Below are 140743 nucleotides of genomic sequence, written 5' to 3'. Positions count from 1 at the left end.
GGTTCGGTCAGTCAGCCAGTTACAAATCCACTGAGTGGTAGCATAGTCAAGACCGCATTTTACCAGCTTCTTTACAAGAATATCATGGGGCACCTTGTCAAATGCCTTGCTGAAATCAAGGTAGGCTACATCCACTGCATTCCCTTCATCTACCAGGCTTGTAATTCTGTCAAAAAACGAGATCAGGTTAGTCTGACATGACTTATTTTTCAGAAATCCATGCTGACTATTGGTGATCACAGCATTCCTTTCTAGGTGCTCACAGACTGTTTGCTTAATGATCTGCTCCAGAATCTTCCCTGGTATTGATGTCAGACTGATTGGGCGGTAATTATTTGGGTCCTCTCTTTCCCCCTTTTTGAAAATAGGGACAACATTTGCCCTCCTCCAGTCTGCCGGGACTTCGCCTGTTCTCCAGGAATTCTCAAAGATGACTGCCAGTGGTTCTGAGATCACATCTGCCAGTTCTTTTAATACTCTTGGATGCAGTTCATCTGGCCCTGGAGACTTGAATACATCTAAACTAGCCAAGTATTCTTGTACTATCTCCTTAGTTATTCTGGGCTGTGTTTCCTCTGCTGAATCATTTGCTCCAAATTCTTCAGGTCGGGCACTGTTTTCTTTATCGGAGAAGACTGAGGCAAAGAAGGCATTGAGGAGTTCAGCCCTTTCTGTGTCCCCTGTTTGCATTTCACCATCTTCTCCTCTGAGTGACCCCACTGTTTCTTTGTTCTTCCTTTTGCTACGAACATACCCATAAAAGCCTTTTTTGTTGCTTTTAACCTCTCTAGCAAGCCTGAGTTCATTCTGTGTTTTAGCTTTTCTGACTTTGTGTCTACACGTGCTGGCTATTTGTTTGAATTCCTCTTTGGTGGTTTCCCCCCTTTTCCATTTTTTGTACACATCCTTTTTTAATCTTAACTCAGTTAAAAGTTCTTTAGATAGCCACCCTGGCTTCTTTAGGTACCTTCCATGTTTCCGTCTCATTGGTATTGCCTGAAGTTGTGCTTTTACTATCTCCCTCTTAACAAACTCCCAGCCATCATGAACTCCCTTTCCTTTTAGTATTACTGTCCATGGGATCTCACCCAGCACTTCCCTAAGTTTTATGAAGTCGGCTTTCTTAAAGTCGAGAAATTGAGTCCTAGTATGCTTGGCTGCTCCTTTCCGCTGTACAGTAAACTTCAGAAGAGCATGATCACTCACGCCTAATGATCCTTCCACTTCTACCCCACTAACCAGGTCATCAACATTGGTTAGGACCAGATCTAAAATGGCTGTTCCTCTTGTTGCTTCTCCCACTTTCTGGACAATGAAGTTGTCTGCAAGGCCAGTGAGGAATCTGTTTGACCTTATGCTCTTGGCTGAGTTTGACATCCAACAAATATCCGGGTAATTGAAGTCCCCCATTACTTCTATCTCCCTTCCTTTTGCATGCTTGGCCATCTGTTCCAGGAAGGCATCATCTATGTCCTCCGTTTGGCTTGGGGATCTATAGTAAACTCCCACAATGAGGTCACTGTTATTCTTCTCTCCCTTAATTTTGACCCAAATGCTCTCACTTTGGCTTTGAGGTTCTAAATCTTGGATCTCTTCACAGGTATACACATCCCTGACATATAACGCCACTCCTCCTCCTTTCTTGTCTGGTCTGTTTCTCTGAAACAGTTTCCCATTTGTGGAATGGCCTCCCTGGAGCAGCGAATCTGTCTCCCTTGGTATTGGCTTTCAGGAGAAACTCAAGGACATTCTTGTTTACTCAGATCTTTGATTATCAGGTATTGCTACATCTATCCACTACTGCAATTGGTTTTAGATGTTTTTAAAATAGTTTTTAAAATGCTTTAAATATGTGCACAACATTATGTTTATAATGTGTTGTATTACTATTCTGAGATTGATTTCCTTTGGGAGGAAGGGTGGGATACAAGTTGAGTAATAAAGTAGTGATGTTTGTCCCCCTCCCAAACATATGCAGACAGAACATAGTTCATAGAACACGCTTTTATCACCTCCTTGGGCTAGGGAAAAAATATCCCCTCCCCTTTAACATATTCCCTTCCCCTGCTGCTTCTCAACTCTAAATTATCCTCTCCCCGGGCTGCTTTTTCACTTTAAAAAATTGTGTTGGGGCTTCACAGCTGCATTCATTTGCAGGTAATGTATAATTAGCCCCTTCTAAATAAATATACTTAAGGTCAGGGGCACATCCTAAGGATTTCAATAAGAACGTTTTAAGTATACACTGACAATTCTCCCAGTTGAAACTGAGAGCAGCTAACAGTGCCAAAAGATTGGAACTTTTGTGCTCATTATACCACAATGTTAATTTTGTAAATTACTTTTCAGGGAAACAAAACAGCTTTCCTAGTCTCACATCAATTAGCCTAATAAAGGCCTTGAGCAGGAAGCTGGGCTGCTATCCCTTCTGCTTCAAAGGTGATTTGGCATTTGAAAGGTGTGTCTCCCTAACCCAATCCCACGGCTTGCTATAGGAGGCGACATTGTATGCTCAGCAAGAAAAGTGTGCTTGTGGTAGGGAGAGATGACTGCTGTATGTAAACTGTGCATTAGAATGCCATTTAGTATATCTTTCAGCTGTTTCCTACACTTGTGGACCAAACACCATGGAGAAAAGTTCAAGCAAGTCAGAAGGCCTGATCCTGCAGGCTTGTTTTATATTATAGTACTTTCCAACCAAGGTTATTATTGCATTCACCTGTGAGCCAGGTGTTGACCAGTTGTGTGGTCTACATGTCAAGATCCCAGGCTGCATACTGAAAAAGCTGAACCACAAGACTCTTGTTTGTGAAAGCCTCCAAATCTTGTTCCTCTATAATATAGAGTCCCTTCTTTCCAACTATCTTTGCTTATAAAGGAGCGAAATTTGCCGTGTGTGTTCTCCCCCAGAGATTTGGATTAGAGGTGCGAAATATTTCCCAAAATAGTGACTTGAGGGAAATACCTGTATTGTCGAGAAACTACAGGACTTGTGCAGTAGGTGGAGGTGTGAATCAGTCCCTTTAGCATGCTATGTCCCATTAAATCAAAGTGGGGTGATTTGTGACCCTCTGGGTACTGCTGGACCCCAACCCCCAAACTGTGGGATGCAGTGGAAGACGGGAGTGCCTGGCATGCTCTGGTCCATGGGGTCACGAAGAGTCGGACACAACTAAACAACAAAGTCAAATGAATGAGTTAAGCATGTTTACATCTTTTGGAGCAGACCTCCTGGGCTTCCTGTATCCCTTCCCCAGTTGGCATTCTGGATTGTCCTGCTTTGTGAAGGAAACCCCCCAGGTCCTTTGCAAGCAGTGCTACATAAAGGGAGAAGCTGCTGAAGCAGCTAAGCATGCTGGGTATGTGCTGTCTCTTCCATCAATCCATCACCTGGTCCTTGCAGGGTTGGTCCAGTGAGCTCAGGGTTCTGCCTTGGGCTGAGGAAGGGCAAGCAAGTATCTACATGTTGCCAGGCGCAACAGGGATGCTTCCACTTGCGCTGAAAGGCGGCATAAGCATTTTAAATGCCGTAAATTAAAATAATGCTTTGTGAACATTTCCAAACTCCTTTATTAGGTCATGTCACTGACACACACCATATATTTAAAGTGCATGGCTTCCCCCTCCCCAAGGCTCCCGGGAGCTGTAGAGCTACGATTCCCACCAACACCCTTCACAAATTACAGTTCTCAGGATTGTATCAGGCTAGAAGGCAAAGCCAGGAGGAAGGGAAGGAAACAAGTGAATGTGGGTTGCAGGAAACAGTGTTAGGGACATAAATGTGGAGAGAGGTTGTTTTTTGTAAAGATATTTTATTGCATTTTATAATGTATACAAAAACCAGAAGAACTTATGACAACTAACGAAAAAAATCATCAGCACATAGAATATGTACATTTACTTCTGCAGCTTAAGTAACAAAGTCCAATTCATGAAAGAAAAAACTGTTTTCACAGTTAAAAAACAACAACACCCAGAGAATACATTTAGTGTTATTTGACTGTCGTGAAGTTCAGATTTGGAAGGCTTGTGTCCATGTTTGTCTTCAAAATGAAGGTTGTCCTGCCTATGTGACAAAGGAATGAATGCCAAATGATACAAAAAATGTCTGGGTTTGTGGAAATCTCAAATTATAGCGTACTTTCCCCTATGATAGTTTTATTCCACCGCGAGCAGTGAAAGCAGAGACAAATCTTTAAAAGATCTGTTAACGCGCGCTCTCTTTCAAAGGGAAACAAGGACTCACATTTCTTCCCTCGGTGTATTTCCGGCCCACCATCGTTTTGCTTCTCCCGTGTATAAAGGTAACGTCTGAAATGGGGCCGGGGGGGCGGGGCAGCACCGACCGACGGGAAGAGAAACGATGTGCTTTCCCCCCTCCCCCATCTAACCACCTGTCCCCAATTCAGACGTTACCGTTACACTGCCCTCTCACTTTGCGGCGTCGCAGCAGGGCCGTCGTTCAACGTGGGAATGGGCTGGATGGGAGCTCAAAGCCGGGGAAACGCCGAGAGAACCTTCCCGGCTCCCTCCTTTCCAGAATAGAATCCTGATGGCATGGATGATCCAGACACGCCTTTCCCCGCTGAGCCGCGCCTCCGCCCATCGGTTCCCACGTGAGCCTCGAGGCTAGGCGAGAGCCATGCCCCGCCCCTTTCCCGTGGCCCCGCCCACACGGGCGCTTCGCGGGGCTTCCCGCTCCGTCCCGAAGCCTCTTCTGCGTTCCAGCGGCTTCCAGGGGGCGGAGCCGGCCGGGTATAAAAGGAGCCGCGGCGGGCCGGGCTGGGCGTGCGCTCCCTTGCCCGCGGTCTGTGTTCTGCGTGTCTCCGGCTGCTCGCCCGTCTTCGCCTCTCCGCGCCATGGACATCGCCATCCACCACCCCTGGATGCGGCGCCCCATGGGCTTCCCTTCGGCCTTCCCGTCACTCTTCCCGCCGCGTCTTTTCGACCAGAGGTTCGGCGAAGGGCTCTTCGAGAGCGACCTGTTCCCGGCCACGCTCAGCCCCTATTACATGCGCACGCCCAGCCTGCAGATGCCTGCGATGCCTGCGATGCCGCAGATGCCGGACACGGGGCTTTCGGAGGTAGGTGCGCCTTGCGTTAAGTTTTGAACGCATCTGGGGCGTTTGTGCGGAATTGCACCAGAAAAGAAAAGAAAAATCACGGGAAAAGTTAGTTTTCTAACCCCCCCCCCCATGTATGTCGTGGTGCCTCTGACCATGTGCAGAGTGCTTTTCTGGCCGAGCAACAGCGCAGCAGGTCCCTCGCCTAACTGGAGGCTGCTGAGGGAGCTTGCTTAGAATTAAAAGGGAGCAGAAATGCCCGAAGATGGGTAGCGCTCGGTGTCTGGACCTGCGTCGTGGGAATGGGTGTGCCTGCGTGTCGGGAATGTGACGCTTCCTGCGGGGAAGCGGTCTGCGGACTCTAAAGCAGTGGTGCTGCTGTTGCCAATTGGTGAAGGTGCGCGCTTGAAAGAGGAAAGGGTGCCAAGGGGCTGGCGGGCTGTGCTTACCTATTATGGTAACATTCTTCAGCCTCCCCAGCTGGCCCTATGGGGGAGCAGGGTGGGGAGACAATGCCAGCTGGGTTGTCTTGCCCTGCGGGGAAGGGGCTGGCATGCAGGGCTCAACCCGCCCTCTGGACTCTTGCTATACAGAAGACGCACTGTCTTGTTGGCTCTCTGCCCACAGCTGCCTGGAGTTACTTACCAGCATGGGGGCATAAGAGGTGGCCTTGCCCCAGATCAGATTATTTGTCTCTCTAGGCCAGCACCTCCTGCTCTGACCGGCAGTGGCTCTCCAGGGTCCCCAGGGAGGACCCACGTTGCTGCCAGATAGCTGATCCCGAACTGGAGGAGTTGGGAACTGAACCTTGGACCTCCTCCATCACCCCAGATAGTTGCTGCCTATATTAGAGATGCTTCCTCGCTCAGTCGGACATTGGTTGTTGTTCCTGCTGTCCACACTGGTGGGGAATCCAAAGAATTTCCCCCACCCCCAAGTCCCTTCTGCTTAGAACGGGAGGTGCCGGGGGGGGGGCGGTTGAACCAGGGTCCTTCTCTGCATGCAAAGGAGCTGTAGTCATCGGCTCCATAAATAATAATGACTGAATAATATGTAATCGGATCTGGGAAACGAGGGGTGCTTTTAAGGACTGTGGCATTAAGACTCAACTGTTAGAATTCATCCTTGGGGAGATTTCAGCGCAGCCTTGTGCTGCTGCTGCTGCCGCCGCCACTTAACTCCTCCCCATGCATGACCGGGATACTTTGGCTTTTTCTGTCTTGCTTTTTCCAATGTGCTTCATCACACCCCTTGGCAGGGAGATTGCTCCTGTGTTCTTGGCGCACTGGCTCTAAATATACAGTGATCCAATCTAGAAGACCCTGAGGGATAGCTCAGTCGGTAGTGCCTGAAACTCTTTGATCTTGGGTTCGAATCCCACACTGGGCGAAAGATTCTTGCATTGCAGGGAGTTGGACTGGATAACCCTCGTGGCCCAACTCTACAATTCTATGATATTCTTAGCTAGCTACAAAAGGGTGTAAAATACAGAGCATTCTCGCCCATATCGTAAAGGGTTGTGTTTAGCCTGGAGGGGTTGTTGCCGTGTTGGTTTCTGTAACTGCTACCCAGTGCTCATAAAGCGGCTTCATGGTGGCTCTAACTTATTATTTAACAATTAAAGTGGCTAATTTCTTTCCTAAACACTGTGCATATATTAAAAGATAATATCAGAGGCAGGGAACTTTTGTCAGCCCAACGACACTGTTCCCTTCTGGACAACCTTTTGTGTTGGTAGGTGAGGCCAGAGCAGCGAATGTGAATTCTGCCTTATGCAGTCAGCTAGTCTCTGCACACCCTGGCATACCTGTTTGATCCTCCATCCAGACAAACGAGAAGCCTCAGCAGAATTCAATGACGTATTCCACCCAGGCACAAGCCCTCAAAGAGGGTGTGGTCTTGGAAGAAGCGTGTGATCTGGGTAGAGTCTCGGGGCCAGACACAGACCTGGAGGGCAGCATTTGGCCCCTGGGCCTGGGCATCCGATCCCTGGATTAAGACAGTTGTTGTTCACAGTCTGGTAAGGCATGATATAAAAGGAAGAAGGCATGGTGAGGGAAGAGGAAAGCAAGCGCTGTGCTTTGGCTGCGTATGTTACTAGAGCACTTACTTTCTTCCCCAGGCTTTTGATGGACTGCGGTGGTGTTTGCTATTAGTTGTGCTTCTGTTATTGGGGATGTCCGTCCCCCCCGTAGACGTGTTTTTATTATAATGTACAGTGGTACCTCAGGTTACAGACGCTTCAGGTTACAGACTCCGCTAACCCAGAAATAGTATGTCGGGTTAAGAACTTTGCTTCAGGATGAGAACAGAAATCACGTGGCAGTGGGAGGCCCCATTAGCTAAAGTGGTACCTCAGGTTAAGAACAGTTTCAGGTTAAGAACGGACCTCCAGAACGAATTAAGTTCTTAACCCGAGGTACAACTGTACTTGTGTTTATTGTGCTCTCAGTATCTATTTTTTGGGAGACTTTGTTCAGCTGGCAACTAACAAGTTCAATGAGTTATAATCATCCTTGCTAAATATGCCCAGTGGTGTTAGTGCCTACCCTGTGGCTTGTTGAAGAAAGCAGTAAAAGGGTGTTGACTTGTCCACAACAGCACCCCTGGGCGCAGGGACAGCGGGCCTGCAGAAGATGCTGTCTGTTGAATCCAGTTTTTACTTTGTTTTCCCCCTTCCACCCAGGTGAAGATGGACAAAGACAAGTTCTCTGTGTTGTTGGATGTGAAGCATTTTTCACCTGAAGAGATGAGCGTGAAGGTGATTGGGGACTACATCGAAGTTCATGCCAAGCATGAGGAACGGCCGGTATGTGGCTTCATGGGTTCTTTGTGGGGTGGCCCTGACCTAAAAGATCCCTGTGGTGCCCGTGTTCTTCAACCTTGGGAGTTGTCGTTCAGCAAAATCTGGGGACCTGCCATCCTTGAGCTGCCATTGGCTAAGCTGCCTGAGAATGATGGGGTTTGTGGTTCAGCAACTTCCAAGACCCGAGGTTGAAGAACACTGGCATATCCAAAAGCAGGAAGTTAAAGCTGCCATCCTAAGTCAACCCCGGAAGCAAATCCTATTGAACTCTGGAGTCCACTTAGTCTGTACACAGGGATTTGGAAACCTCAGTAGCTGGAACAGCCTGGAAAAACATCTGCTGCTGCACCACCAGTGTCCAGAGCAGAATCCGTGGCCCTCCAGAGGTTGTTGGAATTGCAGCTTGCATTGGTCCCAACCAACAGGGTTTATGGCCAGGGGTGCAGGGAATTGTAGTTCAGCAACATCTGGAAGGGCCACAGATCCCGCCCTGCCCCCCCCACAAGCCCTGCCTGAAATGTGCAAAAACTACATGCATCTGTAAATAGAAGACATCTGAAGGCAGCCCTGTTTAGGGAAGCTTTTAATGTTTAAAAGACTATTGTATTTTAATATTCTGTTGGAAGCCGCCCAGAGTGGCTGGGGAAACCCAGCCAGATGGGCGGGTTATAAATAATAAATTATTATTATTATTATTAATTAATAAGTCATGTGTTGCTGCCTGAACTTCCTGTTTGAGTTGCCTTGGGCAGGCAATATAAAGCGACTAACCAATTTAATAAATAAAATAACTTTGGAACTCCCTGCCTGTTGACATCAAGGAGGCGCCTTCACTGCACACTCTTTCAGTGCCTGCTAAAACCATTCCTGTTGAAACAAGCTTACCTAGATACTTAGGAAGCTGAGACGATTTCAGTGTTTTAGTATTTTATCTCTAGAAGTAGGGGTCTAAAATTTTACTTGGGGTTACTGGTTTATCTTTCCGTAAACTGCTTTGACCTTTTTCCTTTTAAACAATCAAACGGTGTATAAATTTTCTGAAATAAATACATAAATTTATTGGTGAGAGTGCTGGTTTCTGGACCCCCTTTAGTCACTTGCCTGTTTTTGCGTCTCTGCTCTTTATAGGATGAGCATGGCTACATCTCCCGGGAGTTCCACCGCCGCTACATGATCCCCAAGGGGGTTGACCCCGCAGCCATCACCTCGGCCCTGTCTCCCGACGGGGTGCTATCCATCACGGCACCGACTACCCAGGCTCTTCCCGGAGTGGAGCGCAGCATCCCCATCAGCCGCCAGGAAAAGCCTGCCGTCACCGGAAAGTAATAGGGAAGCAGCCTAGCTTGGCTTTTTGCTCTCAGTTTTTACCGGAAGCCAGCAAGCATCTCAGGCCTGCTCTCCCCTCGCTAGTAGCTGCAAGGGCTGCTCACTCTTCACAGAAGTGACATTCCCCTCTGCCCCCTCCCTGCTGAGGTTCTGGCAGCAGAGACTATATATTGCCTCTAGGGTGGTGATCCTTTAGTGCAATTTCCCTACACTCCAGTAGGACCTTCCTGGAGTAGAGATTGGGCCCTTTCTTCTTCTGGCTAGGAGTACCCTTCTGTTGCAGGCTTACTCTGTGCACCACTGTTTATGCCAGACTCCTTGCTTTGTATAAATACAGATGCCACTTGGGTACATGTACTTGCTTAAAAAACAGATGTCACATTGATACTTGCTAATAAACATGATGTTTCTGCCTTCTGAGTGTGTGATTGCATCTGGACGTGGGAGGGCAATGAACCTTAAGGCGGCACCAGCCGGGAAGGTGGGTGGTAGCAAGTTTCCACATCACTGACCATGGCATTGACTGCTGTATTCCAGATTAGAGCATAAGAGCCCGGCAGGATCAGGCCTATCCAGTGGCATATTCCTTCAAGTGGACATCTTGGAAGTGAAGGAGCAAGACATGGCCATAAGCGCCCTCTCCCTAGCAAATCCATAAAACACTCTAAAAAGGATAGTTATTTTGCAGAAGCCATGCTGATTCTTCTCTAGCAAAGCTTGTTCTTCTATTTTCTCGGTGCTTTCCACCAGTTTTCCCAGGACAGATGTCAGACTAACTGGTCTGCAACAGTCCAAATCCCAATATATTTCCCAAATACTTAATCTTTCCACTCTTCGGGTACAAAGGCCGATTATTAGCGACAAGCTGCATGTTCTTGTTAGATCAGCAGTTTCGCATTTGATTTCTCTTAAGAATGCTCTGAGGGCTGTCATCTGGACCCAATGACTTCTTTTGAATTGGTTGAGGACGCCTAGAGCATCATTGTGTGACGCCAATATTTGCAGTAGAACCTGGCAAGAGGGTTTGGTTGTTAAACCCCTGGGAATTGTAGCTCTGTGAGGGGCATAGGAGTCTCCTAACAACTCTTGGCACCCTTAGCAAACTGCCCTTCCTAGAATTCTTTGGGAGACGCTATGATGATTTAAAGTGCAAAGTGCAGATGGGACCTAACATAGACCCATTAATTTGAGTGGGTTGCGGGTGGTGCTGTGGGTTAAACCACAGAGCCTAGGACTTGCCGATCAGAAGGTTGGCAGTTCGAATCCCCGCAACGGGGTGAGCTCCCGTTGCTTGGTCCCTGCTCCTGCCAACCTAGCAGTTCAAAAGCACGTCAAAGTGCAAGCAGATAAATAGGTACCACTCTGGTGGGAAGGTAAGCGGCGTTTCTGTGCGCTGCTCTGGTTCGCCAGAAGCGGCTTAGTTATGCTGGCCACATGACCCGGAAGCTGTCTGCGGACAAACACCAGCTCCCTCGGCCAGTAAAGCGAGATGAGTGCCGCAACCCCAGAGTCATCCGCGACTGGACCTAATGGTCAGGGGTCCCTTTACCCTTTACCTTTACTCTCAGCAGAGCTTATCTCACACTCTGGCTTATGTAGCACCATGAAGCTGTGTTTTGTGCAGCTGCAGCCATGTGAACTTGAAGCTTAACAGACTCACTTTAATTACTCCTCAATGCCCAGAACAAAGGCCTATTGCCTCCGTCCTAATTGCCATTCAAGCTTTTGATTTTGAAACTGTAATTACAAAACAGCTTTGCATGCAGTGTTTAAGATGCGTGAATCCTTCCACATTTCCAGATGTCTCCGCATGTATAGGCAAGTAGCAAACGTGCTTAAAATGTACCGTGTCTTAACATCTGTGGGCACTGTAGTCCCGGTGGAGAAACGCAATACGCATTCCACAAAGGACAGAAACTTGGCGGGCTGCCTAATCCGTTGTGCCGATGGATTAAATATATTTATTTTTGCAGAGGAGTCTTGTGGTGTTAGGCTTTCGCAGCAAAACAGTCATGTCAGTTGGCATGTCTTAACAAATTGGTTATGGCAGAAGTTTTTTGCTGGCTACAGTACCAACTTTATTGGGTGCATCTGATACTGGAACATTCTGCTGAGGGGCGGCTCCCTGGTTCTGTCTGGATGGCTATTACAGGTACTGGGTATGTCAGGAGTTTGGTGTGATTCAGCAGGGATCTCCTAGGTGTAGCCTTATTTCAGCCATGAAAATAAGTGTTGGAAACATGCCCCGAGAAGGCTACCAACTTCCCAAGTCTTCAGAGCATCTCTCCGGTGGTCCTCCCTGGCTGTAAATCACCCTCAGTCCAGAGAGACCAGTGATAAGTGACCTACCTCTTCTGAGAAGAGCACACTAGTCTTCTGGTACAGTGGTACCTTGGGTTAAGTACTTAATTCGTTCCGGAGGTCCATTCTTAACCTGAAACTGTTCTTAACCTGAAGCACCACTTTAGCTAATGGGGCCTCCTGCTGCCACCGCGCCGCCAGAGCATGATTTCTGTTCTCATCCTGAAACAAAGTTCTTAACCCGAGGTACTATTTCTGGGTTAGCGGAGTCTGTAACCTGAAGCGCATGTAACCCGAGGTACCCCTGTATTTCATGGCAGAAGAAAGATTCGTAGTTCTAAAACTACTTTATTTATAGTCTATGCTCAAAGACTCCATCAGCACGTCTGTGCTCTTTGAACACCAGTACAGAAAACTGCGACACATACAGAAGTGAAACTAACTTCCAACAGTACAGGAAGAGATAATACAGACTTCCTTTCTCACGCTCTCTCAGACACTCACATGATGTCCACAAAACATAGTACAATAGTACCACTCGCTGGAGCAGCTCGGATAAATAAAAATCCTAACAATATGTTCCCCAGAGTTACCAGGTTGCAAAATGTTACTACTCTCTTTGCCCTTGCAGATGGGGGACAGAATCTGCTTCAATGGCTGCCTGCTACATTTCTATGCCCTGGTACTGAGGAGTGAGCATTCTTGTCAGTCCACTCACTTTCTCTAGTAAGCATGGAGGAGAAAGTGTTCCACCTCTTTGGCCTGCCTGCCTCTAACTCCTTGCCTCCCTGTGGCGAGTAGTCTAGTAGTTAAACAGCCTAGCACAGCACCCTTAGACTTGTTGTCATTGTTTAGTCGTGTCCAACTCTTCATGACCCCATGGACCAGAGCACGCCAGGCACTCCCGTCTTCCACTGCCTCCCGCAGTTTGGTCAAACTCATGCTGGTAGCTTCGAGAACACTGTCCAACCATCTCGTCCTCCGTCGTCCCCTTCTCCTTGTGCCCTCCATCTTTCCCAACATCAGGGTCTTTTCCAGGGAGTCTTCTCTTCTCATGAGGTGGCCAAAGTATTGGAGCCTCAGCTTCAGGATCTGTCCTTCCAGCGAGCGCTCAGGGCTGATTTCCTTAAGAATAGATAGGTTTGATCTTCTTGCAGTCCATGGGACTCTCCAGAGTCTCCTCCAGCACCATAATTCAAAAGCATAAATTCTTCGGCAATCAGCCTTCTTTATGGTCCAGCTCTCACTTCCATACATCACTACTGGACCCTTAGACTAACATCTGTTAATTTGCTTAGTTTGTACTGACTTCGCCATGATGGTCAAGAAGACAGGGCCTTGAAGCTCTAATCTCTGCAGGTGGAGAGAATCTCTTCCTTAGCCCAAGGGCCACATTAACCTTCCGGGGGCCATATTGTCATTCTTTTTAGAGGGACTTTACATGCAGGCCACCTACAGCCTCCCAGATAAAGCTCTACAGCTTTGTCCCAGGTTTCTGTGTTAATGCTGCAAAGGATGGTATTATTATTTTTAACACTGCTAAACTAGATGGTAATCTTTATTGATGGAAGAGGAAGTGTTGTAGATTTTCCCAAGCAATTTGAGGAGGAAACACAAGACTTCATGCACTTCCCACAACCAAGATACAATCGGTTGGTTCAGCCAGGCCAGCTCTCTGTACATAAGCCAGTAAGTGAGCAAATCTAGATGCAAAGGTGGGCAGAAAAGTGAAAATAAAATTTAACTTTGTATAGAAGGCTAGCTTCTACATCCACACACATGCTCTCTTGCCCTCCCAAGTTTTTTCCAGGGACAGTTCCTGGATTTACAGAAGCTGTCCCGGTTTCTGATTTGATCCCAGAATGTCCCACTTTCCTTGGGACGTCCCTATTTTCATCAGAGAAATGTTGGAGGGTGTGGAGTTATGCGACCCCCCGAGCCAAGGAGATAAGTAGCTATACAACCTTTAGAAGATATCTGAAGGCAGTCCTGTATAGGTTTTTAATGTTAAATGTTTTATTATGTGTGTGTATGTATGTATGTATGTATGTATGTATGTATGTATAGGAAGCTGCCCAGAGTGGCTGGGGCAACCTAGTCAGATAGGCTGGGTAGTATTTTATTTTATTATTTTTATTATTGAAATGTTGGAGGATATGCTCTACTCGTCCATCTGGGCAAGCAAGAGGTATTATCAGAGTGCAAGGATGTATTCTAGCCAGGCAAGAAGGATGAGGAGCAGGCTAGTTAAGGCATGTAGCTCAGGGAAAGAGGGTGTGACTTCGCAGTGTCCCCTGGCCCAGGTACAGAGATTTGGAGGCTTAAAAACAACAGGGCTTTCTTGCCCACTAACAAAGGAGGTGGAGGTGTGGGCTGTGGCTCCGCCAAGCAAACATGACAAATCTTTCACACTTGACTTTTCTTTCTAGCGCCACTGTGTCCTAAGAAACAGACTTTTTCAGCGAAGGCAGTGACCACAAAATAGCAAATAAAGAGACCAACACTCGAGCAGAGTCAAAAGTACCATTACAGCTAGTTTGGACAGAAAACCCTCTGCACCAGTGTGTAACTCCTAAAGAACGGAATAAAAAGGGACACATTCTTCAAGTTGTCAGTGCTTGCCTGTGTTAAAACTTAATGAGCTTTGGTTCAGAAAGCAAGTTAAAAGAAGAAGAAAAAAGCTGGCAGCCACCCAAATGAAAAACCACAAGTTTCCTCTGCTTTGCCTTTTCCAAAAGCAGAGGTTGCCAATGTGGTGCCCGCAGAATCTCCCCGCCCCATTGAAATTAGGCTTGAAAGAAGTGCGCTATTGTAGCCAAGAGAAAATAGGTTGTAGTGTCTCTGCTTTGCAGTATCTCTGCTTTGCAAATGTGGCTACTGGCCCAGAAAACACTGGTAACCCCTGCCCTTATTGCACTGTGATCTGCTACATGAATACAGGGATATTTCTGCAGGGCAAGCTAGCTGTGGATTCATAGAATCCTAGATCATCCCTGCTTATGCACACAAGTTTTTTTTGCAGCCTCTACATATCGTCGCCTTCAAAATGCCATTCCGCTCCCCCGCTCCCCCATGTAATCTGGATTTACTTTTGCTTACTGAATTTCCCGAAGAAACATTAAACCCACATTAAATGGGGGGATCTGGGGTGATGTTTTGAAGGGGGAGGTCATTTGGACGCTGCACAAAATTCCTGGAGTGGTGGAGCATCTGCTTTGCGTGCAGAAGGTCCTGGGTTCAAATCTCGGCTTCATCAGGGAGGGCTGGGAAAGAATCACTGCCTCAAAAACCATGGAGGGTTGCTGCCGGTCAGAGTAGACAGTACTGAACTGGATGGACCAATGGTCTCACTCAGAGGTGCTAACTTGTGCTGCAGATTGTGGGTGCCCAGTGGCACACATGCGTTTGACATCACATCATGATAACAGGTGCCCGTGGTCTGCACTTTCTGGAAGCAACTGAAGAGTTTGGTTCCGAATGGCTTTCCCGGCTGGGTAACTTAGTGATATGTGTCTCTTTTGTTTTAATTCAAATGCATCTGCTGTTTCCCTTTCATTGTGCATTGCCTTGAACCACAGTGCAGAAGGCGAATAATAATAATACAATGGTACCTCGGGTTACATATGCTTCAGGTTACATACGCTTCAGGTTACAGACTCCGCTGACCCAGAAATAGTGCTTCAGGTTAAGAACTTTGCTTCAGGATGAGAACAGAAATTGTGCTCTGGCGGCGCGGCGGCAGCAGGAGGCCCCATTAGCTAAAGTGGTGCTTCAGGTTAAAAACAATTTCAGGTTAAGAATGGATCTCTGGAACGAATTAAGTACTTAACCTGAGGTACCACTGTAACATGATGATGTTGATGCACTAGCTACAAGGCATTGGACTGTCCCCAACGTGTAATCTTATAACTTAAGTTCTTCCCCTGGTATCCTGGTCAGCTTCGCTGCTATGACACAGCAGTTCTCGTGACTCTTCTCAGCAAGGCAAAGACAGAAAGATCCACGTTGGCTTTGGACGTGAGAAAACGCCAGGGGAAATATTTGCTCAGTCATGGAGCCTGTTGGCTGGCAGCCTAACTTCAGAGGTAAACTGAGAACCCCATGTAAGCTATCCCCAGCTGCTTGGAGTAAGGGTAGGATACACAATTGTCTAATAGTCTATATATATATCTATGTGTGTGTGAGGGAGCTGGTTTCAGCTTCGTCACATTCAAGAATAGGGATAAGTTCCCCACCCGCCTGAGGGCTATATTTTCCAGAATTTTCCAGACATTACGGGATTCGGCTGTCGGAAACAGTGTCCGGGCAGAAATTGCTTAAACATCCGGGGAAATCTGGACATACGGCAAACCCATGTCGGAAGTGTAGATTTAGGCAAATTTCCTTAAAAATAGCTTTGAAACTTCTTTTTCTTGTTGAGATCTTGCGAAAATAGCTCAATGACTTTTGTGTCCGGATTTTCTCTTTTTGAAATATGGCAACCCTATTGTATTCCCTTCTGGGCAACTTCCCAGAGGTCACATGACAGTGGTGGGTGGGGCCAGAAGCACATACCCTCCAATTGAAATCCTGGAGAGTTACTGCCAGTCAGGGAGCCACTGAGCTAGAATGGACCACTGATCTCTGTTTAAGGCAGAGTCCCATTTTCCTATGGCATTAATGGACCTAAGTTAGTGATGTCCATTCACGTCTATGAGGCTACACTGCTTAATAGTGGATGCAACCCAGTATGTCTTTCCCCACTACAGTTAAGTGGATGAAACGAAGACAGCTGTGGGCTTGAGTGCGAAAGGAGTGTGAGCTCAGTTCAGTTCTGGAGACAAATTCCTAGGCGAAAGATGTGAGCCTTGTTCTTTAATCCTGACTGTATGTTGTTTGCACCTGGTTCTGGTTGGCAGATCTCGAGGTTCTAGTGAAAAACGAAATTGACCCAACAGTTTGGATAGTTTGTGCATGCCTGATTTGCAGGAAAGCTGCAACTTGCACCCATTTAACCTGCGCACATTCAGCTTTATGCACTTGGCAATAAAAAAATAAAATAAAAATAAGGGTGCAGGCATCTGGGAAAAAATACATTGGCAATCCCATCTGCCTTTGCACCCAAAGTGCTTTGACTATGCGTGATTTTGGCTTTGTGCTCTATCCCTGGAACATAAGTTGAGAGTCAACTGTAGTAGACAATACTAGCTAGCAGAGCAAGGCTTCGGTGTGGTATGAAGTCCTTCCAAAGGAGCTGACCAGGGAAGGAGAGGGGCAACAATAGTTCTGCATAGGAAGCAGCTGTCACAGACTGTGCTGAGGATCAGGATCCTCAATCTTCCCAGGAGCAGTGGGACAGCATAGATTTGGAACAGTGGTTTGCAGAGGGACGTAGTTCAGAAGACAGAAGTTGGGAAGAACTGGGTGGTGAACAGCTAGGAGAACTGGGAGAGAGTTAACAGACTCTCTTTTGCTGGAAAGTGTCCATCCGCTCAGCCCAAGGTCAAGGAGAACAGAGTGGGTGCCAACACAGAAAGACAATGGTTGCAAGATGAGGAACTGACATGGGTGACTAGGGGGGGAAGCGGGGGAACCCTTAATTGGGAGCACCTTCATTCCTAGGAATGGATTCTTTGTTCTCTCACTGTGATCATTAATATCTGCAAATGGTAAGAGACTCCTTTTCTTTGTTCTGCTTATCTACTGCCAAAGGGGGCGGGGAGTAAGCCAAGTCCCTGAAGGTCAAGGCGGACCGCTGCTCAGTCTAGCTCAGCATCGCCTGCACTGACCGGCAGCAGCTCTCTGGTGCTTCAGTGAGGCGTCTTTCCCACTCCTACCTGGAGATGCTGGGGAGGCCATTTGCATACATGTGCTCTTGAGACCTGCTGGTGAAGGGCAGGAAATAATTTTAATAGTAAAAATGTGCTCAACCACTGAGCTACATCCCTCTCCACCAAACATCACAGCAACACAGGAAGATGCGATGAAAAAGAGAGTGCTCTTGAACTCAGGTCCTGCTTGCCGGCTTCGGCATCTGGTCGGCTGCTATAAGGAACAGGCTGCTAGGCTGGGTGAGCCCCATCCAGCAAGGTCCTTCTTATGAGTCAGACCCCTAGCTCTCCACACTGGCTGGTAGAGGCTGTCCAAGCTTTCAGGCATTATTTTCTCCCAGCCCTACAAGGACACGCCAGGAATTGAACCTGGGGCAACCTGCACTCAAAGGAGGTGTTCTTCCACTGCATCACAGTCCTTTGCACCAACGGGTGTTCTCCGAATCCAGCCCATAAAAAGCCACTCTGGAGATCTCCGGCTGTGTCACACTCCACTGACTCACCGGGCCCAAATGTTGCTCTGCCTATCAAGCCCCTGGCGACCCGCCGAGCGGATTTTTGCTGCCAGCCTGATATCGCTGAGAAAAAGGACAGGAGCTGCCAAGTCCTAGCACGGCAGCTGTACAGGGCCATTCCTCTCCCCCCGCCCCCAGGTCCGTGAAATGAATCTCAAGAGGCGATTTAGCTGGACTTTGTTCTCACCATCCTCCTTTTCATAATTATTAGGTCTCTAGCCCACCTTTTAGGGACACGGGTGGCGCTGTGGGTTAAACCACAGAGCCTAGGACTTGCTGATCAGAAGGTCGGCGGTTCAAATCCCCGCGACGGGGTAAGCTCCCGTTGCTCAGTCCCTGCTCCTGCCAACCTAGCAGTTCAAAAGCACGTCAAAGTGCAAGTAGATAAATAGGTACTGCTCCAGCGAGAAGGTAAACAGTGTTTCCGTGCCCTGCTCTGGTTCGCTAGAAGCGGCTTAGTCATGCTGGCCACATGACTGTACGCCGGCTCCCTCGGCCAAAAGCGAGATGAGCTCCGCAACCCCAGAGTCGGCCACGACTGGACCTAATGGTCAGGGGTCCCTTTACATTTACTTTAACCCACCTTTTATATGCCTGTTGTCTTTGTCCATGGAGTTTTCAGACCCTAGTGTTGGGAAAGATTGAGGGCACAAGGAGAAGGGGACGACAGAGGACGAGATGGTTGGACAGTGTTCTCGAAGCTACCAGCATGAGTTTGTCCAAACTGCGGGAGACAGTGGAAGACAGTAGTGCCTAGCGTTCTCTGGTCCATGGGGTCACGAAGAATCGGACACGACTAAACAACAACAAAAAGCCAACCTTTTCTCCAAGAAACTCTTCTTTCCCCTCACAACCACGCCTATAGGTGAGCCAGGAGGTATAGGACAAAGCCGGTACTCAGGAAAAGCCAAGAACAGGGGTCAGCAAACGTTTTCAGCAGGGGGCTAGTCCACTGTCCCTCAGACCTTGTGAGGGGCCGGACTATATTTTGGAAAAAAATATGAACAAATTCCTATGCCACACAAATAACCCAGAGATGCATTTTAAATAAAAGCACACATTCTACTCATATAAAAACACCAGGCAGGCCCCACAAATAACCCAGAGATGCATTTTAAATAAAAGGGCACATTCTACTCATGTATAAACACACTGATTCCCGGACTGTCCGCAGGCCAGATTGAGAAGGCGATTGGGCCGCATCCGGCCCCCGGGCCTTAGTTTGCCTACCCATGGCCAAGAGGGTAAGCTCAAAGTGCAAGTCAGAAGAACAGAGGGTGCAGGTAAGTGCTAGGGCTAAGGAAGATCCTTGCTGAGGCAGAAAACTCTTTATATTATTTTCTGCCTCAAGAGGATTCATTGGGCAGCCTGGGGGTGGGGGAGACAAGGGGACAAAGGAATCAAGTCTAGAGTCTGAAGAAGCTGCCCAACCTCACACAGATTATCAACACCTCTAGACAATTCATAGCATCCTGGTTTACCTGTGTGGGTCCTCCTCAGCTCCAAGGAACGGATATATACACACATATATGTGGACCTATTCCAAATACTGTGTTTATTGTTCCATAAAACTGAAGCCAGTTAATGCCAAGGCAAAGGACTCCAGGGAAGGGGAGATTTACAAAAGGTTGTTGGCTATGGTCAGGTGTGTCCCTCACTGCCGCTCGTACATCTCCTTCAGAATCTTCATGCTCTCTGAGTATCGCAGCTGGTTCTTGTGCGATCCCTCTTTCCACCTGTGAATAGCGGAGGCCACAAGTCAGCCACACAGCCCCGTACATCTCTTTCTACCCATGGCTCTCTCAGATCAGTTGTTTCCCACGATCCCCACAAACAGCGGTCGCTGGTGCCCCTTGAGGCTGGTAGGGTGTAAGGCGGGGAGACCAATGGTAGGTGGCGCTAGAGTCTTATGGTGGGCGGAGCTACCTAGTTCTAGTTTCGTCTCCGACTTCCTCCCTGCTAAGCTCTATGGCAGAGCTTCCCAAACTTCTCATGTCAGCAACACATTTTTTAGACATGCGTTGGTAATTTGGTTTTACTAGTAAGCCGGAGGTTAAAGTAACCCCCTTATAAGAGCGTTCACACAAGCACGACTACACTCTAACGTGTTGCAACACACAGTTTGGAAAGCTCTTCTGCTCTACAGGAATCAAAGGAGAGGAAGCCAGGGCCACTCCCTTGACTGACCACAGGTAAGGAGGGAGGCAGGTAAGGGGCTGGGCTGAGGGCAGACTGAAGTTGGTGGCAGTGGCTTTGGTAATATGGTGCCCTGAGGGAGGACAAAATCCCCCCCTTTCTTATTTTCACAATAATTCATTTTGGTACAGTTGATTTTTTATATAGGTGGTGGTGGTGTTATTTGGCGTTCCTTCAGCTTGGTGCCCTGTGTGGGAGACCAGCTTGCACCACCCTAAATTGCCTGGCACCATTATTCACCTTTAGGTGCCAGGCAAAAACATTCCTTTTCAACCAGGCCTTTGGCTAACATCCTATATCACTGAAAATGTGTTTGTGGAAGTGCTGGGGAGGGGCGGTTATGGGTTTATTTCATTCCTGTTTTTATTATGCATTTTGTGTTTTTATCTAGTATTCTTATGCTTGCGAACCACCCTGAGATCTACCAAGGAAGGGTGCTAAACACATTTAATAAAGGACGATGGTCATAAATGAATCTGGCACTGTTTGCGGGGTGGGGCCCCAATCTGCCTTAATGGACCGGCCTCCGCTGCGAAAGGTTCTCTGCCTCATGCCCTCCTCCTCCTCGCTTCCAGAGCCCAGCATCCTACCTCTGCCTGATTTTCTTCCACCGCTCCATGTTCTTGTAGATGAGGGAGGACATTGATGGTACAGCATCAGAAGCCTGGAGTTTGAGGGGGGGGGGGAGAGGGAGAGAGAGAGAAGGGATTTCGTCAGCACTCTGCTTGGCCTAAAGCCCTGAAGGGCTGACACAGCGGCCTGGCAAGCAGAATAACCCAATCAACTCAAAAGCTATCCAAAGGCCAAGAAGCAAATGAAATGAAGATGCAGTAACCCCCTTAGTTGGAGAAAATAAAAACGCAGAGATATATTTTCTTGTGGAAATCACAGTCAACATGCTGAGAGTCCGTTGACTTTAAATAATTATCTTTACTTGTTAAAAGAAATGAAATGTTTAAAATGGCCTAAACATTCAATATTTGTACGTGTAAAATTTGTGTATTTATGCGAGTGTAGCTGCCATCAGTAGCAGACAATACTAAGCTTCAGAGATCAATGTTTTGGTTGGTATAAGGCTTCCTATATGTTTATTGGCTGCCAACCATTTCAGATAAAATGCCACCCTCAGTTGACAACTCTATCTACACACGTGTAAAAAGGGTGGAGGGGAAGAGAGAGAATGTGAACAGCGGGAAATCCATGGTCTTGACAGAGCCCCTAGTGAATAGAATCAAACTTGCCAGAAAATTCTAGTTCAGTAACTATTAGTTGATGGTTGTTCAGCCTTTGTAGTTATTTATACTCAGCTTTCCCACATAGCTCAAAAGAAGCTTGCAACTTTGAGATGTCATACTAGTGCAACAATAAGGAGAAAGAAGAGTTCAGTCCCCAGTCTCAATAATAAAACCCAACAGCACTCAATATTGCTTAGAGCAAACTGCAAGCTCTTACAAATTTCCCCAGGTATTCCAGAAACCGAGGGAACGCTGTGGTGAATTGCAGTTCGCGGCTGGCTAGCCTGGCCACGGATTTTAACTCTGCAGCAGGTGAGGCTGAGGCCCCCATCTGCACAATTTGTTTAAAGCAGTATCATGCCACTTTAAACAGTCACGCCTTCCCCCCAAAGAGTCCTGGGAACTGGGATTTAATGCTGGGAGGTGTCAGGAGACCCCTCTCCCAATTCCCCTCCCAGAGCTACAATTCACAAAGTGGTTTCACAGTCAGACCCTCTTCCTGGAAATTGCAGCTCTGTGAGGGGAATGGGGTTTCCTGACAGCTCTCAGCACTACAGTTCACTGGATCCTTCAAATGTTTTTAGAATGTTTTTAAACTGTTTTATTGTGGATGTGTTTGCTGCTCTTGGCTCCTGCAGGAGGAAGAGCAAGATATAAATATAAACAGTGCTTTCCCCCCTAAAAAAATGTTTAGGGGTACTCTCATTTTCCTACTCATATTTAAATACTGCCCCTCAAAGAGGCCAAACTTAGATTCACAAAATGTTTAGGGGTATGCGTCCCCTGTGTCCCCCCAGAAAAAAAGAACTGAATATAAATATAGGTAAAGGTAAAGAGACCCCTGACCATTAGGTCCAGTTATGGCCGACTCTGGGGTTGTGGCGCTCATCTCGCTTTATTGGCCGAGGGAGCCGGCATACAGCTTCCGGGTCATGTGGCCAGCATGACTAAGCTGCTTCTGGCGAACCAGAGCAGCGCACGGAAATGCTGTTTACCTTCCTGCTGGAGTGGTACCTATTTATCTACTTTCACTTTGACGTGCTTTCGAACTGCTAGGTTGGCAGGAGCTGGGACCGAGGAACGGGAGCTCACCCCGTCGCGGGGATTCGAACCACCGACCTTCTGATTGGCAAGTCCTAGGTTCTGTGGTTTAACCCACAGCGCCACCCACGTCCCTGAATATAAATTGCTTCAAATCAGCAGAGCTCCCACACTCCTTTTCTCCCTTCTCCCCCACCTCCCTACTTTGGGGTGCTCTGACCGTGTCAGCAGCTACTTTCGCCTTGTCTTCGGGCTCTAGCGGGGATGGGATACGCAGGTTTACTGGTTCCCCTGCGGCATTTGTGTGGCAGGGAGCAGGAGGCGGCAGCTTGTACACATCCTGGCTCTTCCCATTCAGACCTTCGGCGCCCTAGGATCAAAAACACAGGGAAAGAAGAGAGGCACAGGTTCAGTATCTCTTCGACTGTGGACTTGCCAACTTCACATCTTTCTTTTCAACATCATTACCTAATATGCCTAGTAACAATGCTTCTGGTTTCTTAACAAAAGTATATCTCAACATTTTTTTCATCTCGTTATAGATCATTTCCCAAAAGCTTTTCACTTTCTTACATTCCCACCACATGTGATAAAATGTTCCTTCTTTCTCTTGACATTTCCAACATTTGTTACTAACTTTAAACATCTTCCCAAGTTTCACTGGAGTTATATACCATCTATATAGCATTTTCATCACATTTTCTTTTATCGTAGTACATGCGGTGAATTTATTAAAAAATATTTTTATTAAGTTTTACATAACAAATTTAAATTCAAACACATCTTTCACCTCCTCATTTAGACTCCTCTGAATCTCTTGACTTCCCTCTGCCCTTCCATTGTTACCACTGTCAATCTTTTCCCCCCTTCATGTGCTTATCTTATTTTCTCTAATTTGTTAAAAGAATAATAATCTATTTTCCCATAGTTTCTCGTACATCATAAGCACCACTCAAATCCTGCCAAAGTTTTTAGTTGTTTACAGTGTTCTCTTAAGTACATTATTAATTTTTCCCATTCCTTCTTAAAATTCTTCTCTTCCTGGTTTCTGATTTTCCCAGTCAGTTTCGCCATTTTGGCATAGTCCATCACCTTCATCAGCCATTCCTCTCTGGCTGGAACTTTATCTTCTTTCCATCTCTGAGCCAGGAGCCAAGCCCAAACCTCTAACCACTATGCCACACTGCAGGGCTGGCCTCATCGTTGGGCAGAGTGAGGTGGCAGCAAATTATTGGTTATTTAAAACTCAGAAGCAAAGCGGCTGTGTGAGCTCCTCTCTGGGAGGCCTGCAAATTTGTGTGGTCTTGCTGAGCCAAGGTGCGGCCTAACATGTTGAACCTGGCCAGTACACACAAAAGAGTATTAGTCAAAAAGAGTGGGCTTTGTTTTCATGGCAGCCAGGTAGAATTCTGCCCAATGTCAGTGCAAACCGACCACAGCCAACCCTTCCCCTCTGAAGTTTTGTGGTAATATTTTTTAATGTTGGATTACGTGGTAGTAGCACAGGCATTCCTAGATCCCTTGAGGGAATAGTAAGCTGTAAGAGTTTTCTGGGCCACCTTTGCCAGGCCCTGCCACACTGAAACAAGATGGCGGCAGCAGCGGATGGGGGGAGGAATACCAGTCTGCTACCTCCCCCTTGTCTGCACCTGTGGCAAAGGGCTCACTCTGCCCAATGAGAGAACTGGCCCTGCCACACCCTTTCCTAAGCGAGGGCCTCTTATTTAGTACCTCCTCATCCTCCAGTAGGACAGGCAGATTCGGGCTGGGAGATCGCTCCTGCTCCCGGACCATGGGGCTGTTCCGCATCCAGGCCCGACAGATGGGGTACAGCGGGGTGCTCTCGGAGAACTGAGCCAGGTCGACGCTCCGGTCAAACAGCTTGATGACATAGGTGTCTGCGGGGGACAAGGCAGCAAGACACAGCTCTGCAAAGCAGCCCTTTAAAAATGCCATCCAGTTCTTGGGGTTACATGGAAGCCACTAAGGGCTCCATTTATTATCAATCAATCTTTATTATGGTCCAGAGACCCAACAAATCATTACAAAGCAATGCACAATTCAGACAGCCTACCTCCAGGTTAAACAAGCATTTTGTTCAGACTTCAAAATATGGATCATTGGTTCTTGCAACCACTGATTAAAAACTTCGCCACTGCTAATGTTCTAGTGTTTGTCCGGTCTTCCAATAGGAACCTGACATAGTGAGCCTCTGATTTTCCCGGGAAAGGTACCAGCAAGGGTAGTATCAGTTCAGTCCTGGCTTGCTCATATTTCGCACAGTGCAGCAAAATATGTTTTAGGGAATCGATGTCTTGAGCACACGAGCAAAGTCTGTCCTGGTAGGGAACTCCTCTCAACCTGCCATCCAACACTGCAGAAGGAAAGACGTTTAGTCTGGCTTTGGTGAAAAACCTTCGATAATTTGGTATTGTCAGGTTTTTAATGTAAGATGTTAACTTAAAGACATGTCCATTTATTATTATTATTATTATTATTATTATTATTATTATTATTGCCAGTGTTGGTAACAATAGGTGGAGCCAGAGCCAATGACACACAAAGCCATGACCTTACCAGTTGTAAGGAAGGAGGCAGGGAATGGCTAAGGGCAGAATGAGGTTGATGGGGCAGTGCCCCATTTGCTTGGATAAGCTGGCCTGCACTGGCTTCAAGGATTGCCAGCTTCAAGGAGGGGATAGGCTCCACCCACATCCTGGTTCGGCCAACTCTGAGATCAACCACATCTTTCGGAGGAGTCTTGCTGGAGCAGCCCAATGTTTCTACTCACTCTGTTTCTGCTGCCCACCCTCCGTCAATCCATCGTCCGTCTCTTTCCTCTTCTTGCGGCGGTGGTGAGAGAACCGGTTGGACGGCCTGAGAGCAACACCACAGTTTAGAAACTGTGCAGCTAGCCGACTTGCTGCACAAGTGTCAGAAAGGCCTGGAGGCACTTTCCAAGCCCTAGGGGCAAGCCACAGCATCGCTTGTGCAACCAAAACTGAAAGCCGCTAACACTGGCTGATTATTATTACTGTTATTTATTAAATTCGTATATTGCACAGTTCACAGCATAAAATTACAACATAAAAAACACAAAATACAAAATCTGATGGAAATGCTGCATAGCGCAAGCCTTAAAAGCTGGAATATCTGACCCTCCAGGTGTTGCTGAATTACAATTTCTATCATCCCAGGCCATTAGCCATGCTTTTTGGGGCTGACAGGAGCTGTAGTTCATTCAGCAACACCTGGAGGGACGAAGGGAGAGGGCTCACCTGTTGACCTTGAGACAGGCTCTGAGGACCTTGGAAGCAGCAAGAAGCTGCACTGCTTCTCAGTCTGCGTGTGCTCAGGCACAAGATCCCAATCTTTCCTCAAGTTCCCCCTGCATGTTGGTGGATGGTGTTGGTGGCAAATACAAGCAACAGCTGGCCAACAAAGCCAACCAAAATGTGCGAGCCCATGAAGTAACACAGGGCTAATTCAGTTTTGCTCCGAGTAGGATCCACTGAACTTAATGGACCTAAGTTAGTCATGTCCATTAATGGCAACGGATCTACTGAGTAGGACTAACACAGGATACAACCAACAGTGTGATGTTTGCAGCAGCAATAGTTTCAAGCATGAGAGACCTGTGCTAGAGAACCTCCAGGAGCTGTATTTTGAGTGATAGGCTTACTTAACTTGCTCATTTGAAATCCAGTTCAGGAGCATCAACTGGCCAATCCACACTGCCTAAATGCCATTTTCCGGTGAATGAGTACAGTGGAATAACAGACTCGCAGAATTGTAAGAAGGGACCACGATGGTCATCTAGTCCAACCCCCTGCAACGCAGGAATATTTTGCCCAGTGTGGGGCTCAAACCCACAACCCTGAGACTAAGAGTCTCGTGCTCTACCAACTGAGCTAAGAATGGCGAAATCTGAAATCTCCCATGCTATTGTTATCAACAGGTGGGAAAGACGCTGTAAAGAACCATACCTCTTTCCTGTGGCAGTAGGAGAAGAGTCCCTGAAACCGCAAAGCAAGAGGATTTAGGAATTGCCCAGAATGCAATAGCTTCACCAGCAAGAAGAAAAAGGGGGGAAAAACCTACTCCCCAGGATAGCTGGTCCCAGGAGAGGATTAACCATTCTTAGGGTTTGGGGGCCCCCAAGAACACTCCTCTCAAATGAGTTTCAGTAGAAGTCGGGACCATTTTTAAAGCCCTTATATAAAAATAAATATCCCACGGCAACTTTACAAATTAAGATCTTTTCTATTAGCCCTCTTTGCAAATACAGACACACAAAACCTAGTAGCTAGGTTTGTTTATTTTCTGCAAATTGTTATATCCCTAACATATTAGGATATTTAGGGCAAAGCTGTGGGGCTCATTTTCACAGGTTCCTTCCATTCTCCTAGACCAGGGGTAGGCAACCTAAGGCCCGGGGGCAGGATGCGGCCCAATCGCCTTCTCAATCCAGCCTGCAGACGGTCTGGGAATCAGCATGTTTTTACAGGAGTAGAATGTGTCCTTTTATTTAAAATGCACCTCTGGGTGATTTGTGGGGCCTGCCTGGTGTTTTTAACATGAGTAGAATGTGTGCTTTTATTTAAAATGCATCTCTGGGTTATTTGTGGGGCATAGGAATTCGTACATATTTTTTATTCAAAATATAGTCTGGCCCACCAGATGGTCTGAGGGACGGTGGACCAGCCCATGGCTGAAAAAGGTTGCTGACCCCTGTCCTAGACACTTTGGAGAGAAAAGAAAGGAAAGAAACCCAGAGAAGAAGCGGGAAACAAAAGCCAACTGTCTAAACGCATGATTCTCAACAGAGGTGGGCTTCTAAGGGGGGGGGGGAGGAGAAATCTTTCCTTTACTCAGTTTCAACATATGCCAGGGCAAGAGTGTTGCCCACCTGTTCACATTCGGTGTAACACAGGAAGTATGTGCAGTCATAGGGGATTTACTGAATTCAATGGGGCTTACTCCCAGGTAAGTAGGGCTGCAATATCAGTCTCATCCACCCAACCCTAAACTGCTGGGAATAAACAATGAGCTTGGGTCATTACCATTCTGCACTGCCACAGGAGTTTTCAAAATATATTTTACCTCTGCAAGCCTAGAGGTCTAACTTTTGTGCATGGGTGGTATCATTCTGGCAACTCTGGCACCTTCAGCCCAACAATCAGAAATAAAGGGAATGGTGTTGTTTGCTGCCCAAGATCCCGGAAACAGGATACTAGACAAAATGGACCTTGGTCTGATCTAGAAGGGCAATTCTTAGTTCCAAAGTGGCAGGACCACAGGATCAAAGAATTTTAGTGTTGAAGGTCATCTACTTCAATACAGGAATCTCCTCCACCCACTCCAGTTTTCCCTGGCTGGCAGACATAGCTACAATATTATTATAGCTATCTAGGAGCTGGCCCTTGGCAACAGCCTCCTCCCCACCTAAAGATTTTATGGCATGGCACAGCAATCAAGGGCAAGCGAAGGCAACTAGGGGATGCTTGAGTGTCTTACTTGCTGAGTACATCTGAGGGAGTCTTCCCAGAGTCCTCTTCCATCTGCTCCCTGCGGAGATGAGTCAGGAAAAAGGGGAACAGGATGTCAGCAGCCGTGTCCGGGGAGGAAAACTGGCATCTCACTTGAGGACCCACCTCTTGGAGCAACTACAGTGGTACCTCGGGTTACATACGCTTCAGCTTACAGACTCCGCTAACCCAGAAATATTACCTCGGGTTAAGAACTTTGCTTCAGGATGAGAACAGAAATCGTGCAGCGGCAGCGCAGCAACAGCAGGAGGCCCCTAAAGTGGTGCTTCAGGTTAAGAACAGGTTCAGGTTAAGAACGGACCTCCGGAACGAATTAAGTACTTAACCTGAGGTATCACTGTACTCCTTGCAGGAGAAGGAGCTAATCGCAAAGCACGCCACAAGGAATCTAAGGCCTCTTCGGTAGATAAGAAATTGCAAGCATACATATTGCCTACTCCTGAACCCAAAAGAACCTGCAAATACTTACCGATCAACCTCAGACTTCTCCAGTAGGCATTGCAGCACAGCATCGAGGCGGTTTCGAGCATTGGCCGTCTCTAGATCTGGGGAAGGTCCGCAGGTAAGAAAATCATTATTCTGGCAGAAAGCATTTACCCCCCCCCCTCCACTTTACAGTACAACATAGGATCTCTTCTCTCGCCATAGCGGCTGTCCCCAACCTTGTGCCCAGTGGGTGCTGTGGGGCTGCAATGATGAGGTCACTTCTGCACTGCCCTTTCGGCCGCTGCTGCTTTCCCCTGACTTTTGTGGCAGTTTTCAGAGCCCCCCTACCTGGCTTTTCCGTTTTCACCTTCGTGTGCAGCATGTTTACCAGAATCACAGTTCCCTGCAAGAGAAAAAATAAACCTGTGTCTCATTTGATACAGAGGATTCTAGCCATTACAACCAAGTGATACTGAATGTTCAAAATGGGAAGATATATTGTATGAACTAAGGAGGCAAACTGAAAATACCTTAAAGGTAGTATGGGTACCTTTAACAAGCATGGGATTTTGCAAAGAAGGGCCACAAGACTGTGCCTCTTGCGCACATTTCTGGCCTCCGTGTTTACAGCAGCTTTACCTTTTTACCTTACAGCAGTTTCCTCTTTCTCTACCGACCCTTCACGTGATCGATGAAGCGGGATCTCTGGGATCTTTTTTTTTATTTTGCCAGGCAGCCAGCCCTGTGCGCTCTTGCCCGGGAACAAGCCCTACTGAACTCAGTGGGGCTTACTCCCGAGTAGACACACGCGCAGCATTGCACTGCCCGGCTCGTCCCGAACTCCAAGGTGCCGGAAAGGCTTTCGGTTCTGCTGCAGCTGACGTTTCGGAGCTGCTTCTCCTGCGCTGGACCGCGTTGCCTCCAGGAGAGAGGGCAGAAGCCGGTCCCCGATTCTCCGGACTTTGCTTCTTGCTTTGCTGCTGGCCTTTCTGCCCTTGCTCCCCTTCGCCCCGCCCTCGCGCGATCCCGGACACCCCCAAGCGAAGAAGCAGCAAAACACCCGCAGCAGCAACAGCAGAAGCCACCTCTCTGCCAATCGCTCCTTCCCTGATGCCAGTTCGCACGAATGCAGAAAAACCGCCTCTGGACCGCTGCATGCTGGGAGTTGTAGGCGACTTTTTGCCGGGGGCGGGGCGGGGGCGGCAAGCTTCGGCCAATGGGCTGCCCGCTTCCCTTCTTTGAATTGATCTCTGCGTTCTGTGCGTGTGTATTTTAAGGAGCAGGACACAGTGTAAGATTGGGAGTCATGGGGTTGGTGGAGAAGAGTGTATTTATGATCTTAACAGTGCTTAGTTTATTTTTTTTTTGGTTGCTCTTTTTGTAGAACAGTCCAGTTGGAAGGGACATTGAGGGTCCAACCCTGTGCAATGCAGAAATCCTGCCCACAGCTGTTGCCCCTGGGTGGGCTCAAGCCACCAAACTTCCTAAGCCTCTCTGCAAAGTTTTCGCATTTCACATTTTTGCATACTGAGTTAGTAGTAGTAGTTGCTGACAATTGACCCGTATGGAGAATCTGATCCCACCGCAGGAAAGCCTCTTGATTGCTAGGATGGAAGGGAGGGAAAATAGGGCTGGCTCCAGGTCTGGTGGGACGCGGGTGGTGCTGTGGTCTAAACCACAGAGCCCAGGGCTACCGATCAGAAGGTTGGTGATTCAAATCCCGTTGACGGGGTGAGCTCCTGTTGCTCGGTCCCTGCTCCTGCCAACCTAGCAGTTTGAAAGCACGTCAAAGTGCAAATAGATAAATAGGTACCGCTCCGGCGGGAAGGTAAAGTGGTTCGCCAGAAGCGGCTGCTTAGTCATGCTGGCCACATGACCCGGAAGCTGTATGCTGGCTCCCTCAGCCAATAAAGCGAGATGAGTGCCACAACCCCAGAGTCGTCCACGACTGGACCTAACGGTCAGGGGTCCCTGGTGAAACCCCTACCTGGGTCCCCTTCTGTATATCCCCATGGTGGTCTAGATCCTTAATGGGGGCCCTGCTGCTAATGCTTTCCCTAAAAATCTAAGCATCCTAAACGACAGTAATAAGTATTTTTAGGGTAGTGACTCTCATTGACCTCAGTGGAACTTGTTTCCGCTTAAATAAATTTAGGGTCAGGTTTGCAAATTTTCAATTCTATTGTCTTGTTTTGCTGTAAATAATTAAGAATAATTTTCACTGGTGTTGTTAATATTGTTTTATAGATTAAAAATGCCGTGTTGATTTGTTAATCATATAATAGGACTTTTGCTTTAATTGCAACGTTTTGCTTTGTTAAGAGTGTTTTATAGGTTGCAATTGTTTCGCAATATAATTCATGCTGTATTTGTGATATTGTATTATGTTCTAGAGGGACGTGGGTGGCGCTGTGGGTTAAACCACTGAGCCTAGGACTTGCCGATCAGAAGGTTGGCGGTTCGAATCCCCGTGACGGGGTGAGCTCCCATTGCTCGGTCCCTGCTCCTGCCAACCTAGCAGTTTGAAAGCACGTCAAAGTGCAAGTAGATAAATAGGTACCGCTCCGGCGGGAAGGTAAACGGCGTTTCCGTGCACTGCTCTGGTTTGCCAGAAGCGGCTTAGTCATGCTGGCCACATGACCCGGAAGCTGTACGCCAGCTCCCTCGGCCAATAAAGCGAGATGAGCTCCGCAACCCCAGAGTCGGTCACGACTGGACCTAATGGTCAGGGGTCCCTTTACCTTTTTATTATGTTCTATTGTGTTATGGTTATTTATTTATTTAAGTGCAGCTTATGGTGGTGAGCTAAATTCCAGTTTCCATTATGCCCATCCTGTGGTTGCTGACAAGTTTCTCCCTTTAGTTTGGGCTCCTGTGTGTTTTTTAACAGCTGCTGCCTGGCAGAGAAAACCGACAGTTTTGGTTCTGTGGGACTTTCTCAGGCTTACCTAAGGAAAGTTCATCAAAGGGGGACTCCCCCCTGCCGCCCGACTCGTGCATCCTCGTGAAGAGTGCTACCTTATGCGCAAGCTTAACAGCATCTTGGCCCCCAGCAGGAGACCAGTTCTGGATTGCTACCTTAGTCTGCAGCTTGAATTTTTGCTGATCCAAGAAATGGTAATTACAGGTGCTCACAGTGCTGTAGGGGCTCCCATGTAGGTGTGAAAGGAGTATCCTTTGTTCCTGAGCATCATAAAATACACTGTCACTCATTGCAGCAGGCATTCTTCTCCCACTCTTGCTCGACACCACCCTATGAAACAGCAATTCTAGATGCATATTTTTATGGGGCAAGAAATGGTTGGCACTCGGAGAGCCTGTAGACACTTTTACGAAGAACTTACACCTCCAAGATGCCCGCCCTGCCTTTTGTTAGAAATGCTCACCTGCATTTTCGGTATCATTGCTGGAGGGCTGTATTAGTGCTAGAATAGTGTTTCCTAACATTTAATAATTAAAAGTAATAATATTCAACTCTAATGATTTGTGTCCTCCTTGCCTCAGTGGGTGGGAAGAATAATTGTTTCCCGATGAATGAATGAACCGATTTATTTCGGTCACTGCCCAGAGTGCACTTATTTCCCGATATCCCTTTTAAATACTTCTGAAGTGCTTCCAAGTAAGCAGGCCACAGGATTACTCTAGCTAGCGTACGTGCTAATTTTCAGAATTGCTCAGCCCTAGTGTTACAAATACATTTCAGGACACTATTGCAGTTTGTCACGTACTTGCAGCGCCTGCTTAAAAATAAGTCGAGCTGAGTGTAATGGGACTTACCATGGGCGTAACCAGGATTTTTGTTGGGGGGGGCAAACAGTTGAGCTTTTTTTGGGAGATCACGGGTAAAAAATCCCTCCCCCCCCCCAAAAGAGGCCTTTACGGGGCGCAGGCTTCTGCTGTGGGGGGTGCAGAACCTCAGTTTATTGAGTATTTTAAATGCTTTTCAATACTTTTTGAGGATTTGCCCCCCTCTCACTTGGCTTCGCCCGTGAGACTCGCACCCAATCAAGTAGTACCAGAGCATGACGGTATTTGTAGTTTGTGCGCCCGACCGGAACTGATGATCCATCAGGCGTATAGTCTCCTCCCGGAGGGCTCGGCGCGCAATGCTTTGTGGGAATCGTAGTACTGAAGCCGACAGGTCGATGAAAAAGCCGCGCACCCGACATCCTCCGCGGGCAGCGACTTCCTCTTTCGGTTGCTAGGTGACGGCCAAGGCGGCAAGCTCATCTCGGGTTGAACGGGAAGAAGGGCTTTAGGCCCCGGGGAAGGGGCGCCAGAGATCACTGAATCCGGGGCCGCTCTCCAGGCGCAAAATCCCGAGGGACTGCTGCAGAGGAGTATTCCTTGGGGTTCACTGTCAGGTAAGTGTGTTTTAGCAGGCTTACTTCCTGGTAATGGGGTTTAGGGTCGCAGCCTAGGCTTGTCAGTGTCATTGTAGAGCTGGAAGGGACCCTGAGGAGGGGCTGCTAAAATGCTGAGCCGTGAACAGCTAGAGGCAGAGAAAAACACACCTATACACAGTGTTCCCCCCCCCGGGGGGGGAGACGCATATCCCTAAACCAGCCTTTCTCAACCTGTGGGTCCCCAGATGTTGTTGAACTACAACTCCCATCACCCCTAGCTAGCAAGGCCAGAGCTCAGGGATGATGGGAGTTGTAGTCCAACAACATCTGGGGACCCGGCCTAAACATTTTGTGACTCTTTGTACTTTTGTCCATTTACTGTACTTATTTTCCCCGATTTGAACTAGAAAATGGTGATATTCTTGAGTCTAGTGAGAGTACAGTGGTACCTCAGGTTAAGTACTTAATTCGTTCTGGAGGTCTGTTCTTAACCTGAAACTGTTCTTAACCTGAAGCACCACTTTAGCTAATGGGGCCTCCTGCTGCTGCTGCACCACTGCTGCACGATTTCTGTTCTCATCCTGAAGCAAAGTTCTTAACCCGAGGTACTATTTCTGGGTTAGCAGAGTCTGTAACCTGAAGCGTATGTAACCCGAGGTACCACTGTACCCCTAAACATTTATTTAGAAATAAAAGCACTGCCTATATAGTTGGAGAAAGTAACAGGCATGGAGATTTCAGTGGTGGAAAAAGCTTCCTCTGCTAAGGTTTGGCTTCTGTCAGTCCTATTAAGGGTACATGAGCTGGGCCCTGCCAGGGGGGAAAAAAGGAAAGGAGTGGTGGTGGAACGGGCAACCTAATCTGTTTGTGTTTGTGTAGTAAATGAAGCCAGCTCTCTTCCCTTCAGCTGTGGCTGCTAGATTTTCCTGTGTTCAGGGAATATTGTTTTCAGTAATGCAGGCCCCGTTACCTGTGAATTCTAGTTTAGGTTGGAGATTATCCCGGAATTAACTCCCGCAGAGCAGAAGAGATTTCGCTGTGCATTGAAAGACGCCATCCCAGAGCTTTATTCATTTCTAGACTTGCTTGTTTGGGATTCGTTTGGTATGATTCTCAAAACTTAACACGTTTAGTTTAGGCCATTTCACACGTTACCTGGCAACAGACCTAGGTTTGTCCCTGTGCATGTACTTTCAAGAGGGAGCTTCAGCTGCTTCTGATGTGTACCTATTTGCATTTGCAAACAGGCTTACAAGCTTGTTGCATTCATATGTTGTTGTTTTTTTATGCATATCCTTAAAGATGTGACGTGTAAAGTGGTCCCACCTAGGTTGCATTTTTTGCAGTGCTTTGATAAACACATTGAAAACATTTGGTTATTATCTGAATATTGCTCCAGGCTATAATCTGCAGGACCTCTCTATTTTTAAATAATAATAATAATAATAATAATAATAATAATAATAATAATAATAATAATAATATCTTTATTGTCATTGCCCCCTCTCAGGGACAACGAAATTACTCGACTGCTCCATAAAAACACTAATTAAAACAATACAGTATAGTACAGCAAGGAGGATTCTATGACTTTCAAAGTCCAGGCTTCCCATTCAGGGCTGAGATCGCTCTGGAGAAGAAGCTGTTCTTAAGACGGCTCGTTCTTGTCTTCATCGTCCTGTATCTCCGTCCCGACGGTTTGGAATGTGTTTGCTTTGGAGCCTCTTGCTCATCAGAGGCTTTTACTCTTGTAGTTATGGGTCTGTGACTAGCTGGAAGCTTTCTGCTTTAAGAGCCCTGTGGCTTCTGGCTTTATGTGACTTTTGTTGATGCTGAACTTTCTGTACCTCAGATTTGCCTTGGGTTGTGGGATCATAATATATATATAGCAATTTACACGAATTGTAAATTGGCTCTGATCAGGTTTTGAGTTGGAAGTGAGCGACTGACACAGCTCCAAAACTTTGAAATGACTTGTGAGGCTTTGTTAAAATTATGGGAAACCCCTGCTTTCTCTTTAAAAAGATCTAGATTTCTACCTCTCCAGGTTGCAGAAGTGTGAATCTGTGGATGGTGAAACCTGTAATGAAATGAGTTTTGTTTTTCAAGCCCCAAACAAGTTGGTCGCCATCCATGGCCTAGATCAAAGCACTTACTGCATCCTAGGTAATTGCATGGCATAGAGCTGTAAATTGTGATGAACTTTTGGCTAATCATGAAATGCTATGCTGAAAAAGAGGGTAGTTGCCAAGTTGCATGTGCTATGTGTAATAATGAAATGTGTTTGAGCACAGTGCATCAGCTATCTTTCTTCTGTGATGTTAGCTGAGCAATTAGTTGGGTCCCAACTTAGCTACACAGCTACAAATAAAACGCTTTAAATGTGTTATAAAGTGCAATATACAAATGTGACACTAGATGGCGAGAGCAAGCTATGCAAAATTCAATGTATTTTTCGAAACGTTTTAAAATAAAGTATTTTCACAACATTTTTAATATGTATGTAGATTCTACCTAAGAGTGAAAATTCTTATGACAAATGTAGGAGCGGTTTTCTGTTCATTGAAGGTGTTTTCTTCCTTGCACCTTAATAGCTCAACTACCTCTGCCTGTTTCTTTGGCAATCTTACAGGTTGACTATATTCATGCTTATCTGAAGTCATGTCACACTGATTTCAATGGCAGTTACCCTCAAGTAAGAGTGTGTTAGATTGCAGTCTTCAAGAATTGTTCTTTTCTAATACAGTGGTACCTCAGGTCAAGTACTTAATTCATTCCGGAGGTCCGTTCTTAACCTGAAACTGTTCTTAACCTGAAGCACCACTTTAGCTAATGGGGCCTCCTGCTGCCACTGCGCCGCCGGAGCACGATTTCTGTTCTCATCCTGAAGCAAAATTCTTAACCTGAAGCACTAGTTCTGGGTTAGCGGAGTCTGTAACCTGAAGCGTATGTAACCTGAGGTACCACTGTAATAGTTCATTTTGGAAGCAAAGCACCACTACTTATAACCAGTAATCTGAACCTGGGGTGGGCAGGTAATAGACAGAGAGGAAACATTATTCCCTTTCATAGTCCTTCATAAGTTACCACTGGTAACTTAAGTTACCCGCCCCCCCTTCAGAATTTACTTTCTTTCTTCTCCTCCAGTTAGTTAACTTTATGACTTCTTAATGGTCACATGTATGTTTGTACTCATAAGGTTTATTACTCCTGGGAACACAAAACCATTATGTGTATGCCTTTATTTTGTCATACTCTTCTGGTAAGGGGTTATTGGTTTGTTTTTGTTTTATTATGCATTTTGTGTTCTCACTTTGTATTTTTATGTTGTAAATCACTCTGTGATCTTTGGATGAAGGGTGGTATACAAATATTATACACACACAAACACACAGTGGAACCTCGGTTTTCAAATGCTTCGGAAGCCGAACAATTCGGAAGCCGAATGCAGACAACCAGGAAGTGAATGCTTCCATTTTTGAACGATTTTCGGAAGCCAAACAGCTTCCGAGGCACATTTTTCATTTTATTCCATTGACTTTGCAGCCAGTGCATTGATTCTCGGTTTCCAAACTTTTCGGAAGTCGAACAGTCTTCCGGAACAGATTAAGTTCAAAAACCGAGATATATATGTAACAATAGTAGTACTCATTTCTGCAGTCAGCTGTTATATGTACTAAACTGCAGTTGTTCATTCAGTGTTGCTTCCAAATAAGTTGCCACTCGGAAATTCAGTCATAGTTCTGAGCATCTGGCATTTTTAGAGCTCATGAAGATGGAGCTGAGGTTAGGAGCAAACATTTTTGTCCTTTTGACCACAATTAATTGGTTGCGGCTAGTTTAGAAATACAGGTGACACTCAATTTACATTGGGGTTACGTTATGGGGATAGCGCATAACCATGTAACTTTTTGGCAAATGGGAAGTATTGTTCTTTTTCAAGCTTAGTGGGATGCTGCAAATGACTGAAATCCTGCAATCTTTCTCACCTGGAAATAAACCCCATTGAGTTCAACGGAATTTACTTCTAGGCAGACAAGGTTAGGATTGTATCATTACAGTGGTATGTGTAGCCCAATGGATTAGCAACCTTTATGGCCTTATTTGCAACATTGGACCAAGGCATACTTGCCAGGTGCAGCAGTCTCCCATTACTAACAGGGAGTAATACATATTTATTAGAAAGGTGGAGTGTAAGTCTATAATATGTGCCTAGTTTAGCTATTCCTAGGGCTTATAGTTTCTGAGGCTGTAGAGCGTGGCTGTTGTATCTGTTAATGGACCTCTTTGCACTAGTATACAGATCTCTCTGGTTTTATTTGGAAATCATAATCCTACCTTCCTTCTCTGACGCTTTCTGGCAAAGTGAAAGCAATGCAACCTGGCTTGTCAGCAGAGTGAGCCAGCTGTGGCCTCACCTGCAGACGCAGGGAGTGTCCTGGGAGCCAGTGCAAGAGAGAACTGATGGGGTGTGTCCCTGCCCATTCCTGTGTAATAGGATAGGTTGGGCCCTATGGTGAGAGTATGAATTGCACATCCGTATGTTCTCATCTCTTTAGAGGAATGTCCTGATCTCTCGGGAAGGCCCTAGGAGAGGCTGCTATTCGTGTCTCTTAATGTCTCAGTGACCAGGGTGGTGTACTTAGTTATTTCTGCATTTAGCCCTTTCTTTACCTGTCCCCCTCCAATGGTTAATATATTTTTTCTTTCCTAGCAGTCCTTCACTATGCTCTGGGTTTGTCCTCTCCTGATCTTCTGCAGGAGACATAGAAAATTCAGTGGCACTTGTTTTATTCCACGCAAGGCAAGGGCCCTTTGTGTTTGTGCTCACAGAATTATAATCTTAGGACCTGTAGCTTCTAGAAACCTTAACAACAGAAAGAAATAATATTCAGCTTCCTTGTTCTAATGCCAATGATGTTTCTGATTTGTACTAAAATCTAGTAAGTTAATTAGTAGAGGACTATAAACCACAGAACCTAGGGCTTGCCAATCAGAAGGTCGGTGGTTCGAATCCCGACGATGGGGTGAGCTCCCGTTGTTTGGTCCCTGCTCCTGCCAACCTAGCAGTTCAAAAGCACGACAAAGTGCAAATAGTTAGATATGTACCACTCCGGCGGGAAGGTAAACAGCGTTTCCGTGCGCTGCTCTGATTCGCCAGAAGTGGCTTAGTCATGCTGGCCACATGACCCAGAAGCTGTATGCCAGCTCCCTTGGCCAGTAAAGCGAGATGAGCGCTGCAGCCCCAGAGTTGTCTGCAACTGGATCTAACGGTCAAGGGTCCCTTTACCTATATATGAAGCACTTTTCTTTTAACCCCCCCCCACACTAATCTTATTGGGTTAATAGGTTCATTTTAATTTTTAGCCAGAAGGCCATAACACTTTTTTTTTGCTTTTTTTACATAAGAAACAAAATACTTAAATGCCCATATTACAAGAATTGTGTGGTTCAGAAGCTGAGTTGCATAGCCAACATGACCTAACTATAGAAATGATTGGGATAGTAATATACTGTGTCTGAGTTTTTAAAAAAGTATCACTAATCTTTGGTGTAACTGTTGCAAACTACATAACTTTGGATGGTATAAGAATGCATGTAATTTTGGGGATCTGGTAAAGAGGAATATGAAGAATTTTTTTTGTCAAAAAAGCAGAGCTGTCACATACTAATGTGGAGGACTTTCAACCACAAATCGTAGATACTGAATTTGATCCTTTTGAGGAAAGGACTGTGTTTATGATGGTCTCCCTGACCAACTGAAACGTGGACCTTTTTTATTAACTTGAGTGGAGCTTGACTTGCATTAGTAGCCCCTGGTGTATGTAGCAGCTACAGTAATTGCACAAGGGGAAGGGGGAAAAGAAAACAGTAACAGAAAATGCTGGGATTCTTTTCTTTCATCCCGTAAATGCTGACAACTGGGACTTCTGATGCCAAAAAGCAGGACAAGCCAGAAAACAGGCAAGAACATCTACATTCAGTGAAGACCGATTCAAGCCTGAGCAGGTGCCATAAAGTAAGCCACAAGCAATTTATTTAATCCATCTGGGTTGAAGATTTTCTCTTCCTTTGTGCCACCCTATTAAAATGCAAAGCCAGCCTGCTTTACGTGCCAACCCACAGTGGCATTCTTTAAACCTGCCAACCTAAAGATGCCAGTTTGAAACCAAGCGAAGGAACATTGATGCAGCCTTAACCCTTTTTGCCAGCACATGACGAGGCTCCCAAGCTTGCAGTTCGGAGATGCACTGCTCACAGCACCAGGACCTGTGTGAGAATAATCAATATCTCCTGCCATATCTGTAGGTAATGTGAAGTAGGATCTTGGTTTGCCAAGGTGGAAAAGCAGGATGGGTGGTGTGCTGGAGAAGGAAGGGAAGTTGACATCTCCAGCTAATGAAGCAACCTCCATACCACTGCAGAGATGGCGAAGTTCTGTGCTAACTCTCAATGCTAGACAGGTCTCTCGTAGCTGTCTGCTTAAATTATCACCGCTTGGTTAAATTATGAATTATGCACGTCCATTTTTTGTCAAGTGCTGTGGTGTCAAATATTCAAGGAAGAATCTCTGTGCTTGCTGGGGGTATTGCAAGAGGAGGATTATCTTTGGGGCCAGGGAAGGCTTTTTGAGCAGCAGCATGGATTAAGATATTTAAATCTTTGCTTCTGTTTTAAGGCTTTGCTGCTTCCTCTCCAGACCTTATTTGAGATTTGTGGCAGATGAGTGGCCTATTTTGAGGCATACAAAACACTCATCTGATCTGTCTTTTTGGCACCGAAAGACCATGGAAATCCACTCAAGTGCATGTTTACTGTGCTTAGCAGTTTAAAGAGGGGCCCGCTTCTGTTCTTTAATTTTCTTAGCCACACACAAAAAAGTGAATGGAATTGTTGCAAACTGGACCTAGTGATTGCCTGGAAGTGGAGCTGATTACGTCCTTGTATCCTTGCCTGGTTTCCCCCCCTCTAGTGCTGCATCAAGGCTCTGCAAATAACATGGTTTAGCACTAAACTGGAATGGTGGCAATAATTGTGGGGGTGTTTTTGCATAGTGATCTCAGAGGAGTCTTTAGTTTGTGTGTGTGCCACTTCTGCTGTTCCCTAGTCTACAGTTTAAAATAGAACAGCAGAATATGTTGAATCAACATATCTGGCACCTATTGGGACCACATAACACCGGTCCTGAGAGATCTGCATTGGCTCCCAGTACGTTTCCGAGCACAATTCAAAGTGTTGGTGCTGACCTTTAAAGCCCTAAAGGGCTTCGGTCCTGTATACCTGAAGGAGTGTCTCCACCCCCATCGTTCAGCCTGGACACTGAGATCCAGCGCCGAGGGTCTTTTGGCGGTACCCTCATTGGGTACCCTCATTGCGAGAAGTGAGGTTACAGGGAACCAGACAGAGGGCCTTCTCAGTAGTGGTGCCCGCCCTGTGGAATGCCCTCCCATCAGATGTCAATGAAATAAGTAGCTGTCTTATTTTTAAAAGACATCTGAAGGCAGCGCTGTTTAGGGAAGTTTTTAATATTTAATGCTGTATTGTTTTTAACACTCGATTGGTAGCTGCCCAGAGTAGCTGGGGAAACTCAGCCAGATGGGTGGGGTATAAATAAATTACTATTATTATTATTATTATTATTATTATTATTATTATTACTACTACTACTGAAAACTCTGCACTGAGAGTTCCCTAAATTGTGTTGTTCTTGTATACTGCAAATGCATTCTAAATCCATTTTGACCTTTTTCCATTTAGACTGCTGTCTGTCTCTCATTGACTCTCTTCACATGTGCCATACTAAAGAATTAGAGAACTAAATAATGCACCAGTACAGTTTGAAGAATGAATTCTAGCATTTCTGTACTTTCTCAAAGTGCATGGTAGTCTATTGGAAAGCGGTAATGGAAGCGGTCACTGGATCACCCTTTCTGTATGTCATCTGCTGCTAATGCAACGTGAAGTTGTTTTAGGAGATAGTATTCATGCTTGCTAATGGTCTTTGTTCTGCATTTGCAGCATTTGGGCTAGATTGTAGCCACTAAAAAAAAAATCATTAATGCTTCCTCAAGCATTATAAAGAAATGGGCCTGGCCAGCTGAATTTCATGTACAAGTGCAGTGTGGGGGAGAAATAAAGAGGACAATCCTTTTGTCCTTTGGCAGGAAGAGATGTCCAGTTAGAATGTTGTTTGGCATGGAAAAAATACTTTCCATTCCTTGCCAGTGTTTAGGTGCCTATGCAGGGCTAAAACTTTCAAATTTTCCACTATATGTTATATGTCCATTGCGACTCAGGTAAGGGGTCTGGCCCTAAAGTGAACCCCTATTTTTCTGGTAACACCATATTTAGTATTGTTAGCTGTAATCACTACAGTCATACCTTGGGTTGCGAACGCTGCAGGTTGCGCATTTTCGGGTTACGGACCACGCCGAACATGGAAGTACTGGAATGGGTTACTTTGCGCATGCGCAGAAGCATCGAATCGCGGTGCTGCGGGTTGCGAACGTGCCTCCCACATGGATCATGTTCGCAACCCGAGGTTCCACTGTATTCTGTTTGATAAGGCATAGAAGCCCGGGCCTGAATTGCTTATGGCAACCCCAGTTGTGGTGTGCACATTCTCTAACAGTGCAAGCCTATACATGTCTACTCAGAAGTAAATCCCTTTGATGTCACTGAGGCTTGATCCCTAAGTGTAACAACAACAACAACAACAAAAAATAATTTATTACCGGTACTTGTGTCCCATCCATCTGACTGGGTTGCCCAGTCATCCTGCGCTGCTTCCAACGGAATATATGAAAACACACACAAACCATGGTGACATTAAAAGCTTCCCGATATAGGACTGCCTTCAGATGTCTTCATGTAGGAATGCAGCCTAAGTAAGGAATTTCATTTTCACCATGCCTTCAATTCTGCATTTGCTTCTGGGAACAAATGTGTAGAGAAGGATTATTTTCCCCTAGAGAGGCTGAGCCCTCTCAATGCACCAAAGTCCAGAGGTCTTTCAGTCAGCATATACGGTACCTCACATGTGTACAACCAGCTTCCTGTTCATCTGCTGACATTAGCATGTCAGAGGCCTTTGTTGTTGTTTTTAAATATATATTTTATTAAAAATATATTGGTTTACAAATGTATGTGTTATGTCTCACTTTTCAAGTTACGTTTTCTACTGATCAGTCTCATTTGTTGAGACCTTAGTGTTATATTAGGAATAAAAAAGGAAAAGAGGTGGAGGGGGGAATGGTGAGTGGGGTGGTGTAGAGTGGCAATGCTTCTATTCTACTTAGTGTATGTGTGGGGTTTTGTGTCAGCATCACTTGTGTGGGTTCTCTTTACTATTCACTTGTATTCCTTTGGTGGTGAGAGAGGTTGGGGTTGGCCTAGGGCAGAAATGGCCAACTCCCAAGAGACTACAATCTACTAACAGTTAAAAACTGTCAGTGAGATACCCCCTTTTGGGGGGTTCAGGTCAAAGGGAGGAGGAAGGCCCATTTTTGGGGGGTGCAGGACAAGAATGTTGAGGTTTTTTTAGGGGAGCCAGAGTTGTTCAGCTTCTTTGCTGGGAGCCACTGATCTACCAGTTATTTACTGGTAGATCACGATCTACCTGTGTGACTTGCCTGGCCTAGGGTATGGTTGGTTGTCTTTGTTTGGCCATAGTGAAATTTGTTTTCATGTGTCTGCTAGGAAGCCCCATTGTCCTCCTTCTCAGTACTGTGTTGGGGCAAGGTGTGGCTTTAAAGGCACAGGCCAGTGCAAAAAATGAGGACAGGATTGGCACAGTCAGCACAGTTCTATCCTCCAGGCAGAAGGGCTCAGGGGAATGGACTGTCCCCACCTGCCCCTAGGGCCACAGATTGCCATAGGTGAGATCTGACGTGTTGGCTGCAAGTAGCAGCCTGTTAAATTGTCACAATAGTTAGCAAAACAGGCTGTCTTGGTAACCATTTCAGGCTGGCGGTTCTGCTATGAACGGATTTTCACTGTTCTGTGTTTGAATGATAATCTCTGAACTATCCTCCCAGCATTTACTGCAGCTGTGCCTGATGTGTGGGCCTAAATACCGTATTTTTCGCCCTATAGGACGCACTTTTCCCCCTCCAAAAATGAAGGGGAAATGTGTGTGCGCCCTATGGGGCGAATGCAGGCTTTCGCTGAAGCCTGGAGAGCGAGAGGGGTCGGTGGACCTCTCCGCAAGCAGCGGGAGCACTCCCGCTGCTTGCGGAGAGTTGCCTGCATGCCGAAGCCTGCGCATGCTGAGCTCAGCGCATCCAGGCTTCGCGGACTTCTCCGCAAGCAGCGGGAGCCAGCGCTGGGCTCCCACGGCTTGCAGAGAGCTGCCTGTTTGGGGGCTGGGGTTGGGGGAAGCTCTGGCCTCCCCCGCCCCAGCCCCGCGCCTGGGGGAAAAAAATAATTTCCCTCCCTTTATTTCCCCCCCAAAAAACTAGGTGCGCCTTATGGGACGGTGTGTCCTATAGGGTGAAAAATACGGTAAGTAAGAACTCGCTTTGGCTACAGCGTTTCTTACAGTGTAACTCCATTTTTGCAGGTGGACATCTCAGACCTGCCTTGCTGGGAGAAGCACAGGAAGATGCTCTAAAAGCACAGAGATGCTCTCACAGATTTGTCAATTGATGGGTGCACTTAAAGAGTTGAATTTTCTTTCCTCATTATTCTGTCCAATTTTCATAACTCTGATCTTCCAGTGATAGCCCTAAAGGCTATTCTATCCCATACCAACCAATCCAGTTGCTTGCTCTGTTTTGCTATAGTAGGAATTACTCCACCTTTTGATCAGATGTTAGTTGGAGTCATAACATTTTATTCCAGAGCAATGGAATTCATGCTGTTCATCGTTTCATAGTATGGCAGGGTCAGTGAATGGGGTACTTTCACGGGGGGGGGGGGACCAAAAACTGTTGCCTTGGCAACTGCACACTGCGCAAACAAGTGCCATGGAAATTTCCTTCCTAGCTGCAGGAAGGAAAGAATTCATTTATGCAAATAATTCATTGCTCTGAACCACAGCTAAGTTGGAAATTCATAATATCGTGCAGCAGATTAGCTGCTCTAGAACATTTCCCAGGTCTGGATCTTGTCACAATTTGGAATTGTTTTGCTTCTGTGTCAATGGATTTATATAAAGTTCCCTGGGCTGGATTAACAGATAGACTACACATACCATAGAGTGAGGCCTTAAGTTTGTATGAAGGATGATTTTATCCCACCTCTGCAGTGCAGGGCTCTTCTTTCTTTCTTTAACGTTCCCACAGTTGAGAACATTGTGGTTGGTTTCTTTGCCAGGCCAGGCAAACGGTGGCCAAATTCCTGGCTGTGGAGAAATGTTAAGGTGGTTGGAGCCTGCGTAGTCCAAGGAGCAGCCTGATGATGTGCAAGGAGGCAATTTCAGGTGTTGAAGTAGCAGGACATAATTTTCTGTTAATTTATTTCATTTATATTCTGCCTTTGCTCCATGATGGTACTTGAGATGGCATAGATGGGCAGATGGAAGCAGAGAGTGGCTTGAATTAGAAGAGGGTTAGACTTTGAACATGACTCCTTGACTTTATCTTTTAATCGTCCTGAGTTACATGTTGACAGAGGCAAGGTACAGGGGGTGAGAAATAGTTTCCAGGTCCACATGCCAACTTTGTATTTGAGAGCCATTGTAATAGTGATGATGAGTATGAGCTAGAGCTTCTCAGTTCAGCCATGTGTTTGTCGGGAGCCATTGATGAACCACAATCTCTGAGCCTCTTGTCCCCTAGTTTACCTGCAATGTGGGAATAATAGTGCTGAACTTTAAATGATTGTTTATAAAGATTACAGTCATACCTCGGGTTACAGACGCTTCGGGTTGTGCGATTTCGGGTTTGCACCGCGCCAAACCCGGAAGTACCAGAATGGGTTACTTCCGGGTTTTGGAGCTTGCGTATGCGCATAAGCGCTAAATCGCACTATGCGCATGCGCAGAAGTGCCGTGCGCAGAAGCGGGACTGCGGGTTGCGAACGCTGCGGGTTGCGAATGTGCTTCCCGTACGGATCACGTTTGCAACCTGAGCGTCCACTGTACTGAGCTACTGTATATGAAGGGCTTTTGAGCACTTAGAAAAAGCAGTGCCCATCCTTATGTTGGCAAAACTGCATCTTAATATTTTTGCCCCCATTTTTCATGCCTTCTTTTTGCCCCCCTTTCCCTCCTTCAGCTAAATCATGATTACCAGAAATATACCAATAAAAAACAAAAGGAAAGGGTGGAGGAAAAGCCTATGAACATTTGGAAACAAAATAAATTATGCAAAAGAAGTAAAGCTTATGCCAAAATGTATGTATTTATTGTTTCTTTTGTTTACAGCACAAACTTTGGGAAGCCTTCGATCATCCCATGAGGAAAGCGTGTAGAGACCACATCCACAGCCATCAAAGCTGAACACCTGGGTGTAGAATAATGGATTCCAGGTATGGGAGCTAGAGAAAGAAAACGGTTTTCTTCTGCTAAGAAGTGCCCAGTCTAGGCAGGGCAGGGGCTCACTAACTGGGATTCCTTGCTTGCCCGCAGTATGGCTGTTTTCTCCACTCTGGGAAGCCCCTTTTTGGAGCAATCTTGTTCGCGGAGCCATTACCACCCTTCCCAGGCACACCCACTGAGGCAGGAGCAGCGATATACGGTGAGATGGGGGGTGGGGGGAGACAAGAATCAAATGGAGCAGAGCTGCTAGCAGGAAGAGTCAAACGGGTCTTTTGGATCTCTATTGAACCAGTCCCTTTTGGGAGCTGGATAAAAATTCCATGGTGTTGGCTATCCAGTGGAACATGAATTCTCCTCTTTGGGTAATTTCTGTTTTCTTGGGGGTTGAGCTAGGCCTGGAAAGAGCCAATAAAGTATTTTGATTAGAATGCTGGGAGTTCAAATCCCTTCTCAACCATGATGCAGGCCATTCATCCTTTCTTAGCTTAACCTCCCTCGCAGGATTGTTGTGATGGAAAAGGATGTGGGGGTAGGAAACCACGTTTGATTCCCTCAGTTTTTTGGAGGAAGGGTAGGATAAAAATGTAACGACTAAACAGTTGTCAAGTGGAGCTATAGGAAGAGGCAGTGGTGTTACATCTTGGCTTGAATGTTTCTGGAAGGTTTATGTCAGCCCTTTGGGCCCACCAACTCTGAAAACTCACTTTCCTGCTCCTAGGCTCTGAGCCCGTCTCGTTTACGACACAAGAATTGCCCCACCTCTCCCAAGAAGGCAGAAACGCAGAGTCCTCCAACCCCAGGTTTGCTTCCTGGGTCCAGCTACCAGGAGGTGAAACCCCCAGAGTCCGACTCCACAAGCCCCTTCAATGAATCATGGCCCTCGACTGAGCGCAGTTCTTTCTCTCTGACTCCCGAGGGAGCAAAGGGCCTTCCCTCAGAGCAGATAACAGGGACCAAGGCACTGGCTTCGCCAAAGCCCCCAGAATCTATTTCAGACAACGATTCAGTTATTGCCAGGTAAGCCTGCTAGCTAAAGGTTTCTTCTCAGGTGGGTGGGCAGAGAAGCAAGAGTTTACTGGACTTGTGCGGGAATGGGACTCCTGGGTTCAAATACTACCTGGAAGAAGAACACATCTGATACCCTCAGTCAAGTTTGTTTTTAGGATGCAAATTCCCATACTGGCTTGTCTCAGAGTACAGTGGTACCTTGGTTCTCAAACTTAATTCGTTCCGGAAGTCCGTTCTAAAACCAAAGCGTTCCAAAACCAAGGCGCACATTCCCATAGAAAGTATTGCAAAACAGATTAATCCATTCCAGACTTTTAAAAACAATCCCTAAAACAGCAATTTAACATGAATTTTACTATCTAACGAGACCATTGGTCCATAAAATGAAAGCAATAATCAATGTACTGTACTATAAAATAAATAAGACAGTACTGTAGATGATAATTTTTTGAAAAAAATCTTACCTGCACTGATGATAGTCATTGTTTGGATGGGGGGCTTTTATCCATTTCCACAGTCACACACTCAAATCAATCAATCAACCAGTAGCTGAACTGGGTTCCACACAGTCACAAAAACAAATTAACTGAAAAAGCCTCCAAAACAAAAATGCAAAATAAATAGCAAAAACAAAAGCACCAACTTAATCTGTTCCGGAAGTAAGTTTGACTTCCGAAATGTTTGAAAACCAGGGCGCAGCTTCTGATTGTTGCAAGCACCCCAGAAACAATAGCCAACAGCAGCATCGGATGTTCGACTTCCGAAAAACATTCGAAAACCGGAACACTTACGTACCAAGGCGTTTGAGAACCAAGGTACCACTGTACTGAGTCTCTAGTCTAGCTTGGGAGTGATCATTACATTGGAGTAAAGTTCTTTGTCCATGTCTGTGATGCGGCACCTTTGATCCTTTGGCAGGTATATGGAGCGATTTCGTTATGGGCAGCCCACAAGCCGCAGGGAGCGCTGGGCACCAAATGGTCACTCTACACAGTTCTGGTGGCTTGGCCACTCATTTCCCCCTGAATGCAACATCTCCAAGATGGAAACATCGCCAACTTCAGGTACTTGAGTCCAACAAGAAGGGTGCCGATATGGGGAACACTTTTATCAAGGCAGACCAGGATGAGTGGGCACGCGGAAAGATTGGATTTGTGTTGGAGCAGTACCTGCCCTAGCCAAAAGAGTGGTTGCTATTGGTAGGAAAAACTTCAGGTTTGAAGACTTGCAAATTTAGATATGGACACACACATTGGAGCTGTGTCTTTGTCCAGCACTTACCTGTTAATTCCTATGCAATAGAACTTTTTAGCAGCGGTGGGTAATGCTCACAGGTCGCTCCTGTCCTAGCTTGTCCCATAAGAGAGACATTTGAGACCAACTTGGGACCAGGTTATCTGAGAGAATGTCTTCTACACAGACCCGCCTGGTCAGTAAGATAATCTCAGAGGCCCTCCTCATTGTGCCACAGTCTGCAGGTGCCCATCTGGCATCAATTGGGAAGAGGGCCTAAAATAAATAATAGGAGTGTGCCAGGATTTTTAAAATCACTGTATTTAAATCTGTCCCCTCTTCTCTGTAGTTATCAGATAACTCTGCATATGCTCTAAGGTATTTTCTTTAAGTTATCAAAGCAATCCAAAGTGAGATGGGGGGCTCTAACGGCCCCCATTATTACTTGGAAGTTCTGTGTAGTTTTAGCACCCATTTCTCACAACCAAGCAACCCATCCAAAGGGTGGATTCATGTTGGCCTTCTTCAGGGTTCTTCACCTATAATTTAGAAGATAACTTAAAGTCAAGCACATAGTTTTTCAGGGGAAGGGAAGGAGGGAGGCAGCCTAGAGCCACCCAAGATCTAAAGATTAGGCTGAAGATGTCTGAACTGTGTGAGTCAGAAATCTGTAATGAAGGTGTCTCCTTGCAGACAGTAGCCAGAGTGAAGTGAGGCAGTCTCTTTTCAGTCCTGCTCTGGACCAGTCTCCCTCGGTGAGTAAGGAGGTTCTCTCTAGGAGTGGGGAGGGATCTACTCTGTCCATCAGAAAAGGAGATAATATAATTATGTTATCTTTGTGGATCACTGTTAATCTCAACCCTCAGGGTTGAGGAATATTGTACAGAATCTGGAGGCATGGGTTCCTTGCTCAGTGATAAAACTCATTGAATGACCTTCAGCCAGTCATATCTCAGAGCCTAGCCTTTTACGCAGGATTGTTGTGAGGATAATATGGAATAACCACACATGCTGCCCTGGTCTCCTTGAAGAATATAAACATGGTAAATGGGGAAATCATATACGTAAAGTTGGCCCTGCTTTGAGGACTGTGCTCTGGGTGGATAAAATTGTGATGTTCACTATAGCACTTCTCAGCAGGATGATTAGTTTTTGGTTTCCCATTTGGATCTTTTATTAAGAACCACGCGACCTTAAATTTTCAGAATTTGCAGGAGTCTTGCTTGGTCCTGGTTTGGCTGATTACTTTGACAGATCAGAAGACCATTTTCAATTTCCTCTGTCTCAGTAGCTCCCTGCTTTTTATTGCTGGTGACTGTTTCACCTTAACTGGTGTTCTTCTGCTTTCTGTCCCTACTTTGTCTGCACCAGAGGATCAAAGTACCTTTGTCCCATTGGATTGACCATCTTCTATTTTTTGGTCACAAGCTTGCTAACGCTAGGCACTCCATAGGTGCTGCAGCTTCTCCCCTTGCGCTGCTGCCAGAATCCTGACATTCTTTTCCTTATAGAGCACGGGTGGGGAATGTGTGACCCCCTGGATTTTGTAGGACTACAACTCCCATTATCCCTGACCATTTGCCCCATTAGCTGGAGCTGATGGGAGTTGGAGTTCAACAACATCTGGTGGGCCACGTCCCCCATCCCGGCTATAGAGTCTCCTATCTGACCCATTCCTTTGTATGCTGTTTTGTAGGGGGACTCACAGGATTCTTCCACGCTGGACCCTGAGACTGTTAAGCTGCAGGAGAGAGCAGCCAGGCTGTTACACAGAAGGTACTAACGTCCCTTGTATTTCACTCATCATCTAGGCTGCCCTTCCTCAATGTCTAATGGGCCTTCCAGCTTCTCTTTCTGTTCTCTCCCCAGCTGCCCCTCATTCCTAATAACCTGCTTGTCCTCATATGTTTCTCTCCGTGCAGCACATCCCCGTTGAGCAGCTCCAGGCATGCAAGCTCTACCCCCATGTCCACCATCACAAATGCCGACACAGACATGACTGGTTGTGCTCCACATCACCTTGGCCTTGGTGAGCTGCAAGGTAAGACATGAGATCCAGGACCTTGCCTCTTAAGGGAGTGTTTTTCAACCTGGGGTCTCCACATATTGCTGGACTCCAATCTCAACAGCCCCAGCCAGCTTAGCCACTGGTAAGGGGTGATTGGAGTTGTAGTCCCAGCACCTGAAGCCCAAGGTTGAAGAACTCTGTCTTGAAGGAATGCCAGTGTTGTGGACAATGACAGAAAGTGAGTGTTGTTGAGGGGGGGGGGAGTGAGGAAAAGAAAGTTGGCTGGACTAGTAACTGGCTGAGTGCAAGTCTGATTGCCTCCTAAACAGTGTGGATGTTCTTATTTGGCAATTTATGAAGAATGATGGCTGCTTTAGTACAAATCTTTAGACTGCCCTATCTTTCAGTGCATCACTCAAAGGCAGAATTTGGTAAGGGGCATCCCAGTAATCTCCCCTTTCATTTACAAACAAACAAATTGCTAACCCTTCAGGCAATCCTTGGTAACTTTCAAAAAGCCAGAGGGGTTGCTGAGCAGGATCTCACATGGACAGGGTAACAGCAGCTGACTAAACTGGGCAAAACAGCAACTGTACAAATTTGTATTGCTAAATTTCTAGAGGTCACAGAATTACTGGTATAGAATTCATGTTGTCTTGATATTAAATTGATTCTTGTTCAAAAGCACACATGCCTTATCATATGCTGGTTGAGTTGAATGGGCTCTTTTGGACTCCAGGTCCCGTCATCCCTAGCTAGCATAGCCAGTGGTGAGGTATGATGGGAACTGTAGTCTAACAACATCTGTGGAGCCATGGGTTCCTCCTGCCTGCTGTAAAAGATCCAGTGACTGATATAAGCTATCACCAAAGGAGACAAATCAATATACACTTTTTCAAAGATGATGATCCCAAAATGAAAACAGCGATGGACAATCCTTGTATCTTGCAGAACTTTTTCAGAAGTTCACTGCAGACACTCCATTCATGTGCACCTCTCTCTCTCCCTGCCTCCCTAGGTAGTCTGAATGCTTTCCCTTACTATATCACTCAAAGATCTCAGCCATGTTCTTCTTCAAAACCAGAGGATGATATCCTTTTCCAGTGGCGACTGCGGCGAAAGATGGAGGAAGCGAGCCAGGCTGTTGCTGTGATGCCCCCTCTAGCTTGGAGGAGTCCACATATCCAGCCAACCCATGCTTCTAGCCTGGTAAGAGTTTGAGGTGAATAAGTTTGCCATTGTTCTGTGCTGTGTAGCTGCAAGGCAAAAGCCTTGGAAGCAGGGGATGGAGCCATGCTTTCAGTGCACAACAGGATGGAGAAGCACAATCAATAGGCAGTGTGTGATGCATGAGAGGACCACAGCTCTTGCTACCTTGTTGTTGAGAGCTGAAGTGGAAGAAACCTTGCAAAGTTCATGCACTGTTTCAGGCCGCTTCATCTTTATAACTTCTAAGATGCTTGTGGCTATTCCACCCCACGCCACTTCAGTTGTTTAGGAATTGATGAAGCAAACAACTTTCCCATCATAGTATTGATCCTATACAGTATGGCAAAGCGTTCAGAGAGGAGTGGATCTGCTTCTAAGCATCTCGCTACTCCATCTCAGAAAGTCCAGTACATGCAGTCATGTATATTTTTCAATTGTTGTTCCCTGCAGGTAGAAAGAGCGGCTCAGAAGCCATCAGAACCTGCAAGTTGGAAGAGTGAAGGTGGAAGAGTGCAGCCAACATCGGAAAACCAGCTGCATGTGAAATCCACCCCCCGTGATTATCATCCCTGCTGCCCCACAGACTCTGTGAAAAATGGACCATGCTCCACGCAGCTCATAGAAGCCACTCCATTCAGCAGTGGGATTGTACTGGATGGAAGTTCAGAACCAAAGGGAGAGCAAGGAGTGAAGGAAGTAACTCTGCAAGAGGATCCTATCCCTGCATACCAAGACTCCCCTCCCCTACCAAGGCCTGCAGGAACCAGCAAGCTTTTGGGCCAGAGCACTTTGCATCAGGATCAACAGGCAGCCCGCCCTGTAGAGAGAGTGCACACTGAGCCCAGAGGGAACCAGAAGGCATTCAGAACCGAGCAGGGCCAAGCCAAACCAGTCAGAGACTTCCGAGGGCCACCAGTCAGTCGTACAAAAGATTCTATTCAACACGTCTTGGGAGAGGTATAAACATATGATCTGGCAATCTTTGTAGCTGTCATCACAGTGTGATGTAGAGGCCTGTCATGCAGAATAGTGAGCACTTGAGTCCGGATGATTTTTCTAGTCCTCATGGTTGCAGAGACAAATGTGAATGCTTTTATTGGCAGCTACTGCTAAAGATTTAGGAATAAGGACTAGGCTGAGGTTTCCATTAATCTCAGTGACTCAGTGCAGGCCCCTCCCCAGTTCTACCTAGACACTTTCTATCCTTAACACTTTTCTTGCCCTCTGATTCCCCCCCCCCCACGTGTTCCAGTTGCCCCCACTTCCTTTATGGCTAACAAAAAATTAATGCTAAATTGTGAAGTATCCCCACATTATATTTCACTGGAACAGTGGTTTTCAATCTGTGTTCCAGGGAAGTTTATGCGAGGCCCTTCATGTGGGAGGCAGTGACTATCAGTTCTGGCAGACAGAAAATTCATTTGAAAGACGGCTTATTCATCATTATTGACCTTCTGCAAAGCCGCTGGAGAGAAAACAAATTCACAGGCTGTTCTGTGAATTCAGACAGGAGTGACAGAGGGACCCAACAGGCCTGGCTAGTGGCCCATGTGAAGTGTTTGCCCTAGTGCATGCCTGTGATGGGCTTGGTCAGGTGGGTGGAGGGACAGCCATGGGAGCGAGGGACAATGTGTTTAAAGCTGGAAGAGGAGTATTTGTGCTCCTCTCTTTATTGCAGGTAGTTTTTTCATTTGTTCCTTCCACTTTCATGGCAGCCTTCTAGGGAGGCTTCTTCCCCTTTGAAGGTGAAGGAGGAACATCATCAGCACCTGGATTCCAGGAGCTGCAAATGCATGCACCACACACACATCTCTTTCTCGGACTTGGTTTGCTCTTGGGTCCCTTTCTCTAGTGCTGCCCAAGCCTGATTCTGGTCCCTCTTGCTCCCATGGGAAGCTTTAATGCCTCCAGTTATCAAACTTGGTTTAGCAGCCTGCTCCCCAACTGCTTCCCTTCAGGCTAACCAGACTGACATGTGGCCTGCTGTGACATTATCTCAAAGCACTGGAGGCTGCAGCCAGGTTGGTTCAGACAGCAGGCAAGCATCAGGCCTTCTCTGCATGGACATCTTGGCAGATGTTAAGGAGTTTCTCAGTAGGTAACGTGATGTGGACCCCTTAAAGACAACTATGCCAGGGGGAAAAAAAGCACTTTCAGAAAGTTTATGTAGATAAACAAAATGTAATCAAGTGGCACACTTGCAGATTTCCCAGTGGGTTGTGGGAATGACTTTACTATAGAAAAGGAAGATGAACCATCCAGCAGCTCCATTTAGCTGCTTGGGGTATCTGAAATGGGATCTTCCACTTCTGCTTTCCTTCCCAGGAGGACAGGAGGAGATTTAACTAGCTTTCTCCCTCATCCAGGTGATTGCCGAACGACTTTTCTCCCCACCTGATTCTCCAGGTCCTCATAGGGACAAACCAAAGAGGAATTCAAAGAGTCGAAGCCTGGACGAAGCTCGGCCAAGAGCTGTTTCTGCTCCCTCACATCCCCAGCTCCTGAACATGGCTGCTCAGCTGCTGGAGCAGGCTGAAGGTGGGATAGTTGTGGGAATGGCACATATGTGGATTTCATGGAGGGCTTTAAACATTCATGGTGGGGTCCATTTCATCCCACCCGCGCAAGCATGTTCCTTTAGTTCCTGCCTGGCTTCACATTTCATAAACTCTGGACAGGAAACCTAGACCTGGAGTCTCGACCCCTGGGTGGCCGTCACTGGCAGTGGGCGATGATGATGCTCTGTTCAGTTTCCACTGGGCAAGCATGAGCTTAATTCTGATTTTGCAACTATTCTAAACAGATTGACCAAATCAGTAATGGGTAGAATGGAAATGGAGATGTGGCTAGAGAAGGAACAGAGTAAGCAAGAGACAGGTGTCTAAAGGTATCTACACCAGCGAGGGTTTTTTTTGCACAGACCTAGAACTACAGATGTTGTGTGTCATAGTGTTGGTGCTGTAACAGGAGCTATTTGCCGCATGCCTTTAGTCAAAGTACAGGCATAGCCAGAGGCACAATACAGGCACAGCCCAGAAGGAGAGAAAAGTGTGTGGGCTCTATGGGAGGGGGTAGAAGGTGAAGAAGGCTGGAGCAAGAGCAGGGGAATATGTGGAAGCGGGAATTGAGCAGGAGGAATTGGTAAGCACCTGGGTAGTTGGTTACAGTGGTACCTCGGGTTACATACGCTTCAGGTTACAGACTCCGCTAACCTAGAAATAGTACCTCGGGTTAAGAACTTTGCTTCAGGATGCGCGGCAGCAGCGGGAGGCCCCATTAGCTAAAGTGGTTCTTCAGGTTAAGAACAGTTTCAGGTTAAGAACAGACCTCCAGAACGAATTAAGTTCTTAACCCGGGGTACCACTGTATTTTACAGGTTTGCACTGATTGTTTGGTTCTAAGCAAATAAACAACAGACAGCTTGGAACATCTCTGCAGATATTTATTGGAGAGCTCCATCCACAGCCTTGACTGGTAGGAAAAGGAGAGAGCACTTAAAGTGGAGTTAATTTTTCTGTTTTGCAGACTCGGATGGCACAGAGTTTGAGGACGACCCCCTGTTACAGGTGCTAAGGGGCCAGAGGGAGTTGCTGCGCAGCCAGCTGAGGTGGGTCACTGCTCATTGCAAACTGTCCAGAGGCATTCTCTCTTGGGATTGCTGTTGTTTCAAAGTCTTTGCTAGCTGCTGAGAACGGTTGCCTGATGTCCTGCCAGGCTTTCTGTGCCCCTCTCCTTTGGCTTTGAAGCATAATGGATACCTGAAAGCAGATCGTTAGAAGTGTTGTCTCCTTTGTCGTCATCCCTGGTGCCTTTGCAGTGTCAACACATTCTCCGTATGTGTCTTCTTCCCACCCACCCCAGCTTTAGATGCAGCTCCTATGAAAAGAGGTCGTTAGAATTCATATTGTTTGATACATATTCTTCCCGCCTTCAAAAGAGTTTGGGTGATGTGTATAGTTTTTCCCTTCACCCATTCTGTCCCCGCAACCAATCCTGTGAGTTAGGCTGAGAAATGATGGCTGTCCTAAAGTCATTTGGTGAGTTTTGTGGCTGGGTAGGAATTTGAGCTGGAGTTTCTCTGGTCTTAGTGCAGTGTTGCAACCATCACACCACACTGTCTCTCCATAAGGATCTGTAAGAGGTTGCTTATGTTTTAGCATCAGGCAAGAACTCAAGGCTTTATAGTTCATATTCATCCAGATTTAATCCTTCCCTAAAGTACAATTCTTGGTATGGACAGGATAGTGGATATTCAGTGATTCCAAGCAATCACTTAAATAATAATAAAAGAGAGCACAGAATTCAGCTTTTTTTGATGGCCTGTATTCATTTTTGCAATGTTTCTAGTCTTTACAGCTGTGATAGCTGAAAGCATGTAGGAAATAATCTAGTAATCTCAAAAGTCAGAAGTGTGGCTTATGTTTATTTATTTTTTTAGTGGATTTAGGCATCGCACATGCCATTTTGACACTTTTCATATGTGAGAGAAGCAGAATAAAGTATGCAGGAAATAGAATTTGCTTAATTTATGCACATCTTAGAATTTATGATAAGTTGGCGCTTTTTAGTGCAAAGGGCATTTTACTTTCAGCTATGAGCGGTTGCTGAGTGCTGCCCCACTGCTCCAAACAAATTGCAGCTGCCTGGTCTGATGGGCAGTTTATTCTGTGACAGTATGCCTGTGTTGCTTTGGTCTCCAGCCCTTAAAGGTGGTATGCATTTCTCCTTGCAGAGCTGTGGATGTCCGCGTAGCTCAGCTTGAAGGCTACCATTCTGATCAAGACTTATCCCATCGATGACAGATGCCTGCACGATCTTCTCTGCACCTTGAGTGTGGTTGAAGGCTCTCCGATTCATAATTTGGGATTACAGCAGTGGACTGGGTCCTGTGCTCCTTGCTCAGACACCTCTGGATGACTTCAGCAACAGGGTTTGGGAGAGGTTCTTATTTATGCTAGCACCCTTCTGGTTTTGGCTGCGCTGCCTGTACCCAACAAGCTGGTGTGTTCATCAAAGTCAACTGGGAGTGCAAAATGGTGTGTAGGGATGTGCCTAAAGCATAAACAGTGCCTTGTTTCCATGGTTTCATTGTGTATTTTTGTGGTGAGATTAAAATAAAAAGTGTATTTTTGGATCAAAATGAACTGTGATGGTTTGCAGTAAGATGACATAACCTATCCAGTACCTCCTGTCCAATTAAATGATGGTTAATGAAGTCTAAAACCATTTGACTTGGAGAGGAGGCACTAGGCAAACATTTTTAATTTATTTTAGCCACCTTTGGAATGGAAAGGACGGATGAACAATCCCCAAATAAATACATTTTATTTTATTAAATGTTGTATTCCACCTTTCTAATTAGCTGTCAAAGGCACCTTACATCGAATTGTGTTTTATTGGATTTTAAACAATGTAATCCCAAAAACAGTAATAAAAACCAACAGTAACATCAAAACACTAGGAGAGTTAAAACTGGCAACAGTTATAATTTTGAATTAAAAAAAAACTGGCAACAGAACTCTATTGGGGAAGGCACAGGAAAATAAAGAGGTGTTTACTTGGGCCTTAGGTGTGCCTCTTTGGGGAGGGTTTTTCACAGGACCTTTTCAGTTGTGGCACCTCATTTCCTTTTTTTAAAAAAATATTTTTTCTTAGTTTTTTTCCTCATTTCCAGTAGTCACCTGCCTAACCTTCAAGAGCAGGGATACTCAAAGGAGTGCTGACGACTGCAACAAACTGCAATGTTTGTGCAGGACAAGGCAGTGTGGATGCTATCCTGTAGACCAGCTTTGTAAGTTTAGTCCCTTCTGCAGTAACCTGCTGCATTTCTGTGCTTAGTGCAGAGGATTGGAAGTGAGGGGCCTCTGTTTCACCTCTGCCAACTTGCTGCCATGCAGTTCCTTGTCACATATGCCATTCCCAGGCCAGTGATTAAATACGCTACAGATGAACGTGTTGCCCCTGCTCAGCCAAAGAAGACGTATGGGGAGATGCGAGGTGGGACACAGATATAAAAGCATCCATTTAATGTGTCATAAACTGTTTCCTCCAAAGTCCTGGAAATCATATATGTGTGATCCCAGGGCCTCCAGCAGCAAATCTGTCCTGTCCAGAGAGATATTTGGTGCCCTTTTATGCAGCAGCAATGTTAAGACTGCCAGCGCTTAATATAGGAGCCTAGTAACAATATGAGGGAAGATCAAAAGACTCTATAAGGAGCTCCTCGAAATGACCAGGGAAAGAGGAAATAGATGCTGGAGGGCCAGCATAGAATAATTCCAAGAAAACACAACTTTCCCCATGGCTGGTTTCTCATAGCGCCCTCCCTGTCCCTGTTGTCTATTAACAGGGAGCATTATGGGTGAGACTGAAAGCTCATTTAGTGCAGTATTATGTTGCCAACCATGATGGCCTGTTCCCCCTTTGATCCCAGCATCTGGTATTCAGTACACAACAGCTTCCATTTAGCTATTGTGGCTAATATCCATTGGCAGTGTTCTCCTTGTCTAAGCCTTTAAAAAAGTGATCTAAGCTTGTGGTCATGACCACATTTTGGAGGTAAGGAATTCCATAAGTGAATTACGAGTTTTGTGCTAAGTACTTCTTTTTGTCAGTCCTGAAACTGCTGCCAATTGGTTTAAATATGAGTGTAAACCCCCCCCCCCCAGTTCCAGCATGAGAGGATGGAAAAGGTTTTTTCAATTTGCAGCCCTTGGGCCCTTTAGGTTGTGATGTCTGGCTATGAATGGAGAAAGGGAACTGAACACAGGAGTATCCCTGCAGAAGATAATTTCTTTTCTAAGTTGGGCTTCAAACGAGAGAGAATAAATTTAATACTCCTGAGTGGGGCAAATGGGCAAGCAAGGAATGTGGCACTCTACCACTTATTTATTCTGTATGAACATATATATATATATATACACGAGTGTGTCCAATTGTCTTGCAAAGCAACTGGGCCAAACATAGATAGCTGGATGTCACAGACAGATTGGATGTAGAGGAATGTGTTGGGGGTACCCCCAATGGGAGAAGGTTCAGAGCCAGGGAATTGGGCGTGGGATGACGATGAGTGGTTAGATGGAGAAGACTGGGAGGAGGTGGTGGTGAAAGTTGAAGAGGTAACACAGCTTAGTGAGCGGGGAGAGTCTATGGCAGAGAGAAGTCCAGAATCACAGGCAGAAGCTGATGTAGGAGAGAAGGGAGGCCCAGAAGCAGAGATGAGTCTGGCTGGTGAAGAGGCACAGGTGTCTCCCCTTCCTGCTGTGACAAGCTGCCCTCCCCCCAGTCTCCCAGAACCAGGAGAGGCATGAAAAGGGCAGAAAAGTTAACTTCACACAGGCACAGTCTCAGATTGCTTGGGGAAAACTGGAGAGGAGGGGCCTTAGGCAGCTGTGGGGAGGCAGGGACCTTCAGTCTTCGCAGCCGCTTCATGGGGGCAAGACCCGCCGGAGATGAATTGCTGGGCTGATTAGGCCTGGCACACCTGTGCATATCCTGTTTTTGCTAATAAAAGAGTTAACTCCAATGTGTTCGGTGTGATTTACTGCTGGCTCGCTCCTGTCACTGCCTTATATTGAGTTAGACCATTCATTCATATTCCTCAGTGTTTGCTACACTTAACTGTCTCTCCAGGGTTTCAGGCAGGGTTTCTTCCCAGCCTTACTTGCAGATGCTGGGAGTCGAACCTGGGGCTTTCTGTGTGGAAAGCAGATGCTGCACCTCTGTGCTACGACTTCATCTCGAACATCTATACATTTGAAAATTCTGTCTTTATTTGGTCACTTCTTTCCCCCTTCCTGAGTCCACTTGATCTATTTATGGGCATGTCCATCTGTCCCCTTGAGGAACATTTACCTATACACACACACTCCTGAACTGATGTTGGCATCCCATCCCATTTTATAATTTAAATATTTTGTTGGAAGCCTCCCAGAGTGGCTGGGGAAACCCAGTCAAATGGGCGGGGTATAAATTATTTATTTCTACTTATTATTATTATTGTTGTTGCTGTTGTTGTTGTTATATCCCTATTCTCAAGGCAGCTAAGTGCCAGTATGTGGCCACAATCAGCAAATCAGAAACCTGAATGCTCCCTTATCCTTTGATTTCTGACCTTCACCCATGTTCTACATGAAGCCATCACAGGTTGACTGTGAGTTAACTTGAACTGTGACTGGCTGGATGTCCATCTGGAGAGGCCACATGAATTATAGCAGTGCAGGACAGTGTGGGAGCTAGCTGGGATGGGTGGGTGTTGAATGGACACAGCTGTGATAGCCTAGGTAGTGCCAGGCATCGAGATGGCCGTGTCTGGCAAAGAACAAGGTACTTTTTGTTGTTTCGAACCACTTTGTCACATTGCTCCCTCAGTCGTCCTGTCCTCATCTCTTGTATTTTAATATTTTGTTGGAAGCCGCCCAAAGTGGCTGGGGAAACCGAGCCAGATGGGCAGGGTAAAAATAATAAATTATTATTATTATTATCATTAGCTGAATATTGGCCCATTTTAAGGGCAACAACTTCGTCACTGAACTTCTAAAGTTCTATTAGTTTTTCTGAATTTTTGTTCAGTGAGTGGGATTTGGACAGTGACCTTTGGAGACCTAGGCTTCCTGTCTGTAGCTGGCAGGAGCAGAGATGGCAACTCATTCTTGCCTGCAAATGCCTTGACCATAAGATATTACTCATGTAGCTAATGGTCTGTGTTTGCATCAAAATGACTCTTGCGTAGTCTTCCCATGTGAGATTCCTTTAGGTTTCTGGCACATTCTGAAGGATGTGGATATGACCGGGATGTTGCGATGGTCAAACGCAATGTGGGTTAAACTGGCATTTATAATGCAGATTCAGTTTTTAATTTGGGATTGGGTCCTTCAAGATTAATGTGACATGTTTTACAGGTATTCCATATCTCTGTTCTGTAGCAATATGAGTTTTTCAGCAATATGGTCCTTGACATAGGGCTTCTATCTAGTAAAGCAGGATGTCTGTATGGTAGACTGAATTAGGTGGCTTTACAGGGGGACTGGACAAATTCATAAAGGACGATGCTATCAGTGGCAACTCGTCATGATGACTTTATGGTACCAGATTCAGATGAGATAAGCTGCTGAGGAACTATGGAAGAGGCTATTACACTTATCTCTTGTCTTGTCTTTCCAGAGTCGTCTTTTTACTGGCCACCATGTGACTCAGGATGCTGACTGGATCAGTCTGATCCAGCAGAGCTCTCCTTTATGTTCTCAACCTTATGAGTTCTCCAAAACCTATCCAGCTTGTGATGTGTCATGGAGCCAATTTACTAACCCACCAGATGACCTTGCATGGAAGCGTGAGGTCTTTATGCGAGCAGGTTCTGAGGGGTTGGGGTTATCTCTTGTGTGTCTTGTACCCATACATCTGAGCCATCCGCCGGGGTGGACTGATGAATGCAGCTCCCCCAGGGCACCCTGTCTGGACTTGTTGCAATGTCAGCAATCGCCTGGTCTGACCTCCATGTTGTCTACCTGGGAGGGCTGGTGAGAGATGAGGCAGCGGTGACAGTGTCTATTAATAAGAATGTCACTTGTCGTTATGTAACGGAGTCCCACTGTGCCATACCTTGCTTTGTCGCATTTGTGAGGTAGAATCACACACCCCATTTTTTTTACCACCCAATTACATAAAGGCATAATAAGCCATTCAGTCGGTGCATATTAAACAAGGCTTTTAAGTACTGGCAGTGGTGGTTCTCCTTTGGACTCTGATGGTGATATTTTGTGGGGATATATCACAAGGGGAGGTCATGAGGCCTAGTTCCCAGTTCCTCCTTCAAAATCCACACAAAACGGCAAGGAAAGCCTGAATCACCAGGTATCTCTGCCTGTCACAGCCCAATTCCAGCAGCCTGTCCCTGGTATAAAGGGTGATGAGGGGGCAGGAGAAGAATACAAGGATCCCCAGTCCATGCCTGCATTCCGCCAGAGCGAGCTTTCACAGGCACATACTACTTTGTAGTAGCAATCCAGCAGATTTGAAGGGTGCGTGTAAACGCATGCATGCGTGTGTGTGTGAGAGAGTGAGTGAGAGAAAGAGAGATCTGGAGAGCAGGAGGACATAATTCAGAGAAAGGCCTACCTCCAGAAAGGTGATTTCCTTGTGGGGAACAACAGCACGAGGCCCTTTTTGCAACTTGGCTCCAAGCGGTTAGAAAGGGTGGCGTCTCATTTGCAAGGGTTTTTAATTTATTTATTTAACAAAACGGAAAAGAGGGAGGGAGAGAGGGAACTCTTAGGACGCCTGGGTCCTCTATATTTACCGTTCCCGAGGGGCAGATGTGCTAAATTAGGGCGAGGCAGAACTGTGCCCCGTCCCCCCCCCGCCCCGCCGCCGCCAACCTCAGCTATATATACAGTATATGTATTCTCTCCTTTTGAAAGAAAGATGGGGACTGCCTATATAATAAATGGCTGAGGTGTGGAAAACGTTGGGGCGCCTCCCATCTATGCTCAGCTCTTTTGAGGGGGGGTTGGAGAGCGGCCGGCCAGGCTAACAGTAGCCCCTTTGTGCCGTCCCTTCCAGCTGCCCCTTTTGTTTCAGGGTTGTTGTTTTTTAACCCCCTTCGGTGCGATCGCACGGCGGGAAAAAAACAAAAAAGCGGGTGGGTGGCGGGGTTCAAAACGAGGAAGGGCGACGTGTGTGTGGGGGGGTCGCCTGTCGGATCCCGCGCCTGCACCCCCCACCTCGTTTCCTTGCGCCCCTTTTGTTGCAAGCAGCCGATCGATACCCCCCCTTCCCTGCCGCCGCCGCCGCCGCCGCCGCCCCCTCCTCCTCCTCCCCGTCTTTCTCCGAGCCTGATCCCGCCCCCGCCCGCCTGCGCTCCCCGCCCCGCCGCTGCTCTGCTCGCCCGCCCGATCGCCTCGCTAGCTGGCTGGCTGGCTGGCGCTCCCCAGCCGGAGACGGGCAGGAGGACGGACGCGCATCCGAGGGGCCGGGCCGGAGAGGATCGGCTGGCGGCGTCGGGCGGCCGCGCTGCTCCCTCCCCTATTGTCTCGGCTCGGCCCGGGACTGGCCCGGGCTGCCGCCGCCGCCGCCGCCGCCGCCGCCGGGGCACATCAGGATCGCGGCGCCATGGTGGTAAGTGAAGGCGCCTTTCTCTCTCTCTCTGGCTGGGGGGTGGGGTGGGGTGGGGGGAAAGAGATGTGGGGCGGGCTTAGGGGGCGCCTTCTCTTCCTCTCGCGCGGCATGCACCTGTTACCATCGAAACCCACATCGGGCGCCCCTAGGAACACACCACCGCGCCCCGTCACTCTCCTCGCCGGGGCGGGGCGGGGTGGAAAGAGAGGTGAAATTGGGAGCCCCCCCCCCGCCCCATCAGATTTCAGCAAAATGCAGAACGGGGGAAAGTCAGATGAAAACCCCTTATTTGTCTTCCGATAGCTTCCTCTCCGCCTCACCCCCTCCTCCCGTGGCATTTTTTTGCGGGGAGTGGGAACCCGTCCCTCCCTCAAGTCCTGAAACTGGGGGAGATCTAGGTCAAGGGAGCGCTTTGGATGCCCCCTGCCAACCCATCAGCGCCGTGGCGCAAGGGGGAAGATTCCTCTGCCCTAGAGAGCAATAATTCACCAAGACAGCCGACCCACTCTCCTCGCCCCCCCCCCCCGCGTCGCCACCACTTTCTCCCCATCATTAGGAGTTGTGCCTCATCCATTGTAATTAGAACATCACACACACACACAAATGCACTCCACAACTTCCCCCAAATAATTAGGAGGTTGTTCTCTGCTTCACTCAACATCAACTGTTGGGAGTGCAGCAGCAGTAGCGTTGCTAGGCCCCGGCAGCTGGATTTGCAGCAAAACCCCAGAAACAAAAGGTGAAAAGCCAATGTCAGGAAGCAGGCAATTAAGACTAGAATTAGGTGATTAGGAGCACTGGCTACTGTAGCCTGGAGAGGGATCTATGATGCTGTCCACAATTTACAGTGTGTTGGAGCAGCTACTTTCTGCCATTGTCTTTCTGGCCAGTGGGAAAGAATTCCCTGTTGATATAGGTGGACCAGAAGCACCATTAACAGACTGGCTCATTGGTAGCCACAGCGGGGGACGGACGGACACAGATATACAGAGCCTTTTACCCGCTCAATTCTGAAAGAAATCCCGAAAAACAAAAATCACCTCTGTTCCACTTACCAGTGTCTTTGTGGTGTTTGTCTGTTACAGCTCCAAGCAGTTTTGCACCAGACTAACAGAGGCATTGAGTGGAGATGGATGGTGCTTCCCTTTGCTTAAAAGGAATTGGAACTGTCTACAGAGAGGCTTGGCTTCACATGCTGTCTCTCTGTGGTCAAACAGGTCTTGCAGGGTTTTGAAATGATGCAGAACCCTGCAAAACCTGTTTTGCTGGAGGCAAAAGTAGGGTTGAGTGTACATGCACCCGTGAGCGACAGTCTTTTTTCTCCCAGATTGCCTTCAAATGCTCTGAGCCAGATTCCTTTAAGTTGGGCAGGGGGAACCTGTAAGCTTTCAGGTGCTGTTGGATTACAACTCCCGCCATTCCTGGACATCAGCTGGGGCTGAAGGGAGCTGGAGTTGAATAGCGACTGCAGGGCCACAAGTTCCCCATCTCTGCTTCAAGTTGAGGAATAGCCAGTGTTTTTATGCAAGGCTTGACATTACCATTCCCTCCAGGTTCTGCCAGCTTACCTCCCCCCCCTCCCCATCACTCCCTTAGCTTCTCTTTCCCCTTAATCCCTTTAGTAAGACGTAGGATTTTTATTGACGGATTGATAAATAGGAAGTTGTAAAAACAAAATGAAAACAAATCATGTTTCCACATTTGCTCCAGGAACAGCTGCAACGAAACAAACCCATGTTGCATATGTGCAAAGAGAAAAATGCAAACGTGTGTGAAAAGTCAGTACACCTAGACAAAGGCAGCAAGAGGGAAAGTGGGTGCAGGGTGGTCGGGAGAGGGAAGGAAGGTTTGCTTGAGTCGTATGTGATAGCTAGTATAGGTATGTGTTGAATGCAGTTTGCATTTATCTAGAGCTATACGATCAGTAGAACAGACACTTTTGGTGGCCCTGCCACTGCCACTGGCTCCTGCCCAGTTGGCATTGACCCATGACAGGGCCTTCTTGGTGGTGTGCCCCATCTACGGATGTCTTCCCTGGTGCGGTGGGTCTGTCTCCATCATTCAGGAGGAATTTAAAGACATTCCTGTTCACCCAAGCATCGGATAGCTGAAATATGCTGTTCCTGGCAACCTTGAAAGGCTTAGCTGTGGGGATATGTAACTGTTTTTAGAGGTTTTAAATATTTCATAAGTTTTTTATTTATTTTACTTTTAATTGCTTGGCCGTTTGTTGCCTAGGGCTCCCTCGGGAGGAAGGGCGGGTTAGAAATTTAATAAATAACAACAAGTGTGCTTTGCAATTATATATTGCCTGCCTTTCATTACACAATTCCGGGTTGCGACATAATTAACAACGATCATTCAAAAACAATTAAGGGCAGATGAAAAGACATGGTTTAAAATTCACATCGCAGTTCAGTCCAAATGTAGCTAACATCCCATTAATGAAGTGGAGGTCATCTCTGGGTTAGCGCCACAGAGGTGGGTGCTCACATTTTACTTCCCTGCTTCTCTTATTTCTGGACCACCAGGGGCCACAGATTCATACCATACATTTAAAAACATTTAAAGCTCATGACTTACTCTCAAAGAATCCCAGGAACTGTCTGCTAAGGATCCTGGGTATTGTAGTTCTGTGAGGATGAAACTATAGCTCCCAGAATTCTGAGTGGGGGATAAATGAAGAGTTTTAAATGTGCACCAAATGTGCTTTAAATATATGGTGTTGATCTGCCCTGTGTGGTCCACAAGCTGGAGATACTGAGAAGAGGTCAGCGCTGACTTGCTATATTGGCCGCTGGAACATATAGCTTGAACTCTGCAAGCTTTCCAAAGTCAAGACTGATGGGAAAATGTGAAAGAAAAGCAGAACCTCATGTTGTGTGTGGTTTTACTCCTATCTGTGGGCCTCTGTTAACCAACTCTACGTCAGGAGTTTTGAGTGTCAAAGTTTATCTCTGCTTTTGCAGAAATGGGTGTCTTTGGTTGCAATGTGTACCAGAGTCAGGCTTTCCAGTAATGTGAAAGGGACTGTTTTCTTTCTCTTGTCTCCTGTTTTGCAAGAGAAATGCACAAATAATAAACTATTCCCCACTTTTCTAGAGATCAGGATGCCTTGGGCCATCTGCATGAAAAATTTCAGCTTTGTAGCTAGTGTGGACTTGCTGTAACCATTTCAGGGCAGGCATTATGTCACCCATTTTGAAAGAAAGATGCACAAATTCCTCCCTTCTCAGTCCTATTGTTTGGTTGTCCTCTACTGATTTACCGTATATGGCATCTAGTCGTTTCTGGCACTTTCTAGTTATCAGGGGACCTTGGGTTACATCTGTGCCAAATCTCTGGTTTCTTAGTAGCATTGATGTATCATAACAGTGGTCTTCTTCTTCTTCTTTGGCGACCACTTGTAGCTGAGTAAGATTGTCTTCCATAAACACGGTTTAACAATGAGTCCGTAAGTGACTGTGGAGGCCAATTCACGAATGGCACTACAAGAGGGATCGGCAACAAAATGTTGCAGTGGGGAGTGCTCCTTTTTCGTTCCAGCAAGCCAGCTAGGCCCCACCTACTCCTCTTATGATATTTATTGTTAAACAAAATCCATATACTACTCGATTGTAAGAAAACCTCTAAGCAGCTTACAAAAGCATGAAATAAAACATTAAAATTGTTGATTAAAGCAGTTAGAAACAGGTATTTGAAAATATTCAAAAGTTGGTTAAACGGCCTCGGCCCAGTATACTTGAAAGAGCGTCTCCACCCCCATCGTCCAGCCCAGACACTGAGGTTCAGCTCCGAGGTCCTTCTGGTGGTTCCCTCACTGCGAGAAGCTAAGTTACAGGGAACTGGGCAGAGGGCCTTCTCGGTAGTGGCACCCTCCCTGTGGAATGCCCTCCCATCAGATGTCAAGGAGATAAAGAACTACACAACTTTTAGAAGACATCTGAAGGCAGCCCTGTTTAGGGAGGTTTGCAGTGTTTGATGTTTCATTATGTTTTATATTTACTGTAAGCCGCCAAATGGGTGGGGTATAAACAATAATTTTAAAAAATATTAATATTAATAATCATAAAAATCATAAGAAGAAATAAAAGCAGATATAACTTCTACCTGTCTGGATAGGCTTGCCTAAACAAAAATGTTTTAAGCAGGTGCCAAAAAGAGAACACTGCCTGATATTAATAGGTGTAATAAAGAAGCGATATAGATGCAATAATTAAACAAAATTTGCCAGCCTGTGCTCCCTTTTAACTGGAGAAACCAGCTTGCCTAGGGTCAGCCCCTTGGCTTGTCACAGAGGCAAAAAAAAAACCTGCTTGTGAGTTTGTGCTACAGAAAGGTTTTTGAAAACTGCTGAATAGGCCAGTTTTGGTATTAAGTGCAGAGCTAAGTCAGAGGTACTTCCCCTGAAACGCACGCCAGAGGGGGAAGGAAGTTTCTGCTTGATTTCCTGGAGACAGCGGTAGCTTTTCTTGATCTGTTGCTGTTAATTCAGGGCTGTGGGAGGAAGGCAGATGAGGGTCAAGGGAAGTCACCATGTCTTAGGCAAGTGTGGGATTTCAGTGGGGGAGCCTCCCGGAAAAAAACTCTGTTTTCGTATCAGGCATTGGGACTTCTTGTTCCTAGTTTCCAGATAACACTGAAATCTCACCGGGAACACAAGCCTTTGCTACAAATTGGAATGAACACTTTCTGAAGTGTGCAGGAGGCGCTCCAGAAACAGACATCTGTATGAAAATGCACTGACAGGGAATCCTCAATTCTTTCTTTGTATTGATTAAAAAATGTAAGCCCATCTTGCCCCCTTACAACCCACCCAACCATCGCATTAAAGGTAAAGGTAAAGGGACCCCTGACCATTAGGTCCAGTCGTGACCGACTCTGGGGTTGTGGCGCTCATCTCGCTTTATTGGCCAAGGGAGCTGGCGTACAGCTTCCGGGTCATGTGGTCAGCATGACTAAGCCGCTTCTGGCGAACCAGAGCAGCACATGGAAACGCCGTTTACCTTCCCGTCGGAGCGGTACCTATTTATCTACTTGCACTTTGACGTGCTTTTGAACTGCTAGGTTGGCAGGAGCTGGGACCGAGCAACGGGAGCTCACCCCGTGGCGGGGATTCGAACCGCCGACCTTCTGATTGGCTAGTCCTAGGCTCTGTGGTTTAACCCACAGCTCCACCCGCGTCCCAACCATCGCATTACAATATGAATAATTATCCTTGTGTTTTATCTATATGACCCAAAGCCCCCATTTGGAAGCATCCTAGGTGCCAATGAAAGGATTCTAGATTATCCTTTTCCCTGAACCTGTAGCCTACCAGGTGTCAGACTACAACTCCCATCTTCCCTCACCACTCCTCAGGGTGGCTGGTGCTAGTGGGAATTGTAGTTTAAGGTTACCCACCTTGTCTTAAATGATAGTTTTCTATTTGTGGGCATCATATAAGGCCCCTTCTCTTCACTGCAGACTAAAATGGTTTAACTGAGAGACAGGTTTATAGCCTTATTGACATTAAGCCAAAGTATGGAAGAGTATTTGAAAGTTATTTAATGACTGCCTGTACTAATACAAAGCTGCCTGGGTCTTGAGAACCATGCATCATGGTATGTTAGACTGGCAGATGAGAAAAAGAGACTTTTTTGTGGTGGCCCCATATTTGTCTAACTCCCTTACTTGGGAGACCAGGGATGGGAATAAGATTGATTCACTTGGCAAAATATACCGATAATAATATGCAAACCAAACACAGCTGCCCTCCAAAACCGACATGTCTCTGAATTTTACAAAGCAGCTTGTCAACCAAAAAAATTACAGAAATATGAACATTAGGGTAAAGTGTGCATATACATGCTTATATTAGTAAAAATAGCATACAAAGTGCATTATTTTAGGGGAAATTCCTTTGCAAAATGTGTGCATTGGGCAGAATTGCATAATTTTCTCTATGTTGATCTTGTTCTGTGAACTGCCCTGAGACCTCCGGGTATAGGGTGGTATATAAATTCAGTCAATAGTGGTAGTAGTAGTAGAATAAATCCTTACTAAAATGCTGATGAATTTTCATGAGAATTGAAAAAAACAACCGTGCAAACTGATGTGGAAATATGAGAAGCGAACTTAAGGCTGGAAAAATGAGAATTTAAGAGAAACCGCAAACAGATCAACCTAGCCTTAGCTAATACTTCTGCTTTCAGAAAACCTTTTTTTATTTCAAGCTGCTTTAAAATATGTAGTGCTCTGCATTATTTCAACTGCTTCTGTTTCTTAATTTATTTATTTTTGTTTTAGATTGTGGTTTGTTTTTTAACAATTTGTGTTTTGTTGTGCTGATGTCTGCCTTCTGGACCCAGAAAATGGCATTAAAATCTTTGAAATAGTGAACTGAGTGAGATGGCTGGAAAGGTGCATTCTTACCCATATTATACAGAGCTAATGATGGTTGTCTACATGGGGGTGTTCATTCTACCAGCCATGTGCTAGACTCTCTACTATGATCAGCTGTTGCAAGCCATCCACGCAGCCCTTCTGCCATGGGAATCTGTGAACGTGCCCTCCTGTTGCGTGTGAGCATTTCAATCTGGCAAGAGACTCTTTCCACACAAAGCTCAATCCTTAATGGCGTTATATGAACCTATTCAGGACAGATAAAAGAAAGCGCTTCTTCCCATAGTTCATAGTAAAACTATGGAATTTGCTCATACAAGGGGCAGTCGTGACCACCAAGTCAGATAGCTTTAAAGGAGGAGTAGACAAATTCATGCCCTGGGTAAGATAGCTCAGTTGGTTAGCGCATGGTTCTGATAACACCAAGGTTGCCGGTTCAGTCCCTGTGTGGGACAGCTGCATAGTCTAGTGGGTTGGATTTGATGGGGATTATTATTATTTATTGAATTTATATACAGTGATACCTCGGGTTACATACGCTTCAGGTTACATACACTTCAGGTTACAGACTCTGCTAACCCAGAAATGGTACCTCGGGTTAAGAACTTTGCTTCAGGATGAGAACAGAAATCGTGCTCCAGCGGTGCGACGGCAGCAGGAGGCCCCATTAGCTAAAGTGGTGCTTCCGGTTAAGAACAGTTTCAGGTTAAGAACGGACCTCTGGAACGAATTAAGTACTTAACCCGAGGTACCACTGTACTGCCCTATACCCGGAGGTCTCAGGGCGGTTCACAGACCAAGATCAACTTAAAAACCACAATTATATAGTCAAAATAAAAACAGCAACCCAATAACACGCCCCCCTCTAAAAAAGGACAACCTTTTAAAATGGCATAGGATGTAAATCCGATCAACCAAAGGCCTGGTTAAAAAGGAACGTTTTTGCCTGGCGCCTAAAGGTGTATAATGAAGGCGCCAGGTTACTTCCCTGGGGAGAGCATTCTGCATATGGGGAGCCACTGCAGAGAAGGACCATTCTCATGTTGCCACCCTCCAGACCTCTCAAGAAGGAGGCACACGAAGGAGGGCCTCAGAAGATGATCTCAGAGTCTGGGTAGGTTCATATGGAAAGAGGCGGTCCTTGAGGTATTGCAGTCCTGGTCCTCAGGGTCCCTTCCAACTCTACAGTTCTGTGATTCTATGAAGGATTATAAGGCTACCTGGAAGCAGTTTGCTTCTGAATGCGAGTTGCTGGAAATCACAGGAGAGGAGAATGCTGTTGCTCTCAGGTCCTGCCTGTGGACTTTCCAAAGGCATCTGGTTGGCCATTGTGAAGATGCTGAATTAGATGGACCACTAGCCTGAGCAGGATGCTGAAGTAGCTGAGCCACTGCAGGCCTGTTCCTGCAGGCTGTTCTTATGTTCTTAAGTCCTTGCTATTCAGGGGAGAGGGTCAAACATTGCACCACCAGTGCACATCATGGGTCATATGCCTTTACAAAATGTCTGATCAACTAAGGATGCAGGTGGCGCTGTGGTCTAAACCACTGAGCCTTTTGGGCTTGCCGATCAGAAGGTCGGCGGTTCGAATCCCCGCGATGGGGTGAGCTCCCGTTGCTCTGTCCCAGCTCCTGCCAACCTAGCAGTTCAAAAGCACACCAGTGCAAGTAGATAAATAGGTACCACTGCAGTGGGAAGGTAAACTGCATTTTCATGCGCTCTGGTTTCCGCCACGGTGTTCCATTGTGCCAGAAGCGGTTTAGTCATGCTGGCCACATGACCCGGAAAGCTGTCTGTGGACAAACGCCGGCTCTCTCGGCCTGAAAGCGAGATGAGCGCCGCAACCCCATAGTCACCTTTGACTGGACTTAACCATCCAGGGGTCCTTTACCTTTTTTACCTTACCTAGATCAACTGATGGATTCTGCTTCGCTTATGGCAGAGGGAAGGCATTCCAGATTTCTGGAGCTATGGCAGATAATGCCTGCATTTGGATGGCCCACCCTGTGGTTTTCTGTAAGGGCTGATGGCAGTCTACTCATTCCTGGGAGGGAGGGTTTTTGGAGAAGAGGGCATGGCTCAGTCCTTGGGTCCAATCCCTGGTATCTCCAGGTGGGGCTTGGAAAGGCATCCTGCCCAAAACCCTGGAGAGCAGCTGGTGCTACCGGTCAGCATAGACAATATTGAGCCAGATGGGTGCATGGTCTGGTATGGTAGAAGGCAGCTTCCCATGTTCCAGCTGAGGGTTAATCAGAGAGGGAGTTTCCCAGCAGATCTTTGTAGGGGAGAGGAAATAGAGAAGTAGAGGGGGTCCTGGGGCAAGGAGCATGAGTGGAGGAAAGGGAAAAAGTGTCTCGGCTGATCATGCATCCCAGCGCACAACAGCGTTCCTCCTGTTGTAGCATGCGTCAGCCAAAAGCATCCTCCACAGTGCACACTTGGGTATTTCCTCACCACAAGTCACAAGGGCAGCTCAGATGGTGACAAAATAGCTGCAGATCTCAGCCTCCCTGCTGCCGGTCAACTGCTTGCGCAATCCTGCTGTGGTGTGTGGTTGAGCTTTGTGCTTGCTACCAACCTGTGTCTTTGGGTTGCTCGGGAGCTGTAGTCTGGTCCAGAACAATGGGATGCTTTTGGGAGCTGTCATTGCATAGCCCAGTGGTAGAGCATCTGCTTTACTTTCGGAAGGTTCCAGATGCAATATCTGCTGGCATCGCCAGCTAAAAGGGTCAGGTAGCAGACTGTGCCCCGGACCCTGGAGAGCCGCTTCCTATAAGGGTAGGAACAACTAGACTAGATGGGCAAAGAACCTGCCCTGGTTGAAATTGCCTTCCTGTGTTTCCTCTGAGTAGCTGCAAAGCTTCACAGGAAGTGAATACCTAATTGATTGTCAGTCTATCTATAGGGACCGGAAGTGAGCTTTGGATCTCTGCGATGAAAGTATTTAGGTAGAATTCCCAAGCATTGCCAGGGCTAAGGCTGGTAGTCCGTCCGTCCATCTGTCTGGAAACAAGAAAATGTCAGGGCAGTTTTGAAAGGTTCAGTCTACCATCTTGATTCAAAATTGCATTCTCACTAGTTCCCAAGGGTGGACACTATAGTTTTCCAGTTCTGACAAAATGGAAAACTGCTGTGGTTGGAATGCATTTTCTGGTTTGTTAGCTCGCTGAAGTTAGGAAAGAGCTAATGGACCGCAGGTACGATCCACAGTCTTATTAATATCTTATTTACCTGATATGTGATTGTCCTGATGTGGTCCCTGTACCAGCCTTTCCCAACCTGGTGCCTTCCAGTTGTTCTTGGACTACAACTTGCCCCGTACTTGACTACCAGCCATGGTTTCTGGGGCCGATGGTAGATGTAGTGTAACAATATCAGGAGGGCGTCAGGTTGGAGAACGCTGCAACAGCCCATAGAGAATTGAGAGAAAAACCATCTTTGTATCAGGCAACTTCCTGTGTTCTTATTTACAGCCAAGAAACAGCACAAACAAAACAGAGCAACAGTGAAATTAGCAGAAGATTGTAGTATCAATTCATTCAGGTAAATTCCTGTAAAAATACAAGTCTTTTTATACCTAAAGAAGAGGTTCCACATGTCCAGAATTTCCCAGACATAGCCGGTATTCAGTCCGGGAAAATCTGGACATATGGCAGCCCATGTCGGCAGTGTGGATTTTGATGAATTTCATAAAAAAAAACCAGCTGAAAAACTTGTGGTTGTTTTAAAAAAGATTTTGTAAAGGAAGTTCAACAACTTTGCCAAAAAACCCACAACAACCCTAACTAAAGGATTAAAGTGAAGTGATTTATTCCATGATAGTCATAACTCAAAATAGAATCAGTGAAATTAATGGACATGGTTAACGTTGAGCCATCAATTTTAATGGGTCTACTCTGAGTAAATCTTAGTTGGATACAGCCCTCAGTAAGAGGTAGCTGACATCTCTGAGGAGGGTGTTCCAGAGGTGAGGTACTTTCACCAAGAAAGCCCTTTTCCTGGTTGTCACCTGCTTGACTTACCAAGGTGGGGCAAGTCAGCTGAGGATCTGAGTAAACAGGCAGGGCTGCATGGAGGAAGGTGGTCCTTGAGCTATGCTTGTCCCAGGCCATTGAAAGCATGATAGGGCAAAATGAGTTCTTTGAATTGCTCCTGGCACTGAGTAAATGGAGGATGACTCAATTTGCTCCTGCAGAGGAGTGTTATTCCATTGACTGCCGTGCTTTTCATCGCTGTGAGCAGGCACCTGGGCTGAATCACAACAGGCTTTGTGTAAAACTGGAACTTTTCCATGTGGCCGTCTCCAAAACCACCAGCCCCGCATCTTCTCTCCCCTAGAAATGTGTCGTAATTAAACAAAGCATCATCATTTTCAGTTCCCCCACCTCCGCTAGCTGAGGAGGATGACCAAATGGAGCAGGGGAACACCGGACGCAACGACAACACCCCATAACTTTTTCTCTCACATTGCATGACTGGGGGAGAGAGGAAGAGATGTGGATTTGTTGCTCTGAGCTGTTCTAGGCTGCATCGGCAGAAGTATTGTGTCCAGATCATGGGAAGCAGGGAGACCATTGCCCTCTAACCTTCCTTGGAGCACTGTGTTCTGGGCGCTGCAGTTGAAGAAGAAAATCAACAAAGTTGAAAGTGCCCAGAGGAGGGCAAGGGAGATGGCGAGGAGCCTGGAGACCAAGCCCTAAAATGAAAGGTTGGAGGAGTTGGGTATGTTGTTTAGCCTGGAGAAGACGAAAGGGTGATGTGATAGTCATCTTTGTGGCAGATAAGACTGTCAGTGGCTACCAGCCATGAAAGCTGTGCTCTCCCTGCATGGTCAGAGGCAGTAATGCTTCTGAATACCAATTGATGGAAACCACAGGAAGGCAAAGTGCTCTTGTGCTCGGATCCTGCTTAAGGATTTCACTCAGGTATCTGGGTGGCTGCTGTGAGAAATGGGTGTTGGACTAGATGGGTCACTAGCTCGATCCAGTGGTTTGTCTTATGTTCAAATATTTGAAGGGCTGTCACATAAAGGAAACAAAATTTATTTTCAGCAGGGGAAGGGAGCCTCTGGCTTACGGGCCAACTTTGGCCCACCAGGCCATTCCCCACGTCTGACATCAGACGCAGCATCAGGAGTGAGGCCAGTATTGGCATTGCTTCAAAGGAACATTTCATGGAATCGTACAGTTGGAAGGGACCACAAGAGTTATTTAGTCCAGTCCCCTGTAATACAGGAATCTTTTGCCCCACGTGGGACTCGAACCCACAACCCTGAGATTAAGAGTCTCATGCTCTACTGACTGAGCTATTCTGGATCACAGAGGGGTTTGCATTGAAGCCCCTCCATTTCAGACTCTTTAGCAAGACTCCTCGATGGGACACGCCCAGCGTGCCTCCAAAGACGCTTGTTGCCTGATGTCATTGTGATGTCATGTGATTGACAGGTGGGTGGCCTCCGCTCGCTTTTTATATCTAGAGCGGGCCTGCCAGGGAAAAAAGGTTCTAGAAGGAAGGATTCTAACCTGTGGGTTCAAATGACAAAAAAGGGGAATTTGAGTAAACACTAACTTCTTGATGGAAGGGACCTGTTTCACAGTGTCCAGGCATAGGCAAACTTGGCCCTCCAGATGTTTTGGGACTACAACTCCCATCATCCCTGACCACTGGTCCTGTTAGCTAGGGATGATGGGAGTTGTAGTCCCAAAACATCTGGAGGGCCAAGTTTGCCTATGCCTGGTGGAAGACTCTCCTTTATTAGAAGTTCTTATGCAGAAGCTGTTCCGGTTTCTGATTTTATCCCGGAATATCCCACTTTTCCTTAGTATTTCCCTAGAGAAATGCTGGAGGGTATGCCACCAATCTTAGCACGCAAGAGGGTCTATAGGAAAGGAGGTGGTCTTTCGGGTATTTGGGGCCTGAGTTGTCCCACCAAGGCTGACGAGCAGACGTTGACTAGCCAAGCTCACCCTATTTATATACGAGAACAATCAAAGACTGGGGGAGATTTGTGGATTATATGAAATGTTATTGTACACAAATAAACTCATTATCAGGATTAATTTAAACCAAACAGTTAAAATTAATGCAAAAGAATAGCCAGGGAGTAATTCATAACTGGAGTAATGAAGTCCCCAAATCACTGAAAGATAATTGGAATAATGAAGGAGATGTAGCATTACTATATATATATGAAACCACAAAAGGAGTGGGGAAAAGTAAAAATATACATATTTGTTGGAAAATATTAGATTGTATTTTTGTCAAAATATTTATGAAAAAGTGAAATGTACATATATATTTATATGAAAAGAATGTTCAGGGAGGTTTGCTTCAGCGCTGCCCCTATATAAAGACCTGTGGTCTTTTACAGGATTGGCTATGGTATTGTGTAATTCCACTCTGGATTATTTTATTTTATTTTGGGTTTTTCAGCATCTGAAATGCATAATGTCACATGATCGCAGGTCTCTCAGTCTTCCAAGCAGTGTCCTGTGATATCTTTTGAGCTATCCAACGAAGGGGCTAATGTTATGTCTAACGACGTTACGTTTTCTTCCTTTTTAAAATCTGTTATATGGATGGTGGTGGGGAAATGACAAATATTGCTAGCAAACCAAGCAGCGATTTTTTTTAAAAAAGGGGGGATTGCAAACAGTCCTTGAAGAGAGGTTGACAAAATAAAACGTATCTCGACAAACTGGGAAACTGAACTAGATAATGTGGCAGCCGATGTAGGGAGAAAGCTGGATGGCATCTATTAAAGATGCTGTTGGTATAGAATGTCAGGGACCGGCATTGTACAGGGAGATCAGCCATTGTATCCTTTTGTAACTCGGGAGGTTCCTGCGATTATCTGCCGAAGATACTGTGAAATCTGTCTGCCAACCGATCCCTGACTTAGCTGCAGGGTGGAATTGTAGCAGGCCAGCTCTGAGCCTGAAGAGTGATCCCTGGATAACTTCTCTCCCCCCCCCCCCCCGCCTTTGCTTTGGCTGTGGGAAGAAGTGTCGGAAGTGTCAATATTTATCCATACCTTCCTTATTTTGACTGCACAGGCCCGGAGCACGGACAACATTGATACAACGGGAGAAGGTCAAGTCCGCTCGCTGGGGAATGCAAGCAGTAACATCAAGGGGAAGCCAACCAAGAGGTAAAATCGAGAGAGAAAGAGAGAGATGAAAACAGGCCCAAGGCTGTGTTGCATTACAGGACTGTAGGTTCAACCCCCAGGACTGAGAGGCAGCGTATGGTCGCCAACTTTCTGAAGTCGTCCCTGCAGCCTCTAAACCAGGCTTCCTCAAACTTGGCCCTCCAGATGTTTTGAGACTACAATTCCCATCATCCCTGACCACTGGTCCTGCTAGCTAGGGATCATGGGAGTTGTAGTCCCAAAACATCTGGCGGGGCCGAGTTTGCCTATGCCTGGTGGAAGAGACTCTATTGTTAGAAGTTCTTATGCAGAAGCTGTCCCAGTTTCTGATTTTATCCCGGAATATCCCACTTTTCCTTAGTATTTCCCTATTTTTACTGGAGAAATCATGGGAGTTGTAGGCCAAAACATCTGAAGGGCCGAGTTTGAGGAAGCCTGCTCTAAAAGGTGTGGCTGTTTGATCTGCAGGCGCCATTTTTTTATTTCTCTGCTGTGGAAAGCTTCGCCCGCTCTTGCCCCATATCCTGCAGATATAACATAGGGCAAAGAGACTACGGTCTTGTTTTGAGTGAGTGCCCACCCACAATTTAATGTGAGAGGGGATGTATGGGTGGTTGCTGGCTTCAGCCACCCCTGCTGCAAGTTTATTCCCCTCTTGAGCCACGTTCAGCATCGCTGCTAGAAAGCAATGCTAGTAGCAGTGCTGCTGGACATGGCTTGAGAGGAAGAAGCGTGTAGGATGAAGGCCGAACAACTCTAAGGGCAGACCCACAGCATAGGTTTAATGCCCAAAAGAACCCCGGGAACTGTAGTTTGTGAAGGGAACGGCAGCCCCGTGAGGGGGAAATTGTAGTTTCTCAAGAGTTGTCGGGAGGAGTTTACATGTACTGTAAATGTGCACTGGATTTGGTTTCATTGTATGGCGCAGATCTGGGCTGAGAGTGCCTGACGTAAGCAAGCTAAAGGAATTAGAATGACAGGGAAAAGGCCTGCAGAGAGAGGGCTTGAGGCAAGGCAGGGAACAAGTGTAGGATTTGGGGAGAGGAAGATGCATGGGCTTCCACAGGAATGTTTAGCAGGCTTCCTCAAACTCGGCCCTCTAGATGTTTTGGGCCTACAACTACCATGATCCCTAGCTAGCAGGACTAGTGGTCAGGGATGACGGGAATTGTAGTCTCAAAACATCTGGAGGGCCGAGTTTGAGGAAGCCTGGTTTATGGGGTGGGGAGCAGGCTAGTTCCTGTCATACAAAAATGAGAAGAATTGCGTGTGTACATTTTATCTGAGATTCTACAAATGCTAGGAATTTAGGCTGCATACGCACGATACTCTTTCAAACACATTGGAATAACAACAACAACAACAACAACAACAACAACAACAACAACAACAATTTTTTATTTATACCCCGCCCTCCCCAGCCAAGGCCGGGCTCAGAGCAGCTTACAAGCAATAATAAAAACAAGATGAATTATTACAACTTAAAAACAAAAATAAAATACAACATTAAAATAATGGAACATTAAAATATTAAAATGTAGCCTCATCACAGGAGGAGAAGGAAAAGAAAAAAGAAAGAGAGGGAGGGAGGGAATCAAATTGGCTCCAAGCCACAGGCCAGGCGGAACAACTCTGTCTTACAGGCCCTGCGGAAAGAAATCAGATCCTGCAGGGCCCTGGTCTCATGAGGCAGAGCGTTCCACCAGGCCGGAGCCAGAGTTGAAAAGGCCCTGGCTCTGGTTGAAGCCAATCTAACTTCCTTAGGGCCTGGGACCACTAGGGTGTTGTTATTTATGGACCTTGAGGTTCTCCGTGGGGCATACCAGGAGAGGTGGTTCCGTAGGTATGAGGGTCCTAGGCCGTGAAGGGCTTTAAAGGTCAAAAGCAGCACCTTAAATCTGACCCTGTACTCCACTGGGAGCCAGTGCAGCTTGAAAAGCAGTGGGTGAATATGCTCCCATGGCAGAGACCCCGTGAGGAGCCTCGCTGCAGTATTCTGTACCCGCTGGAGTTTCTGGGACAGCTTCACGGGCAGCCCCGCGTAGAGCGAATTACAGTAGTCAAGCCTGGAGATGACCGTCGCATGGATCACTGTGGCCAGGTCAGGGTGGGAAAGGTAAGGGACCAACTGCTTGATGCGGCGAAGGTGGAAAAATGTCGCCTTGGCTGTTGCTGTAACTTGCGCCTCCATGGAAAGGGAGGCGTCAAGGATTACACCCAAACTCTTAACGGAAGGCAATGGCACTAATTGGGCCCCCGCAAGAGAAGGGAGTTGGTCCCTCATCCCCATGCCATCCCGACCTAGCCATAGGACCTCTGTCTTCGAAGGATTTAGTTTCAATCGGCTCCCACGAAACCATCCAGCCACAGCTTCCAAGCATCTGGTCAGTGTGTTCGGGGCCGAGTCGGTGTGGCCATCCATCAGCAGATACAGCTGAGTATCATCAGCATATTGGTGACAGCCCAGCCCAAAGCTCCGGATAATCTGGGCAAGGGGGCGCATAAAGATGTTAAAAAGCATCAGGGAGAGAATTGCGCCCTGCGGCACTCTACACACCAAGGAGTGGCGCGACGACATTTCCCTCCCTAGTGCCACCCTCTGTCCCCGACCAGAGATAAAAGAGCACAACCAGTTATGGGCTATGCCCTGTATCCCCACGTCTGCGAGGCGGTGGTCCAGAAGATCATGATCGACCATGTCAAAGGCTGCTGACAAATCTAAAAGGATCAGCAGTCCTGACCCGCCTCGATCCAGTTGTCTACGGAGATCATCTGTTAGGGCAACCAGAGCCGTCTCCGTCCCAAAACCAGGACGGAAACCGGACTGAAATGGATCTAATGCTGATGTTTCCTCCAGAAACCTACCAAGCTGTTCAGCAACCGCTCTCTCAATTACCTTACCCAGGTATGGAAGATTTGAAACTGGGCGGTAATTGGATAGGTCTAAGGGATCTAATGAAGTTTTCTTTAAGAGTGGACACACCACTGCTTCCTTCAGTTCCCCTGGGAATGTCCCCGTGTCAAGGGACAAATTGATAATTTCAACCAGGGGGTTCCGCGCAACATCTGGACACTCCCTAATCAGCCAAGACGGGCACGGATCAAGGAGGCAGGTGGTGGGCCTACCAACTTGGAGGAATCTATCCACATCAGTAGGGAGTATCCGATCGAAATGGTCCAACACTGGACCTGAAGTCAGTCGAGGGGCCTCCAGTTCAGTCATTGTATCTAAATTGGCAGGGAGGTCACGGCGCCTTCTTTCCTGCAAAGGCCCAGAATTCTTTGGGGGCGGGTGGGAGGGAATGTGCTTTGAGTGTGCTTTTAAGGTACAGTGTATATGCAGCCTTATGCTCTTTTTAAAAAAGCAAGCAAGCTGGGAATCTTAGGATTCTGGTTCATCTAGGGCAGGGTGGGGAGGAAAATCCCTCTCCCCGCCCCCCGTGATGGACACCCATGGGAGGGAGGTTGGGCTCAGAATGTCACAATGGCTTTATTGCATATGGCAGGAGGGTGCTTTTTAGTATTTTACCTAAGGCTTGAAACTCAAGAGTTAGAACCCATAGCAACATAACTCATGCTCTTACATAGACCTACTGTATTTTTCGCTCTATAAGACGCACTTTCCCCCTCCTAAAAAGTCAGGGGAAATGTGTGTGCGTCTTATGGAGCGAATGCAGGCTACGCAGCTATCCCTGAAGCCAGGAGAGCAAGATGTGTGTGCACCGGTGTGTGCCAGGTGTGCACCGATCCCTCTTGCTCTTCTGGCTTCAGGGATAGCCACGCAAAGCCTCTTCAGGGCAATGGGAAGAGCGCTCCCCCTCCCCTGAAGAGGCTTGGCACAGCTATCCCTGAAGCCGTGGAGAGGCGCTACACAGAGAGGGAGAGAATATTTTTTTTCTTGTTCTCCTCCTCTAAAACTAGGTGTGTCTTATGGTCGGGTGAGTCTTAGAGAGCCAGTGGTCTCTTAGAGAGCCAGTGGTCTCTTAGAGAGCCAGTGATCTTAGAGAGCCAGTGTGGTGTAGTGGTTAGGAGCGGTGGACTCGTAATCTGGTGAACCGGGTTCAATTCCCCGCTCCTCCACATGCAGCTGCTGGGTGACCTTGGGCCAGTCACACTTCTCTGAAGTCTCTCAGCCTCACTCACCTCACAGAGTGTTTGTTGTGGGGGAGGAAGGGAAAGGAGATTGTTAGCCGCTTTGAGACTCCTTAAGGTAGTGATAAAGCGGGATATCAAATCCAAACTCTTCTTATGGAGTGAAAAATACGGTATCTCTCTTTCCCTGCAGACTTTCTATCACACGAGGCCACTTCCCCAAGCTGACCGAATGTGCTCATTTCCACTACGAAGCTCTTGACTTTGGACACATCGAGGTACGTTTGCTACCCTGCTTTCTTCACAGGGCTTGGCAGATCGAGGAACTGTTACCTTGGGCACCTGAGTCCCTAGGGCAGGCTGGGAAGGGAAGTGGCAGGACAGGTGGATATTTCTGCCTCCCCACTGCTGCAAGGGGCACTTAAATTTTCTCTCTCCCCACAGCTGCAGCTTGCACCCGAGCAGAATGAGAATCTCAGTCACTTGGAGGAGGGAGAGGTGCTGTTTGATGTGCAGGTCACCTGCCAGGTAAGGGGCGGGGAAGGGGAGTCAACTGGCAAAACCTGTTGGATTTGGTTGGATTTGCTTCTTATATTCTTGAGTCGAGTTGTCAGCTGACTAGGTAACTGGCAGCTGTTCACCCATCAGTACATTATTTTATACTGCAGTTAAATAGGTTAAACTGGAAATAATTGAAAGCATAAAAAATAGTTCAGTTAAAAAAATTTAACAATTTAACTTGACAGTTTGAATTATTTCAAAGCCAATTACTTTTTAAAAGACTCCAAATTGTTTCTAATCTATCCAAGGTTTATACCTGCCCTACACACTTGCAGTCAGATCCAGTGCAGAGGTAGATACTGTTTTGTGCAATGGGTTTCAGTATGCTAAACTGGATGGGTTGGCTTGTTAAGTAGGCATAATGCTCGTTCCCAGGGAATTCTGGGAATTGTAGCTCTTTGAGGAGGGGGTGTCAGGGGTTTCTGATAAATTCTTAATTCCCTACTGTACTACGATTACCAGGAATCATTGTTAATCGACTGCTAAATTGGTATAAAACAGGTTTAGGTATGTAGGGGAGTCAGCGTTCTGCGTGTCTTGTTTGATGATACTGAGGGAAAGGCCCAGTTTCCTTTAAATGTTAGATAATCTGGCCACCCATTCTGCAATCTGAAGTTGTGCTGTGCTTCCATTTTAATTATGTGCTGTGTGTTTTGTTTTATTTCAATTATGTAATTGTATGTAATTGTCGTTTCTTAATTGTGAACCACCCTGGGATATATTTGTATGAAGGCTGATATGAATTCCGCCAACCTGGAATATTCCCGTTCTATAGTCCTGCTCAGTTAACCAAATCTGCTGGACCAGGCGAAAGGCCTGGCTAGTCCAGCATCCTGTTCTCACAGATGCTTGTGAGAAACTCTCAAGCAGGACCTCAGTGCAAACTCACTCTTCCCACCCTCGATTCCCTGCAGCTGGGACTCAGACATAATCCCTCTGATGCTGGAGGTAGAACATAGCCATCGTGCATATTAGCTGTAGACAACGATATGATAATCTTTATTGTCATTGTCCCATACAGAACAACAAAATTGAAGAAATCTACACCAGACATTCAAAAACCAACAAGCCTGCTATCCCAGCTATCCCAGCCTGGTTAACCCCCTAAAAACTCTGATGCCCCATAATTAAATACAATATACTAACATAGAGACTACCTTACACTGCATTTAAAACCAAAATCGCATTTGGATAGGAAGTGTTTCTCAGGCTGCTAGTCCTAGTCTTTATAACCCTGTACCTTCTTCCAGAAGGCAGAAGCTGAAAGAGATCATTTCCGGGGTGTGCACTGTCTTGCACTATCTCTGCAGCTTTCTTATGGCACCCAATTATTGTCTTCCTTGCATTTGTCTAATCCTCTTTTACAACCATCCTCATTTTTGCCATCATTGCCTCCTATGGGAGCAAATTTCAGCCTTTAACTGCAAGCTATGTGAGGAAGGGCTTTTGATGCCTGTCCTGAATCTTCCAACTTTCAGCTTCATTAGATGCCCTCGAGTCTCTAGTGTTATGAGAAAGGGAGAAGAACTTTTCTCTATCTACTCTCTCCATGCCATTCATGCACTTCTCTCATGCCACCTTTTTGTTTGTTTGTTAAGTTTTTATTTATTTATAAACTGAAACCAACACGGTTTATTGAATTGCAGTAACAAAAACCAAACAATATCACAAGGAAAAAAAGAAAAATAACAAATTACACAAAAGAAAAATAAATGAAAAGAACACACCAAAAATACATAAAACATAGTCTTCCCTCCACCCACGTTTGACCTCCTTCCCTTAATCTTCTTTTATTCGTATTGCTTTGTTTTCGTTCCACTTCCATCCACTTCCTCAATATTTCTACCCTGTAAACTTTATTCATTGCATATCGATATATTTATCCCAGAACAATGTTTTTTCATGTACTCCTTTACACAGTCTCATTCTTCAATTAATTTTTGATCTGTTTGTCCTCTTATCGCTGCCGTATTGCATTTTCTCTACGCCAAAACAATCCCGAACGCTGCAACCTTTCCTCACAAGGGACTTGCTCCAGTTCCCTTGACCATTTTGACTGTCCTTCTCTCACAAGTTTTTCCAACTCTAGAATATCCTTTTTGAGGCCAGGCAACCAGAAGTGTAAACAGTACAGTGGTACCTCAGGTTAAGTACTTAATTCATTCCGGAGGACCGTTCTTAACCTGAAACTGTTGTTAACCTGAAGCACCACTTTAGCTAATGGGGCCGCCACACGGCCCCTGTTCTCATCCTGAAGCAAAGTTCTTAGCCCGAGGTACTATTTCTGGGTTAGTGTCTGAAGCGTCTGTAACCTGAAGCGTCTGTAACCTGAGGTACCACTGTATTCCAAATGCAGCCACGCCATAGAACTGTATAATGGCGTTATGATATTGGCAATTTTGTTCTCAGTTTCTTTCCTAATCCCTAGCATGGACTTTGCCTTTTTTCTTTTTTCCTTTACAACTGCTGCACGCTGCATCACCATCTCAACGCATGTCTGGGATTTTGTCTGTGTGTTTGGATTGTGCCCATGGGCCTTGGTTTCTGCTGTGTTCATTGAACTTTTGGTACAGAGACCAGGGCAGTTCCAGGTTTGAGGGGTCCCTCAGCAAACAAATTTTGGGAGACCCATCCTTGACAGGCTTACTTGCTGTGGCTGGGGCTGCAGGAAGTTGCAGCAATCATCACTGGCAACTGAGTCTGGGAGCCAGCATTTAAATTTCCCACAATGCCTCCTTCATCCGTGGGTTTACCTGGTGGCAGGGGCAGGCGGCAGCAGCAGCCACAGCAATGCTCCCTTCAGAGATGGAACAGCTGGGTCTGAGAACCGCCATTAAAATTTCCCACACTGCCCCTGATGTAGCAGCGCTGTGAGGCATTGTGGGGAATTTTAAAAGAGTGTCTCCAGCCGTCTGGCACTGATAAAAGCACCGGGGATGGGTGGTAATTGTTTAAAGGCCCAGGGCAGGTGTTAATGATGATCCCTTCCTGGCATTGACCAAACATCTGCTCAAGGGATGCTTTGTGGTAATGCTGGGCTTGGATGGGCCTTGCGAATGCAATTCAAACATTCTCTCTCTCTCTCTCTCTCTCTCTCTCTCACACACACACACACACACACACACAAAAATATTGACCCTGGGTTTGCTCAACAGCTTTCTACCTCCCTCTTCTACCTGCATGGTTCTGAATTCATAGTAGATTAAATATATTTATTAAGCCAACTAAAGGTATTGGCCGTATATGGATTTTTAAACTTTTCTTAGGGCCCAACCTTTTACTTTTTTGTTCCTCAGTGTTTGCCTTTCTCCCTGCAGGGCAAGAGCTGGCAAGTGCACCGCAGTTACGAGGAATTCCGCACCCTGGATGCCCACCTCCACTGCTGCATCTTCGACAGGCGCTTCTCTCAGCTTCCCGAATTGCCGCCCCTCAGCCACATGCGGGCCCACCCTGAGGTGATTGTCTGGGAGACATTTTGAGGGGTGCGTGGGGAGTGTTTTGAGGAGGGTGTGACTATCTGTGGCTTGGCTTCTGGCATGCATTGGCAAGAGTTATGCCAAACACAGGAATCTTGCATGTCCCCTTCCCCAAACAGAGAATTCCAAGTACTGACTAGTATAAAAGTTGTCCAGGGAATTTGCGCTGCCTCTGGAGACTGGACATCTTTCTCAGTCTTAGTCTACTCTGACTTACAGGCCTGGCCCAAAACATTTTGCTGCCTGAGGCGAAGAGCAAGATGGTCACTCTCCCTGGTAGCACAGTTGGTAGAGCATGCGACTCTTAATCTCAGGGTTGTGGGTTTGAGCCCCACGTTGGGCAAAAGATTCCTGCATTGCAGGAGGTTGGAGCAGATGATCCTTGTGGCCCCTTCCAAGTGGTTAGAGTGTTTCACAGGGCCTGGGAGACCAGGGTTCAAATCCTCACTCAGCCATGAAGCTCACTGGGTGACCTTGGACCAGCTACTGCCTCTTGGGCTAATCTTCCTTGCAAGGTTGTTGTGAGGATAAAATTGTGAAGCGCCTTCCACCTTGCTATGGAAATACAGTGGAACCTTGGTTCACAAATGGCTTACTTGCCAAACAAATCGGCTCCCAAACGCCACAAACCTGGAAATAAGTGTTCCGATTTGTGAAGGTTTTTCGGAAGCCGAATGCCCAACTCGGCTTCCGCTTGAGTTCCAGGAAGCTCCTACAGCCAATTGGAAGCCTTGGTTTTCAAACGGTTTCAGGAGTCGAATGGACTCGTGGAACGGATTAAGTTTGAGAACCAAGGTACCACTGTAAATGTAATAACAAATAATGAAATTAAATGCTATCCAATACCGAGGGCTACCAGTCTTTTAATTCCAAGAAACTACCCCCACCATACCTATTAGGTGGGGGACCTGCTGCAAGTTGCTGTGTCATAAGCACTCTGCATATGCTCAGAGACAGCATTGCCAAAGACTTCCAGACTTTGGTGTTTCCTAAGTGCCCATCTTCATACCATCTCTTCTCAAGTAGTTGTCGGCTTCCGTTGACACTGAATCAGGGAGCTGATATGCCAGTGACACCTTATGTTTTCTCTCTCCTTTGCCAGCTGCTGGTGCCCATGCTTTCACAGTACCTGGAGAAGCTGTCAGCCATTGTGGACAGCAACATCAACTGTGGACCGGTCCTCACCTGGATGGAGGTGAGGAAAAGTGAGGGTAGCTGTGGTGGTGGATGATGCAGCTGTATCATTTGCAAGCTGAAATATGCTTTGTGTATTTCTTTTTATTTTAATTTCTCATATAGGATCTAATGAAGTTCTGTGCAATATAATTTTGTGTGTGCGTGTGTGTGTTTTAAGCAGCTAAATACAAGTCTTAAACAATGTATGTGAAATGCCTGAGATATTTGGAATGTTTTGCGGAAAAGATAAGTAGGTAATATTACTACACAGAATAAACCACTGACGCTGCCAGGGTGCTAGAAATCTTAATCTTGCTTTCAAGGGCTCCACAGGTACCCATTTCTGCCTGTTGCGGAAATCTAGCAGAAAATGAGATGGAAGCCCCATGTGAATGCTGTGACCTGGTTACTGTATGCTGGGATTAGGGGTGTAAGGAGGTAACGATTTTCATCCCGTCCTGGGTCCGTCACAATCAGTGCTGTTTCTGTTCCGCTACAGTTGGACTTCCGCTAAAACCTACGCTATTCATCTTGCTATCCGCTGCGGCTGAAACGTGTGTAATTAAATAAAGCAATTGATTTCAGTGGAAGGAAAATGACAAAAACATTTCAGCAAATAGTGTAATAATTTACATAACATTTGCAGACTAGAAGCACAACAGTACAGTACTGAATGCTGCTTGCATTTGCTCGTGTGATTTCTGTTCCTGACCTCTGACAAACATGCAAAGCGTGGGAATTTTTGCTCTTATTTCAGTTTCTGATGGAATTTTCTTAACACCTGTATCTCTGGATGACACCCACAGAACATTCCAAGGCTTCACCCACTTCACGTATATTCTCCCCCTCCCCTTTATTTCAGATTGATAACCATGGCAACCGACTGCTGGTCAATGAGGAAGCTTCTATCAATGTTCCTGCCATTGCAGCTGCCCATGTGGTAAAACGCTACACGGCGCAGGCATCCGACGAGCTCTCCTTTGAGGTGAGCCCTACTTTGTAGTGCACGTTACTTCTGGGTGGCTTTTATCTTGTCGGTAGACCTGCAGTGCAATACCTTTTCAATCTCTCTTCCCAGCTAGGGTGCTGCTTGGGAGCACAGAGAGTTCCTCTCCCCCAGGGAAGATTTATTAAAACTGTTTTTTTTGGGGGGGAGTAAAACCATTACAGCTTCCAGGTATACAACAGTCACAGACAATCTAGCATGGGTTGTGTTTAGCTGCCTCAGAATAGACTCACTGAAATCAGTGGCATTAAGTTCATCATCTCCATTAATTTCAATGGGCCTACCCTGCTAACGTTGGCTTCCATGCCATGAATTTAAAACCAGAAAGAAACAATAATCAATAAAACAGCTGTCTTTTTATTTCCTAAAAATATTTACAGCCCCCCTCACTGTGGTTTCCAACTCTTTGAAGAACTCTTTTCACATTGACTTGTCTGCCAAGGAACCCTCTGTCTCTGTGGTGGAGTACCTTGTACACCGCAAAGGAGTCTGGGGCAAAACATTGGGTGCCATCTTGTTTCCTGTGGAACTCTATCTTGCTAGGGCCTCACTGTCATCTTGTGTGAACCAAGTGCACCTCAGGGCCTGCCTAGGACCCATCTGTGTCAGCACATTCCAAGGAATGTCCTGTTGTGGTGGGAGATAACTTTTTCTCACCGATCTACTGAGGAACCCCAGGGATTCCCTGGAGACAAACATCAGCTGTTGTTTGTCAGCATAGATCAATTCTGCATGTTTTCTCTGTTTCACAAATGGGATTCAGTGGGACTTTCTTCTGGGTAGACATGTATAAAAGATTGATAAAATGTGGTAATATATATGAGGTACTTCAGAAAAAGCCCAATTTAAAATGTAACTACTAAAGGTTGTGTCCAGTGTGAGTCCTACTCAGAATGGGCTCGTTGAAATTAATGGACATGGTGAACTTAGATCCATTAATTCCAGTGGGTCTATTCTAAGTAGAACTTAGTTGGAGGCAACCCTACATATATTAATCACCTTCATATGAAGTACATACCTTTTAACCCAGACTCTGGCAGACTGGAACAAGTTCTATAGAGGCTCTGGGCATTCCTCGTAGTCAGAGTAGACCTACCAAAATCATCGAGTCTACTCGGAGGTACTGAAATCTAGTAGATTCAGTGGATGTACTTTTAAGCACGGCTAACATTGGAGATTGCCCACCATGGTCCATGCACTAACATATGATTGTTGTTGTTTTGTTACTTTGTTTGGCACAGGTTGGAGACATCATCTCCGTGATTGATATGCCCCCCAAGGAGGACAGGAGCTGGTGGCGGGGAAAGCATGGATTCCAGGTTGGGATTCAGGAAGGAAGACACATTGCATTAGGAGAGATATGTTGAAGCATAGGATCAGCACTATATCTTAGACTTAGACGGCCACATTGTATTAAAGAGAAATTTGGATGGGTGGGTGGGAGTGAATGAAAGTTTGTGTGTGTGTGTGTGTGTGTGTGTGTGTGTGTGTGTGTGACTAGACAGGGGTATGAGTGTGTGCCTGTGTGTGGTGGCTTAGGCCTCACCCATTTTTTTCTTGGCTTGCACTCATTGCTGGTGTGCAGCCCCGACTGGGGTGGAGATGTCCCCCACCTTGATTTAAACAAGTGAGCTGAAATAGTGGCAGGCTTTCAGAGAACTGGACTCCAGCTCCCATCAGCCCTAGCCAGCATGGCCAGCCATTGGGGATGATGGGAGCTGTAGTCCAGCAATATCTGGTGAATCATAGTGCCACTCTCCTGTCTTTCTGAAGAGACGTCATTTGGGTATATGTAGGCTGCAGTGTATCAGCTGACGAGCTTTTTCTGGCACTGGTTCACTGTTAATTTTCTGCTCAGCTCCATTTTATCAGCACGCCCATATTATTTTTTTAAAACTTATATTTTAGTTTGCTCCAAAATGCCTTTCCACGAATTTTCTTAAAATATCTGCACAATTCTGCTTATTTTTTAAACCAGATATTCCTTTCAAAACAGATACCAATGCCTTTTCAGTCAGTATCATTTTAGCACCCTGTTAAGTCAGCAGAGAGGCCTCTTGCAACTTGGCTTGAGAGAAACGTGACTCTCAGTAGCTTGCTTTACTCGGCCCCACTCCCTCCATCACAATTCCAGGCACCTAGTGTGGCAAGTGCATGAATTTAGCCATCGTCACCTGTCTTGACAGCTTTATGCCTGTACTGGTTAATCCATAACCAGTATAGATGAATTGATTGCATCAGAATTTTTGTTAATGGCCTGTTTGCCACATTCACTTGTGGTGGGCATAAATAACTGAGGTAGGGTTTAACAAGTTCCTAAGCCAGGGGAAGGCCTGGTTGTTTTTCTTAAGGAGGCATATTTTGCTTTGTCAATACGTTGAACTCTTCCTTGCCTGTCTCTTTTCCAGGTGGGGTTCTTCCCCAGCGAGTGTGTGGAGCTGTTCTCAGAGCGCCCCAGCCCAGGACTCAAAACAGGTGAGCACATCCTCCTTGACTTGCTCTGTTCTACCACATATGCTGATTCTCCTAGATCTACAATTCGGCTTGCTGCAGAAACATAATGACCCCCATTTCCAGCAAATACATTTTCAATCACTTCGTATATTTATTGGTTTTACTGGAAACAACCCTGGAACACTTGTGTCTTTCTGTGTGCAGGAGGGTAACGCTGTGCTCTTTCAGATGCCTAGCTCTTTCATGACACCTAAAATTAGCCGCCCGAGGCGACTGTCTCACTGTGCCTAATGTTAGGACCAGCTCTGCACAAATGTTCCAGAAGCTGTGCGCGTGCTCTGATTCTCCAGTCTAGCTCTCCTTTTTATTGTACCAGAACTAAGGGGGTTGTATAATTTTTCCTGTCATGGAAATGCTGTGACATGTTAGGCTAAGCAAAAGCAACTGGCCCAGGGCCACCTAGGCAGCTGCATGGCCTGGGGATTTGAACCTGGGTCTCCACAATCTAAGACCAACATCCATCACACTGACTACCCAAATCAATCAAACTATGCAAGTGCAAAAATGAGCATAAATTATGCAAAACAAATGCAAATTTGTTTAATTTGCATAATGTATCTAGGTTGCAGTCATAAGTTGTTTGGAACACTGGGCTGACAAGAGCTGGGCAGTGTGTGTCTATAGCAGCCTTTATTAGTTTGGTGCCCTGAAGATGTTTTGGACTACAACTCCCATCATCCTCAGCCAACTGATCGTCCCATATGTTGATTCACTATTTTTGGCCCGTTATCTTTTAATATGCACAATTTGGTACACAATTTTACCTTGTATATACATTATTGCAAGCAATTTCTGCTTAACACAGTGGCTCTCAAAGGGTGTGGCAGGAGAGGGTGGCAAATGTGGCAGGGAGATTCGAGGTCAATCAAAGAAACATTGAAACATTTCAGTTTAGTATAGTAGAGTATCATTTTTTTATTTTTAGAATATGCTCTCAAAATGAGAGCAAGAACATCAAGTGGTAAAAGAGAACAATCCTAATTGTGATCTATTTGTTTTCCAATGTATTTCCTATCAATAAAAAAACTGGTGTGCTGCAAGCAAGGTTTTATGTGTGGCCTAGAGAAAAATGAGAACCTTTAGCAGAATGTCATTTGTATGCTGTTTTCACAAATGTATGCACTTCTGGACACTGTTTGGTTGGAGAACAACATCACAAAATTTGGAGAAGTGTGGATTTCGACGGAGGTTTCAGTTCGTGTATTAGTTTCAGGAGCGTGAATTTAATGCAGACCAAACAAATTTATCCCCCATTCCTAGTCTGGTGTTACTGTTTGTGTCCTTCTTTTTTCCTATTATTTCTTATTTCCATTCATAGATGGTTTACTATCCAAAGATCTCAAAGCAGTTTATAGTAGATAAAATTACATAAATAGTAAGAATAATAAGAAACCATGTCAAATGATTTACATAAAAATAAAACATACACATAAACAATAACAATAAGTCAGAGAATACTATGAGGCAGTATAATGTAAACCTTCGGCCAACATAAAACATATTATTCATAAACACTCACCCAATTTCACCTGCCATCTATTTCACACAGCCACTACAACCATTGACTTCCTCAACCATGATCTCTATCAACCATCATTTCTCAGCAATTAGACTCCCCTCGCCTTCATCTCCTGTGTTAGCTTTCCCCATTAGGATGTGAGTTGGGTTACTGTGTGAAGCTTTCAAAAATAAAAGGCAATTCATTTTATTTTATACTGAGGTTTTTTGGTGGGCAGCCTAGAAATCTATCAGGGCAGCTCTCAAAAGTAGGCCGCAGCTGAGAAATGACACAGCAGACAATGGCGAGTAGCCCTGGCGAAGACATTGACTCACAAGTTAAGAGTGCTAAAGGGATGGGAAATGCCCCAGGTGACTAAATGACAAGGACTGGAAGTGGGGGAGAGGGGAGGTTTATGGCAGCCATTTTGTGTGTCCAAAAAAATCACTGCATCTTCCCCTCATGCCCTTGTGCTGTTCTGATTTGATGTATTTGCTTCAGGGATTGTGGTGGTTTGAAAAGAGATGGCGTTTATGTAAGATTGTCACCAGCCCTAGAAAATAATTCTGTTTGAATGAGGTGAAGTGTGGGACAGCAACTTATGCCAGTAGCTTTGAGCTACTGAATTCTTAATCTTTCCTGGCCTTTCATACTCTGTGTGTCTTTCTGTGCAGATGCAGAAGGGATGAGCTGTGGCATCCCCGGGCCCCCAGGCCTCCTCTCTCCAACCTCAGGTGAGACATGGCCCAATGTGGCCTGCTCAGCACCCCTTAAGCTAGCCTTCTTGCCCTTGGTGTCCTTCTGCCAATGTCCAGTGTCCAGTCTGTCAGATTCTGGATGTGGAATCAGAAGAAGGCACCATCTTGTCCTTCGCCTCAGGCAGCTGAACATCTTGGACCAACCCAGATTTAAGCATAAAGTAAAGGTAACGGGACCCCTGACCATTAGGTCCAGTCATGGCCGACTCTGGGGTTGCGGCACTCATCTTGCTTTATTGGCCAAGGGAGCCGGCATATAGCTTCCGGGTCATGTGGCCAGCATGACTAAGCCACTTCCGGCGAACCAGAGCAGCGCACAAAAACGCCATTTACCTTCCCGCCGGAGCTCATCCTGTCGCGGGGATTCAAACCGCCGACCTTCTGATCTACAAGTTCTAGGCTCTGTGGTTTAACCCACAGCGCCACCCGCGTCCCTTAGACTTAAGCATACATTACATTAAATTCATTCTTGAGTCTGCACACATGAATGTGTTTTAAATAGCAACTTTAGGAGACCCCAGTCTGGACTGAGATCATGGCATAAGTGGCTGTGTGCTTCAGCTCCACCCCCCCCCCGTGTTCTTGATGAAAGTCCTCGCCAAGATTGCCCTCTCTCCTGGGAGAAAAAGTATTGTGGCAAATGTGGGGTGTCCTGCGGTTCTCTAGAGGGTGTTTTGCTGCAACTCCCAGCATCCCTGACTATAGGCCATGCTGGCTAGGGGCTGATGGGAGCCCATAGTCCAGCAGTACTCAGTGGGCTCTCTGGCGGTGTACTGTTGGCTGCAATACCAGCTTCCTGCAGCAAGCAGCAGCTTGGGGAGGGCGATTTTCTTTGGGATTGTGACACGTTTACCATCCCTGCATGGAAGTAGCATCTTTGCTGTCTTCTTGGGCTTTATGATACAGGCCACATGCAGTGGCTGTCCTGCAGTGGCTTGGAGACGGGCCACAACTCTCTCTTTCATTCTGTTCCAGTGTCCAAGAAACATGGCAAGCTCATCGGGTTCCTTCGCACCTTTATGAAGTCCAGGCCCAGCAAGCAGCGCCTGAAGCAGCGTGGGATCCTCCGAGAGAGGGTGTTTGGCTGCGATTTGGGCGAACACCTCAAGAACTCAGGCAACGATGGTAATTTTGCCCACAGATCCTTCCTGTTACCGATAGTGCGGCCTCATCTGCTACTAGGAAAACAACACGCAGTCCATTTTATCTCAGCAACAACAATCCTGTCAGGTTGGTTAGGCTAAGAGAGAGTGAACGGTCCAAGATCACCCAGTGAGCTTCATGGCTAGGTGGTGGTTGAACTGTCGTCTGCCAGGCCTTAGTCCAACACTCTAACTGCCACACCACACTTGGCTCTCCTCTGCAGTGTTGGAAGGGGTGGAAGTGGCCTGTATGGCTGAGGGTTCTCCTCAAACTGTGTCAGGACTCCTGGTTTGATTTCTGTCCCTAGTATGTCCACCGACTGAAGAGCATTCTGTGGGATGGGTTTTAACAGGTAGGAGTGGATATATAAATTGCTTTACCCTTCCAGGTGCCCACATGTGTGGGCTGAACAGAGCTAAGAGGAGGGGAAATGACATCACACAGAGTCCTCTCTAGCTATTGTATTTCTATGGTATGAGTATTTGCCCAGCCATACAGCTCTGTGGACTTCGCCCCTTCTCATGCTAACTAGCAAAAATATGCATCTGTTAGGTTTGGCTGCTAACTCATTCTTCACTAGAGATGCACTCAGATCAATCATGCTGCCAACAATAAAAGATTTTTTGCAGCTTTGTGGCTTGCCACTTTCATTTCCCTGGTCCTTTATGAGTGCTTGTGGCCAGAGTTCAACCTCTATGAGAAAAAATAAAATAAACCAATTTAACATGTTGACCCACGGGGACAACTAGCCATCGCACTGGCCCTACCTTATGTGATTGTTTTAAAGATGATTGTTATATTATATTGTTATTAGATAAGCTCTTTGTTATGCCAGTCCCCCAGGTACTACGGTCCTGCTCTGATTTCATCGAGAAGCATGGCATTGTGGATGGCATCTACCGTCTCTCTGGAGTCTCCTCCAACATCCAACGGTTGCGGTGAGCCCTGGTCAGGAGGAGCAGGGGTTGTGGGCTGGGTCCTCGTTTAGCACAGAAAGTCCTATAGGCAAAGGTGGGGTTTAACAACCAAATTAGACGGGATATGATGGCCACATCTATCTTACTCCCAAATGAAGGAGGGTCTATCCTGTACATGAAAAGGAGCATATGGCGGAGGAGGAGGAAGAGGAAGGAAGTGAACCCTGTGCCTTGTGGCACAGGAGCCGAGACTGGTAGTTTGGGCAAAGTTCCGCCCCAAACAGGAAGTGGTTCACCACATGGGACAGCTGCATACAAGAGGGACAGGGAAATATTTTTCAGCCTGGTGTCTGTAGCGCCTCATAGGCAACTTTCCATGGACTATGGTTCACTGATGGGCAGGGTAGGATGTGAAAGTGGGCGGAGCAAACCTTTGCAGATTAGGCTGCATTGCAGCCATGCAAGTCTGCTTCCTATGCACACACACCTTTCTCCATCCAGGAAAGCAATTGTTACCACAGCTCCAGGATACATTCCAACCATAAAGAGATCCAGAGGCCCTGGGTCTCATCGCTGGCATTTAGTCAAGGGTTCCTAGTTCTAGCCTTGCTCAGCCTTGACACAGAGACCCATCAGTTTATGACGCTTTATGTGCTGCTTGTAATATTTCTCATATATATATATATATATATATATATATATATGTATATGCATATGTATATGTATATTTGTGTAATTACCATTCTGAGAATTCGACGTTTTCCATATGATTTCTTTTTGAGGTTCCTAGTTGTTTTACTCACGCATGCTGTACAGAGATATTTATTTAATCCCACTACTTAATATATGGAATTCTTATTGATTAGTAGCAGCAGTAATAGCATTGTTAGGTGTTTTGAATGCAGGGTTTTCATTGTCTTGCATCGATTCCTTTCTGTTGGGATCTCTAAGCGGCTGGAAGATTTCGGTTGAAATAGAAATTAAATAAATCAGTGCCACGATCTGGGTTTTGGAACTGGGAGAAAAGTTTAAAGCAACAGAGAGCCTTGTGGTGAGGCAAGGAACAAAGGTTTCAGTCCTCTCCCCTACCCGCTTCTTTTCATGTATAGAATAGAGTCACCCCTTTGGGCAGATATGCAGAAAGCTGCCTCGTCACATCATGTTTGGCCCTAAGTAGGCCAAGCGAAAGGTTGCCTGGCTGTGGGTCACTGTGCAATTTGTACTGCTTTGTGTAATTTCTCACTTCCCGCGGCTTCCTATCTCCTCAGGCATGAGTTTGACAGTGAGCGAGTGCCCGAGCTCTCCAGGGACGTCTACTTACAAGACATCCACTCTGTCAGCTCTCTTTGCAAGCTGTACTTCCGGGAGTTGCCAAACCCGCTGCTCACCTACCAACTCTACAACAAGTTTGCTGTGAGTCTTGCAGACCGCCGGGAGAAGTCTCCCACCCACTCAGCTTTCGGTCACTGCTGCCGCCTCTACCATTCCTCAGCTACCCCTTTAAGAAATCATAGAGTTGGAGTGGTTTATGTAGACCGTCTAATCTAACCCCTGCTCAATGCTGGAAATCCAGAGAGCTAGAAATTCAGAACTAGAGTGTCCACAACAGACGGCTGCACAGCCACTGTTCTGAATATATTTGAGATAGCTACCACCCATTCTCGTTACAAGGTAGCAGAATGAAATCCAAGGTGGGTGCAGGCAGGCTTTGGACCACATCTGAAATGACCTTGCCTCTCATATGCATCCGCCACACCACAGTTGGGAGGGGAGTCCAGAGCAGGACTCCGAGCTGCCTGTGTACATCATTCTGTTTATAAGTTGCTTTGAGCGATGTAGTCCTCATGGCAATGCATGAACATACAGTGGTACCTCGGGTTACAGACGCTTCAGGTTACAGACACTTCAGGTTATAGACTCCGCTAACCCAGAAATAGTACCTTGGGTTAAGAACTTTGCTTCAGGATAAGAACAGAAATCGTGGGGTGGCGTCGCGGCGGCAGCGGGAGGCCCCATTAGCTAAAGTGGTGCTTCAGGTGAAGAACAGTTTCAGGTTAAGAACAGACCTCTGGAACGAATTAAGTACTTAACCAGAGGTACCACTGTACAGCGGAACCTCAGTTTTCGAATGCAATCTGTTCCAGAAGACAGTTCGACTTCTGAAATGTTTGAAAACTGAAGCCTGCATTTCCAGAAGCATTTACGTCTGGAAAACTCAACAGGGAAGCTGCGTGGCACATTCAGCTTCCGAAAAGTGTTCAAAAACGGAAGCATTTACTTCCAGGTTTTCAGGGTTCAAAAGCCAAAACCTTCGACTTCTGAGACGCTCGAAAACTGAGGTTCCACTGTACTAGAAACAGTAAAGTGAGCACAACTTGTGCCAATGACCCCTCCCCTTTCCCCTGCCAGATCCACCACCTGCCCTGTGTGCCAGGTGAGTTTCTGTGGGCGTCCCAGTGTCTCAGAAACGCCAGCTGTTGTGTGCTCAAACTGTCAAGTGAGAGTTGGCCGTGCCGACTCTGTGTGTGTGTGTTCCCAGGGCTAAATAATAAAAATTGGAGTCGTAGAACAAAAGAGGAAGAAGAGGGGGTGGTGCAGTTGAGTACAATTACATCGCCCGCCAACGTTGCTGCCTACACAATAATACGAGCAGCAATTTCTCCCGACTTCCTTATTCTTTTGAGTCACCTGCTCTTCGTGCTGGGCTATTTCAGGCTTGGTTAAGCCTGCCTCCCCCTTCCTCTCCCCCCCTTCCTTTTAAATTCCTTTTGGCTTGTCTTTGTGATACTTTGAGGGGCAACATCCAGGCATGGCTAGTGATAAATATGAGCTGGGGTCTTCAGAGGCATGACTTCACCTTCTCAGTCAATTGAAAGCTGGAGCAGAAGGGATTGGTGGTGTCGCTAAGCCCACCCCAGAGATGTTTCAGCCCCCTTTCCTGAATTCTCAGCTTTCATTTTAATAACGACAAGCAAGGCTTTCCCCTGTTACTTGGGGGAAATATAAGGAAAAACATGCATGCAGTAATCTGCTTAGTTGCCCGCTACGAAGTAAACTTGTTCCCACCATCCAGTGTTCTGGCCAAAGAGTGCAGAAGCACTTGAATCATGGACAACTGCTAGGTCCTTCTTTTTAAAGGTTGTTTCTGTAGATCTCGAAGTGATTTACAGCAGGTAAACATATATAAATATACACACACAGAGAGAATAAGTGCAATAAAAACATTGCAAAATTATTACCATTAAAATAGGTTAACTACATAAACTGTATCCATGTTCATAATTACAATGAAATGAGAATGGAAGGTTTTGTTCCCCGCGCTCCAAAATCTGCTTTGTAATTCATTTCTTTTTCCGTATCACCTTGCTCTGTTTTGCTCCTGTTCATGGCCTTTCAACAGCCCCCACACTTCCCCCCCCCCAAAAAAAAAGATTGTTCTGTTTACTCTTCAAATACTCAAGGGATGTCACATTGAAGAGGGCAAAGATTTCTTTTATGTTGCCCCAGAGGGCAGGTCTTAACCGCACATGCTTAAGTCATAGCTGACAACGTTTCCCTTTTTTAAGCTGTGGCTTAAGTGGCAGGAGGGTCGATTTTGGTCAAATGCTAGAGGAAACATTTTGTTTTTTTTTAATAAAATTTTTATTAGTTTTTCAACATATATTATAAGACAATACAAACAACAATACACAAACAAACAAACATATAAACATGTATAATTTCATAGATTTTTTTTCTTATACCCAATTTCAATGACTTCCCCATGCCTCCCTTTTCTGCATCCCTGTTTTAAACTTTTTCAGCAACCCCTGATCTAAATTACTTGTAATTCCCTTTCTTTAACCTTTTTTTTCACTTATCCAATCATTTATCGCTGCAAATCTGCTATGCTTTACCCATGACATTTTAACACTCACTGATTTTACAACAATTTTTAAGATAAAATTTAAATTTCTTCCAGTCTTCTTCCACCGTCTCTTTCCCTTGGTCACGGATTCTGCCCGTCATCTCCGCCAGTCCCATATAGTCAATCACCTTCGTCTGCCACTCTTCCAGCGCGGGTAGTTCTTGTGTCTTCCAATACTTTGCTAAAAGAACTCTTGCTGCTGTTGTAGCATACATAAAAAACGTCCTATCTTTCTTTGACACCAATTGGCCTACCATGCCCAGGAGAAAAGCCTCTGGTTTCTTATGAAAGGTACACTTAAGCACCTTCTTAATTTCATTATAGATCATTTCCCAGAAGGCCTTAATCCTTGGGCACGTCCACCAAAGGTGATAGAAAGTACCTTCAGATTCATTACACTTCCAACATTTATTATTGGGCAAGTGGTAGATTTTTGCAAGCTTGACTGGGGTCATGTACCACCTATAAATCATTTTCATAATATTCTCTCTTAGGGCATTACATGCCGTAAACTTCATTCCGGTGGTCCATAACTGTTCCCAGTCAGCAAACATAATGTCATGTCCGATATCCTGTGCCCATTTAATCATAGCTGATTTAACCGTTTCATCCTGTGTATTCCATTTCAACAGCAAGTTGTACATTCTTGACAGATTCTTAGTATTGGGTTCTAACAATTCTGTTTCTAACTTTGACTTTTCCACCTGGAAGCCAATTTTCCTGTCCTGTTTAAATACTTCATTTATCTGATAATAATGAAGCCAGTCCCTTACTTTAAACTTTAATTTCTCATAGCTCTGTAATTTCACATTTCCACCTTCTTGTTCTATAATTTCCCAATATTTTGGCCATTTAGTTTCCATATTAAGTTTTTTCACTTCCTTAGCCTCCATTGGTGACAACCACCTAGGGGTTTTATTTTCCAGCAGATCTTTATACCGAATCCAAACATTATATAGTGCTTTCCTAACAATATGGTTTTTAAAACCTTTGTGAATTTTTACCTTGTCATACCATATATATGCATGCCAACCAAACCTATTATTGAATGGGGGTAGGCCAAGGTTTTGAGAATGGCATAGGTGCAATTTATTCTGAACAAAAAGCAAAACTAATTGTAAATAACGTGGTTACTGAAGAAATTACTATTGAAAAAGGGACACGACAGGGGTGCCCAATATCCCCATTACTTTTCATATCTGTTCTGGAGGTGTTATTAAATATGATTAGAGGGGACCAGCTGGTTAAAGGGATTCAGGTCGGAGCTAAACAATACAAGTTGAGAGCGTTCGCAGATGATTTAGTACTAACTTTGCAAGAGCCAGACACTAGTACAAAAAGAGTCTTGGAAATAATACAAGTTTTTGGTCGAGTTGCAGGTTTTAAGCTAAACAAACAAAAAACAAAGGTACTGGGGAAAAATCTAACAGTTGTGGAAAGAGAGAAGTTTCAGAGTGAAACTGGATTAATGGTAGCAAATAAAGTGAAATATCTGGGGGTTAATTTAACATCTAAGAATGTGAATTTATTCAAAGATAATTATGAGAAATGTTGGACAGAAATTAAGAAAGATTTAGAAATATGGTCTAATCTGAGACTTTCCTTGTTAGGTAGAATTGCGGTTATTAAGATGAATGTTTTGCCAAGAATGCTGTTTTTGTTTCAAACATTGCAGATTGTGGACAAGATGGACTGTTTCAAGAAGTGGCAGAAAGATATATCTAGATATGTCTGGCAGGGCAAAAAGCCCAGAATAAAATTTAAGATATTAACTGATGCAAAAGAAAGAGGGGGGTTTGCCCTGCCGGACTTAAAATTGTACTATGAAGCTAGAGGAAACATTTTGATCTGGGTTGGGAAAGCTTTTCAACTTGCTGGGCCAGGGTCCTTATCAGGGGGATATCACCTGATCAATCACCTGATGCCATAACAGTGTTAGTTGTAAGACAAGTAAAAGCATTCCAAGTGGAAGAGAAAATTAGGAATTTAGGAAAAGAGGTGGCTTCCTCAAAACAAAAGACCTTAATTGTCAAAGGCCAGAGTAAAGAGGTGCATTTTTAAGGTTGTGAATTCCTCTGTGATCTTTGGATGAAGGACGGCATGCAAATTTAATAAATAATGATGTTCAGAATAGGGCAGAGGCTGTGCAATGAAGCTGCCAGATGCGCCTCTTTGGGGAGGGAGTTCCACAATTTAGGGCTTGCTGCAGAGAATGCTCTCTCCTAGACCACCATTCCCCACATTTCCCAAGGTGGTAGAACCACCCAGAGGGTCCCCTCTGCTGATCTTAACACTTGAGAGGCTCAGTAGGGATAGAGGTGGTCTTTCAGAGATTTGGGGCTTTTGTCATTTAGGGTTTCAAAAACTAATGTGCACACCTTGAATCGGGCCTGGAAGTAAACTCTCCCAGTCCTTCTCCACAGGACTGTGCACTGGATCCGGTTGGACCCCAAACCGATATAGGTCAGCCCTGGATGGGATCAGGGCTGGTCCAAATCACCAGCTTAGGGGGAGCTGTGCACAGCCCTACCATTCCACAAGAGGCCTGGCGACCACGCTGACTCATTCCCTCTGCTTTCCCCCTGCCCTGTCATCGCAGGAGGCCGTGTCTGTTTCTGGGAACGAGGATCGCTTGGTGCGAGTGCACGACGTCATTCAGCAGCTGCCCCCACCGCACTATAGGTAGGCAATGCTTGAGGCACGAACACGGTGCCCGAGATGGCTCTCCCAGCGAGGGGAGGGAGGGTGAATGCAAGAGCCCTTGCAAGGGGGCCGGCGGAATGGTGTTGAGGGCGGGGTTTGCGAGAGGGCCGGCGGTCCCTCGAAGTGGACTGTCTAGCTGTAGCAGCTTCTGCTCTGTCCCAACAGGACCCTGGAATTCCTGCTGCGGCACCTGGCCCGCATGGCTATGCACAGTCAAAACACCAGCATGCATATCCGCAACCTAGCCATCGTTTGGGCACCCAACCTGCTGCGGTGAGACGCCCAGATCAATGGCCTTGCACTGGCACCCCCCACCCCAACCTGCCCCGTGCCTCCCCTGTGTTGCCACGATGCTCCTCCGCCATGCACCTTCTCCAGCTCTTGCCTGCAGCGCTCTTTGAATCCTCTTTCCATGCTACCCGCAGCATTTCCCCTGTACTAACACCAGCCCTTACCCATAACTCTCTGGGGCATGAAGTTGACCCTTCCTGCACTCAGCCCTGAGGGATAAGAATCTACAGCTCTTAAGCACCTCTTGACTTCCCCCATTTTGTCCCCAGCGCGTATTCTGGTGCTCTGGCTCAGGCCTCAGACTGTGTGAGATTGGTGGTGTGTGTGTGTGTGTGAGAGAGAGAATCTTAGAATTATAGAGCTGGAAGGGACCTGGAGAGCCCTCTAGTCTCCCTCCCTGCAGTGCAGGAATCTTTTGCCCAATGTGGGGATCGAACCCACATCTCTGAGAGGAAGAGTCTCATGTTCTACCTACGGAGCTATGACTCAGGGCTAAGTGTGTGTGTGTGTGTGTGTAAGAAGGAGGTACGTTTTGGCCTTGCCCACCACCTGAATGGGCTCCCCAACCCTTTCCCCCCAGGGAATGTGATTGTCAGGTTCCCCACCCCTACCTTCAAGGGATTGTTGTGGGGCCCTACCCAGGCATTCCTGTTTAGGGCCTCTAGCTCAAAGATGGCTAGCAGGCAGGCTGTATCAGTCCCCCCATGACTCTCCTCCCTTGCAAAAAAAATTAAATGTTGTCATCCTTTTCACTGCACCTGTGGTTCCCTGCTGTGATGCCATCATACCAAAAGGACTTTTTTTTGGTGGTGCCTCAAGGCTACCCACTTCCACAATTCAGCCAAACCCACCATACTTGGGTACGACAACACCCTGTGCAAGACCAACATTTGGCGCCCCCCCAGCCCCAGTCCTCACGCTGTCTTCCCAAAGGCAGGTAAGGAGGCCCCTGGCCTTGGGAAGGAGATGTGAGGGGTCTGGCAGGGTCCTAGAGCTTTCCACATCTTTCCGAAAGCTGGGAAAGAGCTAAGTAGGCTTTGGGAAGGAGATGGGAGGACTCTAGGACCTTGTCAGAGCCTCATGCCTCCTTCCCAAAGCCCAGCGCCTTGCTTACCGGGCTTTGAGATAGCACCCTCCTCGGCTCAGCACTCAGTGAGTGTGCACTGTTAATCCGTCCCTGCACCCCCTCTGTCCTTCAGAGAGTTGACCAATGCAGGCCTCGGCCTGGAAATGATTAACCATCCTTGCTTGAGAGCTTCATCCAATACTCCACCTGAGCTTTTACTAGGATTTATTCTACCTTCCCCTCTAGCTCCTGATCTTGACACCTCCCCATCACTTAACCACGGTTCCCTGGGGTTTCCCTCCAACACCAGCCTCCTCCTCCTCTTGGGGCCCATTCCACATGTGCTTCTATCATGCTGCTTTGTGGGTCTGGCCCTTCTCAGCCATGGTACTGAGGGACTGTGCCCTCTGGGCTTTCAACGATGATATTCTGGGGCTGTGAGCACGTGCTTGTCCCCTCCCCAGGCCCATCTTACAGGAAAACGTGGCTCTCTAGTAATCCCTCCCCCTCGCTGCTTTTTACGGCAGGTCGATGGCTCTGGAGGTTGTCGCACAGTGCGGTGCCGATGCCTTCCAGGAAGTCCGAGTCCAGTCCCTCGTGGTTGAATTCCTCCTCAACAACGTTCAGGTGCTCTTCAGCGACACTTTCACCTCCGTCGGAAAGGACAGCGCAGGTAGCTCGCTCCAAAGGGGACTTTTTCTGAGGCTGCTATGAAATCTGTTAAGAAATCCCTCTGCCTCGTTGTCACAGAATTGCTTACTTGCTTCAGAATTCTTGAAGGAAACCATGACAGTTCAGGTTGCTTGGATTTATACGGTTGATGGAGCCCTGTTCTCCTCGCCACTGTAATCTATTTCCAGGCAAGGAGCTGTCACTGGTTTTCCTTGATGAAGAGGCCCCGTCCGCACCAGACATTTAAAGCACTTTCATACCACTTTAAACAGTCATGGCTTCCCCCAAAGAATCCTGGGAGCTATAGTTCGTTAGGGGTTAGGAGACTCCTTGCAGAACCACAATTTCCAGAGCTTCCCAGGAAGAGGGATTGATGGTTAAACAACCCTGTGAATTCAACCCCTAGGGCTGGGAGAGACTCCTGCCTAGAACTTTGAAGAGTGGCTGCCAGTCAGTGTAGACAAAACTGAGTTAGATGGACCAGTGATGTGTCTTATAGGGCAAGGTCCTATGTTCTTTCTTATGGGGCCTCCCTAGTTTGTGGGGTATAATTCATCTAATTAAGTAGAAATGAATGGATACAGAGGGCATTCTGGGAAGGTCTGGGTTGAAAACTGCTTCTGCTTTCACCCCTGAGCTATGGGATGATATGGGATGTTACTGGGATTCTTGAAAGCATTTCGTTCTTGTTCACCATGAGGTCTGGCATAACATTGTGGGAGTTCCAGTTTGAGCATTTCATTATATTCAAGGGTGCCAAAAATCAGGATTTGAATATATATATATATGGGAGGGCTGGCATCTGGGGCCAGGGTTACTAAAGAGGGCCAGCTCCCTTGGAACTGGCTCCTAAAATTATCTCTCTGGCTCCTAGATTTTTCCAACAATAAAATGCTCCCCCACTCTGGGATGGGCGGCAGTGGTGGGGGAATCATTCATGTGCAGAACAGAGGCTGAAGGCAAACATTAACTGTTCTGGGTTTTTTTTTTATTGCTGCCTTTTTAATTGTTGACTCTAGTTTCATTTGTTAGCTCCTTGGGGGCCTTCAGACAGAAAGGCAGCCTATAAATTTTTAAGCAAACAAACAAATATTTAAAGAGCCCTGCCAGGAGGTTTGTCGCCTACCAAATGAGCCTGGTTTTGCAATTTGCATGGCAGGGGTAGGTGTCAGCAAGTCGAATGCTGATTCAGCTGCCAGTTTCACTCCTCTAATGATTCAAGAAAGGTTTCTTTTCAGGCAGAATGTACACGTTTTATATGTAGTATGTATGCATCTCTTTTTAAAGTACCAAATGTTTTAAAAATAGTTGCAAAATGCAGCCGGCCCTTTCATTGTACAAGATGGACCTCTTGTCTTAGGTGGTAGACTGGGAAAAGTAGCAAACTGATGCTCATCTAAGAGCACTGTGTCATCTTTCTTGCTTGGCATTGTGTTAAAACACACCTGAATGCTCCAGACCAGCAAACTGCCAAGCTTTTGTAGAGGTGGACACACTAGCTGATGATCAATTAAGCAAGGACATTTGTTTAGCAGCCCCTGCCTGCTACTTAGCCTCTTAATTTGTATGGAAGCAGTAAGGGTGTACTTAGTTTTTCACACATGATTTCTCCATCTTGGCTTTATTTCTGTAAAATAAATCATGGCACGGAGTCATATGTCATGTGTTGTTGTTCATCTGAGGTTGCAATTACCTAATGTTAAGGAACAAATGATTTCTATGATGTCCTGATATGCAAAACCACATAATGCAGAGGGGGTGCACTTTCTTTTCCCTATGACTTAATGCACTCCTAATGTTGGGCAAGTGTGGGCCTGGCTGCCTATCCAGACGGTGGGCCATGAGGCCATATCCCTCTTTGCACTCATGCAACCTGTCTCCTCCAACAGGGCGCTGCTTCCTTCCCCGACCCAAATCCCAGGTGGTCAGCTGCCCCTCCACCCGATTGCTGTCTCTGGAAGAAGCACAGGCACGGACCCAGGCCTTATGCAAGGCTACCAAGCCAGAGGCTAAGCAGGGATCCAATGATCTGCAGGGGCAAGGGAAGCTTTCTTCTGTGTTGAGCTCACCTGACACCAGGTAATTGGGCTTCCATGTACCTCTAAACATCAGTGCTGGGAGTGAACAACAAGTGCGTTCGCATCACTTCGATGCCCTGCTTTCCAGTTGAGTAAATAGACCTCACTCTGATCTGGGGAAGCAGTTCTTACGCTACTGTGAAGACCATTGTCAGATTGCTGCTTGCAATGACCCTTTGAGAGCTGATGTTTCAGAGGGAAGTGGGTTGTAGGTTGTTTTTTATTTTGTAACTGCAGTGACAGCAGGCAACTGGGACGGCTCTCTGCAGTCTGCCACAGGCTCGGACTGCTTAGCTGCCGGAGCTGGTGGGCTCGGGTTGACCTGTCTCTCCCACCTGCAGGCAAAAGGCAGAAAGTAATGGGAGGCTGCGGAAGACGTCAGGTCCTAGCTGGAAGGCCTTCTTCGCTATTGGCAAAACGCCGGTCACGTTTCGCAAGAAATCACACCGCCTCGGAGACCTTTTTGGGCTTGGAGAGTCTCTGCCAGGTGAGAGACTTGGTCAACATCCGATCGTGGGTTGCTTTCTTCATCCATGGATTTTTGGGACAGTGCAAATCAGGAGAGGCTCCTCCAGTCTGGGAGGGGCAAGGTGGCGGTGAGGCCAGAGTTGTAGCAGCACTGGGTTTGCTCCACTGGTGTGTTCACACAGCCCAGACCTTGCCACTGCTTCACTCTTCCTGGTAAGTTGCAGTGGTTCCACTGCTGGGAGGCTGTTGCACCACCCTGCTAGGCAAGTGGCGAAAACATATTACAAAACAACAGGGAAGTGTGGATAAGCCCCCGGTCATCACTCTTAAGGGCTAGAAACTTGCTTTGTTTTTAAAAAGAAGCTGAGATACACAGATGCACAGTTCTGCACCAGATAATAAATTCCACAGGTGTGGTGTGGTGTGCTTGCCCGGTGTACAATATATACTGCCTGGGAACCTGAAACGAAGCCCTCCAACTAGCATTCCTCTATGGCTTTATATTTATCCCAGAGTGGATAAAGTTTGTTTCATGGGTGAGGATTGGAAGAGAGATTGAGACCTTGAGATAAAGCCCTTTTCGGTTAATAACCTACTTCCTTGTCCTGTCTTGCTTCAGGGGGCCAGCCTGAGACTGTCACCTTGCGATCAGCCAAGAGTGAGGAGTCCCTGACATCGCAGGCCAGTATTGCAGGTAAGAGGAAACCTCATAGGCTGGGACATATGGGGAGGTGGGGGCACCAGGGACTGCCACCAGGGCTCCTTAGGGAGGGCGCGCAGGATATAAATTCAGTAAATAAGGCAGAATAATAGCTGCATAGATTGCCAACCTGCCAGGTGACTTTTGCCTTTGAAACAGGTGTGGGGAAGTGGAGGCCCTCCAGATGTTGTTGGAACCTAACTCCCAGCAGCCCCAGCTCTCACTGGTCAAAGATGATGGGAGTTGTAGTTCATTAACATCTAGAGTTCCCCATCCCTGCTACAAAACCAGGTTGCACAAACCTACATTTAGACTTGCGGCTGGGAGCTGCATCCATTCCCTCTGCTGGACAAACAAGCAATCTGAGCACAGGTCTACATGGTAGGTTTCTGTGGTTTTAGTTCATGACTTTAAACCTGATGGGTAGGGAGCCAGCAGCTGGCGGTGCTTTGCCCGTGAGGGTCCTGCCACTACAATCACTGGCCAAAAAGATTGTAGCAACATAAGGAAACTGCCTTGTGCCAGCCATTTGCCAGACTTCTTGGCCATCAAGTTGAATATTGTCTATTTCAAGGCTGGAGGACCTGTTGTTGCACTCCAAATCCCATCAGCCCCAGCTAGCATAGCCAATAGTCAGGGATTATGTCCAGCCACACCTGGAAGAGAACAGGTTCCCCACCCCTGGCCTACTCAGGTGGCACCTGCTACCTAGCCATGCCAGGTATTGAAACGGGGACTTTCTGAATGCAAAGCATATGCTCTGCCATTGAGCTGTGGCCCTTGCAAAGGGGCAGCCTTGTATGCTGAAGCTACTGCGGGATGTGGAAAGTAGGGCTGGGCGATATCTGGTTTCCACCAGGTCAACGTTGCGATATACCGATATATCACAAGGTCTGAAATAAGGATGGAGCTATGTAGAGGCACTGGCTGGCTTTAAGGTTTTCCCCACGTTGTGATTTTTTGCATTGCACACATACACACGCATATCGTGATTCACGATACATTGCCAGGTCAGAAATTATGAAAGCGATAACACAATATTGACCCAGTTTGGGACGATATATCTCCCACCCTAGTGGAGAGTTTCAGGCTTGCACCCATTGCCTTTCAGGGGGGAATCTCTAACGGCACACCTGTATGCAAGCAGCCAGTCCCCCAGAGGCAGAAGTATAGACCACATAACACGGGTCTTGAAAGTCCTACTTTGGCTCCCAGTACGTTTCCGAGCACAATTCAAAATGTTGGTGCTGACCTTTAAAGCCCTAAATGGCCTTGGCCCAGTATACCTGAAGGAGCGTCTCCACCCCCATCATTCTGCCAGGACGCTGAGGTCCAGCACCGAGGGCCTTCTGGCGGTTCCCTCATTGTGAGAAGCAAAACTACAGGGAACCAGGCAGAGGGCCTTCTCAGTAGTGGCACCCGCCCTGTGGAACGCCCTCCCATCAGGTGTCAAAGAGATAAACCTAACATTTCGAAGACATCTGAAGGCAGCCCTGTTCAGTGAAGTTTTTAATGTGTGACATTTTAATGTATTTTTAATCTTTGTTGGAAGCCGCCCAGAGTGGCTGGGGAATCCCAGCCAGATGGGTGGGGTACAAATAACAAATTAGTATTAGTATTAGTATTAGTATTAGTATTAGTATTAGTATTAGTATTAGTATTGCCCTGTGTGGTGCTGAGCCTTGCCCCTTTCCTCTCGGATGTGCATCCGGTGGGTGACAGTGAACCAAGTAGTTGCATGTCCTTTACCTGTGTGGGTTTTCTCCTTTCTCGGTCCGTGTCCTAGGCCTCCCCAAGCTGCCTTGCCTGCGACGTCCACACTCCAGCAGCGATGCCTTCCCTACCCTCAAACCGTGCCGCTCATGCTCCTCTCTGGGCTCCTCCGTGTCTGGCCGTGGCGAGGGTCTGGTGGCTGGGGCGGCAGATGTGGCCGCCCGGCGCCGCTCCTCCTGGCTGGAAGGCGACTCGGAGCTGGACTCGGAGTTGGAGCTCAGCCCCCCCGGCCTCCGCGGCCTGGACTTCGACCCGCTGACCTTCCAGTGCAGCCCCCCAGCTCGGCGGCCCTCACTCTCGGACGACTCCGGGCCTCCGAGCCCCGGGCGGGCACTCTCTCCCTGCTCGCCCCCCACGATCGGCAAGGATACGTCGGAGCCACTCCCCGTCTCCCTCCCTGAAGAGATGCTGGAGATGTTCGCCGGGGGCGAGGCCAGGGGCCCCAGCGGGCATGCCTCTCCGCCGCACATGATCTCAATGCTGCTGTGTGCTGCTGGCGGGCAGCTGAGCGACAGCTGCGAGCGTGAAGTCCGCTGCAAGATCACGCAAGCCAAAGGCCGCACGTCGCCACTCAGTAAGTGTTGGTGCCTTGTGGGAGTCTGTAATTCTCCTCAGCCAGGGTGATGTATCAACAGAGTACATGGAACCCCTGGAGAGTCTTCAGAGATTTCTTGCTCCCAGCAGAACATCTTCTTCCACACCATTCAAAGTAACAAAGTGTGTATTGTCTCCAGACACGAGAGAAAGCTAAACTATAGATAAACTGCTATGTTATTCTGGTCTTGTGCTATATACCTGAAGGAGTGTCTCCACCCCCATCCTTCAGTCTGGACACTGAGCTCTAGCTCTGAGGGCCTCCTGGTGGTTCCCTCACTGCAGGAAGTTACAGGGAACCAGGCAGAAGGCCTTCTTGGTAGTGACACCTGCCCTGTGGAGTGCCCTCCCATCAGATGTCAAGGAGATAAATAACTACACAATTTTTAGAAGACATCTGAAGGCAGTCCTGTATGAGGAAGCTTTTAATGTTTGATGTTTTATTATGCTTTTGTTTTTGTTGGAAGAGTGGCTGGTGCAACCCAGTACAATTAATATTCTTATTCTTATTCTTATCTAACACTACTGCATGAAACCCACAGCCTCTTCCGCTGACTTTCCACAGATTCAGAGTTAGACCCTGACATGCAAACACTACATCATCAAGACAAAACACACACACAGAGGACATAATGAAAGCAATGCCCTAGAGACAACTATACAAATCTCTACACATAGGCATATTTCCTGAACCAATGGGAAGGTGAATGACTCAGCAAATCACACACCCAGCGTTGCTGGTGTTGCTATGGTAACCCAGTGCACCTGGTACCCTTATCTCAGAACCTCCAGGCGTGGGGGATGTACTTCCCAAGGCATGAGCCCAAGCATTGTGTAATTTAACCCATTGTTCAAATTATGCCAACAGTAAGGACCGTTGCTGTTATTACTTTGAAGTGGTAGCGGGGCAGCCTTTGCCCACCTGGTGCCCTCCAGACTTTTAGGACTACAACTCCCACCGGTCCAGGTAGCACAGCTGACGGACAGGGATGATGGGAGTTGTGATCCAGCAACATCTGGAGAGCCACAGGTACCACATCCTGCATTCATCAGGAACCTCCCTGTGCTCCATCCTGGAAGGGGAGCAACAACCAGTCTTTCTGTTGTGCTCCTAGTCCTGGAAAGCTCCTTCACCACCCCAATGGGAGGGCCGGCTCTAATCTCTCTCCCTTTCCCTTTTTTCCTATTCAGGCCCGAAGGCCGAAGCAGCTCCCAGCTCCCCCGGCGTGCTGTCTGTGCTGCGGCACATCCCGCCTCCGCCTCCCCCCAAAAACCCAGCTCGGCTGATGGCGCTGGCGCTGGCCGAGAGCGCCCACCAGGCGGTGCTGCAGCAGAAGCGCCAGAAGCAGACTGGGCGTGGGCAGCGAGAACCCCGGACGCATTTCCGACGCTCCCTGTCGCTGGAGTGCAAGGCGGGAGAGATGACGAGTGGAGCGCGGGCGCTCTACTCCATGGTGCGCCCCAGTCCCAAGGCCCCCGGTCCTCCGGCCCTGCAAGGCCAGGCCAGGGGCAGGAGCATCAGCAGCCAGTTCCGCAGCCGCCAGGGGGAAAGCCAGGTGAGGGCCTTGTGGGTTCCGGAAGCGCTGGGCTGGGGTGAGAACTTACGAGGGCTCCTGAAAGGTGGAACACTTCTCAGACATTTAAGAAGGGTGTATTATTTAATAGGGACACGGGTGGTGCTGTGGGTTAAACCACAGAGCCTAGGACTTGCCGATCAGAAGGTCGGCAGTTCAAATCCCCGTGACGGGGTGAGCTCCCATTGCTTGGTCCCTGCTCCTGCCAACCTAGCAGTTCAAAAGCACGTCAAAGTGCAAGTAGATAAATAGGTACTGCTCCGGCAGGAAGGTAAACGGTGTTTCCGTGCGCTGCTCTGGTTCACCAGAAGCAGCTTAGTCATGCTGGCCACATGACCCGGAAGCTGTACGCCGGCTCCCTCGGCCAATAAAGCGAGATGAGCGCCGCAACCCGAGTTGGCCATGACTGGACCTAATGGTCAGGGATCCCTTTACCTTTACCTGTTATTTAATAGACTTGATATTTCCACCCCAGTCCTTAATTGTGACACCACCTCCCTTGCTTTTCTCTCTCTCCAGGTGCCTCTCAGCCAGGCGTCCCCCCCAAGCAGCTCGGATTCCTTTTCCCCCTACCGGAGGGTCCTTGCTGACCTCGCCCAGAGAGACCACCCTTCGCAGTCCTTCTCGGATCCCTACCACCTGTCCTCCCCGTCTTCTGCCTCACCAGGTGCCTACAGCTTCCGCCACCAGCCGCCTCCCCTGCCTGTGCCCTGCCCTGCCCCCCGCCAGCCTCTAGACGCCTACCCCATGCCCAGCCAGCCTCTTGCCCCGCCAAAGCCCCCGCCTCCGCACTTCCCCTTAGCCGCCGGCCACTTGCCCCTCAAGAGCAGGCCCCCTGCTTTCCAGGCCTACCTCCCGGACCACCAGCTCCGGCACCACGGCCGTTTCCCGGCCACCTCCCGGGTGGGGGTCAACGGGACCCCCCCTCCTCCCCAGCTGGAGCACGAAAATCTCTACTATGAGATTGTGGGGGAGCCTCCTGCGTACCCAGGCCTGGCACGGCCCTGGCCTTCCTGCCCTCCCCCAGAGTATTTGGCCACCTTCAACGCTTCTTATGGGGTTTTCGAGCGGCCATGGCGCCAGCCCCTCCTCCCCCCAGCGCCCTCCTCCCTCCAGCCCATCTTAAAGAACCCCCGGGCGCACGCCCAGCCCACGCCTCCCGTGACGGCCCGCCAAGAGCCCATCTACGTCAACATACCCTTCCCTGAGCCCCCGTCCACTACCCCTCCGCCCTCCCCGCCACCTGAAGCGGCACACCCCCGGAGCCACTCCGACCCCGGAGCCCCTCAGCCTCTCTCACACCACAGCAGACCTCCGTTGCCTCAGAAGCAGAGGCTCGGCTGGGGGTATCCGGCCACGGGGCAGTACCGCCACCTCATGGATGCTTTGCCCTGCAGCCGTACGTTGTTGCAGCTCTACCGCCCGCCTCCGGCCTGCTGGGGCCGCTCCCCCTACGGCCCGGAGCCCATCATCACCTACGACGGACCCCCTGCCCGCCCGGGGAGCCAGGCCTCGGCACCTGCCTCGTCTCTACGGAAGCTGGATGAGTCTCCGCCGCAGTACGGCAACGTGGAGAGGAGGGAGGGGTCTCCGTCTGGGTGCTACCTGGGGCCCAGCTGGACCGTGTACACAGAGGGCCAGACGCACAGCTACTGCTGAGAAGGCCGCCAGCCTTGGATTCTCGGGGCTGGGCTCCGGGTCCTTGCCCCCTCCTCTCCCCCACCGGTGTTTATGGAATTATATTGTGGTACTGTTTGCTGTGGGGAGGGCGTGGGGGGAGGGGATGTGGGTGTTGGAAGGAAGGATGCGTCGCTATCGGTCCCAGGAACGTCGTGCCCAGGCCCCTCGCTGGCTGCTGCGCCTGCCTGTTTCGAGGACTGGCCTGTGGTATTGTTTTGAGAGCACACAGATCTCCAAAGGCAGCTGCGGAACCCTGCATGATGTCCCCCACACTTCGACCGGCATGACATCATGGCAGAGCCTTTGAGTGCATCGTTTTAAGCCTCTTTTTCGCCGTAATGGCTGTTTATGTTACGCTCCATGCTATGTCTCTCATCCCCGCCCCCCCCAATCTCCACTGCCAGCAGTGGATTCTTAGCACCTCCAGAGGAGGTCCTTCATCTCCAGTGCGATGGGCACAGTGATGTGGCTGAACCCCACCCCTGGATGATGTCACCTGGTTTGCTTCGGTAACACTGCCTCTAAGATGATGTCTTGGGGAGCCGAATGATGAGGCTGGCGGTGCTCCTGGAGGTGCAGTTCCCTGAGCTGGCACAGTGGGGCGCTGTTCACTTAGCTATGCTATTGCGTGACATCACTGGGTGATATCGCAGGCTCTTTGAAAGCTGGGGACGGACGGCACACTGATCACTCCCCTTTAAAAAAAAACGTCGAGTATTTCGATCCAGGATGAGTTCTAACTTTTTAACCGTTGTTTTAACCCCATTAAAACATTAACAGCACCCACCCACTCCCCTTTTTCCTGCTTTCCTAGTTCCTGGCGAGACAGCAAGGCACAAGACTCTTGGTTTCTTGCATATGTGCCAGGGGGTACAAGGGATGCTTTCGTTAGAGTAATGTGACTGGGCAACCTCCTGCTTCCTGTTCCCAGACCATGTGTTTGTGGCTTTCAAGCCAGGCAGACTTTGGCGTCTCCAGAAGCTTCAGGGACGGCAGGCAGGCAAGGGGAAGGTCAGCCACGCATTTGTGAGTTTACTTAGGATTGGAGGGTCTTTGTATATCGGTTCGCGTGTGTGGGTTTGTTTCTTATAGTGGAAGGTAAGATGCATGTGTGCTTGGCATGGGATGCTTATGTAAATTTGTGTGTGCGTGCGTGTGTGTTTGGGAACTGGGTTTGTGTGTGCCTGGGAGGACATAGAGTTGGGTATCCATGTCTATATGGTATGTGTGTGTTGTGTTGTCTGGAATTGGTGGGTGTGCGTGTGTATGCGTCTGTGATGTTTGTATATATTTCACGGGACAGTATTTTAGGTATGTGGGGTGGGAGGAAGGAGGGAGGGGAATCTATGCCTTATTCCCCTTTTGACCAATCACACCTTGACGCAAGGGCACAGGTGACATGCCCCATGCGATTCCCACTCCACAAAAGCACTTTTGTACGGCCTGTAGGCTTCTTTCGAATCCTCATGATGTCAGATTCCTTTTTTTAATTTTAAGGAAGAAAAACAATTACTGATGGCGATTCCTGCCCCCACATTACTGGGGGGGGGGAATGAGAACACTGCCTGAGCGCGATGCAGACAAATTGCACACGCATTTGGGTCCTATTGATTTCAATCAGAGTAAAGCTGAGCATGCCGTTAACACTCCCCCACTGAACTCCGTGTGACCTCAAAGTCATGCCCTGCTTTTAACTGCCTGATCCTACTGCATGTTTACTTGGAAGTCAAGTTGTACTTGGCTCGATGGGACGTGCACATAGGATTGCAGCCTTAACCTCGTCTTTTCAAAGCCACTTTTTGAAGGTTCTGGATTCCCTCGTGAGGTTTGGGATCAGCCATATCTGGATCTTGGCCACCCCAGCTGGCTGGCATTCTCTTGTGGTGAGATCCAGGTCTTCCCTCTACATTACCAGGCACCGGCCATCTTAAAGCAGATGATACTCGTGTATGTATAAAATGATATGCAAATGACTTGGAAATAATTCTCCACCTCCAATATGGTTTTCAGTGTGAAACGTGTGCCCTGATTTAAGAGTTTCGGATCCAGGACTGATGGACAGTTGAACCTTTTGTTTTAACTGCAGAAACTGCACTAATCTTGCCCTTTCTTTCTTTCTTTCTTTCTTTCTTTCTTTCTTTCTTTTGGTACTACTGCTGTGGCAATGACTTCCAGACTGCCCCAGGTCCTTTACCCTCTTCTATTTCCTAGCTTTACATAGGAGCAGTTTGTTGCAGGCTGCTTCTTGTGTTGCATTGCAAACACGTGTGAGCACATTCCGAAAAAACTGGTGTCTAAAAACCCACGTAAAGCATGGTGCTGGAACTGAAACCAGTGGCCCTGGTCTGTGTTGGGTTGGAAAGTCTTTGGGAGTTTTCACTGCATATTTATTTGCTACATGGGCAGAGCAGTCCTGTGGCCCCTTGGGAAGGGCATCTCAGAGGCCATGGGAATCATCTGGTTTCCATTTCCAAGGATGGGGAGATTGAGAGAGAGTTCTGAACTGGGGAGGGTGTGAACCAAAGGAAGTCACCAGAATACCCCACAGAGAAGAGAATAAATTACACCAGCTCCGTAGGGATGGGGGAGAAATTTGATTCAGTTTGTGTTTAGAGCCAAATCTATCAGATATGCTCTTTCCAAAACAATAAGAAAACTGAAACATAAAAATGAATACATTTGTGAAAGAGACATACAAAAATGCATTGAATTAGGAGAAATTGTTTGCAGAATTGTGTGTATTAGGGGTTGTCCACACATGCACTTTTCCCGTGCCTAGAAAGCCCAAGCCCAAGAGGTTTTCCACTTGCCCTGCCATTTCTCCTGGGGAAAACCCGCTCTTTAAGCGTTGATCTGAGCAAACATCAATCCACGGAAATCCCAATTGATGTTTGCTCTGATTCGACCCTAAAGAGTGGGTTTTCCTGGAGGAAAGTGGTGGGACAAGTGGAAACCGCATACAATGATTATTCTTAGAAGAAATCAGCACTAACATGCTGGTGAATTTTCACACGGATTACTTTTTAACTTGAAAGTTGCTGAACAAATGTGGAGAATGAATTTAAGATTGGAGAAATGGAGAGAACCAAAATGGACAGATCTTTCAATCTCTTGCCAGTTCAGGAGCTGGTGTGTTTTATTGCTTTTTTATTTAATCTCCCTGGAGTAATGGGATGGAAATAGTTTAAAACAAACAAACCAAAAAGCAGAAAAGGACGAAGGAGCACAGCATAACCTCTCCAATCTCATTTCTGTTGGATGTTGGATCAGGCAGAAGAACTGCCTTTGGTCCTGTCCCCCACAACGCAGAGCCTTAGGATTGCAGCTCGAATGTCTAAAATTGGGGGGGTGCTCATATTCACAAGTAAATGCTAATAACCCAAGATGACTTTTGAGAATGCCCGAATACACATTTCAGACACAGACAACTGCTGATAGCTCTATTTAGATGTGTTCTAGCCATGCGCAGCTTTTGCCTGGGTCTGCCGATGTGCCTATGTAAATGTGACAAAATTTTGCGCATTCACAGCAGGCTCATCATAAAAATATATACCTTCCATGGGAGATCAAGGTGCATATTGCTGTTCTGAACTTCTGGGCAATTAGATTGTAGATGCAGTTTGGGGGCAACCACTGTGCCTTTCAAATATAATGTTCTGTGCAACCCTGAAAATGATTCCTGACCTGGGAGACCGACTATTCAATTGTACATTTGGCAGGAAAATGGGTGAGACCTGCTTTGGCCTGGGCCCGACCTGCAGCAGAGCGAAGTGGCATTTATTTATCAGATAGGCTATCCGGATGGTTCGCAACCCATTTCTGAGATGGTAGAGTGGACTGTACCACCACAGATTGCAGGTGGGATGTGTCTGGGGTGTCCCATTTTTGTAATAGTCCCCTATGTGAAAAATCAGTGTGGCCAAATGCAAAAGAGGAAGAGGGCTCCTGCGCCTTTAAGAGTTGTGTAGCCGATTTCAGCATGTGTCGCTTGCCACACGCACAACTCTCTTGCATTACATCTGGGCACTCTAATGGAAAAAATTGTAAGTAGAAAGCAGCACAACGGAAAACAGGCTGTGCAAGAAATTGCCTCCCTGATGCGTCAGTTTTCTTCCTGCATTTCATGGGTAAGCATTTAACAATGGTGTTCCCCACTTGTGGCTTGAAGTGGTGCAGTTATCTCACTCCCCTTGGCATTCTACCACCTCGTTTTGCTGCCTGCATGCAAACAAACAAAACACCAAGGGATTGCTTCCTATTGTTTCCTCTGTGTGATGTCTCCCAGGGTCTGGCATCAAAGGGTTCTGGGGGGGGGGAAAGGGGCAGTCCCACATTCTCTGATGCTGTGAAGCTGTCACTGCCACGTGTGTCTGTGCCTGTGTTTCTAAAGGCCAGCATTTACTCACTACCCTGATGTGCTGCATCCTTCTTTTCGGATATGAATCGACCTCCCTTTCTTCCTGGACTCTTGTACTAAATGGCTTAAAACAAAACCAATTAACAAATAAAGGCAAACTGGCAGCTTGGGCATGTGGTCTCTCTGCTTGCAAGGAGACGGATGGGACAAAACAGGGCTTGTGTCGCTTGGGGTCGTGTTCATCTTCATCATCATCACCATCATCTTACTACTGAAATTTATATCCTGCGCTTCTCTTTAAGGAGCCCAGGGCGGAAAAACACATCAACAATACAATACAATACAATTTAAACTTCTAAAAACAACCTTCTAAAAACCAGTTGAAAGCCTCCAAAAACAATCACATACTCTTGCAGCTTATAATTTCAGGGTTGCCAGATCTTTCAGCCACCAAATGCATGGGTAAACAGGAATGTTTTTAGATTCTTCCTAAAGATTAAGAATGTGGGAGACAGATGAAGCTTCCTAGTGAGGCTATCCCACAAACACGGAACCACCACCAAAAAGGCCCTGTCATGGGTCACCACCAACCAGGTCACTAGGCCTCAAGCCTGCCTAGGGGTTGCCGCTAGTCCCACGTCAACCAAAGTTATCTGCTCAGAGGACATACCAACCTAGAAGCTAGACACAAACATCCCTTTCTCTTTAGAAATAGCCAAGCAGGCACAAGAAACTCCTGTCTCCACCCTAATGCAACCAGGTCCAATACGATCTGGTGACTAAACCATATGACACCATCCACACATTTGCACCAATAAACCAGGGATGTCAGTGGTACTTGGCTGCAGCTCAATTTTGCTGTTGGTTTCCTTTTATCAATTCCGGGTGTTGAGGGTGAAATAGGAGGTTGGTCATAGTTGTTTCTCACACACCACCACCAAACAGTGAGGCTAAGTGGTGGGTTCCTCATCTCGACAACTATTTCACTATATATGGTGAGAGGAGTAGGCCCAACGATGACCAGAAGTCAAGGCCATTTCCAAGGGGAAGAAGAAGGAAGCCATACCATCTCCATTCCTCTTCTTTCTTGTGGATGACTTCCAGGATTTGCTGTCTATGTGCCCTTGGTAGTTGGTGGTTTTTGTTTTGTAAAGTTCAACACATGCTCCTTCATGCACTGTCTTATGAACACCTGTTATTTTTAGAGTGCGCCCAGATGTTTCCTCTCTGGGCAGTTTCCCAGGTCAGCGGGGATGAATTTTCATGCTGTTTAAAGTTTTGTAAAGTCTGCTGGCTAGTTTCATATCCAGAGAGAGCTTTTTATAGTATCTTTTAGCCTTTTCACCCATTGCAGTCATTTATTATTATTATTATTATTATTATTATTATTATTATTATTATTATTATTATTTTAATGAAGAATGTGTGTTTAGAACATAGGCTGCATGTACGCAACACATCTAAAGTGCGTGATTTTCCCCAAAGAACCCAGGGAACTGTAGATTGTTAATGGTGCTGGGAATTGTAGCTCCACGAGGGATAAACCACACTTCCCATGATTATTTGGGGGAAGTCATGGGCTTACATGCTTTAAATGCCCTTCCCTACTTTAACCATCTATTTGGCACAAAATGAGCTGTGATGATACAGTGTTGTACTTCTTTACTTACCCATCCGGGCTTGCTGCAAGCTGTGAAGTGGCTACCAAAGAATTACATTAGAAAAACACTTTCTAAAATTGGAGGACTGATTCACACATGCTCTAGACAGCCCTTGTTGTAGGAAGAGACCTGGAAGTTCTGGAACCTGTGATAGCAGGTTCACACATGCCCATTAACGCTAGCTGCCGCAGTCGCCAAATGCAGAAAACACGAGATGAAACCCAGGGTGGCATTCTCCGATCGCCCTCCCTCCATTTTACCCTACCAGCCACCAGGATAAAAGATGGTGATTTGCCCAGGGTCACTCTGTGAACTTTGTAGCTGGCTCAGAGGGGCTGAGCCTGTGGTGTATGCAGGTTTGGTGGTGCTTGGGATGAAAGCGGGCCCCCAGCTAGCACAGTTCCTTGGCAAAGACATGTCACAGCATCTATCCTGGGAAAGTAACAGAGGAGAAGGAATTTGGAAAGAGGTAATCGAGTGAGTCAACCCTCTTCCCTCAGAGGATGTAGTTTTCTGCTCAGGGCAGGGAAGGGAGAAGCAAAAGAGAAGGGAAGAAATAATATGACCAGTCATATAATAAAGTTGGACATTCATTTTGCTAACTTCAATTTCAAACAGGGAGTAGGTGGGACCTGGCTGGTTCCAGTTTGGTACATCATCCCCACTCACTTAGGTTTACTATTTTAAAAAAATATTTTTTTAATTGAGTGCCAGGCTCCGGTTTAGCTGAAGGTGGATAAATAGGGCTGTTAAATCTGTGTTCTGTGGTGACTAGGGATGTGAAAAAGGCATCGTTTTCTGTGCCATTCTATGTCACATGCACCTGTGCTTTCATTCTGCTGCAGTTCTGCTTCTGACAAAAGCTATTGTTACTCATCTTGCTGTCTACTGTGGTGGAATTTTACCGTTCAGTACAAATGAAACACAATGCAGATGTGTGTACGCGCACACACAAACAAGTCTCATTTGCAGACTGAAAACAACAATGGTGAGTACCAATCCTATTCCTTGGATTGCTTTCCAATCTGGACGTGCCACAAATAAACAAACCTTGGCACTTTTTGCTACCATTTCCACTGGAATTCTCCGACATCCCTAGGGGTGATCTGCCTATACAATTAGGTGGTGGGAGATCTATTGCTGTTGCTATTGTTAGAGCAACTGGAAATGGAAAGCCCTTGCTGATCTACTGCAGTGATCTGTTAGTGGATCCCTGCCTACCTTTTGTTGCCCATTTCCTCAATCACCTTCCAGTAAGTAAACAAGCCAGATTAAATGCCATAGTTCTCAAAAAGAAAACACACACACACTGTAGCTTTTCTGGATTTCAAATATTTATTGTACATTTTTTTAATAAAAAAAAGGTTTCACAAAAGAAGGTTAGGAAGATCCCTCCAAAGGACACTTGGGTGACAGGATGCAGAGTTAAAGGTGTCCGGCAGTGACACCAGCCAGCCACAGTCAAGTTTGTGGGAAGCAAGTCAGCCTTACAGAACATGCTATGGTGCAGTGTGACTATAGAAGGAAACCCCACGGAGGTTCCTCACAAGGATGAATCAGGATGCCGTGCCCTGCCTGGAGGTGTAGGAAGATGGCTCCACCCTTCCCCATCATAGGGCAAATTCAGCTCGAACAGCTGGGTTTTTCCTCACATTGTAGTGTAATGGTATATAGCCAGGAGAACAACAGGGCACTGTGGAAGAGAGGACAACGTATGACAAAACTGACTGCAACTCACCCTCCCTTAACCATGTCATTACAATTTCTTTTGCACCACGCTTACTCGGCACACCTTTGGCCCTCCAGAAGTTGCAGAACTACAACTCTTCCCTGACCATTGGCCATGCCGACTGGGGATGACCGGGTTGTTCAGCAACATCTGGAGGGCCAAAGGTTGGCCACCCATGTTTGAAGTCTTCTTCTGAGGAGTTCAAGGTGGCTTGCACAGGGCTGTGTTCACAACATACTTAAATATGGGATCCTGTAACCCATCACATCATTTCTCTTACACATAAACTGTCAAACATGCATGCAATATTTTAATCCTGACTGTGAACCAGAGACAACAAGGAAGTCATTACACAAGGACGTGCTTCTCTTTTTCAAATAACAGGAGAAATAACAGGAATTGAAACATATTGAAAATAAATCCAATTGAGTTTAGGAGTTATTAAGCGTTCTGCATTACAGCATAATGTGAAGGAGATCTTTGTGCAAGCAAACTCAGGTTGAATGGTGAATAAATCGTGTAGAGAAGCCCACTGACTCTCTTCATGAACATAAACGATTTGATGGATCAGGCCAAAGGCCCTTCTAGTCTAGCATTGTGTTCTCAGTGGCCATTCAAAATGCCACTGCGAAGATTGCAAGCCAGACATGAGTACATCAGCACTCTCCCTGCTTGCAAACCCCAAGAACTGGCAATCAGAGGCATATCATGACTAGTTGTGAACACTGGCAGCCCCGTCTTCCATTGCCTAGTCATCTTTTTAAAACCACCCAAGCTGGCAGCCATCCCCACATCTGGTGGCAGCAAATTCCTTTCACCTCGTCCCCAAACAAGCCCTTCAAGTTAGGACTCACCGTGAGCATGAGGATAGCAAAGCCGAACCAAGAGACTCCCCAGGCGTAGCTCTGTACTGCGTGCTTGATGTGCTCAAAGCAGCCCTAAGGGAGGAAGGGAGGAGAGCCAGTGAGATCTTCCCTGAGATGCTGAGAGTGCCACAGTTGCGCCCGGGGGCCAAAAAGGAGGGCTGTCTTGACCTCGAGAGGGAGACTTCGCTCCAGGGCAGACAGTTCTGTACTTCTCATGAAGATGCCCAGGAATGGGAGGCAACTTCAGGAAGGGTGTTGAGGACCACAGTACCTTGGTATGGATGTAGTCGACGTGACCCAGTCTGCAGCCCTCTTCATTGAGCATGACAAAGTTGCGATCACGCTTGCAGCAGTAGAAGGGCCAAGGGGCCACCACCTCAGGGTACCTGCTTCTGAAGACCGAGGTGTAGTTCACCCAATCCATGGGATTATTGGCACCACAGCACTTTTGCTGGAGGTGGAAAAAGCATCCCAGTTAGTGTTAACACATCATACTGCAGTAGCTATTTGGGCAGAGGACCCCTTGCTTGTTTGCTATGCCTTCCCTGGCTATTATTATTTATTGAATCTGTTAGTCACTTTATCTTGCCCAGGGCAACTCAAAGCAACATCCAACCAAACAGACAAAAAAACTCCACATAGATACATTTCTTCTTGGTTTTAACGAAATACATTAAAAATATCCCTTCTACTTCTAAAAGGCCACAGAGAGTTAAAGGCCAAAGGCCTAGTTATAGAGGAATTTTTTTGCCTGGTGCCTAAAGATATATACAGTGGTACTTCGGGTTAAGTACTTAATTCGTTCTGGAGGTCTGTTCTTAGCCTGAAACTATTCTTAACTTGAAGCACCACTTTAGCTAATGGGCCTCCTGCTGCTGCTGCGCTGCCGCTGCAGGGTTTCTGTTCTCATCCTGAAGCAAAGTTCTTAACCCGTGGTACTGTTTCTGGGTTAGCGGAGTCTGTAACCTGAAGCATATGTAACCCGAGGTACCATTGTATCAGGCGAGCCTCCCTGGGGAGAACATTCCAGAAACAGGGAGCCACTGCTCATTCTCATGTTGCCACCCTCTGGACTTCTCTGGGAAGGGGCACATGAAGAAGGGGCTCACATGATGATTGCAGGGTCTGGGTTGGTTCATATGGGGAGAGGCTATTCTGTTCAGGCTTCCTAGAAATATCTGGGAAGGGCTGCAGCTCAGAAGAAGAGCAAATGTCAGTCTTCTCCAATCTGGTGTCCTCCAGGTTGTTGGACTACAACTCCCATCAACCCCTGGCTGCATGGCCCAATGGTCAAAGATGATGGGAGTTGTAGTCCAAAATGTATGGAGGGCAGTCGATTGCAGAAGAACTGACACACATTGTGTATGCAGATGGCCCAGATGCAATCCTGGAAATTTTCAGTGGAAATGATCAGGGGATGGGAAGGGAAATACTTCTGTCCAAGGCCTAGGAGAGCCAAGAGTCTGACCCAAAGGCATAAAGCAGCTTCTCAAGTTCCTATTCAAGAGGGCCTTGTACAAACATGAAACCAGTTTCTTAGCAGATCTAGACTTTGCATGTACATAGAGAACCACTGCCTTCAGAAACATGGATGTGCTATGCCCCGATGCTTCCATTGCTTATGGTAGGTTCCTATATTAGAAGGTAGGCAGGAAGAAGATTATGTGGACCTACACCGGGGTGGGGAACCTATAACCCTCCAGATATTGATATCCAACTCACATCAGCCTTAACCAGTATGAGGGAAGTGGTAGCCTAGGAGGGCGACAGGCTCCTTGAGGGACAGCATGAGACTCTTGGGTTGTGGGTTCTAGCCTCACATTGGGTGAAATATTCCTGCATTGCTGGGCTTTGGACTCAATGACCCTCATGGTCCCTTCCAACGCTACAAGTCTGTGATTCCCCAGCCGCAGCATGCCAAGGCAACATCCCTTGTGCTGCTTGATGCAGCATTAGCAAATTATTGTCAATAATAATAATAATCATCATCATCATCATAATCTATTAGCCTCCAGGAATGGCACAGGAGTGGGTTCTTCTGCAGGAAGAGCAACGCAAGTTTCTACTTTGCCCTTCAGCCAGCCACTGTCTGGAAAGCAGAGATTTCCTCACTCGGCAAGAAAACCCATGGCCAGAAGCAGTAACGCTTCTGAAAACCAGTTGCTGGAAATGGCAGCTTGTGCTCAGGTACTGAGTTTCCACCTGGTTGGCTGCTATGAGAATAGGCTGTTGGACTAGATCAGCCATTGGTTCCTCTTATGTTCTCAGTTGCAAGCTGGCCAGCTCTTGGCAGTTCTGCTCCCCCCAGAGGTGGTAGTTTGGGAAGGGGCATGTTACCTCCATCATGAAACGATCCCACATGCGGGTGAGTTCCCGGCCTTGGTCAGTGTCCGCCGAGTAGAAGGCCAACATCTGTCTGGTTATTAGCTTGGAATTCGAAACCACCTTGGGTGGGGAAGGGAGAGAGAATGCTGGTCAGCCACATTCCCCAGCGCCCATGTCCTTTCTTTACAAGACCCATATGTTCTGAACATTCTGCTTGTAAAGAACGTGGATTGTGTAAATGCATGGCACAATGGCTTCTGGCAGAGAAGAAAAATGACAGGCCTTCGTTCTATAAAATGATCATGGGGTTAGGAAAAAAACTATCATGGGGGATCATGGGATTAGGCAAAAACAAATCATAGGCTTCCCCAAAGAATCCTGGGAACTGTAGTTTGTTCAGGATGCCAGGAATTTAAGCTCTGTGAGGAGTAAACTTAATTTTCCTAGGATTCTTTCGAGGAAGCCATGACTGTTAAAGTGCTATAAATGTGCTTTAATGGGTGGTATGGATGTGACCCTAGGTTTTGTTGGTTCTCTACAATGAGAGAAACGGGATCACTTAAGGTGTTTAGTTTATTAGGCCAAATAGACTTTAAAAAAAAAAATTAACAGCCCACTTACTTCTGACATTCTTCAAGAATATACGCACCTGGCTCCCATGGTTGTAGCCTAACTGGGACACATAAAAAGTAACTCCAACTAATTTAGCTTAACTTGTAAAACCTCTTTGTAAAGGCTTCAGCCCTTGCAACGCTAACTACCTGGACCATGGGAGTAGCCAGGATTTACATTGAAGGGAGGGGGCAGAACTGAGCTGTTAGGTAAGTATTTCTATTTATTAGCTTTATTTAGGAGGCAGCTGCCCGTCCCCCTGACAAAGCCTAGACTCATAAGAGACAGTGGGCTGGTTCAGAGGATGCTTCAAGAAGACCAGTCCAGTGCACTAGTCTCATCTGCGCCATCCATGTGGCAATGGTCCATCCGAATGGGGGCGTTGCACTTATGCACAAAGGGCATAGGCCAAAAACTGGGCGGCTGGTTCTCAGATTAAAATTGCAACAAGTGCAATTCAGTTTGCAGAATGAAACCATCAATACTGACAGTATCTGCGGCTCCTCTGGGCTTTTCCAAGAAGGAGCACAAGGCCAGGAGGACAAACAGAGTCTTGGAGCTTGAAGGGAGGAAAACAAAACAAAAACAAAGGAAAAGTCCCTCAATGAAATCTCAAAGGTCACATGTGGTTGTGCCTTGGGTGCTTGCTACAAACACACACACAGAAGACACACTGTTGATTAGCTAAGGGAAGCTTATTACCCCCCCCCAATCATTAGATTGATCATTTGATGAGCAGGGACTGGGTGATTTTTCCTCCTGATCATAGTGCTGGACAGAGCAGAGAGACTAACATTTCTCTGCTTAGCCCAGTGCTGTGATAAGAATTAAAATTGCTCTGCCTTTGCTGGTGTTCAGCCCAGTCACCTCCCTGTGGTGATGCAGCCACTACCTGAAAATTACGTTGGGGGTTAGTGGGCTGGAGATTTACCACCCTGGCCTAAAATATGACACAGGCCCACCCTTTCTCTCAAACTGGACAGAGCCAAGTTTCGGCCAGCGGCAGGCACAGTTGGGCGACTCTCCCTGGTCTGCTTGTACTTACATAGTCACGGTGCGTGTAGGACGTGATGCAAGAAGCACACTCAAATAAGTAGACAACCAGGATCAGCACCAGGTACTGAAGACAAGGAGAAAGAACCAGGTAAGCGGGTAGGGAGACCGCTGACCGCTAGGGCCTTAGCAAGCCAACCTTCCTTTCCCAAGACAGAACATGAAGGCTGGAGACAAAGAGGCTTCTGGGGAGTCCAAGCTGAAGTTTTGAGGGTTTGTTTCGAAAGCCCTGCTTGAAGCCATTGATGCCAGCTCCACTTCTCTCTGAGTTTACATAGGGAAAGGTGGAACGCACATCACGAACCACAGCTCTCTGTTTCAAGATGCCTTCAGTTTTCCATATTGTCACCCATAGCAATCTTGCGCTCTTCCCAACAGAAGGGGAAGCGTGTCAAAGCTGACTCCATCGCTTGTCCCCCAAACACTGCTAAGGAATGGCAGGAGATTCCAGCTGGGGTGGGGGGAAAGATGAGTATTCAGTAAAGTCCCTTCCTCCTCTCTGCTTTACTCACCAGCAACACCATCAGGCGGTTGCCATTCACAAGGCTGATAATGCCAAAGACGCACACGCAGAAGAAGCAAAAGCCGGTGAAGATGGAGATCCAGGCACCCGCGTAGACATCGTCTTTTCCTGTAACTCCCATGATGGGGTACACCTTGTAGGGATCAGCTGTTACCCAGACAGACTCCGCGTAAAGCGCCAGTCCTGCAAGCTGCGTAAATATGAGAAAGCTGTGATATAGCAAGCTGCCTTGTGGGAAGTTCAAAATAGGAGCTGTAGCCAGCAGGGTATGGCTCAGAGTAGACCCAATGAAATAAGGGGCCTGCCTCATTAAATTCAACGGGTCTCCCCTAAGCAGGACTGGCATTGGATACAACCCTATTTCTCCATTGAGCCCAACCTTGAATCCTTGGACTTGTCCAACTCCTATCACCCCCCAGCCATCATGGTCAAGGGTCAAGGCTTAGGGCCAAAGTAGAGAGCATTTGGGCTGTGGGCTTTTGCTAACTGTGGGTGCCCAGATGTTGCAACATCTGGGGACCTGCAGATGGAATGGCCCACAGCCCAAATGCTCTCCACTTTGATTGGCAGTAGCTCTCCAGCAGGCATCTTGCCCATTATCTGTTCCTTCAACCTTTTAACTGGAGATGCAGACAGTTGAAATGGGGACTTTTGATCAGCAAAGGAGATGCTCCACCGCAGAGCTATGCCAGTTCTCCTTTGACACAAGTTCTGCTAGCAGGGCTGTAGTGCCCCAGGTTAAGACACCAGATTCTAAGCCAAAAAGCCCATAGGTTCTCCTTCTACCTACAAACATGGTAGCTTCAGCACTCTCACCATGATGATCACATTGCCCATCACCAACAGCCCCACGACAAAAGATGAGCTCTTCTCCTCCATGTTTCCCAGGAAAGGTTCCTTGCAACAGCTGCTCAGGTTCTGTAGAAGGTGGAAAAGCACAAAAGAAATAAGGTGATCCTGAAAAGCCAATGGGAAAGACTTGCGATTATGGTTCGCTTCCACCACTCCTGTCTCAGTTTGCATAGAGGAGAAACGCTTAAGCCAGCTTGGTCAGTGCTCCTTCCAAAACATCCGTACCCAACAGCGTGCAGAGATGGAGAAGATTGAATGGCAAGATTGATCTAAGGACCATTTTTACCAGGTTAGACCAAACAGCATTTGGGATGAGAGTATTTTCAATATTGGCCATGATTATGGCATTTCTGACTTCTTGGGTTGACATGAACTTTTTGGCTGAAATGTTGAGTTTCACTACATGTTTTATTTTGTACTCCATTCCTAGAAATCGATTTTAATGTTTCACTGTTTTAACAGTTTGTATATGAAGAGAAGTAACTGTTTTCTATTTTAAGTGTGTCTGGAGGCAGGTAACTGAGCCAATAGGTATGGACTCAAATACGTAGGTTTTAGGGAACTCCACAACATTCCTGGGAGTCAGAAGAGCTCAGGGCAGGATGCAAAACTTCCTTTGCAATGAAGGCACCCCACTATGTTTTTACTCCAGTGAATCAACTCAGTGGCCTTTTATCAAGGAACTCAAGACTCAGTTGACCTAAACAGGAACAGTTGCTACTTGTCTCAGGTGGGAGGGAGGGGACAGTACCTTTGACAGCTTGAGGGCCATAATCCCTTCTGGAAAACTTCCAAGGGCCACATACATGCTAGTGGTGGGTGGGGCCAGAGGCAAAAGTAAGCAGACCAATAAATGCAAACTTTACCTTTCTACAGTAGGCTAGTTTCTACACACACTCACGCATTCCTCTTTATCTTCCACCCAGGTGAGAAAGAAGTATTCAAGAATTCATCCTAACCAGCAAAAACAGTTGAGGAGAAGTTGGAGCAAGGCCAGTGGGAGATGCCCCAAGGGTCAGATAGAAAGGTCTAGAGCAGGGTTTCCCAAACCTGGGTCTCCAACTGTTTGGGGACTACAATTCCCATCATCCCTGACCACTGGTCCTACTAGATAGGGATGGTGGGAGTTGTAGTACAGCTGGAGTTTGGGAAACCTTGCTCTGGAGGATCAGATTTGGTGTTCAGGAGTGAACTTACCACCCCTGACCCATCTTGCACAGGAAAAGTGCTTCATGATAGGGAGCAAATCACAGTTCTCTTCAGCAGGGGTGGGGAACCTCCAGCACAGGCTTTCATTTTGGGCAAGCTTCGAAGGACCCACCAGGAGCTTAAAGGGAGTTCCTGGTGGTTCCTTTACTGGAGCAAAGCACACTCAATTGGCCATTAGTTGGTGGTGAAGGAATGCACATTGCTCCAGGAGGAGGAAGCAGCTTCCATTGAAACAGCTGTTAAAATGGAGGTGGTGATGGTGAATTTTTTTTAGCAGTAGTTTCAGTTGAAAATTATTTCTCCCTCCCAGCACTGATCCTCAAACCCCTGAAAATCAGAGCTTCAAAGAACAATATCAGGCTGTTTGAAAGACCTTTTGCAAACAGTCCTGTGCTGCCTCCTGGACTCGTGGTGTCTCCCAAGATATTTCAGAACCATTTAATCCTGCATTTTCTAGAAAGTGGGAAAATCAGGTTTCTAAAATAGTACCAGAGGCCTGTGTGCAATGCTCGAGAGTGACCAATTGTGAAAAACTAGGACAAATTTTAATTCAGTTGCCTGGAACTGCTTAGAATACCAAAACCTTTTTTTTTTTTAAAAAAGGGAACTCATGCAGGGATCAGCACTGGACCTTTTGCAAGGGTGCTGAAGCTGAGGTGGGTATGCAAGGATGCCAGGTGATGGCACCCTTCTCAGAACCAGAAAAAATCTGGTGGCCAAACAGAAATTCAGATTAATTAAAAATGTATCTTCATTGCAAACATGTGTATCTTAAGACCTAGCAGACCAGGGATTTGTATGATGGGACAGTCTTTAGAAAAAGAAAATCTTGCCCCAAATTTATGGATAAAGGCAGGGTATATATGGAGCCAAACAACCCAAGTCCTTAAGAGATTTGAAGGGAAGAGGAAGTTTGTGGCTGGGTCTGGTGTGTGTATGTTTTTTCCAGTCTGGGAGCGCCTGTTCTTGCCTAGCTGGCTCCACAAAGGGCAGGTCTAACTGGTGGAGCTAGCTATACCCTCAGGACAGCATTGCAGGGATTCCTGGCGATCCACATTGCCTCCTCCAGAGTTGTTTTGCAGGGAGAGGAAGGTGAACAGGCCAGTGCTCTGCGACTCAAACCTGTTATTCAGAGTACACATTGCCACACCCTCCCTCTCCAAGAGGGAAACACCAGTTTTGGTATTGCATGGCACCAGGGAGATGGCCAAATGTTGCTAACTGTTGATGAACCACTACAAGACCCCTCTTGATCTCCTTGTGGACTTAGTTTGGAGAGCTATCCTTGGACAGAAGTTTGTCCTCTGATGGCTCTTCGGTTGGAAGGCTGTTCTCAGCACAGTAGGACACAAGGACACTTTACCTGGGTGCAATCTTGTAGGGTTCTTCCTACATCCTTCTGTTTAATGGAAGGGGATGAAAATCAGAGGCCAAATACCATCTAATCCAGGAATGGAGAAACTTCTTTATCCCAAGGGCCACGTTCCCTTCTGGGCAACCTTCCAAGGGCCATATGCCAGCAGTGGGCAGGGCCAGAGACACGCGTGGGTGGAGCAACCAATGCAAATTTTGGTTTTGTACAACAGGCAACCTTCAGCTCTCTGTCCTCCATTCAGACGAGCAAGATCAGAGTTCGAGGGCACCTTCCAGCCAAGTCAAAGCACTCAAGGTGGGAAGAAGAACCAGTTAGGTTCTCCACCAAACGAAGCCAAACAACTTCCAAGCATTACCAAGGACCCAAGACATTTTGGCACCTGAGGTAAACTACAAAATGATCTATGCTAAGAACAAGGGGTGGTGGAATCAAATCAACCTGACCCAATGGTTGAAAAGGAAATCAAAGGTCATTGCATGGAGGGGACAAGGCCTGCTCAGGAACATGCCAGAAAATATAATAATAATAATAATAATAATAATAATAATAATAATAATAATAATGATGATGTTATTCTTATTCTTTATACCTGTCCATCTGGCTGGGTTTCTCCAGCCACTCTGGGCAGCTCCCAACAGAATATTAAAAACACGATAAAACATCAAACATTAAAAACATCCCTAAACAGGGCTGCCTTCAGATGTCTTCTAAAAGTCAGATAGTTGTTTATTTCCTTGACATCTGATGGGAGGGCGTTCCACAGGGCAGGCGCCACTACTGAGAAGGCCCTCTGCCTGGTTCCCTGTAACCTCACTTCTCACAGTGAGGGAACTGCCAGAAGGCCCTCAGCACTGGACCTCAGTGATCGGGCTGAATGATGGGGGTGGAGACGCTCCTTCAGGTATACTGGGCCAAGGCCCTTTAGGGCTTTAAATGTCAGCACCAACCCTTTGAATTGTGCAGATGGGTGCAGACCCCAGGAGACCCCAGAGGGCAGTCCCTACCACCTTCTCCCTAGGGGTGGGAGGAGATCAGCAGTGCCCCCTAGTCACTGTCAAGGTGGCATGGGTGGGGGCTGCCAAGGAGGCGGCAGGTCCATCCTCCAAGGAGCATGCTGAAACCTTCGCTGTAGCAGCAGCAAGCGATGCATTCCTTGGAGACCAGATCTGCTGCCCCTGTGGACCATGCCGCCCGAGGTGGTCAGTTCACCTTGTCTTATGGCCCTACCAAGAACTAATAGCCCAAAATCAGTACTGGGTTGCAAATGGATTTAAGAATTCTGGAGGTACTTGCTTTCTGGCTAGAAGCATTTAGTCAAAGAGTTGCCTAATTAGCTGGAATCAATTATTTGAAACCCAGACTGCCCTCCTTCTTGAGAGAGAGTTTGCCTTTATTATTGTTCTTGTTATTTATTAAAATTGTGTACTGCCCTTCATCCAAAGATCCCAGGGTGGTTCACAACAGAAAAATACAAAATGGGAATACAAAAGACATAATAAAGCAAAAACAAACAACTCTTTCCCACAAGCACATTTCAAAAGCCATAGAATGTTAATCAGCCAAATGCCTGGTTGAAGAGAAATGTTTTTGCTTGGCACCTAAAGATATTAAGTGTTTCTCTTCAAAGAATACAGTGCCGCCAAATGAAATTATGTACTCAAGGCATGACCATCTTTGTATCTCCTAAACAGGAACCAATTGGCACATTTTATTATCATTTTAATGTTCAGCACCTGGAAATTAGTAAATATTGGCTATTTTCATTGCAGAGGCTTTTTGTGCATTGCAGTCAGTGTGTGAATTTTAGCTGGAGAGAAAGGTGGTTTTCCAGGCCATTTTCAATCTTAAAAACAAACGCCTTTCCTGTGTGTTTACTCTGAAGTAAAACAAATTGTGCTCTATGGTGTCTACTCCCAGGCAGTAATTGCCTCTAGGTTCTCTTGACTGGTTTCATGTTCCAGACAGCTTCTCAAAAATACGCTACATCACCATATACCATCATTTCAATGGAAATTTTGGGATATATTCTATCAACATGATAAGCACTGAACCAGACATAGAACATTTAAAGGTGCATTTATGCTTCTTCAAACCAATATGTGAAGTGAACTGCAGGCATCCTTCAAAATTCACACTTCTCATTTTTCCAGACTTAAGTTCACTTCTCCACATCAGTTTGTGATTTGATTTTTTTAAGTCTTCATGAAAATTTATTGGCAATTTCCCCTCTAATATACCAGTTTTTGCATGCAGTTTTGCTAAGCAATCTCCCCAATTATAAAGCATTTCTAAATGTTATTTTCACTAACAGATGAAATTTTCGTGCACATTTAGCCTGGTATATAAATTCATTGAATGAGAATTGAATATTCTCCACCGCCATCCTGAAGTTTAGCCTCTGTTGTTTTTCTTCAACCCTCCGTACCACAGACCTAGAACTTTGCCACCAGCCTCACACTTCGGCTGCGTATGAACTATACATTGAAAGCACATTGAAAGCCCCAAAGAAGCCTGGGAACGGTAGTTTGTTAAGGGTGTTGGGAATTGTAGTTCTGTGAGGGGCAGCCTACTGTTCCCAATATTCTTTGGGGAAAGCAACATACTTTAAATGTATGGTGTGCACAGAACCACACTCCTCTCAGCCACCTGGATGGAAACTGATGGCGAATCTGAGGCACAAAAGCAGGACCAGGGAGAAATTTTGCAAATATATTCGCACACCTTTTTTGTGTGAGACTGAGGAGGTTAGCTGGATTGCAATAAAGCCTTGTTGACCATTTCTGGAAGGTTCCATATCATCGCACAAATGAAATGGCCCCACTTGAGGCAACTCAGCTAAAGCAATCAGATGTATCTCGCCCACAAAAGCTTAGTCTTGAGGTGCGACAAGACTCCACGCTTTCCCCTGCAATGGCTACCACTCTGGAAGGACATTGCTATCAGAAGGCAGTCACCACTGATAAGAACTCTACACACATACCCTCTAAGTGTCCCTATTTTCCAGGGACGGTCCCCAATTTACAGAAGCTGTCCCGGTTCCTCATTTGATCCTGGAATGTCCCACTTCTCCTTAGGACGTCCCTATTTTCATTGGAGAAACATTGGGATGTCCCCATTTTCACCAGAGAAATGTTGGAAGGTACATACATGGAGTCTTGAGAGTCCCATGGACTGTAAGAAGATCAAACCTATCCATTCTGGAGGAAATCAGCCCTGAGTGCTCACTGGAAGGACAGATCCTGAAGCTGAGGCTCCAATACTTTGGCCACCTCATGAGAAGAGAAGACTCCCTGGAAAAGACCTTGATGTTGGGAAAGATTGAGGGCACAAGGAGAAGGCGATGACAGAGGACGAGATGGCTGGACAGTGTTCTCAAAGCTACAAACATGAGTTTGACCAAACTGCGGGAGGCAGTGGAGGACAGAGGTGCCTGGCGTGCTCTGGTCCATGGGGTCACAAAGAGTCGGACACGACTAAACGACTAAACAACAATAGAACATACATGGAAACAATCACAGCTCTTCAGTTTGGGACTGCAGTTTCGAAAGGCAGCAATGGGCCCCTCTCCATCCTCAAAACCTCCCGGCTTACAGCCTCCACTCACCTGTTAGCTGCAGACAAGCCAGCTGTATCCTGTTCTGCAAGGTGCAACAATCTTAAGGCTGCCCTTTATATATTTGCCCAGGCAAAGTGGGTAGGGAAAGGGGGGGGGTCAGAAAACTGGACTGGATTTTCTGGATTGGAGGTAGGAAGCACCAGGGGGGGAAAAAAGATTTTACCACCTGTTTTCTGCCACTCGGTTGGTTGATGCCCCACCCAGGAAAAGGCTGACTGACCAGAGCTATCACATAGTTGGATCCTCCGGGTGGTTAGCTGGGGACGGGAATTTCCCTTGTAAGGAGCCTTCGAAAGCTTGCAAGACACCCTGGCAGACAAGCAGAGTGGAAATGAAATTGTGAGGTTCATTTTTTAAAGGGGTTGAGGTTGATCGCTTTTAGTAATAATGTTCTTTTATTATTTGGATACAGCCCTGGCTTTTATTTATTTTTTCTCTTGAGTTTTTAAGCAGGGAAGATGTGTTTGTGTGTGTGTGTGTGTGTGTGTGTGTGTGTGTGTGTGTGTTCGTTGCAAGCTGCCTTGAGCATTTTACTTTTTTAATGGAAAAACAGGGCAGGCAATTCTATCAATAAATAAATGTACATACCTATTTGCAGCCACAATCCAATTTAGGGATAAGTGCAACTCAATCAGCAGTTTTGAAAACCGCATTTATTTTTAATGGCCGTCAGCTGAATCTGAGCATTGATTTGAAACAGCAGATTATGGGTCTAATCCTAAAAATACTTGTTAGAAGACCCCTATCCCCCCTCCACCTCACAGAGCTATAATTCCCAGAGTTCCCCGGGAAGAGAGATTGATTGTTGACTGTGCCTCTTGTCCTTTACAACTGTTTGTCCCTGTTGTTCACCACCTCTGCACTCTGTACACATTTCTGTACACATTTGAAGAGCTTTGCGTAGAATGCGATGTTGTCCCAGTTCTCTTGGGGTGGTGTTAAAACCACCTCATTTATTTTCAGCAGACATAAGTGAGTCTGGTCAAATGCAAAACCATCCCACTTTATAACCTGCCAACAGAGGATTATATTTGAGGAACGTGATGCAAATATTTGATGACGTCTGTTCATGTCCATAGCATAGTTTACAGACCCTCCAAGTGTCCTTATTATCCAGGGACAGTCTCGGATTTACAGAAGCCATCCTAGTTTCTGATTTGATCCTGGAATGTCCCACTTTCCCTTAGGATGCCCCTATTTTCATCAGAGAAATGTTGGGGGGTATGGAGTTATGTGACCCCTGAGCCAAGGAGATAAGTAACCTTTAGAAGACATCTGAAGACAGTCCTGTATAGGGAGGCTTTTTTATTGTTTAATGTTTTATTATGTTTTTATATATGTTAGAAGCCGCCCAGAGTGGCTGGGGCAACCCAGTCAGATGGGTGAGGTATAAATATTAAAATTATTATTATCATGATTAGGGAACAGGAAGTCCTTGTTTTCATTGGAGAAATGCTGAAGGGTATGAGTTTATACTGTAATAAATAGACTAGTCCAGAGGTTCTCACACAGTGGTCCTTGTGGCATGGAAGCAGAATGGATAAAAGTATCTGTACTTCCTTTTGGGCATAGTCGGCCAATTGGTGCCAAAGAAAGATAGAACATTTTTTATGTATGCAACAACAGCAGCAAGAATACTTCTCGCTAAGTATTGGAAGACACAAGATCTACCCACCATGGAAGAGTGGCAGATGCAAGTGATTGACTACATGGAGATGGCAGAAATGACTGGCAGAATCCGTGACCAGGGAGAATAATTGATGGAAGAGGATTGGAAAAAGTTTAAGAATTATCTACAAAGATATTGTAAAATGTTTGAATGTTAAAATGATGTGGGTTGTGAAGGTAACATGGCATTTGGGATATGGTTAAAAGAGCTATGAAAAGAAGAATTTTTTTTAAAAAAGGAGGGGGTATGACTAGAATAATATTATGTCAAAGTATATAAGGTGGAGTAAAGGATTAAGATAAGGGAAATTAGAGACATAATAAGTGGAAACATACAAATATAAACAAGGTTGGAAAAAGGGTTAGAATTTGCTGAATTTGACAGAATAAAGAGGAATACAAAAAAGGGAGATGTGAGGAGGTCAGGAAAGAGGGATATGGAATTTTGAAATCTAAAAGTGGAATTTTTTTTCTTTTTCTTCTTTTTCTTGTTAAGTGTGTATTTTTTGTCTGTTGTTTTTTGTTTTTATTTTGTTATATGTGGTGTATGTTTTGTAAAACCTTAATAAACATTTATAAAAAAAAAGTATCTGTACTTGGCCCTGTGTCCAGGGCAGCTGTTTACCAGCTCCATCTGGTACGCAGGCTGAGACCCTATCTGCCTGCGGACTGCCTCGCCAGAGTGGTGCATGCTCCGGTTATCTCCCGCTTGGATTACTGCAATGTGCTCTACGTGGGGCTACCTTTGAAGGTGACCCGGAAACTACAACTAATCCAGGATGCGGCAGCTAGACTGGTGACTGGGAGCGGCCGCAGAGACCATATAACACTGGTCTTGAAAGACCTACATTGGCTCCCAGTATGTTTCCGAGCACAATTCAAAGTGTTGGTGCTGACCTTTAAAGCCCTAAACGGCCTTGGTCCAGTATATCTGAAGGAGCGTCTCCACCCCCATCGTTCTACCCGGACACTGAGCTCCAGCACCGAGGGCCTTCTGGCAGTTCCCTCACTGTGAGAAGCCAAGTTACAGGGAACCAGGCAGAGGGCCTTCTCGGTAGTGGCGCCTTCCCTGTGGAACGCCCTCCCACCAGATGTCAAAGAGAACAACAACTACCAGACTTTTAGAAGACATCTGAAGGCAGCCCTGTTTAGGGAAGCTTTTAATGTTTGATGTATTATAGTATTTTAATTTTTTTTTTGGAAGCCGCCCAGAGTGGCTGGGGAAGCCCAGCCAGATGGGCGGGGTATAAATAAATTATTATTATTATTATTATTATTATTATTATTATTATTATTATTATCATCATCATCATCATCATCATCATCATCATCTCCTCACCTTGACAAAAGAAACAGAGGCCATTTTGACCAGATCAGATTATCAAGCAACAAAGCCATGGGATGGGGCCTATGAGTGTCATAATATGGCTTTAGTACAGCACAGTGCACTAATTTCCCATTAAAATTTTTATTTTAAAATGCCCTTTAAAATGCTTGGTCTAGGGCCTGTGATTTTGCCTCACTGTTTTTGACAAAGAGGCTGAAGAAAAAAAGCTAGTGTGGTCTGCTAGGGCCAGCCCAAGACAATTTGCCACCAGAGGTGAAGGGTGTGCCAACTGGACTGGCAGCTGGCAGCACTGTTGAAATCCTCCACTGAGGCAGCCAGTTAGTTTAGGCAGTGCTGGCTGGTGCCCATTGGAACGGGTAGGGAGGAAGGCAGGGAGGTCAACAGTAGGTGGCACTAGAGCCAATAAGAGGCAGAGCGAACTTACTCTTGTTTAGTCCCCATCCTCCACCCTGCTGAGACAACACAGCGATTCTTCAGACAGCTCTTGTTTATTTACAGGCCAGAAGAGAACTGAACTGAAGGGTTCAGCCAACCTTCTTATATAGAGCTCAACTACAAAGCAACAGTAACCACTTTCTGTAACTATCCAATCACTGAACGTCACTTTCAATTCCTAATTTGCATATGCGGACCTGAGTGAAAACTATCTACAGTATCCCCCTGCTGGCCCAGGGTGAGAACTTCAGTACATAACACTTTCACTCACCCCTTCTTCCCTGACGGGGTGGGAAATGCTATTTTGTAATTCGATTCAGGTGCCAAAATGCCTTGGGCAAGCCCTGCTATGCAGCATAACGCAGTCCTGTCTTTCAATAGATGGGAATGTTCAGAGGGCTTAGGAGGAATGGCTGGGAGAATACCAAAGCTGCCCCCCCAAAATCTGCCACCTGAGGCAGTCCCCTCACTTTGCCTGATAGAGTCAGCTCTGTGATCTGCCAAAACACCCAGCAATTTTCAAGTGACCCATCCTAGGAGAATAAGGTGGAACCTACACACATATAAAAAAACCGTTCTGAAAATGCTTTTTTAAAAAGCGTTTTTAAAAATACATTGAATTTTCCATATGGCTCACCATCGCCATCAAGTGTCACATTCTATATTGCATTTAGAGCACACTTAAAGCATTTTATTTGCAGCTGTACAGCTGAGTCCTAAGTTTATGTTAGTATTTTAGGTGCCACAATATTTATATATTTTTATTTCAGGGGAGACATTTGCTCTAACCTGGCTTGCCCCCAGAACTGGACCCTTAACCAGTAAGATAAGCCCTGTTGCTCTAGGATTAGTGGGGAAGATCCTGTAAAAACCTCTTTGTCTCTCTAACGTCCCCACCACTAAAAAAAGGGGTGGCCACTGTGGTTGCTTTCGCCCAACTCTATCCCTGGACATATTACTCACCATCTCTTCCTTCAAGCAAGTAGGCCTCTTTGTTTGGCCTGACACACTGGCTTAAGGTATGTAAAACATTTCCCTCCCAGTCTTCATTTGGAAATCAGCGGTGGTCAACCAGCAACACTGGAGACACAAATGAACCTCTGTCTAATTTCATGACAGTATTGAGGAGGGGGGGAAAAGGAGGGGGGGGGAGTGGTGGCAGAAAGGGAAGGCGGTGATAGAGAGCCTACTTTGGTTCTGACCTTTAGGGATGGGGTAAAAAATAGATCCAGTTCACATTTAAAGGTGAATCCATCAAATCCACACTTTCTGAAATAAGACGAGAACCGAAACACAGTTGTTCTTCAAAACCGGCGCTTCCCTGAAATTTGCAACCCACGGTATGTGTGCAACAATGCCCGTACCAGGGCAATGTGTGCATGAAAATGCATATATTCATGAAAATAGCATACAGAAATGTATTAAACTGGAGGAAGTTGCTTGCGAAGGGTGTGTATTCGTCAAAGCCACATGCAATAATGTCTTTATTAGGAGAAATTTGCACTAAAAAGCTGATGAACGTTCAAATTGCTGGCAAAATTAGAATAACTGAATTTAATATTGGAACGATGAGAAACTGAAAGGACTGAATCTGGCAGGTTTATCCATTCCTAGCGAACCTGCCCACTTTGGGTTCTGCCTCCTTTGCATGAAGGCCCTCCCAAATGACCCCAGAGGGACTGCATCAGCATCGTAAGAAGGTTCCTCCCCTTACTGTCAACAAAAGGCAGATCTGCCTCCGTTCAGTTCCAACCTGCTGGGTCCTCTGGTCTGTTCAGCCCTCAATATGCAGTTTAAAAGGTTGGAGCGCTTGATTGATAGGATTATTCACGAGTCCATTCTTCGTAAACTGGTTTATCTTGCTTGTGGATGACTCATCCAAGCAAATGATGCAAGAGATCGTGTAATCCCCTACCAGCTATGAAAATCTATTTACAGTTTGTGCTGGGATGAACGGATCTCTTCGCAGAAAGCCCAAACAGACTAGATTTTGTATTTTACAGGCAGCACCTGTATTTTTCCTATTTCTGGAAATATTTCTACATTGTTTTATGCTATGCTGGCCGGTGGCCTGAGCGATGACATTATTTTAGCTAGCCACGGAGAATGGTCAGGCTTGAGGGCCTCATCTGGCCGCAGTACATTGCTCCCTTTCCCATCTTCGTTTGGCATTGGCTCATACAGGAGTGAGGAGCCTTTGGCCCGCTAGGTGTTGCTGAACTACAACTCCCATCAGCCCCAGTGAGCATGGGCAATGGAAAGGGTTGATGGGAGTTGTGGTCTCCCCAAATATCTGCAGGACACCATGTTGGCTGCCAGCAGTTGCACTCCAAGTGAGAGACTGTGATGGCGGCATTTACCTTTATTCCCCAGGCTGCTTTATCTCAAAACTAGAATGAGCACAATCCTGAAATAACACTTCCAAAACTGTTTAGGGCGCTAAGTGCTCAAGCTATGCAGACATCTCTTAGAAGCAGCTCCTGGGCTTTGACCAGGGAGATACCCTTTCTTCACGTGTTAACACTTTGCGGTAAAGATAAGCAGGATTAACCGGCTGTTCTTCTTTCTTTCTGAAGTACAGGCTGTCCTTGATCATTGCCCACTTGTGGTGTCACTGGTAGCTCCTGGGGACCCTGTGAATTTCCTCTCCCTGAGGCCTGGTGTTGGGTCTAGCCACCTCCTTAATTCCCTGCTCTGCCCTGGAGTGATGTTAAGTAAGAGAGCATTGTGGGAAATTGAAATTATGGATACCCATGTGCCAGGGCTTAGAGTGCTACTGCCCACCACTTGCAAAGCCCCCCTCCCTGAATAGTTTTGAAGGGCCCCCAAGAAACATTTTGCCCAGAGGTCCCTCAAACCTTGAGTTGGCTCCATTAACAACATTCAGCGGAGTAACTGTGACCCAACTGGCTCTATGGCTCACGCAAAATGGGGGTGCTTTGTTGGGTGGTACCATGAGAGGGAGGTGGGCGAGAATTTTGGGGTTTGTTTGCATTTGAATGGGAAACCACCAAATTCACATTTTTGGACCCATACGTGAAGTGGCACACAACCATCCTCCAGAATTCACACTTCGCGATGCAGGTCTCTGTCTCAATGCTGCGTGCACGAAAATGCATATATTAGGGGATAACGTGCATAAAAATGAATAAATCATTGGAAATAACATACAAAAATGTATACTAGGGGAAATTGCTAGCAAAAGCAACTTTGTTAGTCTGAACTGCATACTAATGAATTTTCATGATGGTTTAAAAAGAATTGCTCCAGAAATGTGGAGAACTGAATTCAAGCTTGGGAAAATGAGAAATGGTGAGGAACAAAGAGAGATTCAGCTCTCTCTCGTGGTAAAAGGTAAAGGTATCCCTGACTGTTAGGTCCAGTTGTGAACGACTCTAGGGTTGCGGCACTCATCTCGCTCTATAAACCAAGGGAGCTGGCGTTTGTCCGCAGCCAGCTTCTGGGTCATGTGGCCAGCATGAATAAGCTGCTTCTGGCGAACCAGAGCAGCGCACAGAAATGCCGTTTACTTTCCCACCGGAGCGGTACCTATTTATCTACTTGCACTTTGACGTGCTTTTGAACTGCTAGGTGGGCAGGAGCTGGAACTGAACAATGGGAGCTCACCCCGTCACGGGGATTCGAACCGCTGACCTTCTGATCGGCAAGCCCTAGGCTCTGTGGTTTAACCCACAGCTCCACCCGCGTCCCTCTCCCTCATGGTACATACTACCTATTAAGTGGTACACAAACACTTAGTACATGTACACACACACACACACGGATGTGGTGATCCAGTTTGTACCAGTCTCATAAGTTCTAGTGATGTGCAGAGGTGCCACCTTGGGCCAAAGATTGGGGATCCAAGTGGTGCAGCACACATGTGACATTGGGAAGAAGCACGTCCTTGGGGGGCAGCCTTGCCCAGTGCCGTTCAGCTTCAATGGCCACAGCTCCTCCTTTCTTATGCTCAGGAGGAGCCTGCTTTTGATGCTGCACCATGCTCAGCTCAATGGTCCGGCCTCTTCCACCCTCTCAATATTTGGGGTGCTGAGCCCCCTGCTACGGAATATTGAGGGGGATGACAACACCTCGACCCCCTAAAGTAGGCACACCTGACGACATGCTAACTTGAGAGAACAAAGAGACCTTTATAACAGCACCAAAAAAAGGCAGTCACCTTTTACGAAGTTGACCATTATCATTGTCTTTATTCCCTTTTTTACCGGGAAGCCTCTCCAAGGCATTGTCTTAAGCTGCTGGTAGGTAATACATGCCACACCCCTGCTTCATCCATCACCACTTTCTCCTGTTGGATCAGGTGAGGGAGAAAGCAATCCTCACCATTCAATTTTGAGCCTAATGATATTGAAACCATGCTGGCTGGGGGGTGATGGGAGCCGAACAACATCTGGGCCTCCCCCCCAGGTTTGCCATTCCTGCACTTATCCTCCCTTGCAAACATATGGATGGACTGATTCACAAAGGGCCAGGATGTAAAGTTGAATGTGTTGCCCTGAATTAGTGAGGTGATTGTGAAGGCTTTGTCTATGGTGATGGATCACAGTAATTGCATCACACAAGCCACCGCTTGAAGGACGGAGAGATCTGGGAGAGTTACCTTCAGTTCACACCACCGAAAAGCAGGCCTGATTGAGCTGAAAACCCAAATCAGAGTTTGGCTGATGTGAACAAGTTTCGGTCCTCTCCACACCTGCTTGGATATCCTCCCTTCACAGCTGAAGCAAGCTATGGTTCTCCAGATGTTGTTGGGCTCCAATTCTCATCAATCCCAGCTAGCAGGGCTTATAGGAGGTGTGGTCCAACAACCTCTGAAGGGAACCAGGTGCCCTATCCCTGGCACAAACCATAATTTTTCTGATTTGGGCCTATGCAGGAAGTGAGGAGGAGAGGGTAAGAGTCCAAAGATTATCCTTGATGGCAACATGTTGGTTGGCCATCCTAGAGAATTGGGAGAGGATGTTTATGAACTAAGACGGTCTTCTTATTTGACCTTTCCCCAACCTCCTCCTTGAAACCTCGCGTTTCCAGCAAAGAGTGGAAAGTGTGTGCACGCACAGAGCCCACTGCCCCATTTCCATCCTTCCCCACCACGGCCCCATTCACAGAAGAGTCTGGGTCTGGCGCTGGGGTTAGAGAAGTGACAACATTTTATTAGTTTGGTGGGAGGGCTGGCAATTGAAATCCATCTCCTGGTTTGTCTGTTTTGACATTTGCATCTTGATTTCAAGAGTGTCAGCATTAAAAAAAAAAAAAAGGAACAAGAACTAAACCCGAAACAGGACAAGGAAGGGCACACAGAGTGAATAGACAACGAGGGAATTAACGGAGGGTGTTGGGGGCGCAAAGCCTTACATTCTTCATTCTCAAAACTTGAGTACAGAGCTTGCAGGGGGTTGGCCCACCCCTGGGACTGCAGGAACCTATTGGAGGAGGTGGTTCTCTGGGCATGCTGGCTCTCTTGACCAAGTGGATATCACACTAATCTTTTATCTCCTAGGACCGCCTTTCTCAACCTTGGGTCCCCAGATGTTTTTGGCCTATAACTCCCATCTTCCCTGACCACTAGTCCTGTGAGCTAGGGATCATGGGAGTTGTAGGCCAAAAACATCTGGGGACCCAAGGTTGAGAACCACTGTCCTGGGAAGATCTTTGGAGTCCAAGAGCCCAGCGTGAAATAGGATCTGGCAACAATAGGATCATTGGATACTGGCCATGATGCCTATACTCTGCCTCCCCTGTCAAAGACACGAATGCTTCCGAAAACCGGAAACTGCAGGAGGAGAAGGTACTGTTGTGCTCAGGCCTTACATACAGGTTTTCCAGAGGCATCAGGTTAGCCAGTGTGAGAACAGGATGCTGGACTAGGTGGGTCACTGACCTGATCTATCAGGTCTTTTTCTTACGTACGTAACCCTTCACAGTTAGGAAGCCCAATGCCTCAAAGGCATTACATCTCGGGGTGGGGTGGGGGGACCAAAAACAAAATCAAAACCAGGGCAAAGCATCGTTTCTTCTAATCTAGCTCAAGAGTCCCAATTTGACATGTGCCAACTTTATGGTCTATTCCCTTGGCTTGCCACCCAACTGCAACCCCCAGAAAAGCTGGTAAAATGGTACAGTCCAAAAGGCGGGACAAGGCCTATCCAGTAGTGGGGGTGGGGTGGGGGAAACACTACAGTGCAATTGGTGTACACCATCAGAGGTGGCAAGAGAATGGAGCCCGTACAGTCCCCGATTCAACCTCATTTTCAGATGCTGAGATGGCTCATCCCAAAATATGCATTGCTTTGGAAGGTGATCAAGTCGAGATGGCAGCACCCTATTGCGTGAATGGCAAGGTCCTACTGTAAGGAAAAATATCTCGCTGCAAATGACAAAAATAGGCATATGTTTATCACAGCCTAGCCCTATAATGGACCCGCCCCCTTTGGAAAAAAACAAAACCAAACAATTGCTGAACTTTAGGATGGACAAAGACCAGCCCTCTTATCTGTTTCAGCAACTTTGCCCCTTCTATCCCGTACATCTTTTAATGGGGGGGGGGCGGGGAGAGGAGAAAGAGAGGGAGGACTAGGAGGCGGGGAGGAGACCTTCAATCCTCACTTCCCCCTTCCCTCTCCAAAACTAGTCAGTAAGGTGCTGATGGAAGTTAACTGGGCCAAGGGTAGCAGAGGGTTTACCTACTCAGGCCTACCCCTCTTTAGCTGGCTTTCCAATAAATTAAGTGCAACTAGTGAGGAGTTCAAAAGGAAGCATAATACAAGTGGAGACAGAAAAGGCAAGCAAGTGTAGGTGGACTCGTTTCCTATGCTGGAGGCAGACTAGGTTAGCAACTGGGCAGTTAAGAGTGTGCGGGGCACTCTGTCTCGCATGTAAACTACAGGCGTTCCATGGTTTGTTTGTGTGTGGTTTTCCTTTCTTTCAATTTTTCAAAATAAAAATCCCTGCAAAATGGAGTTGCAAGTGAGTGCAATGGATGGATGCATTGGGGGGCGGGGCGTGGAATGCAGTGTTACGTCGAGGGCACACAGGGTCGGGCTGTAATTTTAAAAACAAAATGGCGTTTGTCCCTGGTGCAGGTTAGGATGATGTGCATGCGATAGCCCCACACAAGTTGAGTGTTGGTTAGTGGTGTGCACACATGAGTTTTTAAGGATGTGTTGTTGTTGTGGTGTGTGTGTGTGGTTAGTTTTTGGTGCTCCAGGATGATAGTGTGGCTTTAATAAGAAGTCTGGGCAACG

General features: G+C 46.7%; 5 protein-coding genes across 15 annotated transcripts; 3 read left to right on the top strand and 2 right to left on the bottom strand.

Moving 5' to 3' along the window:
- Window positions 1–4673: 4673 nt before the first annotated feature.
- On the top strand, window positions 4674–9612 carry HSPB6 (heat shock protein family B (small) member 6). Its single transcript, XM_053398394.1, has 3 exons — window positions 4674–5084; window positions 7750–7872; window positions 8998–9612. The coding sequence occupies exons 1-3, from the start codon at window positions 4860–4862 to the stop codon at window positions 9193–9195; spliced, it is 546 nt and encodes a 181-aa protein (XP_053254369.1). The 5' UTR covers window positions 4674–4859; the 3' UTR covers window positions 9196–9612.
- Window positions 9613–19351: 9739 nt separating this feature from the next.
- LIN37 (lin-37 DREAM MuvB core complex component) lies at window positions 19352–32066 on the bottom strand. Of its 7 annotated transcripts, none has more exons than XM_053398388.1 (10): window positions 32046–32066; window positions 28617–28671; window positions 28312–28387; window positions 27811–27861; window positions 26280–26309; window positions 25085–25170; window positions 24025–24191; window positions 22514–22663; window positions 20608–20681; window positions 19352–19557 (listed from the first exon to the last, which is right to left on the bottom strand). In XM_053398388.1, exons 1-10 carry the CDS (start codon window positions 32046–32048, stop codon window positions 19476–19478), a joined length of 774 nt encoding a protein of 257 aa, XP_053254363.1. In that variant the 5' UTR covers window positions 32049–32066; the 3' UTR covers window positions 19352–19475. The 7 variants fall into 7 exon arrangements, with proteins under 7 accessions (XP_053254363.1, XP_053254365.1, XP_053254366.1 ...); XM_053398390.1 differs by lacking the exon at window positions 32046–32066 and adding an exon at window positions 28908–29411; XM_053398391.1 differs by lacking the exon at window positions 32046–32066 and adding an exon at window positions 28916–29411.
- Window positions 32067–32415: 349 nt separating this feature from the next.
- Window positions 32416–55693, top strand: PROSER3 (proline and serine rich 3). 4 transcript variants are annotated; one of them, XM_053398384.1, is made up of 14 exons: window positions 32416–32632; window positions 43936–44036; window positions 44982–45085; window positions 45186–45294; window positions 45814–46112; window positions 47022–47167; window positions 48030–48091; window positions 49033–49112; window positions 49259–49377; window positions 50363–50553; window positions 51004–51510; window positions 52920–53091; window positions 54079–54160; window positions 55286–55693. In XM_053398384.1, the coding sequence occupies exons 3-14, from the start codon at window positions 45075–45077 to the stop codon at window positions 55350–55352; spliced, it is 1845 nt and encodes a 614-aa protein (XP_053254359.1). In that variant the 5' UTR covers window positions 32416–32632; window positions 43936–44036; window positions 44982–45074; the 3' UTR covers window positions 55353–55693. The 4 variants fall into 4 exon arrangements, with proteins under 4 accessions (XP_053254359.1, XP_053254358.1, XP_053254361.1 ...); XM_053398383.1 differs by lacking the exon at window positions 43936–44036 and having other exon boundaries at window positions 32417–32632; XM_053398386.1 differs by lacking the exons at window positions 32416–32632; window positions 43936–44036 and adding an exon at window positions 38494–38633.
- Window positions 55694–61632: 5939 nt separating this feature from the next.
- On the top strand, window positions 61633–114375 carry ARHGAP33 (Rho GTPase activating protein 33). 2 transcript variants are annotated; one of them, XM_053398373.1, is made up of 22 exons: window positions 61633–61668; window positions 75108–75202; window positions 79488–79572; window positions 79739–79822; window positions 83173–83310; window positions 84434–84526; window positions 85370–85492; window positions 86755–86832; window positions 87922–87988; window positions 90200–90259; window positions 91259–91408; window positions 92262–92364; window positions 93612–93756; window positions 98850–98932; window positions 99119–99226; window positions 100838–100983; window positions 102872–103061; window positions 103402–103547; window positions 104148–104222; window positions 106015–106575; window positions 107787–108151; window positions 108689–114375. In XM_053398373.1, the coding sequence occupies exons 1-22, from the start codon at window positions 61663–61665 to the stop codon at window positions 109826–109828; spliced, it is 4041 nt and encodes a 1346-aa protein (XP_053254348.1). In that variant the 5' UTR covers window positions 61633–61662; the 3' UTR covers window positions 109829–114375. The 2 variants fall into 2 exon arrangements, with proteins under 2 accessions (XP_053254348.1, XP_053254349.1); XM_053398374.1 differs by lacking the exon at window positions 99119–99226.
- Window positions 114376–117183: 2808 nt separating this feature from the next.
- Window positions 117184–130123, bottom strand: UPK1A (uroplakin 1A). Its single transcript, XM_053398382.1, has 8 exons — window positions 130016–130123; window positions 123792–123893; window positions 122965–123165; window positions 122445–122519; window positions 120800–120907; window positions 118734–118913; window positions 118451–118534; window positions 117184–117560 (listed from the first exon to the last, which is right to left on the bottom strand). The coding sequence occupies exons 2-8, from the start codon at window positions 123852–123854 to the stop codon at window positions 117516–117518; spliced, it is 756 nt and encodes a 251-aa protein (XP_053254357.1). The 5' UTR covers window positions 123855–123893; window positions 130016–130123; the 3' UTR covers window positions 117184–117515.
- Between the last annotated feature and the right edge of the window lie 10620 nt (window positions 130124–140743).

This window comes from Podarcis raffonei, chromosome 8 (assembly GCF_027172205.1).
Source record: "Podarcis raffonei isolate rPodRaf1 chromosome 8, rPodRaf1.pri, whole genome shotgun sequence".
Taxonomy (NCBI): domain Eukaryota; kingdom Metazoa; phylum Chordata; class Lepidosauria; order Squamata; family Lacertidae; genus Podarcis; species Podarcis raffonei.
Note: the sequence above shows the minus strand (reverse complement) of the source record. Positions and strands in the feature narration are given on the sequence as shown.

Excerpts from the sequence above, each read along its gene's own strand:
- UPK1A (XM_053398382.1), bottom strand. The coding sequence starts at position 123,854 with ATGGAGGAGAAGAGCTCATCTTTTGTCGTGGGGCTGTTGGTGATGGGC. Across the intron at positions 118,914-120,799 it reads GGGATCGTTTCATGATGGAG|CAAAAGTGCTGTGGTGCCAA; the intron begins GTAACATGCCCC and ends TTCCACCTCCAG. Across the intron at positions 118,535-118,733 it reads TCGACTACATCCATACCAAG|GGCTGCTTTGAGCACATCAA; the intron begins GTACTGTGGTCC and ends TTCCTCCCTTAG.
- HSPB6 (XM_053398394.1), top strand. The coding sequence starts at position 4,860 with ATGGACATCGCCATCCACCACCCCTGGATGCGGCGCCCCATGGGCTTC. Across the intron at positions 5,085-7,749 it reads CGGACACGGGGCTTTCGGAG|GTGAAGATGGACAAAGACAA; the intron begins GTAGGTGCGCCT and ends CCTTCCACCCAG. Across the intron at positions 7,873-8,997 it reads CCAAGCATGAGGAACGGCCG|GATGAGCATGGCTACATCTC; the intron begins GTATGTGGCTTC and ends TGCTCTTTATAG.
- ARHGAP33 (XM_053398373.1), top strand. Across the intron at positions 79,573-79,738 it reads TTGACTTTGGACACATCGAG|CTGCAGCTTGCACCCGAGCA; the intron begins GTACGTTTGCTA and ends CTCTCCCCACAG. Across the intron at positions 79,823-83,172 it reads ATGTGCAGGTCACCTGCCAG|GGCAAGAGCTGGCAAGTGCA; the intron begins GTAAGGGGCGGG and ends TTCTCCCTGCAG.
- PROSER3 (XM_053398384.1), top strand. Across the intron at positions 49,378-50,362 it reads TGGCCTTGGTGAGCTGCAAG|GTAGTCTGAATGCTTTCCCT; the intron begins GTAAGACATGAG and ends CTGCCTCCCTAG. Across the intron at positions 54,161-55,285 it reads TTGCTGCGCAGCCAGCTGAG|AGCTGTGGATGTCCGCGTAG; the intron begins GTGGGTCACTGC and ends TTCTCCTTGCAG.
- LIN37 (XM_053398387.1), bottom strand. The coding sequence starts at position 28,831 with ATGCTTGTTAAAGGTACCCATACTACCTTTAAG. Across the intron at positions 26,310-27,810 it reads CCCTCAGATGTACTCAGCAA|GGACTCTTCTCCTACTGCCA; the intron begins GTAAGACACTCA and ends TTGCGGTTTCAG. Across the intron at positions 19,558-20,607 it reads TGGAAGAAAATCAGGCAGAG|GTGGAAAGAGGGATCGCACA; the intron begins GTAGGATGCTGG and ends CGCTATTCACAG.